Source organism: Aulonocara stuartgranti, assembly GCF_965226115.1.
Source record: "Aulonocara stuartgranti genome assembly, chromosome: 19".
Lineage (NCBI taxonomy): Eukaryota > Metazoa > Chordata > Actinopteri > Cichliformes > Cichlidae > Aulonocara > Aulonocara stuartgranti.
Window position 1 is genome coordinate 31015373 of NC_138955.1, and position 144179 is coordinate 31159551.

At 41.9% G+C, this 144179-nt stretch overlaps 3 protein-coding genes and 1 long non-coding RNA gene across 4 annotated transcripts in view; 1 reads left to right on the top strand and 3 right to left on the bottom strand.

The window, feature by feature from the left end:
- Nucleotides 1-302: 302 nt before the first annotated feature.
- Nucleotides 303-81986, bottom strand: rragd (ras-related GTP binding D). Its single transcript, XM_082515773.1, has 7 exons — nucleotides 81595-81986; nucleotides 74742-75037; nucleotides 44550-44749; nucleotides 35248-35362; nucleotides 30359-30501; nucleotides 13457-13605; nucleotides 303-1318 (listed from the first exon to the last, which is right to left on the bottom strand). The coding sequence occupies exons 1-7, from the start codon at nucleotides 81788-81790 to the stop codon at nucleotides 1167-1169; spliced, it is 1251 nt and encodes a 416-aa protein (XP_082371899.1). The 5' UTR covers nucleotides 81791-81986; the 3' UTR covers nucleotides 303-1166.
- Nucleotides 81987-92310: 10324 nt separating this feature from the next.
- On the top strand, nucleotides 92311-97141 carry LOC309695236 (gap junction alpha-10 protein-like). Its single transcript, XM_082515769.1, has 3 exons — nucleotides 92311-92584; nucleotides 94187-95654; nucleotides 96372-97141. Exons 2-3 carry the CDS (start codon nucleotides 94224-94226, stop codon nucleotides 96408-96410), a joined length of 1470 nt encoding a protein of 489 aa, XP_082371895.1. The 5' UTR covers nucleotides 92311-92584; nucleotides 94187-94223; the 3' UTR covers nucleotides 96411-97141.
- A 92-nt stretch (nucleotides 97142-97233) lies between these two features.
- The window catches only part of LOC309695223 (transcription regulator protein BACH2-like), a 75162-nt gene continuing 28216 nt past the window's right edge, over nucleotides 97234-144179 (bottom strand). The window contains exons 3-5 of the mRNA XM_082515737.1: nucleotides 108762-110141; nucleotides 106444-106650; nucleotides 97234-104848 (exon numbers count right to left, since the gene is read on the bottom strand). Of these exons, the coding sequence (XP_082371863.1) occupies nucleotides 104408-104848; nucleotides 106444-106650; nucleotides 108762-110141 (2028 nt within the window). The 3' untranslated portion in view covers nucleotides 97234-104407. The remainder of the gene's footprint in view (nucleotides 104849-106443; nucleotides 106651-108761; nucleotides 110142-144179) is intronic.
- LOC309695276 lies at nucleotides 117113-119495 on the bottom strand. The gene is made up of 4 exons (XR_014273107.1): nucleotides 119478-119495; nucleotides 117914-118001; nucleotides 117555-117615; nucleotides 117113-117275 (listed from the first exon to the last, which is right to left on the bottom strand). It is a non-coding gene; the product is annotated as an uncharacterized lncRNA (long non-coding RNA).

Here is a 144179-nt window from a genome sequence, read left to right on the forward strand (position 1 = left end):
GCTTCTTCAGTTCTAGGGTCAAATGGTGAAGAAGCTTCTCGGATGAGAGGTGAAACGTTTTCAAGCAACTTAAAGAAGTCCAGACACTTTTCTTTCCAAGCTCCTTAGACTACGATGACCTGGATGACTGAGAACCTTCACAGACAAACTGAGTGTTAGTGGGTGGTTTCAGCAGGGAAGGCGCCAGAGAGAAATTCAGGGTCTGTTCCAGTCCAATAGTCTATTTTGCTTTGGAAGGTTCCTAACTGAAATAAGTCACCTGGAAGTGTCTGTGTGACAGCCATTATAAGAGATAGACATAGTTCGACATGAACATTTTTAATACAGGGAACAAGGAAACACTTCAGTCATCACATTTACTTACATTTTCACATTAACTTTTAGCTAGAAGACTCAGTTGTTAATGAAAATACTGTATAGAAAAGAGATGCTGACTCCACTCTTCTACTGAACCAAGGATGATAACTGACAAATCAGAACAGGTCTCACTCAACATAATCAGACATTTCATTTGGTCTATGTAACGTTCCTATCAAACTAAATGGGGAGGGAGAGAATGTCCATTTCAGTGGTCAGTGGGACATAAAAACTGCATGTATGTGGCACCAGTTTAGCTCACTAGTTGAACAGACGATCATATGCCACATGGCTAAATAGCAGTCTGGGTCCAATCTGCAGTCCTTTGGTGTGTGTCTTCCCCAGTTTCTCTTAACACATTCCTGGATGTAAAAAAACTGCATCTGATAACGCAACTCAAATCTGATAAAGAAAAAACCTTTAAGAGTTGGTCTCTTTGGCTGAAAATACGGTTTAAAAAGCTTTTCCATCACAACTTCCATACTTCACTATACAGTCGGAGAACTTGAGTTTCCAAAATTTTGTTGTACAATGACAATAAAGGGATCTTCTATTCTACTGCCTCTTGTATAATTCTTTATTTTAAAAGTATTTTTTTCACATTAACACACTAATTGGTTCAGGTTCCCATCATAAACATCTTCAAATGTACTTAAATATTAATTTTTTTGTGTAGTTTAGTTTTCTTGTGTTCTTTTTGCCCAGTAAAAATAGGCAAGTGAAAGACACTGGGGGGCTGAATGGAGCAAATGATTCACACTAAGAAAACAATTTAAAAAACCCATCAGGGTGCAGCTCAGGTACAGTTGTTAGTGGGTGCTGCTGCACACTCCGCTGGTCAGAGTCAGTTTACTCCACCTCCTCTGGTTGAGGAGTTTTCGGCTCTGTTGAACCTTTACGCGAACATCAAAAACCTCCTGGATGGCTTTTTTGAAGCAGTGAAAGTTGTAGTCAATCAGTCCTGTCAGAGAGAGGACAGAATCACATTTGTTAGAAATGAAAATACTTTCTAGCACTTATATGATGTCTGAAGAACAACCCTTAAATACAAGGGAAAGTCCAAAGGTACCATATCTGAGGCCATAAAAAAAACAAAAAATGTATAGATCTAGATTTGGTTTTCATGGTTTCTTTACGGTCATCTATTTGTGCATCATTGCACTGGTTTTGAACACTCTTGCTCATTTTGTCAGACAATAGAGCACTTTTTGTGTTTGGGAGTGAGATAACAAAACTGTTCAGAGGGTACCAACCCTCTCCCCCGACTCCAGCGTTTGGCAGAATCTAAAAGAGTTCAAGCACAGTCACACCTTAAGATTGTAAACTGCACATGCTCTGTCCCTCCCTCGCAAACAAATTTCTTTAAAGGTGAGGCTGAACAGTAGATCATCTCCATGGAGACTTTTAATCTCAAGGGGAAAGAAAACTCTTCCATTGTCACTCACTGAACATTAATATCCACCTGGAGTCTTCTCTCACCCCCATTCTCTGCGGCCTGCTGGAGCGGGAGGGCTAGTAGGAGGAGTTGGCCGTCCGACTGCGGTCTGGGGTGTGGGGCCTCCCTGCTGCTGCGGAGTTGGGGTGGTCTGCCTCTCCCCACCGCAGGGAAAAGGGTAACACCACCTGGGTCTGGGTGCAATTCCCCCCTCCAGGGGCAAGGGTACCTAGACCCGGTTTGTAGAGTACGCTTGGGGAGTGTGATTGTGTGTACAGCGTCTCTTTATGTCTGTCTCCACGTTGGTTGAGTGTGGAGTGAGTGTATATGAGAGCATGAGGGTGGGAATGGATGTTTGTGTCTGTGTGTGCCTGTATGTCTGTGTCTATATGTCAGGTTGGGTATCAGACGCCACCTCTCTGGGGACATCTCAGGCCCTCCAAGGTTTGGAGGCCTATCTCCACCCACCACCACTTCCCCTGCCGGTGGCGGACTCCCTCAGGTGTCGGTGTGTTGGTGGTTCTTTGTGTCTGGGGGTGGGCGTCCGGGTACACACCGGCTCACTCCTTGGCGGCCGCTTGTCGGGGCCTGGGGCCTGGGGCTCGCTCGGGCCCCTTTGGAGGTGGGGTGCCCCCGGCCTCTCGGCCTGGGGCTCGGTCACTCAGGCACAGCTGGGGGCCGGCGGAGCTCACGGGCGCGTCACTGCAACTCCCCCTGACTTCTGCTCCGCGGCTGCTGAGTGAGCCCTCATCTGGGACTCTCCTCAGCTCTTACTGGAACAGTGGCGCGGCTGCCCCTCTGTTGGTCTTCCATGGTCTCTTGTGTTCTGGGGGCCTCTGGATGTCTGGAGTTTTGATCTCCTCCATACCCGCTTCACACCCTGGAGGACGGGGCTGTGGCCCCCCCACACTCCCTAGCAGATCATTACATGGAGAAACCTTTGGAATGCAAGCATGCTGATCCACACAGGTATGCACACATGGGTATTCACAGACGCGGACTAAAGCTTTCTTGGCTGCTGCCTCAAAGCACACTGTGCGCTGTCTATCTTGCGTGCTGCACAATATCGTTTATTATTTAGTAAATATTGATATCTATGACTAGCTAGTTTATTGTGATGGTGCTTTGTTTTCTCTATTATTATGTTGCTCTTTGTTGTTTGCTGTCTCCTCTGTTTGTTTTTTTTGTTTGTTTTTTTTTTTTTCTCCATACAGGTGACCCAGGAGTTTTTTTTTTTTTTTCTCTCTCTTCCCCCCCTTCTCACCGTCTCTTCTCCCCTTTGGTTTTCTTTCTTTCTCTCCCCCTCTTTCTCTCATTCATTCCCCCTGTCCTATTTATTAAAAAAAAAAAAAAAAAAAAAATGACAAAGGATGAACTGAAGCTCTGCCATCACGTAATGTCGCATACTGCTGTTTCTGATGTCATTTAGAAAAAGAAAAAAAAAAAAAAAAAAATCCACCTGTTACCAAGCAACATGAGGTAGATAAAGTCAGATGAAAGAATAACAGGAATGAAGCAGAGCTAAACTATAGGTATACAGACACCAAGCACAAAAACTGAATGTAAAGTGTAAATGCTGACAGCAACATCATACAAGGCCCTTATTAAAAAAATCATGAAGGTGAAATTTAGCACCTCAGGACATGATAAAATTGCAAGCACAACTGTCCTCTAAAACCAGAAATGACAAAATTTTCATAAGCCTCCAGGAAAATAATGAAATACGCCATGACCTAGTTGATGAAATTCATCTCAAAATTGTGTTATGGTTCCTTTTTGGAGCCAAGTCTCATGATTATTGACCATTCTCTCCAGCTCACACACAATAACAACCAGAAATGGAGGTAATGAATAGTTACAAATACAATGACTGATTTTAAATTGTGCTTTGATGTGAAAACAGAGGAGTTTAGAAGGCCCTACATTTATAAACTAAGATGACTGAATGGAGATAGGACTTTGAAGGATCGGTGAGTTTAGCTCAGAGTGACGCTGAAAAACTAGTTCATGCATTTATTACTTCCAGGCTGGACGACTGTAATTCATTATTATCAGGAAGTCCTAAAAAGTCCCTGAAAAGCCTTCAGTTAATCCAAAATGCTGCAGCAAGAGTCCTGACAGGGACTAGAAAGAGAGAGCAGATTTCTCCTGTTTTGGCTTCCCTTCATTGAATTCAATTCAATTCAATTCAATTTTATTTATATAGCGCCAAATCACAACAAAAGTCGCCTCAAGGCGCTTCATAGATACAGAGAAAAACCCAACAATCATATGACCCCCTATGAGCAAGCACTTTGGCGACAGTGGGAAGGAAAAACTCCCTTTTAACAGGAAGAAACCTCCGGCAGAACCAGGCTCAGGGAGGGGCGGCCATCTGCTGCGACCGGTTGGGGTGAGAGAAGGAAGACAGGATAAAGACATGCTGTGGAAGAGAGACAGAGGTTAATAACAGATATGATTCAATGCAGAGAGGTCTATTAATACATAGTGAGTGAGAAAGGTGACTGGAAAGGAAAAACTCAATGCATCATGGGAATCCCCCGGCAGCCTACATCTATTGCAGCATAACAAAGGGAGGATTCAGGGTCACCTGGTCCAGCCCTAACTATATGCTTTAGAAAAAAGGAAAGTTTTAAGCCTAATCTTAAAAGTAGAGATAGTGTCTGTCTCCCGAATCCAAACTGGAAGCTGGTTCCACAGAAGAGGGGCCTGAAAACTGAAGGCTCTCCCTCCCATTCTACTTTTAAATACTCTAGGAACAACAAGTAGGCCTGCAGAGCGAGAGCGGAGCGCTCTAATAGGGTGATATGGTACTACAAGGTCATTAAGATAAGATGGGGCCTGATTATTTAAGACCTTGTATGTGAGGAGCAGGATTTTGAATTCAATTCTGGATTTAACAGGAAGCCAATGAAGGGAAGCCAAAACAGGAGAAATATGCTCTCTCTTTCTAGTCCCTGTCAGGACTCTTGCTGCAGCATTTTGGATTAGCTGAAGGCTTTTCAGTGAGTTTTTTGGACATCCTGATAATAATGAATTACAGTAGTCCAGCCTGGAAGTAATAAATGCATGAACTAGTTTTTCAGCGTCACTCTGAGACAGGATATTTCTAATTTTAGAGATGTTGCGCAAATGGAAGAAAGCAGTCTTACATATTTGTTTAATATGTGCGTTGAAGGACATGTCCTGGTCAAAAATGACTCCAAGGTTCCTCACCGCGTTACTGGAGGCCAAGGTAATGCCATCCAGAGTAAGAATCTGATTAGATACCATATTTCTAAGATTTTCAGGGCCGAGTACAATAACCTCAGTTTTATCTGAATTAAGAAGCAGAAAGTTAGCGGCCATCCAGGTCTTTATGTCTTTAAGACATTCCTGCAGTTTAACTAATTGGTGTGTGTTATCTGGCTTCATGGACAGATAGAGCTGGGTGTCATCTGCATAGCAGTGAAAATGTATGCTATGTCTTCTAATGATACTGCCTAAGGGAAGCATGTATAATGTAAACAGAATTGGTCCTAGCACTGAACCCTGTGGAACTCCATAATTAACCTCAGTGTGTGAAGAGGACTCTCCATTTACATGCACGAATTGGAGTCTATTAGATAGATATGATACAAACCACTGCAGCGCAGTACTTGTAATACCTACAGCATGTTCTAATCGCTCTAATAGGATATTATGATCAACAGTATCGAACGCTGCACTGAGGTCTAGCAGGACAAGCACAGAGATGAGTCCACTGTCAGAGGCCATAAGAAGATCATTTGTAACCTTCACTAAAGCTGTTTCTGTGCTGTGCTGAGCTCTGAAACCTGACTGAAACTCTTCAAATAAACCATTCCTCTGCAGATGATCTGTTAGCTGTTTGACAACTACTCTTTCAAGGATTTTTGATATGAAAGGAAGGTTGGAGATTGGCCTATAATTAGCTAAGACTGCTGGGTCTAGAGATGGCTTTTTGAGTAAAGGTTTAACTACAGCCAGCTTGAAGGCCTGTGGTACATAGCCGATTATTAGAGATAGGTTGATCATATTTAAGATTGAAGAATTATTGGCTCCCTGTTAAATCCAGAATTCAAAATCCTGCTCCTCACATACAAGGTCTTAAATAATCTGGCCCCATCTTATCTTAATGACCTTGTAGTACCATATCACGCTACAGGCAGGTTTGCTGGGACAGACAGGGTGAGTCCCCGTGTTCTCAAGGCCAGGAAACCAGCGATCCCTGTTTCAATCCAGGAGGTAAATGTGGAGGACTATAAATACCTATACCTCAGTCTCTATACTCCCAGCCGTTCTTTACAATCTTGCGGTCAGTTACTTCTGGCCCAGCCCAGGCACCAACTAGGGGTGATCGTGCTTTTGCCTCTGTAGCACCAAACCTATGGAATAGTCTTCCTGCTACCATTCGTGCCTCTGACTCCATTCAATCATTTAACGCATGCTTGAAAACTTACCTATTCAACCTGGCTTTTCTTACTCGCTAATTCTCACCGCTCCTTAATTGCTGTATCCCTACTCATTTCTCTGGATAATCATGTTCTCTCCCTGTTTCTATTTACTAATGCTTTTTGTTTGTTTTCTCTACTTTCTGTATTTTACCATGTTTTAACGACTTACTGTTCAGTGTAATCTTTTACCGTTATTTTAACTGTGAAGCACTTTGGTGTACACCCTGGCTTTCAACGTGCTATATCAATAAAATTGTATTGTATTGTAGATAAGTACACGTCTCTATTTTCTGAAGGTGGTTGAGTCTTTTCATATCTGTCAGACAATGCTCAGGATTTTCCATGAGTTTGCTGCAGCCAGTGCCATCCTCTATGATGTGTCATGCTGGGGCAGCAGGTTGCAGATAGCACCAGATTCAATAAACTGGTCTGCAAAGCCAGTAATGTTGTGGGGAGGGAGCTGGACTCTGGAGAGGCAGATGTTGTCCTACATAAGGACGATGCTGGACATTACCTTCCATCCACTTCATGACATGCTGGCCAGTCACAGGAGGACGTTTAGTGAAAGACTACGATTACGCAAATACACCACTGAGGACACAATAATTCATTTCAGCTTGTGGCCAATTCTTTGAATAATTCCACTAAGACAGACACCCTAGATTAGACACCTCAGAGTAGTGTGAAGTGGGGTTGTCAGCTTAATGCTGACAAAACCAGAAGCAGAAGTCCACAACACCAGGCCAGCTCATTCGCATAAGTCTCACATGATCGTGAAGATGCTTCATAGAAGAAAGGCTGGGGAACCAGGATTGTATTAGTGGGGACTAAAGGGATTAGTTGAATGAGGATCACAGTGCTGACGGCAAGTTAGAGAGTGTCTGATACTGTCTGGCCAATCAGATGCTGTGCTCATTCTCTTATGTTTTTACGACAACCTTTCAAAAAAGGTTTATTAACAAAGTTGTAATTTAACAACAACATGAACTGCAGGGCTGTTTTCTGTGGGGATGAAGAGAAGGGTACATTTTAAGCAGGTGAGTGGAAAGACATGCAGGTAATCTGAGTTTGAATCAAAATCCAGTAAATTCCAAACATGCAATAAGAGAATCTGATTAGGCTGTGAGCTTTGTGGAAGAAGAGATGAAAGCGATACTAGAAAAAATGTAAACTACTAAGATATGATCAAGATATGATATGAAGGGCATGTCTTCAGAGATATAGAACAAAGAGGCAACCATGCACACACACATGCACATAACAGAATGAAGAGACAAAGAGAAGGAGAGCGAGAGAGAAGTAAAGAGAACGGGACAACAAGGAGACAGAGAAAGCAAAAAAGAAATCTGCCATTGAAAATGAATGACATTTGGCTACTATAAGTCATGTAAAGAGTTGTGATATGAGAGATAACCCTCAAATCACGAAAACTGTTTTGTACTGATTCACTTGTGATCCATAATGCAAAGAAGTTAAATAGAACTACAGTACAGATACTATTTCTTAAACAGAACAAATCAAAATCGTTCACTAGTGTTGCTAACTACATAATTCAACTAACGTGCCATTTCAGAGTGCCCAGCCTACTAAACATTGTTTTGATATTGTTAAAATCAATCAACATCAAAATTCAGGGAAAGGAGACAGAAAGAAAAAGAACAGTGATTTCAACTGAAATTTGGACAGTTGTTACAGACAATTACAATAGTAACAATAATAACGTTTGTTTGTTTTTTTTTACTTAGCTAGACAACTAGTATAAAATACGAGAGGTTTATACTGCACCGTGATTACCTCTGCAGTAAAACAACATAATGCACACGTGACTCGTGCTTTTGAATTGGCTTGATGAAAAAATTACACTGTAAAAATTTTTGTTTGGGACATTGAAGAGCCATATGTGGTATCTTAATCTTTTTCTTCTTCTTGTAGCCATCCTCTCTTCTTCCTTCCTGGAATCTTTTGTCCCATTTATCCAGATGTCCACACCATCTAAACCTTGCTTCTCTAATTTTGTCTCCAAAGCATCTGACCTTAGCTGTACCACTGATATATTTATGTCTAATCTTTTCCTTTCTGGCCACTCTCAAAGAAAATCTTAACATCTTCAACTCTCCATCTCTAGCTCCGCCACCTGTCTTTTTGTTTGTTCCACCTTCTCCAAACCATTATAGCAGGTCTCTATAGCAGGTATTGAAAGCTTCGCTGTTACATTCATTACCCTGTCATTCACAGACATGTATCCGGTCTTGGTTCTACTGACTTCCATTCCTCTACTCTCCAGACCATGCCTCCACCTCTCTAAAATTTCTTCCACCAGCTCCTCACTCTCACTACAGTGTTGTCTAAGAACATCATAACTCATCTGTCAAACTGTCCATCACAGCGCCAATGACAAAAAAGGGCCAATCATGGATTTCCTTCTCCACCTTCAACTGATATGTCACTCCTACTACACACCTCATCATTATCTTGCTGATCTCATGAATGTCATCCACCACCCTCACCTTGTCTGCCACTCCTGACTTCTTCATCCAGTACCATATTTTCTCTCTTGCCACCCCATCATATGTTTCCTCTAATTTCACAAAGGCACACAGAAGCTCCTTCTGACCTTCTCTATACTTCTCCGTCAGCACACTCGTAAGTCATACTGCTGCTCGTCAGCTCCATTTTTAGCTTAGCTTCAATAACTCTTTACACAGCTATATAGCTAATCACCTTTATGCCCCCAGAATTATTTAAGCTCTGTCTATCACTAGCAATGGGAATCACTAGTGATCCCAGTAGTCCAGTTTCTTGGAACTGTTAGTTTAGTTCCTTCTCTTTTGAGCAGGAACCATCTGCACTCCACATTGGCTGGAGTGCAGGGGGCAAACTGATTGAGAACACCTGAGTTGGACCTTCACCCCAACTCAGGTATTTTGGGCCTGGGTGTTGTGCAGCTGGGTCTATCTTGTGGGAGTGGGAGACCAACATCAACTCCATCCTCAAAAAGACCCAGCAGAGGATGTACTTCCTGAGACAACTGGGGGAGTACAGTCTTCCACAGGAGCTGCTGATCCAGTTCTACACTGCGGTCATTGAGTCTGTCCTGTGCTCCTCCATCACAGTCTGGTATGGAGCAGCCACTAAACAGGACAGGAGCAGACTACAGCGGACTGTACGGGCAGCAGAAAGGATCATCGGCACCCCCCTGCCCTCCGTCCAGGATCTGTACCTCTCAAGAACCAGGAAACGGGCAGAGAAAATCATCACAGACCCCTCACACCCTGCACACAGACTTTTTGATCTGCTGCCCTCTGGCAGACGGTACAGAAGCCTGCAGACCAGGACCACCCGACACAGGAACAGTTTCTTTCCCCTCGCCATCTCCCTTCTTAACAGTTGACCTGTCACACTGCTCCCACTGCCAGACTGCAACTGCACCTTATGTACATTCTGTAGTATTCATTCCACCTCATTCATTTCTGTATTTTATGTATATAAGTTTAGATTCGTTATTTATAGTTGGTTTACACAGCTTTGTGTATGTATGTGTAATGTGTATATATAGACACGTGTGTGTGTGTGTGTGTGATTTACATTGCTGTGCTTGAGAGCCACCATCTACCGGAACCAAATTCCCTGTATGTGTCTGCACATATACTTGGCCAATAAACACGATTCTGATCTGATCTGATCTTGCCTTCATCTTTGCTCTGCTTGTCCTTCAGGGGTCAGATTTGTTTGCATTTGGTATGGTTTGCTTTGCTCTTACATTTGGTGAGTGCACAAAGCCTAACAATGATTAGTCTATTCCTAATGTTCCTTTCATTAGGGATGGCTTTGTTTCCTTGGTCGGAGGTGACGATAAAGACCCAGTTAAAATTCCGAGTGACACAGGAATCTATGACTTCTATATAGTGAACTCTGTGCTGCCCTTCTCAAAGGAGTCTGACACATGTGACTACATCCTCAGTTATGGGATGGGTTTCACCACTCTTCCTGTTCCTTTGCACAAGCTCAACTTGAATTGCAAGCTCTTCCAAGGTGACATTTCCATGGGAGTACGTCCAGCATTGCCTGTTGATGGTGTTCATTTTATTTTGGGCAATGGTAGCAGGGTTTGGGCAGATGTTCCTCCTTTAACTATTGTGACATCTGTTCCACTGTCTCAGATGAAGGTGTTGGTGAGATTCCAGAGGTTTTTTCTGCTTATGTGGTCAGACATGCTATGGCAATGACTGATGGTGACATACCCTCGAGAAGTGTGACTCTGAGTTGAAGGTTCCGTCTTTAAACGAGTTTCCTTTAACAGTTTCACAGAATGATCAGAGTCTGAAAGATTTATACAATCGAGTGTTGCCTGAAACTGAAATAAACAGCCCAGCGTGTGGTTTATATGTTGCATAATGGTCTGTTGTTTCGAAAGTGAATCACTCTGGCTGACGGCGTTGTTAGAGATGCCATTTTGAAGCTGGTAGTACCGCCCAGTTGTCAAAAGATTCTCAGACTGGCACATGATGAAAGTGGACATTTTGGGGTAAGAACTGAATTGAATTAAATTTTATTCATACAGCGCCAAATCACGACAACGGTCACTCCAAAGCGCTTTATATTGTAAAGTAGACCCTACAATAATACATACAGAGAAAAACCCAACAATCATATGACCCCCTATGAGCAGCACTTTGGCGACACTGGGAATTAAAAACTCCCTTTTAACAGGAAGAAACCTCCCTCAGAACCAGGCTCAGGGAGGGGCTGGGCCATAAGCTGCGACCGGTTGGGGTGAGGGGGGTAAGAAAAACCTACTTGAAGCTTTTAAAATATTTTTTTTGGCCTCATGTCACAAGAGATGATGTGGCTCACATTAGAAGTTGTCATGTGTGCCAGTTGGCAGGAAAACCAATCAGCATAAACTGAACCTTTAGAACACCTTATTCTAGACTGATTTTATGGGTGGGGGTGTGACGGCTCTGCTGGGTACTTGTTTCAGCTGTTGCAAGATTCCATTAGCTGGAGTGCAGTGGGCAAACTGATTGAGGACACCTGAGTTGGACCTTCACCCTTACATAGAGGCCTGGGTGTTGTTGATCAGGGGAATGGATTTCTCTCTTCCCAATCTTTGCCATACTTACCCTTCAGGGTCAGATTTGTTTGCATTTGGTATGGTTTGCTTTGCCTAACTTAACACTCAGCATTTATTCAACATTGTTATCCATTCACAATGACGTGAGCAATTTTACTGACTTTGTATATCAGATTACCAGTTATTAGTTTTTTGTTATTGTTCTTAAAAATAAATATTTGTAAATTGTTCCTTTGTGTCGTTCCCCATTTTTTGTCATAACCCATGAGCCAGGCTGTGACACGAGATAAATTACAAATCACATTCTCCTGGGAGTAATTACGTAATATCAATATTACATATTACGCTTCATTTGGACACGCCCACTTTACTGAACACAAGCCTTGGGGCTTTAGTGTCAAATGTATCATTGCCTCCAACAAACATTTGACCACACATAATGCAATTAATTTGCATGAATGTAATTGCTTTGATATGCTGCTTAGCGATGGTGGTGCCTCTCAAAGCAGAGCCAATGAGAATGGCAGGAGAGGGGTGGAGCAGTGGGTTCAGCGTGTGGTGTCAGGGGAGGCTGACCAACACACCTGTTCTCCTTCGACTGGTCGTGCCTGCCCTATCTCAGTAGGATGCCAGGACGTGACGGGAGAGCAGTGTGCTACACGAGAACAAGACAGCTGGTAAGCTGCACAGGTAAAGAAAATGCAGACTGCACTTTAAAAAAAACAAAACAAAAAAAGCTGTGCGCCTTGAGTCCTTTATAAAACAGAGGGCAATTACTTTTCACATAGGGCCAGTCAGGTTTAGATCATGTTTTACTTTAATTAAAAAAATCACAATTTAAAAACTACGTTTTGTTTTTATCCAGGCGCTAATATTAAAATTTGATCATCTGAAATATGCAATTTGGACAAATATGCAAAAAATAACAAATTAGGAAGGGGCCAAATTAATTTTTCACTGCACTGCAGTCATCTTTGTAGTGTATGCCTGAATTCTGTATAAATCTTTACCAGTGTTGCACTTGATGAAGAACTTTGGATACTTAATCACATAATAACAAAGCAACTTTACAGGCATTTCAATATGAACACAACGAAATTTATCACACTTTGAAGTGGTTCCTCAACTAGACTGAAGAACTAAACATGTTCTGTGCAAAAATATAACTGTTCATTTTGACATGATCTGCCATCTCTTTTCTGTTTTCAGCTTTCAGTGAGGGCTGTCAGCTGTCCCGTCATCTGTGTTCCCCTTTCACACTGTTTTTGTGTATGTTTAGGGTTGTCTGTTAGGCTTCAACACTGAATTAGCACAAAGATTTAATGAACCTGCTGCTAGATGTTTACTCCTGGTATCTTCACTGTGGTAAGACTTTTTTTGCACAAGGGAAAAGTTTGCATTCTAAAGTGAAAGAGTATGTTGTAATCCAAAGCATTTCCTGTAAGTAACCAAGTAGTTTTGGTGCTTAAACCGGACTGAAATAGTCCTTGAAAAAAGAAAGAAAACTCAAACAAAAGTCTAAAATGGAACTCCTACATGGGATGCTAATCCTTGTTTTCTGGGTGAAATTGCATTGTAACTCAACCCCACCTACCTACAGAAAATATTTTTTCCTGTTTTAATACTTCCAGACCAGGGGTAGGCAACTCCAGGTCTCAATTGCCAGTGTCCTGCAGGTTTTAGATATTGCCCTTTGTCAACACACCTGAATCAAATGATTAGTCCATTACCAGGCTTCTGGAGAACTGTTGGGGAGGTAATTTGGCCATTTGAATCTGCTGTGTTGGATCAAGGACACATCTAAAACCTGCAGGACACCGGCACTCGAGGCCAGTAGGAGTTGCCTACCCCTGTTCTAGACTCATTGTATTTAGCACTAACCTGCATTATAAAAATGGTCCTAGATAGGTAACACCTGGATTATGTGGGTAGTACTTTAAAGTATGACTAGAAGGGTTCCTGACCAATTCATATCAGTGTGTGTTGAGCTGAGGATAAGAATGTGCTGCTTGTTAATTTCCTACTTGCACGGGATCAATCCATCTTTAACTTAAGAAAAGAAAGCATGATAATGAATTTCGCAATAGGGCTACTTCCTGACATGCTTATAAAGGTAGTGAATATTAATGAACTGACCTTTCCTAGCAAAGCTTTCCTTGCGGAGGAAGCAGACCATGGCAAGAAACTTGGTGACCTCTTTCAGGTATATGACTGTGGTGTTGTTCAGGTGAATGATGGCCATAGAGTCTTTGTCATGGGGTAAACCAGCTTCAGTGTTTGGCATACTGAAGGAAAGAAGACAGAAAAAAATAGCTCAGATGAACTTCAAAGATAATATTTAATTTTACATAATCCTGAGACACAGTGTAGGCTTTTACTGAGGGAGCATTATATTATAGCTTCATTTTTTAGCAGGTTAAAGAAACCAACTGCCTAGGTAAATAACAGAGTCCTGCTTTTATTAAGAACTCACCCAGAGGACTTTCAAAATGTAGCAAGAAAGTTGGAGAGAAAAGACGTAGCACCCTGAAATGGATAGATGGATGGATGTATAGATTCTCTGCAGGTAATCTAAGTTTGCAAAAGCACTGAGGAAGAAGCCTGAACTTTCACTTTTCATCCAAATGCAGAAGTACAAATCAGCATCACTTTCTCTTCTTTATGCTGTATCAGAAATCCTTCCTTACAATCCTTACAACCCCCCCCCCCCCCCCCCCCCCCCACACACACACACACATATATTATCACACCAAAAAAGTTATCTTCATGGGCTTTCAATTTCCACATCATCTATTTCAATCTGCAGTTGTGAGTTTGAGAATTTAAAAAAACAACATGATTTAAAATGTACTGTCATCAGCAAATAATACTAATTTTAATATATCAGATATCTTTACAAATGTCATTTATACATTTATATAAAAACGAATACATAAACCTGAGGAAGCAATGTCCAAGCATGATAAGGATTATTCTCTCAACTTCACACTTTTAACATGCATCTGGACAAGTCTTCGGTGATTTTTCCTGGAGTCATCAGGTGTTTTGAGTCTTTCAACGTTATATACCCTCACCCAGGTGGGGGTGATCAAGAGTCACCCATCGCTCTCCCCACTGGATCCACAACCATCTTGACACAACCTCTGCGACCTCAGTGACCAACTTGATAACCTTGTGCTTGCTTGCGCCTGTGATGCCCAGCTTGCTGAAGGTCCTGAAGCAGGACTGGACAATGAATCCTCTGCACCCACCTCTGTGTTCACACCTCACTTGCTGCCCATCCCTTCTACACTTTTCTACTAGCCCTGGATATCCTTTTTCTCTCATTAGATCCTCCATGTGATGCTTCCAACAGTCACTTCTATTAGGATGACCTGCTTTTTGGCTTCTGAGATCAGACATGATGCTGATCTCAGGCTTCCCTGATTAGCTGCCTAACTAAGCCTGTGTGCCTCCAGATATCCTGACACTTTTGGGATTCCCCGCTTCTGGACTGAAGTGTCAAGGTAGTTGTGCCTCAGGAGGTAGTCTGTTAGATGCCTGGCAACAATGGTGAAGAAAATCTCAGCTTCAACACTAAGAAGGGAAATAATTCTGAATTGATCAATATTTTTGGACTCTTCCTCCTCTGGAATCCACACCCCTTCTGCAAAACTCCACTGGTAAGCTACCTTGCCCCCCCTCCAGATCACTTTGAGGAGCATCCAGAGTCTGTGGAGTAACCTAGGGCAGTTGTTATACACCTTATACAGTACTCCAGTCAGCCCTGGGGGAGGGGGGGGGGGTTCCTCTCGCCGTCTTGACCACCTCCTGGACCTCCTTCCCACAGGGCTCCTTCTCGTCAAAGTCCTGTGTTGGTCCAGGAGGATCTATTAAGGCTCCCGAATTTAACTCCATAGTTGCTTATTAGATGATGGTCTACTCTGTTTTGGAGCAAGTGAGCTGGCCATTGTGCTTCTGTCCCAGCAGCTGTTTCATAAATCCAAATAGATTTTCTAGAAAGACAGCTAGCTTTCTGGCCCTCTCCTTCTTCTGCCTCCTATGCTCCTCAGTCCTTCTCAATGTTAGCAGCTTCTTCCACAGGATGCCATGCAACTCTACGAGGGGTCCTTTCTGAGCATGTGAATTGTTTTTGCTCGGTTGTTCTTCGTGTAAGGTTTTGCTACACTCTCCAGCACTCAAACTGCTCAGCTGCTTGGCTGATGATGATGGTGGCCTCATTGTCTGGAGGTGGTAGTCAGCTTCTCCCTTGGCTTTTGCTTCCAAGATGGCATCGACATCATTGTCGAACAGTGGCCACTCCTCCTTCTTACAAGCTTGGGGCCACTTGACCTATGTTCTGATGACTGGTCATGTGTCACTTGGAGGTTCTGGGCACTCTGAGGTATCTCCCTGCCTGGCTCCTCCAGCATGTCACCAGAACAAGGGCCTGAATTCTGTGACACTTGCACCATCTGCACATATTTGTGCAGATGGTGCACATTTATGGGGCGACCGTGGCTCAGGGGGTTGGGAAGCGCATCTGTAACCGGAAGGTCGCCAGTTCGATCCCCGGGCTCTCTGTCCTGGTCGTTGTGTCCTTGGGCAAGACACTTTACCCTACCGCCTACTGGTGTTGGCCAGAGGGGCCGATGGCGCGATATGGCAGCCTCGCTTCTGTCAGTCTGCCCCAGGGCAGCTGTGGCTACAACTGTAGCTGCCTCCACTAGTGTGTGAATGCAAGAGTGAATGAATAGTGGCATTGTAAAGCGCTTTGGGTGCCTTGAAAAGCGCTATATAAATCCAATCCATTATTATTATTATTATTATTATTATTATTACTTCATCTTGACCTGGTGGATTTTGGGGCTATACAGGTTCTTACAGATTTTGTTGCAAATGGATCTCATAATCATTATTGTGTTTCCATTGCCATGATCTATTATCATTTGGTCTGTCTGACTAGGATTCTCATTCTCCCTCACTCTCATGCTCTCGGAACCCTTGGGGGTGTTTCTCCATAGGTCAATCTGTAGCTGTAAACAATTTTTAACCCAATGCAGTACAACCGCCTTGACCCCATACCATTCCAGTTTTATTTCATGATCAAATGTAGTAATACTCTGCCTGCATACTGTTTATGATGTCTAGTGTTTGTAATCTCTCAGTTTATTCAATTAATGCGGTTTGATCTGAACCCATATTGAGTGTTAAATGGACTGATTCTTACATATCAGTTTTCTACTCTCCCAGAGTACTCTATACAACATGCCACATTCACCCATTCAAACGAGCACTGTTTCTATGCTTTGGAGTCCTTTCGAACTACCATTCACACATATTCATACTCACACATATTCATACTCCAATGGATGCATCGGAGAGCAACTTGGGGTTAATATCTTGCCCTGCATTTGGCAGGGGAGCCAGGGATCGAACCGCCAACCTTCCGATGAGTAGACGACCTGCTCTACAGCCACCCAGAGAATAACTAATATTTATCTAAGAATTTATCTAATTGTTTATTGAACAGTTTTTCTGGGATTTTTGAGAATTGTGGTAGTAGACAAACAGGCCTGTAATTTATGGAGTCAGAAATTTTAGCTAGTTTCATTCTGTTTTTGAACTTGCCTCTATGATCTTCTTGACAATTTTCATTGAAATCAGTGGATGTTTTTTATTTTCATTCATTTATGATATATATCAATTATTTTTCATCCACTGCTGTAAGAAACATTGAGTATATATATATATATATATATATATATATATATATATATATATATATATATATATATATATATATATTAGGGGTGCAACGATACACAAAATTCACGGTTCGGTTCGGTTCGATACTTTGGTGTCACGGTTCGATATTTTTTCGATACAAAAAAAATGTTCATGCCTTTTTAATTTGTCATTTATTAAAATTATAAATATATATTTTAACTCATAAGTACAGTTTTTAAATTTAACCCTAACCCTTGTGCGTGTTTTTTATTTTGACAGCGAATGCGCACCTGCGGACCACTTATGTGCAGCCCTGGTTATTTAGCTCGTCATATTGCAGCCACAGAAATTCTTTTGTCCATGAAACCATAAAGCTGCACTTTCTTTTTGCCTTATAGTCTGATTTGTCATAACTTCTCCGTTTTGTGGTAAGCTTTTCTTTGGCTGTCACTTCTTCACCCTGACCTGTCTTATTTGGCTCAGCAGAACTAAAATATATATCTGTCTGTGAAGGTTCTCAGCCATCCAGGTCATCGTAGTCAAATATATATCCTGCTGCTTTTACACACACACTCACATAAGCTCAGCGATTCTCTGCGCGATCAACCTCTCACATGTTTAAGCTGCGGGAGATTTCACTTGTCATGTTTGCATAGTAAGCTAACGATTAATAAGATGATGTCAGAGGAATTGGTGCACAAATTATCATCACTCACAGATCAGTGCTGTCGCTCTCTATACACAGTTTGCACGATTGCAAAGTGAAAGCAAAAAAACAAGCGCAAATTCAAACGCGACTTCAATATGTCACATATTGACAGTGGCTCACCGATGCCAATGACATAATTACCCAGCTACATTTCTGAAAGAATGCAAAAGCATTGACATATATTTTTCCTTCCTACAATAGCCCGACGGGCAGGGCAGAGATAGATTTTGGTAGCCCGACTGAAAAAAATCGCTAGCCCCGGGACGTCGGGCAGGCGATATTGCGAGCCCTGTATCTGATTGAGGAATCACTCATCTTTGGAAAAGAGAGTTTATTACAGAGAAATGTCTCTTTCCAAAATAAAAGCTATACTATCCGCTTCTTCTGGGCTATATTCTCAGCAGCATAAGGAGAATCATGTGCTAACAGCTGTCTAAATGACTCGGCTAAAGTTAGTAGCATGCTTGTTGTTTTTGTCTTTGCACTAGGATGATGTCGGCGTAAATGTGCAGTCATATTCGTTGTGTTCCCACTAGTGCTTTCAGGTTAATCTCGTTGAAATGACCTTAACGCCACAACACGGCAAATCTCCGTTAACGAGCTACGCCGATCGCCCCGTGCATGGGGCTAGACGGCCATCTAACTGCGCTAACACACTAGTTCCCACCAATGTAATTGAGCATTGCGTGGCACATCCAACATACTGTTTTACTTTAGTCCATGACGCGCTTACCTTCAGGGTCATACGTCACATGAAAACCAAAATAATTCCAAACGCCAGATCTGAATGAGGGTGGGGGAGGTCCATGTTGCAAGGGGAGCTTAACTTCTGTCTCGCTAGCTTGCCCAGCGCTCTTCCTTCTGACGATGCTGTCTGTGTTGAGCGCTCAGTGAATCTGCGTTCGACTACTCCGCCTAGGCTGCACTGTCGAGCCTAGGCGGAGTAGTCGAACGCAGATTCACTGAGCGCTCAACACAGACAGCATCGTCAGAAGGAAAGTTGATAAAATAAATTACAAATTTTGTATTGTTCGATACATATGCGTACCGAACCGAAAGCACTGTATCGAACGGTTCAATATCGATACGAATATCGTTGCACCCCTAATATATACAGTGGGGCAAAAAAGTATTTAGTCAGCCACCGATTGTGCAAGTTCCCCCACCTAAAATGATGATAGAGGTCAGTAATTTGCACCAGAGGTACACTTCAACTGTGAGAGACAGAATGTGAAAAAAAAATCCATGAATCCACATGGTAGGATTTGTAAAGAATTTATTCGTAAATCAGGGTGGAAAATAAGTATTTGGTCAATAACAAAAATACAACTCAATACTTTGTAACATAACCTTTGTTGGCAATAACAGAGGTCAAATGTTTACTATAGGTCTTTACCAGGTTTGCACACACAGTAGCTGGTATTTTGGCCCATTCCTCCATGCAGATCTTCTCGAGAGCAGTGATGTTTTGGGGCTGTCGCCGAGCAACACGGACTTTCAACTCCCGCCACAGATTTTCTATGGGGTTGAGGTCTGGAGACTGGCTAGGCCACTCCAGGACTTTCAAATGCTTCTTACGGAGCCACTCCTTTGTTGCCCGGGCGGTGTGTTTTGGATCATTGTCATATTGGAAGACCCAGCCTCGTTTCATCTTCAAAGTTCTCACTGATGGAAGGAGGTTTTGGCTCAAAATCTCACGATACATGGCCCCATTCATTCTGTCCTTAACACGGATCAGTCGTCCTGTCCCCTTGGCAGAAAAACAGTCCCATAGCATGATGTTTCCACCCCCATGCTTCACAGTAGGTATGGTGTTCTTGGGATGCAACTCAGTATTCTTCTTCCTCCAAACACGACGAGTTGGGTTTTATACCAAAAAGTTCTACTTTGGTTTCATCTGACCACATGACATTCTCCCAATCCTCTGCTGTATCATCCATGTGCTCTCTGGCAAACTTCAGACGGGCCTGGACATGCACTGGCTTCAGCAGCGGAACACGTCTGGCACTGCGGGATTTGATTCCCTGCCGTTGTAGTGTGTTACTGATGGTGACCTTTGTTACTTTGGTCCCAGCTCTCTGCAGGTCATTCACCAGGTCCCCCCGTGTGGTTCTGGGATCTTTGCTCACCGTTCTCATGATCATTTTGACCCCACGGGATGAGATCTTGCGTGGAGCCCCAGATCGAGGGAGATTATCAGTGGTCTTGTATGTCTTCCATTTTCTGATGATTGCTCCCACAGTTGATTTTTTCACACCAAGCTGCTTGCCTATTGTAGATTCACTCTTCCCAGTCTGGTGCAGGTCTACAATACTTTTCCTGGTGTCCTTCGAAAGCTCTTTGGTCTTGGCCATGGCGGAGTTTGGAGTCTGACTGTTTGAGGCTGTGGACAGGTGTCTTTTATACAGATGATGAGTTCAAACAGGTGCCATTCATACAGGTAACGAGTGGGGGACAGAAAAGCGTCTTACAGAAGACGTTACAGGTCTGTGAGAGCCAGAGATTTTCCATGTTTGAGGTGACCAAATACTTATTTTCCACCCTAATTTACGAATAAATTCTTTACAAATCCTACCATGTGAATTCATGGATTTTTTTTTCATATTCTGTCTCTCACAGTTGAAGTGTACCTCTGGTGCAAATTACTGACCTCTGTCATCATTTTAAGTGGGGGAACTTGCACAATCGGTGGCTGACTAAATACTTTTTTGCCCCACTGTGTGTGTATATATATATATATATATATATATATATATACATACATACATACATACACACACACACACACACACACACACACACACACACACACACACACACACATACATATACTGAACAAAAATATAAACGCAACACTTTTGTTTTTGCTCCCATTCCCCATGGGATGGACGTAGAGACCTAAAATTCATTCCAGATACACAATATAACCATCCCTCCCAAACAGTGGTCACAAATCAGTCCAAATGTGTGGTAGTGGGCACATCTGCCATATTGAGATAATCCATCCCACCTCACAGGTGTGCCACATCAGGATGCTGATCTGACATCATGAGTAGTGCACAGGTGTACCTCAGACTGCCCACAACAAAAGGCCACCCTGGAATGTGCAGTTTTTTGCACTATTGGGGGTCTGGGGACCCAGAACCGGTCAGTATCTGGTGTGACCACCATTTGCCTCATGCAGTGCAACACATCGTCGCATGGAGTCTATCAGATTGTCAATTGTGGCCTGTGGAATGTTGGTCCACTCCACTTCAATGGCTGTGCGAGGTTGTTGGATATTCGTGGGAACTGGTACACGCTGTCGTATACGCCGGTCAAGCACATCCCGAACATGCTCAATGGGTGACATGTCCGGTGAGTATGCTGGCCATGCAAGAACTGGGACATTCTCAGCTGCCATCTGCCCTGAACAATGTGAACCATGATTCATCCGTGAAGCCCACACCTCTCCAACGTGCCAGACGCCATCGAATGTGAGCATTTGCCCACACAAGTCTGTTACGGCGACGAGCTGGAGTCAGGTCAAGACCCCGATGAGGACGACGGGCATGCAGTTGAGCGTCCCTGAGACTGTTTCTGACAGTTTGTGCAGAAATTGTTTGGTTGTGCAAACCAATTGTTCCAGCAGCCGTCTGGGTGGCTGGTCTCAGACGATCTTGGAGGTGAACCTGCTGGATGTGGAGGTCCTGGGCTGGTGTGGTTACACGAGGTCTGCGGTTGTGAGGCCGGTTGGATGTGCTGCCATATTCTCTGAAACGCCTGTGGAGACGGCTTATGGTTGAGAAATGAACATTCAATGCACGGGCGACAGATCTGGTTGACATTCCTGCTGTCAGCATGCCAATTGCACGCTCCCTCATTGCTTGTGGCATCTGTGGCATTTTGCTGTGAGACAAAACTGCACATTCCAGGGTGGCCTTTTGTTGTGGGCAGTCTGAGGTACACCTGTGCACTACTCATGATGTCAGATCAGCATCCTGATGTGGCACACCTGTGAGGTGGGATGGATTATCTCAATATAGCAGATGTGCCCACTACCACACATTTGGACTGATTTGTGACCACTGTTTGGGAGGGATGGTTATATTGTGTATCTGGAATGAATTTTAGGTCTCTACGTCCATCCCATGGGGAATGGGAGCAAAAACAAAAGTGTTGCGTTTATATTTTTGTTCAGTGTATATATACATATATAAAAACACACCCAGCTCGCCCCTGTGGGCGGTTTATCCTTCAAGCTCGGGTCCTCTACCAGAGGCCTGGGAGCTTGAGGGTCCTGCGCAGTATCTTAGCTGTTCCCAGGACTGCGCTCTTCTGGACAGAGATCTCCGATGTTGTTCCCGGGATCTGCTGGAGCCACTCGCCTAGCTTGGGAGTCACCGCACCTAGTGCTCCGATTACCACGGGGACCACCGTTACCTTCACCCTCCACATCCTCTCGAGCTCTTCTCTGAGCCCTTGGTATTTCTCCAGCTTCTCGTGTTCCTTCTTCCTGATATTGCTGTCATTCGGAACCGCTACATTTATCACTACGGCCGTCCTCTTCTGTTTGTCTACCACCACTATGTCTGGTTGGTTAGCCATCACCATTTTGTCGGTCTGTATCTGGAAGTCCCACAGGATCTTAGCTCGGTCATTCTCCATCACCCATGGGGGCATCTCCCATTTTGACCTTGGGACTTCCAGGCCATATTCGGCACAGATGTTCCTGTACACTATGCCAGCCACTTGGTTATGGCGTTCCATGTATGCGCTGCATGCTAGCATCTTGCACCCTGCTGTGATGTGCTGGATGTCCTCAGGGGCATCTTTAGACAGCCTGCACCTGGGTTCTTTCCTGGTGTGATAGACCCCAGCCTCTATGGATCTTGTGCTCAGAGCTTGTTCTTGTGCTGCCATGATCTGTGCTGTCTTTCCGTCCAGCTTTGTCCAGCCACTGGTAGGACTTCTGGATGTCAGCCACTTCTATGCCATACCATATGGAGTAGGGGCCTGTCCTTCCATGATGGTTCCTCCTCTTGCTTCTCTTCTTTCTCTGGTTTCTGCTAGCATGTGTCTGTTGTGGCCATCTTCCTGATGTACTGATGGATGTTTGTTGTCTCATCCTGGATAGTGGTTCTAACACTCACTAGGCATTGGCTTCCTTTCTTTTGCTTAGCATACAGTCTCAGGGTGCTTAATTTGGGCTGAAACCCTGCATGTATGGTAAGGAGCTTCCTTGTCTTGTCAGTGGCTCCTATCTCCTCCCTTTGGCCAGCTTATTATCTAGGTGTTCATTGCCCAGATCATGTTCTTCCCATTCAGCTGACTCTTCAGGACTTGCCTTACTCTCTTCAGGTATTTGGTGGTTCTGGCTTCTCTAGTGGCCTTTTCATAGTTCCTATTTGCCTGCATGATTCCCAGGTACTTGTAGCTGTTCTCAATGTCAGTGTCTGCAATGTTGCCTTTTTGAGAAGAGGCCCCCACTCATATCATTGAGCTTCTTCAAACTCATTCTCCAAACCGGATCCACGGATAGTGGTCTTCTGGCTATTCCGCAGACTGGTTTGAAAACAAAGTACGATCCCGCTTTTCAAACATTAACGCCAAAAGTGTGGAACAGTTTACCTCCCATTCTACACACCATTGACTCTTCTTTTAAAAAAAACAGCTGAAAACTAATCTATTTAGACATGTATTTGGGTAATGTTCTTATGTATTATGTTGTTTTTGTCTGATGTATTTTTAAATTCCCTGAAAAGCACTTTGCAATAGACTCTTGTCTTAAAAAGTGGTATATAAATAAATTTTACTTCACTCTTTTTCTACTTCTGTTCATTATGATTTAGGGTTTTTTTCATATCATTATAAAAAAAACACTGATATGAAATTATTAAAATATTGTTCTTGCACATAGTACATTTTTTTGCAGCAGCTCTATGTATACTAGATGCTCCTGTTCCTGGTCATTTCAAAACATGCATCTCTTTGATTTTGTATGCTCTATGAGAGTTTGTGATGCGTTCAAAAGTTTAATAAAAAAATGTATACCTCATTCATAAAAAAGAAAGATTTGTAACTATCTATAAAGGCTCTGGAGGTCCCTATATATGCACATAAACTGTGTCAAAAAGTTCACCGCGTGCATGCGCGAGTACTCCTTGCTGGCGTACTTGCGCTGTGCTTTGCTCGATGCAGGTGTGAAGTAACTCAAAAGCCAGTTGCCATGTTCTTTCTACTGCGTCATATGTCTGATGTGTACTAGGAGTGTCTAACCACCTTATAATAATACACTCATTGCAGTGCTTTGGACTTTATTGCTGCTAAATGCTAAAAACACTGACGCCACTATAAATTAATGAATGTTTTCAGAGTACAAGAGTCTAATGGTGTAGTTGTCCTGCACCATTAGAGGCCAAACTTGAGGCTGAGAACACTCTTTTTCATATTCTATCAGCTGTTGCAAAGTATTTTAATGAGCAAGGGCCTGCTGCAGTTTTGGCCCAGTGGGTGTGTCTCTCCTGCCTTTGGTACCACTCTTCTGTTTAGTTTACTCTAACCAGAAAAGGAGACCAGAAAAGAAGAGCTATAGGGCTAGAGAGCTTTTGGCTAGGGTGTGTGTTGAGCTTCACTCCTAAACTCAAATAGTGACCTAGATTCTGACTATGGTGTGAAGGCACTCTTCAAGCAGGAGGATTTCTCTGCATATCAAGGTGGCAGGAAAGTGCCTTAACAACACCGATATTGTGAGTCCAATCACCTGTTTATTTCTGCGGTTGCTCCTTCAGGCTGGACAAACTGAGCACAGTTTGTTTGGGATTCCCTTTGCTGATCGATTGGAAAACGCGAAGTGGAAGGTAGGGTTAATCAGTGCAACTGGCTGCCTCAGCTCTCTCCCCTTCTTTCCATTCACCAAGCACTAGGTTATTTATTTGGTTGGCTTTGTCTGATTGTTGTACACTATTAATTGTATTCAGTTAATAAATTAGTGTATTTTGATTGAAATCACTTGTCTCCCATTAATTCCATGATGTAAGTAAGTACAATTTTATTTGTGATAAAAATCACAACGTACTTCACAGAAAAGCTAAAACATAAAAACAGAAATCAAACAACAGCAAGTTTAAAAAGATGAGTTTTTAGCTTTTTTTTAAAAAATGAAACCACTGAGTCCACAGATCTCAGGCTCAAGGGAAGGGAGTTCCAGAGTCTGGGGGCTACATTTACAAACACTCTATCGCCTTTCGTTTTCAGCCTCGTATGATGGACGACCAGCAAGCCCTGGTCACATGACCTCAGGGACCTGCTGGGGATGTAAGGATGTAAAAGATCTCTGATATACGTTGGTGCTTGTCCATGCAAAGTCAAAATCTTAAAGTGGATTCTGAATTTTATGGGGAGCCAGTGCAACTGGATCAGCAGAGGTGTAACGTGAGAGTATTTAGAAGAGTTGGACAGAAGCTTTGCAGCAGCGTTCTCAACAACTTGCAGATGATCCACAGAGGCTTTACATAAACAAGTGAACAAAGACTTACAATAATATAAACAAGATGAGACAAATGCATGGATGACCATTTCTAATTCTGAGCGTGGTACAATGGGACTCAGCTAAGCAATATTTTTTAAATGATAAAAACAGGAGCGAACCAGTGATTTAGCATTAGTGTGAAAATTATTTGCTGTGATGGGTGAGAAGCTGGCAAATGAGACTATGAAGCATCCTACTCTGAAGAACAAACCAGTGGATTATTTTTAAAGAAAAATTGTTGGTCACAGTGTGTAAGGCTATTCATGTGGCTTTGCTGGTTATACTGCGCGGTGACCTCCCCTCCCCCCCAGCCCCCCTTTTTTATTTAGGGCACTGCATTTCACAACATAATACCAGATATTGTGTGTGCATGTCTTTATGCATCATTGTATGGTAGGTAGGTGAGAGTGAATGAGTGACTGAATGAATGGTCTGTCGACTGCCCGTGGCTTCTGGAGGGGTGTTATTCCTTACTTCCCACCCTCATTATGTGATACAAAAGAAATATGAGCAGGAACCACAAGCATGTTGAGGGACTGGCTGTGTTAGTTCAGTGAGAGAGTCAATAAGTACTGTGTACACTTATTAATGCTTTTTTATTTGGTTAAATACGAACAAAATTACAGAAGTGCTGCCACGTGTCTGGCCAGAAAGAAAGGACCAATGTGTTTATTTGGTAGTTCAATAAAAAGCTTCAGTTAGTTAAGAGTGAGAAAAAAAATTGTGTTCACATTTGCAGATTTGTCTTGTTATACAATATTTGCAAATGAGACAATGAAGCATTCAAAATTACTTTGTCACTTGTAAACTAAACATCCTCCTCTGAAGAACAAACCAGTGGATTGTTTTTAAAGACAATTTGTTGGTCACAGTGTGTAAGGCCATCTATGTGGCTTTGCTGGCAATACTGTGCGGCGACCCTCCCCCCAACCCTCCTTTTTATTTAGGTCATTACAGTTCACAACATATTACCACACAATGTGTGTGCATGTGTGGTTCGTGGTGGGTGACAGTAAGCTTTCTGGGGGGTGGTTATTCCAGCTTCCCAGCCTCACAATCAAGTACTTTTGTGAGACCCACACTCTCTCTGTCTCTCTCACATTCACACTTACACTACACGATTTTGTTGACTTATGTATCTGTGCATATTCAAAGTTTTGTGTTCCAGGTGCTGTATGTTTGTTTTTACCAACAGGTGCAGCAGTTGGCGATACATGCATTTCTATTTGTACTTTATCCTTATATATCACATTGTAGCGGGTCAGGGCTGTTTGGGGTTTTGTTTTGACAGCTATGTTCTGTTGTTATGTTGCCATGGTTACAGGTGACGCTCTCTCTCTGCGACTGTGTGTTTCTGGGTGGGGAGAGTGCCATTTTGTGTTGTTGTTGTTGTTACGCTAGAGATGCGTCGAGCGGGTGTGTTAGCGTGGTGTGTGTTCGTCCGTGAATGCTAATAAACGGCTGTGCTCCTCTGTCTCCTCCTTGTCTGAGCTCGCCACATTGGTGTCAGAAGTGGGATAGCTCACCCTTGCCGTAAGGGAGGGAGACATTTGGAGGCTGGAGCAAGCCGTCGAGGAGAGCATTCGCTGCCTGGGAAGCTGACGATTGAAGAGAGAGGAAGCGAGCGGCCATGTAAGTCCCCCGACGGGTCCCGACGGCGCGAGCGCACCGCGGACGCTAGGACAATGCTTCATGGGCTGCCTCCCATGAAGCAGGGAGCAGCTGACCAACCGGAGCCGTTGGCCGGGGGAGAGCCTGGGCTCCTTTGCATCGGATGTGTTGCTGTATGCTCGTCGTGGCTACCCGGAGTTCCCAGCAGCAGCCTGTGAGGAGCTGCTTTTCTGCGAGGACTTTTTCCAGAGTGACTACACCAACACGTCCGCCTGGCCATGCCTCAAACTCTCCGTGAGGCACTCCTTGAGGCTGAAAGGGCAGAGCTGGTGCTCGCCTCGCGACCTAACCAGCAGGTGACCCCCCAAACTACCCCCAAATCAGAACCGCAGACTGCGACAGGGAGGGGGAGGTCGCCAGAGATATGCCAGTTGCAGCCCTCTGCCCTGGAGGCGTCCCCGTCGACTGACTGACCGTTGCTACCGGTGCAATGAGCCTGGTCACGTGGCGCGCAACTGCCTGGCGCCCGCACCAAAGACCAGAACTATGTGGCCTCAGGGAAACAAGAGGGTGTAGTGAGGGGACCACCGCTCCAGCTTCCTGCCCCCCCTCCAAGAACGATGCACGGTGGTGGGCCTAGTCGGGCACCTCAAGGGACTCTACCTGAGCTGCTGTGATGAGGACCAGCCCTGCCGGGCCCTGGTGGATACGGGGTCTACCATTTCCCTAATATGACCTGGTGTGCTCCCTGGAACGTCTGGGCTGCTTGTGATGGGTTGGTCGCCCACCGACACCCAGCTGATGACGGTGATGGGGGAGAGAACTGACATGCTGGGGAAGAAACCGTTGCGGATCTGGAGCTGGTGCATGACTTCTGGCTTGCTGACATCCAAGACCAGTGCATCATCGGCCTTGATCTGCCGACCCGCTGGGGGCCTGCGTTAACACCGCGAAGCTGGCTATCACTCTTGGTACAGAGACTCTGGCCCTCCAGTGCGGTCAAAAGCAGGGAACGGAGGGGACCAGAGACAGACAAGCCGGGCAGGTGCCACTCAACAGACTTCGGACGCCGGTGGCTCTGGACCATCTCTACTCGCCTCAGGCCCAGCCTCTAGGCAAGACAAACCTCCCTCGACCAAGACAACCCAAGCTGTTGATGACCAGCGGCAGCGGTTGAGGTGCCTCCTGGACGAGAATGTGGACATTGTTGCCACTAGTGGCAAAGACTGCAGGCAGACGCGGCTGGTTCAGCGCACCATTGACACCGGCTCTGCTCAGCCCATCCGTCTGCGCTCACACCGGCTGCCCCTCTCGAAATGACAGGAGGAGCGGGCCCAGGAGGCACTGAGCGTGGCTACTGCTCAGGCCCAGCTAGCAGAGGGGGATGGCTCCCGTTGACCATGCAGCAGCTGAAGTGGGAGCAGAAGGCTGATGTGATGTTGGTTCAGGTGGGGGCCTGGCTGGAGGCGGCACGACGCCCAGGCTGGACAGGGGTGTCAGGACAGGGGCTCGAGGTGAAGGCCTACTACTCCCAGTAAAACAATCTCGAGACCCACAACGGCATCCTATACCGGAGATTGAGGTCCCCCGGTCAGGGCAGAGATCTCCTGCAGCTGTTGGTGCCTCGGTCGCTGCGGTTGCAGGTGCTCGAGCTTGTCCACGGCTTGGTGGGGGCCGGCCACTATGGGAATGCCAAAACTCTCCGCCGTCTCAGGGGATGGTTCTACTGGCCTGGTTCTCGACGGGATGTGGAACTTCACGTGCACTGCTGTGACACCTGCACGGCACGGAAAGGCCCCACTCAACGCCCCACTGCCCCCGTGCAGCAGTATCTGGTGGGGGCATCGATGGAGAGAGTGGGAGTGGACGTCCTAGGGCCTTTCCCCATAACCGAGTCAGGGAACCGGCGGCCATGGACTGCTACAGGAGGCGGAGGTAGCGGCCACGGGTGGTTCACGACTATGCCCACCAGGCTAAGGCCAGCTCCGGAGTTCGACTGAAAGGAGCCTGCGACACCAGGTGCCGAGGGGGAGCTTTCGTGCCTGGCGACAAGGTTTGGGTGTACTGCCCAGTTCGCAAGAGAGGAGTGTCCCCCAACCTCTGCAGCCACTGGCAAGGGCCGGGGGAGGTCGTGGAGCGGCTAACAGAAGTGGTGTAACGGGTCCGCATGCCGGGCCCGGGGCGCACGGTGTGTTGCACCAGGACAGACTCTCACCGTACCGATCGCTCGCTCCAGCAGCTGCCAGGGCAGGGGATGCTGGTGGCACCCCATGTTCTGATCCGAGTGACTCTTCCCCCGCCGGTCGAGATCGGCCAGTGCGTCGAAAGAAGACACCTGGACATTTGCAGGACTTTGTGTTGGGTAATGGGGTTGTCGGGGACGACTGACCCCTTACGTGGGGGCTATGTAGCGGGTCAGGGCTGTTTAGGGTTTTGTTCTGACAGCTATGTTCTGTTGTTATGTTGCCATGTATACAGGTGACGCTCTCTCTCTGCGACTGTGTGTTTCTGGGTGGGGAGAGCGCCATTTTGTGTTGTTGTTGTTGTTGTTACACTAGAGGTGTGCCGAGCGGATGTGTTAGCGTGGTGTGTGTTTGTCCGTGAATGCTAATAAACGGCTGTGCTACCTGGCTAGCTAGCGGGGAGCAAGACCAAACGATACCTCTGTCTCCTCCTTATCTGAGCTCGCCACAATATTATATTTCCCTCCCTTCCTCTTTCCTTTTTTCCTGCCTTAGACATTGTCATACTATACCACATATAACGTAATAACTGAAATAACACAAATAGAAATAGAAATATATAAACAGCCAAAAGATTGACACGAACAAGAAGAGGTAGAGATTCTTGTAGAGATTCAAGTAGAGATTTTATATAGCTGTTCTTGGAAAAACTAAATGTCTTTGGTACTGAGGTGATTTCAGATCACAATTTTGATTGTCACAAAGGACAGGTTTTATTTAAACACACAATTTTTTTCATGGATTGTAATGTTTAACTGTTTAAGGATGAATTTTGTTTCTTTTAATCTCTATATACAATAATACATTATAAGCAGGTCAGTAGCGCTTCTTCTCCTCTCTCTTCCACTGCCAGTCCATCAGAAATGTATCAACTACTGTTCGGTCTGATTTTAGCCGAAACCTGACCTCTAATTACACAAATTTAGATTAGGACACAGGTTCAAGCTGGGTTGATAATTAAATACAAAGCATATCCTTTCTGATCTATGAGGGAATCAGGAGTACCTACCATCCTTTGGGTTTTACATCACAATGAGATCTGTAATATATAATGTCAATTCCCTCTGTTCATGAGACAAATAGATACTTTCCAATTCTAACTTTGAGAAGAGCTGGAATTTTACTCTGACGGCCTAATTTCAGAACTCCAATTCTTTCTCATCAGTTTCTGATGAGAGAGAGAGAGAGAGAGAGAGATTACAGGAGAGAATGTGAACATTGAGCTTGTGGCATTAAGAGAAAGTCTACTGACTTACCCATAAATGCAGGAGATGTCAATGACCACGTCAATCATATCACAACACAGTTCATACGTCTGCATATCTACTGGACTGCTGTCTGTAGCGATGTAAATCTTGCTGCCTACGTCAAACAAGAAGGCCTTTTCAATACCCGAGTTCTGAAATCAGAGGCAGAGAAACAAAAGAGAAAAGTAGTTATGGATTTTTTTCTATATAAATACCATTCTATTCATGACCATTCTATGCAGCCAGAATAGTTGCTTTAACAATTAGAGTACTAAAAGGCTGTCCCCCCCAAAAAAGCAAAGGAAAAAGACAACTGCACTGCTGAGTTCTTATTAACACCAGAATACTTTTCCCACCATCATTATCAAGTGCATTTGTGACAAAGAGGGCGGCATTCTCCCTCTCTCTCCCTCTCTTTCTCACACAGTCTATAGGAAGATTGGTGATTGGTTTTTTTTGTCTTTTACAGGGGCAGCAGTTGGCGAAACATTGCGCATTCATCATTCCCCCCCATAGTGACAGACGTAGCGATACCGAATTCAATTAAATTTTATTTATACAGCGCCAAATCACAACAACAGTCGCCTCAAGGCGATTTATATTGAATGACAGGAACATCAGGAAGAAGGAACACGAGAAGCAGGAGAAGTTCCAAGGGCTCAGAGAAGAAGAGTGCAGTCCTAGGAACAGCTAAGATACTGTACAGGACCTGGGAGCTTGAAGGTTAGCCTGCTAGGTTACACTTTGTTAAGAATAATCATTTGTATTAGATTTTATTTATCATATTTTTACCTTGTCCCTTCACTGTATGGAAACCAAGTGTTTCTTGCTGTCAATCCAAACTCTTTCCTAGGAACCTCTATGGACTCAGAAGCCTTCATCACGGAATGATGTCTGCCTTGTCCTATTGTAGAGGCTCCACATTTGTGTCTCCAGCAGACATTGCTCAATGGGCATACTGGAGGAAAGTTATCTGTGGTGATGCTGCATCTTGTCGTTCTGAATCTACTGCACAACTGGACAGATTCTTTCCCCAGATTATATTGAACGTCTTCCGTTGTTTGTCTCCCTGTGTGAACTGTTATGAATATTGCATAGTTCATGTGGGCATCAGAAATGCAGAAGGTCTTCAGGCCACACTTGAGGCTTCAGGCACGTATTATGAATTGCTGTCTCAATGCCAAATGTATGGTGTCTGCTAATTCCTACTGTATAAAATAGTCTTCTGAAGAGGTGACACTGTTGCCCACAAAATATATATTCCTGACAGTCACAGTTGATAAGGAGAAAAAGTTCTCATGAAATTCCATAGGACATTAATGCGATCCATTTTTGGCTCACTTACGAAGTTTGGGGTAGTAATGCAAAAACTACAGTTCTCTAAAATGTATAAAAGGGTTAGGGATCTGATACCATAAAAATTGAAATGGCATAATGTTAAGTCAAATTGTTGAATATTGTCATTGTGTTTCTTAAATTTGTAAAGTCTTGGTTCAAACTATAGGATCAAAGCCATTCCTTTGATCCTGACCACCTCTCCAGCCACTCTGTGCTGGGGGAGGTTTTATTGCAGATACATTCTCTCTGGAAGATCTGTTTCTTCTGTTGTAAGCTTCCTGCTTTTATGATCCTTTTGGTGAGCAGGAGGTCTCTCTCTCTCTCACACACACACACACACACACACACACACACACACACACACACACACACACACACACACACACACACACACACACACACACACACGCGTTCCTGCACATGCATACAGGTGCACACACATACATACACATAGTGCCTTGTTTTAGAACCATTGGGGGGTTTTACAGTGGAAGGTGCTTGTGTTGTGCTGTGATGTGTATTGTAACTGTCATGGGAATAAATAGCTGCGATGAGGGCTACTCTTTGAAGGATGTGGGCTAGAGACAGGTGATGAGCATTGCTCCACTGCCTGGTTCTGACTAAAACTAAATAATAACTTTTCATTACAATGATATTGCAAGAAAACAGCCTTACTGGGTAATTTTTGGCCCACTTTTCTCCAAACTATTTCTCTAGGCTAAATGATGGATTTTCTAAAAGTGTGATACACCATTTCCTCTCCAGCTTACGAGTTATCTGCTTTAAGGTGCGTGTTTGAGAATTATACCAGGAGTCAAGTACTTCTGATTTCAGGCGTTAGTTTTCACAGGAGCTACAGTATCCAGAATCGTACGTAGTGAAGAGTCAAATATATTAACAAGATGATCGACCTCTGTTGGAGTAGCGTTCAGATAGCTGCTCTGCTCTGTGTTGGTACAGGGCATTGAAGATGATAACAGTGGGTGGATTATATTCTTAAACTTAGTTACAGCGTTTTCAGTAAGACATCTACTGTGATAAAGTCTACTCTCCACTGCTGTGTATTCAATTATTGTAAATGTAAATGTTATCAGGAAATGATCAGACAGGAGAGGGTTTTCAGGAAACTGTTAAATGTTCAGTTTCGATGCCATATGTTAAAACAAGATCTAGAGTGTGATTAAAGTGGTGGGTGGGTTCTTTTACATTTTGAGAGAAGCCAATTGAGTCTAATAACAGATTAAATGCCATGTTGAGGCTGTCACTTTTAGCATCTACATGGATGTTAAAATCAGCCACAATAATGATTTTACCTGAGCTGAGAACTAAATCAGATAAAAAGTCTGAGAAATTTGGGAGGGGACCAGGAGTGACATTACAGACAGAAGAGTGAAAAGAATTATCAAAAATGTTGTCTCTGATCCAAGGACCACTTGTGGACAGTTACAGGAAGACCTGAAATCAGCAGTTACAATTGTAAAATAATTATAGAAAAACAATAAAGAAAACAATAAGTAATGCACTCAACTGCCATGGCCTGTATGCATACTCATCACACAAGACCCCCACTGCTGAATAAAAAACATAAAAAAGCATGTTTAAAGTTTGCTGAAATACATTTAGACAAGCCTGTGAAATACTGGGGGAATACAGTCTGGTCAGATGAGACCAAAATTGAACTCTTTGGATACTATAATAACACATGACACTATGTTTGGAGGTCAAAAGGCACTGCATATCAACCCAAGAACACTATACCAACAGTGAAGTTTAGAGGTGGGAATATCATGGTGTCGGGCCATTTTGCAACATATGGCAGTGTGTACTTCATGTACACGTACTTCATATAACTGAAGGAAGAATAAATGGAAAAATGTACCGAGACATTCTTGATACAAATCTGCTGCCCTCTACCATGATGATGAAGATGAAACAAGGTTGGATGTTTCAGCAAGACGATGATACCAAACGCACAGCCAAAGAAACTCTCTGTAGGTTTCAGAGAAAGAAAGTAAAGCTGCTAGAATATCCCAGCAAATGGCCAGGCCTGACCTGAAAGTTCATAGATGGGTTCCAAAGAACCTTGAGGATGTGAAGACTGTTTGTGTGGAAGAATAGGCAAAAAAATAACCAACCAAGCCTTTTGTACAAAGTTCAATGATTTATCCATGTGTCAATTCTCATTATTACACATATTTTATGGACATCTGTGGTTTGATTTCTTTGCATGTGTGGATTGGATAGGTTATTAGAGACATCTGGTGACAATTTCTTGTCAATACTACCCTTAGAAATATATTTATATTTATATTCCGATGCATCTCCCAGGACCTCAGAGAAGTCCCTACCTCATTTGGCAGAATGACAATTAGGCCAAAGATCCAGCTAAGTCCATAAATAGCAATACTGAGACACAAAAAGCACAATGCTGCAATTACTTTTCAGTTTTAACTTAGATTGGATGAAAACTCATGAATGAAAGAGCTGAGCTGTGAATAGCTCAACAATAACCACTGATACAGCAAGTAATGATTTTTGACTCTTTAATATCCTCCTAAAAACAGAGGAAAAAATAATTTTCCCATTGAACTTTTTTTTATAATTCCCTTCCTCTTTAGAGCAAAAAGAGCCCAAATAACACATCAAATATCAGTGGAAAGCCCGAGATGTCCTCTTAAGCACATCAGGACTTAGTATTTAGCTCAAATAAGTCCAAAGACTTTTTTTTTTCTTTAAATGGTCCATTACAGAGGAGATAAATGAATAGGTTGGTTCTCAGCAGGATATGCCATCGTACACTGAAGTTGACCTTATACATTTCTACCATCTAGTGGCTGTTGTAAAGCACAAAAAGGCATGCACATAAAAATTTAGTTACCTGCACATTCCAACTTCAATCAGAAAAGCACACATTAGGTTTGTACAGAGGGTTGACCTAAACATTTAGTAAGTTAGTAAGTAAAATTTATTTATATAGCACTTTTCACAGATAAAAATCACAAAGTGCTCCACAATAAAACCAGAATTATAAATAAAATAATATAAAATAATGACAAAATTAATTAAAAGCTGGTTTGTATAAAAATGTCTTCAGATGCTTTTTAAAGGAGTCAGTGGAGTCTAGACAGCATAAAGACAACAGAAGACAGTTCCACAGCCTTGGTGCCAGTGCCTGAAAAGCCTGAACCCCACGTGTTTTGAACCTAGGACGTGGGACTAACAGTAACCTCTGACCTGAAGACCTAAGTCTAAGACCTATGAAGCATGAGGTTTCAACAGGTCAGAGATGTACTGGGGAGCTTCACCATGAAGAGCTCTAAAAGTTACGACTAAAATTTTAAAATGAACCCTAAAATTTACTGGCAACCAATGAAGAGAAGCCAGAACTGGAGTAATGTGTGACCTCTTGTTTGTGCCAGTTAAAAGTCTGCACAGTCTGAAGGCGATCCAGAGCTGATTTGCTGAGACAAGTAAAAAGACCATTACAATAATCCAGTTGCATGCTGTTCACTCAGTGATGCTGTAAGTGTGTTTGTGTGCAAGAAAAGCGAACTACTCACAGATATAAAGATGTTAAGCAGATTTTCCAGCGTTGGCAGCTGTGGGATGAGCTTTTGGACCACTTTGCTGAAGGCCTCAAATATGGAGTGGTCATATATGCTGGTTAAATAAAAGCTGCAGGGTTAGAAAGAGAAATATGAATCAGAACTGGGGTTTTTTTACCCATTAATAAAAAGACAGCAGTTTAGAGTTTTCAAATCTAGGAAAGGAGGCAGAGCCTTCAGCTGTATGGCCCTCTACTATGGAAGCAGCTCTTAGTTTGAAAAGACAGTAGGGAGACAGACACCTTCTTTACTTTTAGGATTAGGCATAAAACGTGTTTATTTTGATAAAGGATACAGTTAGTCAGGTGACCCTTAACCCTCCCTTAGTTATGCTACAAAAGGCTTAAGCTGTTGGGGGCTTCCTATAATGCACTTAGTGTTCTTCACTCACCTATATTTAGTCTGTGTGTTTATATACCACTTGAGTTTATTTCTGTGAGGTGTTTCCTATTGAAAAGAAATTTGTCTTTCCCACTGTCGCTAAGTGCTTACACATAGGGGGTTATATCAATGTTGGGATTTCTTTCTAATATTGTATTCTTTACCTTACAATATAAACCACCTTGAGGTGAGTGTTTTCATATAAAATTGAATCAAACTGAACCGAATCAAAAGAGTTTCAAGATCCAATAATTGCAGTTTCTGCAATTTAAAAAGAAGCTGGTAACAACCCATCCAATCAACACATGCAAAGAAATCAAACCATATATGTCCATAAATTAAGTTATGTGTAATAATGAGGCGGAAACCTTACTGAAATGTATTTAAGACTTCCTAAAAAAGCCTTTGTTGGTGATAGCTTCAAGTAAACTAGTTGTATGCATTGCGCAGGTATGATTTTGCCCCATTCTTCTATACAATCAGTCTTCAAATCCTGAAGGTTCTGTAGGCCTCTTCTATGAAATTTGAGCTTTAGCTGTTTGCCAGAGATTTTCAGCTACATTCAGGTTAGGCTGGCCATTGGTTGGGCCATTCTCTGAAACCTATAGATTTTCCTTGGCTGTGTTTGGGATCGTTGTCTTGCTGAAACGTCCACCCTCATTTCATCTTCATCATACTGCAGATGGCAGCAGATTTCTATCACTGTTCCAGGGCCAGTCTGTCAGTGAATACTATTATTCCTGTCAAACAATCTTTTTGTAGGTTCAGTGGTTCACTGCAGTGCCTGGTAAAGATACCATTTAACATTGCTTTCTTGCCAAGTTATCAGTTATGTGTAGACAAAACATTAATTTATACCTGGAGTTAGAAGATGTTTTGTGCTTGAATGATTCATATGTCAGTGTTAGGAGGTTTAACAAAAAAACATTCCTCTAAAAATGGGTGGATACACAGGGTTTCCAACTGCTTGTGTTCTGGTTCTATTCCTATATAAAAGGCATTGAAAAGCACCTGTTGTGGAAGTTTTCCATTAAGTAAAGCCTGCAGACAAGCGGTGAGCGGTAGCTAACATTCTTTAATCAAAACAAAGAACAGACAACCAAGCTTGATGGAGAGCCTGCATGATCGCGGGGCAGACGGTCAGCAGAGTCTCCCTGAGCCTAGCATGGCTCTCAGTTAAATACCTTCTCCAGGAACAAAAGGCAGTACACAGCTGTTTCACACCTTAAGGTTCACACTCCCTTGCTACTCGATATATCGAGTTTTTTTAAAAAAGATCTATATATTTTTATACGAGCTATAAGACAATATCGTTTATATCGATATAGTATATGTTACGTTATAATTATACTTGTGGAGCCGCAAGTTTGCCTCTCTTTCGTCCACTTTTGTCTCTACGCAACGTTACTGGGCCTCTGAACACAACTCCCCCTCCCCCATAGCTTCACCTGCAGGCAACACCAAGATGGACACGGCAAATCTCTGTTAACGAGTTACCGCGGATCGCTCCGTGCGTGGGGCTGGACGGCGTCAACGTGTTAGCGCGCTAACCGCGCTAACGACATGCAGGGGCTGCACAGCCTAAAATCCTTTTATTTTCTCAAAAATCGACAGTGCGCCTTATGTATGAATTCTGGTTGTGCTTACTTTCCGCGAACTGATTTTATGTGGTACACGGCGCTCAGCAATCTGTCAAAAAATGTTTTAGTACGACTTTGCTAAGCTACGGAGCTGCACTGCTTGATGGATTGTTGGAGCATTACGACTACCGTGGTCTGGAGCCTCGCGGAGCAATACGTACTGTGCTTCAACGTAATATTACCGTATTGTGTGTGTATAAGGACCATAAATGGCACCTATTAAGAGACATGGTTACGGAGCGGATTTCAAACTCCAGGCTGTCAGTCACCCAGTAGAACTTGGGAATAGAGCAGCTCTGAAATCTGTCTGTCTTTGTTATCATGCTCAGCATCTTTTAGTTTACATTTTGACTCCACAATTGTGAGCTTTTTGTTATGCACAAAAACAACATTGTTTGTTTTTGTGCATAACAGATGTACCTGTGTGACATCTGGGACACAGCTTTGACTAAGAACTCTTTTTTTTCTTACCTAAAATATCAAGATATATATCGTATATTGCCATCCAGCTAAAAAATATCAAGATATGAATTTTGGGTCATATTGCCCAGTCCTACTTGCTACCTCCCAGAGTCGTCGAAGAGACAAAAGATTCTTCCTGTGGAGTTGTCTGCTTCCCCCCAACTTCCTTACCGGACCCCCCACCATCTGTCTAACTGCATGAGTGTGAGACATGCTAAAATTCAGTGGCACTAAGGCATTATACAATAAAATAATGTGAATAATACATAAATACAAGAAATTCTTATACACACCATTGTCACTTTGCAGTTAAATATACTATGCTACACTAACTATGGCGGAATATGTCTAATATGGAGGAATTTCTGAATTTACAAATCTGAGGTTGTGGATAGACTGAAACTCCTGGACCCTGACATCTCCACTGAGAAGGAATTGAATGGTGTATGAGACACATTCAAAAGCATACTATAAATAATTGACTTCTCTTTGAACTGGAAGACAGTGGCATTGCCACAACAGAGGAAAAAGTCTTAAACTAGGAAAAACCTCCCTATTTGGATGCAAGGGAGGATTTAGATGCTGTGAGTCTTGCTTGCTCTGAGGAGAGATTCATTATGGCAGCGTACTGTCACTGAGAGAAAAGCTGAACTATCGATAATTTCTACAAGACAGTGCTGGATTTTTTTGTAGAGTTTTTGAAGTTTACTATATCGCAGTGGTTCCCAAAGTGGGGGGCGCACAGCCATTGCAGGGGGCCGTGGTATGAATAAAAAAAAAGACAAATAGTAGTGGTAGCTGCTTCTACACTGCTAGCATAATGGACAGGTTTTTGACAGGGCTCCCACACAAACACAAAGTGGAAGATGAAGCATCGCCAAATATGCTTCCAAACCAACTTCCTTCCAAGCCAAAGACTAGAAAATATAATGAAGCACACCTTGCCTTTGGCTTCACCTGCACAACAATGGGTAATGAAGGCACAAAGTTTTCTTTGTTAAGATGATCCCACACTGCTTGATGATGAGTTTCAGGCTCTGAGCAGACCAATCCATGACTGATAAAGTTCCAAGGTTCAAGGTTCAAGGTTCTTTATTTGTCACATGCATAGTTATACAAGTATAACACACAGTGAAATGTAGCCTGACACGCTCCTCGACATGTGCAAAAGTTGGGGGGGGTGTAGAGGAAGAACATTATATATATCTACATATAGTATATACACTGGGTGAATGTGCAGTAGTAGCAGCAAGCAGGTGAATTCTGTACATTAATATGAATAGATATCTGACTATTTTACAGGATAGACAATATAAACATATTTAAAATTAAAGGAATTGAAATGTACATTGTGCCTTGGTTTAGTGTCTGGAAGAGTCCTGTCTCAGTCAATTATAGATGATGTGAGAGGGCGGGTGTGTGTGTTTAGGGCACGGATGGCTTGGGGATAGAAGCTCCTCTTGAGTCTCTCTGTCCTTGCCCGGAAGATGCGGAACCTTCTACCAGATTGCAGAAGTTGGAACAGTTTGTTGCCAGGATGGGACGGGTCCTTCAGTATCTGCGCTGCTCTAGTCCGGCATCTCCTGGTGTAGGTGTCCTGAAGCGGGGGGAGAGCAATCCTGCAGCAGCGTTCTGCTGTACGGATCACTCTCTGGAGAGCTTTTTGGTCCTTCACACAGCTGTTCCCAAACCACGATGTCATGTTCTGTGTGAGGATGCTCTCCACAGCGCCTGTATAGAAAATCCTGAGGATCTTTGGAGAGACCCTGAACTTCCTCAGTTGTCGTAGGTGATACAGGCGCTGCCTAGCCTTTTTGGTCTGGACCTGAATGTGGGCAGCCCATGTCAGGTCTGAGGAGATGTGGACACCAAGATACTTGAAGGACTGCACCCTCTCCACTGGAGCTCCATTGATGATAATGGGCTTGTAGTCTCTGTGCTGACCCCTTCTGAAGTCCACCACCAGCTCCTTGGTCTTGCTGACGTTCAGCTGGAGGTGGTTGTCCTGGCACCACGATGCCAGATTCTTCACTTCATCCATGTAGGCCGCCTCATCGTTGTTGGAGATGGCACCCAACACCACTGTGTCGTCAGCAAACTTCACAATGGTGTTGGAGCCGTGGGTGGCCACACAGTCTGAAGTGTAGAGGGAGTAGAGCAGTGGCGAGAGGACACATCCCTGAGGTGCTCCTGTGTTGATGGTGATGCTGTTGGAGAAGCACCTGCCCACCCTCACCACCTGAGTTCTGCCAGTGAGGAAGTCCAACACCCATGCACACAGACGGCTGTTAAGTCCCAGTTCCCTCAGCTTTGTGAACAGTCTGCAGGGCACTATTGTGTTAAATGCTGAACTGTAATCAACAAACAGCATTCGCACATAGTTACCCTGTTTCTTGTCCACATGGCTGAGAGTGGTGTGTAGGACGTGGGCGATGGCATCCTCTGTGGATCTGTTGGATCTGTAGGCGAACTGCAGCGGATCTGTGGTGTCTGGGATGGAGGAGGAGATGATGTTCTTCAGCAGCCTCTCAAACACCTTCATTACTACTGAGGTCAGTGCAACTGGCCGGTAATCGTTCAGGGATGAGGGTTTGCTGTTCTTGGGCACAGGGATGATGGTGGATCTTTTGAAGCATGTGGGGACCACAGACTTCGCCAGGGACTCGTTGAAGATGTAAGTGAACACACCTGCTAGCTGGTCAGCACAGCAGCGCAGCAGACGGCCGGTGATGCCGTCTGGCCCCGCCGCTTTCCTTGTGTTCACTCTCCTCAGTGCCGCTCGGACGTCATGCTCCGCGATGCTGGTCACCGGTCTCTCGCTGATGACGTCACTGTCCTCGGTAGTCAGGCGGTAGATAGCATTAGCCGCCTGGCTAACCTCGAAACGGGCGTAGAACCGATTCAGCTCGTTGGTGAATGCAGAGTCGGCGTTGATCGGCGCAGTGTCCCTGGCTTTGTAGTCCGTAATGGTGCGTAGTCCGTGCCACATACTCCGTGTGTCGCCCTGGTGGAAGCGGGACTCCACACGTTCCCGGTACCGGCGTTTGGCATCTCTCACCGCGCGCCGCACGCCGTATGAGGCCGCTTTGTAGGCGCTCATATCGCCAGTGGCGAGACCCGCGTTGTAGGAGGCGGTCCTGGCGTTTACTGCAGTGCGGATCGATCTGTCCATCCACGGTTTCTGGTTTGGGAATGTGGTGACTCTCGCAGTGGGGATAATCTCCTCCGCTAGCATGTTGACGAAGCATACTGCTACTTCCGTAAACTCGTTGATGTCGACTGCGCATGCTCTGAACATGTCCCAGTCTACGTCGTTGAGTGCGTCCTGTAGCGTAGCTTCTGATTGGGCAGTCCACCGTTTTACCTCCCTCATGGTTACTTCTTCCCTCCGTATGCTTTGTTTATACTGGGGAATGAGGAAGATGGCGTTGTGGTCAGACTTCCCAAAAGCCGGGTGTGAGACAGCTTTGTAGCCCTGCTTGTATGGCGTGTAGCAGTGATCCAAAATCCGATCCCCTCTCGTTGGACACGAGACTGTGTGTTTTTCTATCTGGGTATGCTTTTACTGCATTGGCAGTGTGTTTGAGATCACTGTCACACTGAAAAATGAAGCTGTTATCACTTAGATGCTTTGAAGATGATGTAGCATTGTGGATCAACATCTGATGGAACTTTTCTGTGTTCATAGTTCCATAATTATTGAAAAGATCCCCAACACCACTGGCTGAAATGCAGCTCCACAACAGAGGGCCCATTGTCTTTTAGGGCATTTTTATAAACCTGTAGTTTGTTTACTCTGGTCTGAAACAGTTAAGTTGTAAACTTGTAGCTTTTCCCTGTAATTCAGTTGATTTTCACACAGAAAAATCCAATTGAACTCCAAACAAACTGTAAGGAGTCTAAATTCCACCTGGACACCAGCTCTTTTACCTCTCCTCCTCCGTGATTTGCGTGGACCCAAAAGGGTGCTGTTGGCGACATCTGTCAAAAATCCAGACACCGGCGGCGGAGGAGGGAAGAAGCCATTGTATGAAGGAGCGATATCCAGGCCCACCATAGAGGAGCGAATAGATAGTAGTGTCAGACGATCATAGACTAGGGCAGGCAATACATCAGAGACAAAAACGGAGAGCAGGACAGTCAGAAACAGCAGCATAACCGAGCGAGGGAAACTGCAGCCAGCAGCAGCAAGGCCGAACACAGGCGCCATCATACCGGAGATGGTATGGTAAATTTACAACCTACACCTGATTGTTGGGTCGGCTCAAGGCGGAATCATGTTCACACTGTAAACTAACCACCCTGGAGTTCGTTATGAACTGGGCTGAGACCACCAACTCCAAAGCATAATGGGGTGGTTTTTTTCTCTTTGGTTGACACCTAAGTTTTATTACTCTGCTCACATCTGCTTAAGTGAACCGCACTGTGACCAACACATACATAGTATCACAGGGTTTGTGGCATTTTGTTTTCAGTGATTTTAGTTTTCAGACTGCTGTGCAGTTTTTCACCTGTCTTGTTCCCAACAATCTCCTGATATAAGGAAAAACTGATTATTCAATCAGCCCCAGCTGCCATGCCAGCCTCCCTGGCACCAGCCCTGAACCAACTGAAAAACTGCTCCTCTGCAGCAGAGCCGGAGACCACAACCCGCCACATACCCCACTGCCCAACTTAGGCCGGGGACACAACCAGATGAGCTTACTCCCTCACCCCCGCGAGCAGGAGAGGAAATCAGCCACGACTATCTGCACCCCTCGCCTATGGACCAACTTGAACTTAAATAGCCAGAGAGCCAAATACCACTGAGTGACCCAGGCATCGGTATTCTTCATGCGGTGGAGCCATTGCAGGGGGCATGGTCGGAACAGAGGATGAATGAGCGTCCCAGGAGGCAATAACGAAGAGGGTCGACTGCCTGCAAGATTGCTAGACTGTTCTTCTCCACTGTGCTGTATCGGGACTTCCTCTTCCGGCTGACGAACACAATAGGGTGGTCGATCTCACTTACCTGCTGTGACAAAACGGCCCCCAACCCTCTGTTCAAGGCATCCATCAGCAGAATGAAAGGGAGGGAGGGAAAGTTAGGAGCACGGGGCAGGGGTTCCCCAAAGAGAGCATGCCTGGCACCGCGCCATTCACTGGACCAAATCTAGGACACCCTTTCAGGCAAGGTCAGTTAAAGGGCTTGTTTTTTCCGTGAAGTCAAGCGCAAACTGGAGGTAGTAAAATGGTAAAAGGCCTGTATTTGTATAGTGCTTTACTTAGTCCCTATGGACCCCAACGCGCTTTACACTACATTCAGTCATCCACCCATTCACACACTGGTGACGGCAAGCTGCATTGTAGCCACAGCTGCCCTGGGGCACACCGACAGAAGCTGCTGACACTGGCGCCACCGGGCCCTCTGACCACCACCAGTAGGCAACGGGTGAAGTGTTTTGCCCAAGGACACAACACCCGAGACTGTCGGAGCCGGGGCTCGAACCGGCAACCTTCCAATTACAAGACGAACTGCCAACTCTTGAGCCACAATTGCCCCGTCTTATCTGTTTGGGGGGTTCGTTTGGACGGTGGGAGACAGACTTTTTGAGGTTGGCTATGACTCCAGCACCGTAGCCACTCAACTAAATATCATCCGCCCAGATGTCGCTGTTGATCATCAAGTAAGCAGCAGTATATGCAGCATATGGACGCAAGAGCCAGTCCACGAGGTTATGGAAGGTGGCTGTGGTTCTGAACAAGCCAAGCGGAAGTATGACAAAATGCTACAAACCGTACATAGTGGAGAAGGCAGTTTTTTCTTAGATTCAGGGTGGCAACATTAAATTTCATTTTTAGATGGGTTTTAGACCTTCCTCACGGTTTTCTTTAATTACATCCATACCGTATTGAGTACCTGGTCAGTCCAGGACTACCTGCCTGATGCCCTCAAAACTGAGGAAGGAAGAAGTAGATCACTACCCGAGCCTCCCCAGAAAGCAGAGGCAACAGGCCGAGTGACCATTTTTCTTCCAAGCCACAAGTACACTTCCAGCGTGGCTTAGAAGACTTCCAGGATCATGCGTGGGTCATCTCCCTCCTCAAACCCAGGGCTGGTGGGTGTTGTGACAGTGACAGTTGAGTTCGTTGCAAAAATACTTTCATTCCTATACAAATCTAATGGACCTCGGTCAACACTCTGCTATTGAGATTATGTTTTCAGTCACTCTTTTCAGATCATTACAGTTTCAGAAAGGAGGATTATCTAGGATATCACTAGCTAATGACTAGTGATTAACAAGTTGTTAGAAGCATGCAGTTTTACAGCCAAACTCATGATGCCAAAATTGCAACTTACTTCTGATTTAACCCTTTTAGCACTTAAATGCACCTCTCCATTGATTAGTGAGCAATAATCGAAATAGCAAGGTGTTTTGCTTTACCAACATGTAATATCTAGCACTGTCACAGATTTACATAAACATCATCAGCACAAAATGACCGTTAATTAATTCTGTGGCTTTTAAATATGTACACAACAACTGAACTAATATACAAAAAAGAAAAGATTGAAAGTTGAAAGAGGTGTTTAAAAGGGGAAAGAACTATTAATTAACTGAATTGAATCATGAATGAACAAGTACCCAATAATGCAGCCAATATCCAAATATTTTATGAAAGACCTTCAAAAAAGTACTGTTGCTTAATACCACTTTTTAAAAAAATCTATGCATATAATTAATCCAAACCTCAAACTCAAAATCCCTTTATAAGCTTTAGTTGATGCACAACCTTAGATGTATCTGCTCCAGTCCTGCATCTGTGAGGTCAGTGTTGGTTCGTTTGTGGATATCCCTCTGCTTCTCGATCTTGTGGTCATCAGACAAGCCATCCACTTTGTGAATGAACACTTCAAAGCTGATATCTGGGTTTACTTTGTAAGCCCTGGTCACTGTGAGATGCAGTCTACTCAGAGCTTCCACATAGTCATCCTGTCATGAAAAGAGAAATTCCTTTTAGTCTAAGCTCTTACAAACTGTTCATCAAAAAGCAAGAAGTAGACTAAATTTTAACTTGATTTTAAACCCCTTGAACTAAGCATGACACTTCAATCCCAGTAGTTGGAAAAGGTAAGTCCTGTACCAAAATAAAACAAACAGCCCCAATAAACAAGAATTTAGAACACAAAATGTTTTTTACTTGAGCTAAACACTGCACCAGCATTACAGCCGAATTGGATTTTCTTGTTTCTTAGTACAAGGATACCTCAATTTTGCAAAGGTTAAGTATCTAGGAATCTAGGAAAAAAAGCAAGATATATGACTGCCACGGTGGGCTGTGCGTGTATGTGTGCATGCGCCTTAAGTCCTCCCACCTTGCCACACCTCCATTTATATTCCCCTTCTCCTTTTCTCTCCTACTGATCTCCATGAACTAACTTCAAGCCATCACACAAACATGTCAGTTAAAGCCCATCCACAAAAGTCTGTTAAAAAAAATCACCATTAAAACTTAAGTATTAAAAATGATTTAGGGTTCATCATAGCACAGAAACAGAACTAGTGAAGGTTACTAGTGATCAATGTTCCCTCTAATTTTTCATGTGTCTGAGCGAACACAAAAACTCCCTGAGCGGTCCCTTGGACCACTGTGAGCAACATTAGACGTGTGCACTGTGGTCACGCCAGCATCCAATCCATCCAAGTTACCTGGTTTATTAAAATAACAAAATTACAGCATTTATGTTAGACTACTTTTAATTAACTGCTTTAGCCCACTTACAATGAAAATTTTAAAAAATCTTGTTCATGACCTGTGTAGTATGTTAACACTATTGGAAGTAAAAATAACTTGAACTCCAATTTTGAAAACAAAACTTTAGCTTTTATAAAGCTCTGACTTGTATTATGAGTATGAGTCTGTGGTCTGGGAGAGAGTCCTGTAACTATCTGTCTGCAAAATACAGTATATAATGACCAATGTTGGGTAATTAATTATATTGTTACTTCTTCAAAAAAGTAACAGAGTTATGCAAACAACAACGTTTTTTACAGCTGTTTACCTAGAAATGCAGCCAAGGTGGGGTTTTTTTTTTTTAAACTTTTATTGCCAAAAATAACAAGGCAGTTCACATCAACAACATGACCCGAGACCAAATCTGCAGTATATAATGGTGCGGGATATTCAAAAACTTAATTTAAAAGGAAAAACATATATACACATATACATATTAGAGATGGCACGATACCACTTTTTTATGTCCGATACCGATATCATAAATTTGGATATCTGCCGATACCGATATGAATCCGATATAGTGTTTTTTAATCAACAAAACTGTTTTTTTAAATATCTTGCTGCATTTTGTATAAGTTCATAACTCAAGTTTAAAACAACAACTACACTAAAGCTATTCTGTTATACCTGTATGTAAAAAAAATAAATTTCATAGTTCAGCAATACTGATCAATCTAATAAACTTAAACCTCCACCATCCTCCCTATTCTGGTATTTTAAAGAGTACTTAGCGTAAATATTAAGCAACCTAACTAATAGTGTTCCAACTCCCAGCAACAACAAAAATAAATAAATAAAAAATAGGGAACCACCCCTCACGCTCCACCTCATGATGCTTAATCGACGTAATCAACCTTAATTTGATGCAGTGTGAAAAAAAATGCACAGAAATCAATTATTTTTCAATATATTAAAATATTAAATAGATTCAACATCTTTCTTCAACAGAATTGCAGACTGCACAGATGGTACATTCCCAAAGGAAAAAGTACTATAGTTTACTAGGGTATATTCGACTTAACAGTCACTATATACAGTAATTGATTTCTATTCATTTTACATCAAATTAAAACTTTGGGTGTCAGATAATTATTTATTAAAAGCTCGACATTTTAAATGAGAATAAGAAAGAAAAGTATGTCTTTGTGCCCCCTTTTCCCTGTTAATGCCCTATCGGCCCCCCTGGCTAAACTTTGCTAGATCCGCCCCTGCACAGTTACCAGCGTCAGCTACGTAGAAAAAGATCCTGGTGTAGAAAGTAATACTAAATAAATTCTAACAACAGCTTATCAAGCTTAAATGTGCTGCTGTTGTTTATCCACTGGTTTCCTCTTTCTGGTGCAAAGTGGGCCAAAAACAAACAAGAGAGACGGAGTCGCGACAGAAAAGCCGATCAGCAGTTTCATGATTGAAGTAGCAGCAAGAAGAGGCAGTTGCTCCATATATCGTTTGTTAAGCTTAACGCAGGAATGCTTTACAAACATTCAGAGATGAACTTACACACTTGCTTTACTTCTCTCAGGGATAACTTTGTCGGAGATGAAATGCCGGGTTGCTAGCGAAGCTCCAAATGCTATCCAGACCACCAACAGGTCCCGCATGCCACAGCCGCTCTATCACGTGATGCATACATCAAACATCAGGCATGCTTTCAGAGCGACACCCCTCCCCCACCTGGCTGGATCTGACCACCTCTGCATGTCCCTCACCCCCACCTACACCCCCTGCTGAGAAAAACAAAGCCCCAGACAAAGACAATAAAAACCTGGCCTGAAGAAGCCCTCTCTCAACTGCAGGACTGCTTCTCAACAACTGTATGGGATTTATTCTCCAGCCACAACCTCCAGGAGTACACGGACACTGTACTCTCGTACATCAGGAACTGTGTTGACAATGTCACCGTCAACAAAAGGGTCAGGGTGTTTCCAAATCAAAAACCCTGGATGAATAGCGAAGTGCAATCCCTCCTAAAAAGCCGCAACACTGCCTTCAAGTCAGGGGACAGGGCTGCGTATAGGGCAGCCAGGGCAGACCTGAGTAGAGGCATCAGGAAAGCTAAGGCTGCCTATAGGAGGAGGATTGAAGATCATTTTGCTGACAACGACCCCAGAAAAATGTGGCAGGGGATCAATCACATTACCAACTACAGAAGCAATAACCAGGCGACATCTAGGACTGATGCCTCGCTGGCTGAGGATCTAAACCGTTTCTTCGCCCACTTTGAGACGACCAAGCCCTCAGCTGCCACACCACTTCCACCCGCCCCCAGCACTGGCACACTAACACTCAGGGAGCATCAAGTGAGGTGTGTTCTAAGGTCAGTGAATCCCAGGAAGGCGGCAGGTCCTGATGGAATACATGGAAAGGTTCTCAGAGCATGTGCTGACGAACTGAGTCTTCACTAAAATCTTCAACCTTTCCTTGTCATCAAACACCGTCCCGCCCTGCCTCAAAACCTCCACCATCATCCCCATCGCCAAGAAGACAGCTGTGTCCAGCCCAAATGACTACAGGCCTGTTGCACTTACGCCTGTAGTGATGAAGTGCTTTGAGAGACTGGTCTGTCAGCACATCAGGGCCGGTCTGCCTCCCACTCTGGACCCCCACCAATTTGCCTACAGGACAAATCGATCCACCGAGGACGCCATCACCATAGCACTCCACACTGCGCTGAGTCACCTGGAGCACCGAGGAAGCTATGTGAGAATGCTCTTCCTGGACTTTAGCTCAGCATTCACCCATATCATCCCGGAGATCCTGGTCCAGAAACTGTCTCACCTGGGACTCTCCACCTCCATCTGCCTCTGGATCAAGGACTTCCTGACAAATAGACCACAGTCTGTCAGACTCGGACCCCACCGGTCCAGCACCATCACACTCAGCACCGGGTCTCCACAAGGATGTGTTTTGAGTCCCCTCCTGTTTACGCTCTACACATCCGACTGCTCCCCTACCCATCTCTCAAACACCATCATAAAGTTCGCGGATGACACCACAGTGGTTGGACTCATCTCAAGGGGGGATGAGTCGGACTACAGAGATGAGGTCAACAGACTGACTGAGTGGTGTTCAGTTAACAACCTCCAACTGAACACCACGAAAACTAAAGAACTTATCTTGGACTTCAGGAAGGGCAGAGCAGACCCGGCCCCACTCTACATCCACGGGAACTGTGTGGAGAGGGTACACTCCATGAGGTTTCTGGGTGTGCACATCTCTGATGACCTCTCCTGGACTGCAAATACCACGGCGGTGGTTAAAAAGGCCCAGCAGCGTCTCCAATTTCTGAGAGTGCTCAGGAGGAACAACCTGGAGGAGAGGCTGCTGGTGACATTTTACAGAGCCACCATAGAGAGCATCCTAACGTACGGCATAACAACATGGTATGCAGGGTGCTCAGCTGCGGACAGGAAAGATCACTGGCTGCTCTCTGCCCAGCCTGGAGGTCACTGCAAACTCTCGGTACCTCAGCAGAGCTGGCAATATCATCAAGGACCACTCTCACCCCAGCAACCAACTGTTTGAACTATTACCGTCAGGCCGACGGTACAGGTCACATAAAACCAGGACGAACAGATTCAGGGATAGCTTCTTTCCCAGAGCTATCACCGTAGTAAAGAAGCACAAAAACAATTGAACCTATTCCATACCGTCACGGTCATTATATTATGCTGCTATTCATACTGTCATTATATTAATGCTGCTATCCTGTATATATTGTACATACTATTGTTTGAGTACTCACGATTGTTTTTTTGTACTTTTTATATTTTACATTTATATTTATTATTGAAACTTGCACCAAGGGAGTGGCACTCCAATTTCGTTGTACTCTGTACAATGACAATAAAGGCTATTCTATTCTTAAAAAAAAAAAAACTAAAAAAAAACTGTGGGTGTTTCTGGTTTGAGACAGTGAATTGTTATCATTTTTCTTTATCTATTTTTAAATAGAAAGGTTTTCAGTGGAGTTCTAAAAAACCTTAATTTAACCTTCCAGTCAAATTCCTTCCACATTTGACTACCCGCCCCTCTGTGGCAGCCACAGCAGACACTCTCCCATGTGACATCATCCAAAATTATATTGAGTTCCATTTCCCATTGTTGTTTTATATGATAGGTATTATCAGACATGTCAATCAGCAGTTTCGGGTAGATCAAAGACACTTGGTTTTTCAATGTACCCGACTTTTCAAGCAGTTTTATAAAATGGTTTTCTAAGCCGATTAGTTCTCTTCTAATATTGTCCCAATCTTTATGCTTTGTAATGTAGTCCATTAACTGTAAGTATCTAAAATGGTCCCCTGGGGATAAAGCATATTTAGCCCTTAGCCGAGCAAAACTTTTAAGAGTATTCTTTTTTTTTATGTCTCAAACTTTATTAGATTTTAATATAAAAAAAAAAAAAAAAAGATAACAGAATGGACATTCCCAGTAACAACAACAGAACAAATTGAGAATCAATGAGAAATAAAAAGTGTAATCCGATCCATTAAATATCAAAAAAGCACCTCACAAAACTGGCGACACGGCGTAACTCGGCTCATAACCGTAGCACGTTGGAGCAGTGTGGTCACGTGATAGAGCGGCTGTGTGTATTTGTAGCCTCGCTACCAAACCGGCATTTCATCTCTGAGGAAGTTATCCCAGAGAGAAGTAAAGCAAGTGTGTAAGTTCATCTCTGAATGTTTGTAAAGCATTCCCGCGTTAAACTTAACAACCGATATATGGAGCGACTGTCTCTCTCCTGCTGCTAATTCAATCATGAAACTGCTTAATGATCAGCTGATCGGCTTTTCTGCCGTGAGTCCGTCTCTCTTGTTTGTTTTTGGCCCACTTTGCACCAGAAAGAGGAAACCAGCAGCTGAACAACAGCAGCACGTTTAACCTTGATAAGCTGTTGTTAGAATTTATTTAATATTACTTTCTAGACCAGGATCCTTTTCTACGCAGCTGACGGCTGTAACTGTGCAGGGGCGGATCTAGCAAAGTTTAGCCAGGGGGGCCGATAGGGCACGAACAGGGAAAAGGGGGCACAAAGACATACTTTTCTTTCTTATTCTCATTTAAAATGTCTAGCTTTAAATAAATGATTATTTGAATCTTACACCCAAAGTTTTAATCTTATGTAAAATCCAAACCAAACTTTGTTCTAGTTTAATGCTTATAATAGAATTTAACAAACACTGAGAATGGACACAGTACAATAGATCCCCTAAGGGTATGAACTCACCGCTCCACCTTGTGTCAATTTCAGTTTAGAGAAGAGGTCCAAGTTAACCTCCAGAATAGTCCTTAATACGAAAATAAAACGAGCACGTAATAATCATCATTTGTATCTCTCTCTAAACATAATCAAAACTCAATTAATAAAACCAGGAGCCACGAGCTGTTCCAGTACTTCGGGGTCCAGGAAAAAAAAACAAAACAAAACAAAAAACACAGGAGAATATTACTACCCAGAAAATAAACAGAACCAACAGGTAAAAGAAGAAACAGAACAACAAAAAAAGGACAAAAACAAACAAGCAAACAAACCGGTTTTACACCATGGAGTGAATGAAAGTCATTGCTTTTTTATGGTCCTCGAAGTGACAGGATCCCTGAGGAGCTTTCACAACAAGCACTGCTGGATAGAATAAGGAGAAACCAATACGTTTGTTGTGCAGAAGCTTCTTGCACTCATTAACAGTGTTGGTCAAGTTACTTGAAAAAAGTAATCAGTAACTAATTACCGATTACTTCCCCAAAAAGTAATCCCATTACTTTACTGATTACTTATTTTCAAAAGTAATTAATTACTTAGTTACTTTTTAAAAACACGATTTACAACCTGAATAGGTGATAAAGCGATAGATCTTTCAGCCCAATTCTACTTTTTCTGCATAATCCATCATACAAAATGTAATCAAATGGAAAAGTCTCTTTTTAAAACTTGTTTTATTAGTTTTAACCTTTTAACTTTATGCATCAAGCAAAAATTTAATTATATGCAACATTCTCTGACTGGAAGAAATTTGTTTAACATTTAAACTTATTTTCTGCACATTATAGCACATAAAATATATTTTTTGTGTGTGTTTACACTCACTCTTTCAAATAGATGCAAGTAAAACACAGCAGAAAATAAATAACATCAAAGACTCAGCGGTCCTGTTGCTCTATTTTCACCTGTAAAGCAGGAGTGGCGTAGACGGAGGTTTACCCTGGTGCAGGTGTGCAGCGGTCAGTTGAAGAATCCACGAGTTTCTCTGTGAGTTTCCCATTACGTGGTAGCGCACTCCCAGTGCTTGCTTGGAAGTGTAGGGGTTTTTTTCGGTGTAAAAAGAAGTTTCCTTCCCACGCACAACGGACACTAATGTTTTTGTCACTTTTTATGGAATCAAACTCAAAATAAGGTCAGTACTTCCACGCTTTAAACACTGCACGCATAGATACCCACTGCGTTTCTGAATCATGAATAATCCAGACAGCCATTGATTTTAATTGAGCTGCCCAATAGTACATTCTGAAGTTAGGCAACTTGAGGCCCCCTTTTTCTTTTCCAGACATTAAGATTTTGACTCTGACCCTTGGTCGTTTATTCTGCCAGATAAATTTAGATGTAATGCTTTCTAATAATTTGAATGCAGACTGTGGGATCAAAATGGGTAGGTTCTGAAATAGGAATAGTAGGCGTGGAAGAATATTCATCCTTATACATTCAATCCTCCCCATAAAAGTGAGTGGGAGTAGGTTCCATCTGTCCAAGTCCCCCTTAATCTCCTTGAACATCCGATCATAATTGAGTGCAAGTAACTGATTGGTTTTAGGAGTAATAATTACCCCCAAGTATCTGAAGCCCTGTTTGGAGTGTCTAAAAGATACAAGATGATCTAGCTGTGTGGGCCAGTTGCCAACAATCATTAACGCCTCAGATTTATTTGTATTTATTTTATAACCTGACACTGTACCATAATCTCTAAGGTTGCTCAGAAGGGCCGGGACAGAGGTGACCGGATTCTCTAAAAATAGCAGAATATCATCTGCGAAAAGTGACAGCTTATGTTGTGTATTGGTTTCATCTCTAATTCCTTGTAGGAGAGGGTTGGATTTTTATATAGTGTTTGGACCCATGAGATAAAAGTCTCATTGAAGCCCATGTGCCTGAGAATCTGTTGCAGGAAGTCCCAATCTACCCGGTCAAAGGCCTTTTCCGCATCCAGGCTCAAGAACATTGATGAGGTGTCCCTTTCCTGTGCCATAATCTGAAGATTGAGGGCCCTTCTAACATTATCTGAACCTTGCCTATGGGAAATAAAACCTGTTTGGTCAGGTTTCACTATTTTTTTTATGTTTTTGGATTCTATTTGCAATAATGGCTGTAAGAATTTTTAAATCAACACAAAGCAAGCTGATAGGGCGATAAGACATGCATAAAGTCCGGTCCTTGCTTTCTTTATGGATGACACTAATAATAGCTTCAGACCATGACTGGGGGGGATCACCTTTAAATAATGCATAATTATAAACTTTGCATAACAATGGTGTTAGCTCTTTTTCAAAAAAATTGTAATACTCCCCAGGCAGTCCATCCACTCCGTGAGACTTGTTGTTTTTCACTTTTCCAATACTGTCTTTTATTTCTTCAATGGTGATTGAATTTGTTATTAGTTCAGCCTCTTCCTGAGACAGTTTACTAAGATTGATCAGGTTAAGAAATTGTTCAATCTTTTCAATCTTATTTGGGACATTTTCTTCTTTATATAATTCCTGGTAATACAGAGAAAATGCTTTTGCAACTTCGTTAGGTTGGCACACTATTTTTCCGGAGTGTGGATATTTGATTTTATGAACAACCCTACTTGATTGCTCTTTACGCAGCTGAAATGCCAGCAGTCGGCTTTTTCCTCTGCTCTTTCAATGAGTTCAAAGTCCCAGTGTCTTTAGTTACCTCATAAACTTTTTCTAATTTCTTAATTTTGTTTTCTAGTTCTGTTTGTTCTGCTAGTCTCTCTTTTTTCAGTCTTGATGAAACTGCTATAATTATCTGTCAAATAACTTTTGGCACTCTCCCACAAGATTGAAGGGGACACCTCATTATTATCATTGAATTGAATATATTCAGTCAGACTCTTCTGAAGTTCTTGTCGAGTTGTTTCATTATTCAAGATAGATACATTGGCTCTCAATATTTAAAATGATTGTTTGGATTCATTCTTAATTTCATACAAACTGGGGCGTGATCAGAGATAGTGATTGCTTCTATGCTACACTGTCTAGTCCTATAAAGGTCCGTCCTAGGCATTAAAAACATGTCTATCCTTGAATGGCTGCAATGTATATGTGAATAGAAAGTAAAATCTTTTTCTTGGGGGTGCAACTGGCGCCACACATCCACTAGGCCCAATTCCTTAATCATTGTATTTAAACTACAAGATTTTGAGGTTCCGGTGATGTCACCCCACCGAATGGCAACTTAACAGGTAGCTCTCTCTCATAATTAATTCTTTCCCCCCGTAAAGCATCTAAATTACTAAAAATCTTTCGACATACAGTAAAGGTATACGCGGGGTGAACATCGGGAAAAGAGACAAGCAGAAAGGGTCGGCAGAGGAACGTACAAATGAAGGGCTTCCTGCAGCAGTGTCACCACCTCGATACGAAGCTAATGCTATGGCTAGTGCGGAGGAAGATTCTGCTTTAACCACGATACTGGAAGAAATACGGGACTTTCAGAGAGAGTTCCAAGATTTCAAGTATGACCTGGTCAGAGTCAACAATAAGATAACCGAAGCAGAGACCCGTATTGCGAAAGTGGAAGACCAAGTGCAAAACACAGAAAAGGTGATGCTAAAGATGCTAAAAATCATCAGCGAGCAAGAAAATAAAATTGTGGACCAGGAAAGCTGGGCCCGGCGAAAGAATCTAAGGCTGTACAACGTACTCGAAGGAGCGGAGGGCTCCTCAATGCCAGCTTTCTTGGGAAAAATATTGAAGGAATGTGTCGATCTCCCCCAGGGCACAGAGCTTGGCATCGAGAGATCACATCGGGCCCTGGGAGCAGCGAGGAACCGAGAAGAAACTCCCCGCTCAATATTAATACGTTTTGCCTGCTTTACTACAAAGGAGGAAGTTTTGCGCAAAGCGTGGGCCAAGAGGACCGTCCTGTTGAACGGTCAGAGAGTATACTTTGACCAGGACTATGCTCCAGCCATCCTGCGGAAACATAAGGACTATGCTGAAGCTAAAAGGGCTTTGAAACAACAGAACATAAGATTTCAGACTCCCTATCCTTCTAAATTGAGGGTTTTCTATCAGGATGGAACTGTGCTCTACTCGACGGCGGAGGAGGCGACTGCGGATATGCGAACCAGGGGATTCCAGATCGCTAAAGTCACACTGAAGCAAACCCTAACCAAGCACTTGTCAAGTTCAGCGTGGGAGACGATGGGGATGTTGCAGCGGTGCGACTCAGAGGGGCACAGAGAAAGAGCCATTCGTGAGCAGTTTCAGATTTTTAGGAGGCGCTCCCCCTCCACTACAGGAGACCAATGAGGATATACTACTCTGTCAAAGTGGGTGAGACAATAGATACCTTCCCCTTACTAGATGAATAGTTAAGACTATCAGAGAGACGATGGAGAAATGCACCTTAAAGGCGAAATCAGGGGCCCTTATCCTTTAGCAAGGAGAGGCTTCCTCCTGCTGGTGGGACTTACACAACATATGTGCCAGGGTCTGATAGGAATGACCCCAACCTTGGAATCACGTTTTTCTTTTTTCTGTTTGGTTTTGAGCAGTTATTATTGTTCATTGTTCAGTTTCTCAGAGGGAGTTGACCAGTCAATAAGTTATACAAGTTCTGATACTTCATTTTATGAAAAATGAGTGCCACGACCTTCCCCAGTCCCCCAAACCCCTGACAGGCCATCACCCTCCTCCCCCTCCCTTTCTCCCTCCTCCCCACACCTGAAATTCACTGAGGAGATGATGGAGCGGGTCAATGCTGGGCTCAGATCTACCCCCCGTCCCAATTCCTTTTTGTCCCCCATAAACCCCCCACCAGAGCGGCCAAAGGTTCGCCATCGAGCCCCACCCTGTCATGGTCCCTGTGCCCCGCTGGTCAATCCTCTATTGGGCAATATGTTTGTGGTTTGTTTGCTCTCTCGCCCTCTCTCTCTCACTCTCTCTCGCCACGGCGATGCTCACTGCGGGCTCCCGCTGCTGGCCCACACACCTGCTCATCACCACACCGGCCGCTGATCCCAGCTGATTACTGCACTACTTAGATGGCGAGTCTGCACTAGTCTTCGCTGGATCGTTGAGCTATCAGTGTCAGTTAGACTTGTGTTTCGGCTAACCTTCACCTTGAGAATTTCTTATTATTATCCTGCTAACCCGACGTTTTGTGTGTAGATCGTTTTTGGAACCCGATGCGGAGAGGAGTGATTGAAGGGGGAACGTTTTGTACAGAAAGTGTGGAACACCCTTCTCCCAACCCTGTTTCCCACGGACCCTGGCGACCTGGACCCGTTTCCCCTGCACGTTGTATATAGCCACTTGGTGTATGTGTTCACTGTAAATAAACGCACTGTCCTTCGCTTAAAGGAAAACCCTGGCCTGCGCCTGAGTCTCTTTCGGAACCCCTAACAGAACGATCCAGCCATTATGGACTCAGCAGAACAGGACCCCGTGGGCCGGGCTCTGGCCGCCCAGGAAGCCGCGCTGGCCCGCCATGAACAAATGCTCGGGCAGCTACGGCAGGATGTCGCCGCATTGACCCTGGCGGTGGCGCAGTTAATACCGCTGGAGGGAAATGCGCTACCAGGGAATCCCCAGCCGCCCAGCCCGGCTCCCCAGGCGGCACCGCCCGCCGTAGCGTCAGGTAGCTCACCGCGGGTCGGTACGCCGTCTGATGGACCTTTACCCACACCGGAACCATTCTCGGGTGAGTCTGACAAATGTGCCGGATTTTTGGCTCAGGTGTCTCTGACGTTTCGCGAGCTGCAGCGTTTTCATAGCAACGATGGGGCAAAGATCACTTATTTAGTTCAACTTCTGAGGGGCCGTGCACTAAAGTGGGCCCAGGTTGTGTTAAACTCTGATCCTGTCATCACCTACGCTGACTTTCTCTCCAAATTTAAGAATGTGTTTAACCCAGGCACCGGGGCAGAGGCCGCTGCTCTCCGTCTCCTCAACTTCAAACAAGGTAGGAGAAGCATGTCTGAATACGCTATCGACTTCTGGATTCTGGCAGAAGAGGCAGGGTGGAATCAGGAGGGGCTACGGAGCACGTTGCTGAACAATATCAGAGAAGAATTAAGGGACGAGCTAATCATGCGTGATCTCCCTGCCTCCTTTAATGAGCTAATGTCCCTGTGCATTAAGGTGGATGAGCGGTTACGGGCTCGCCGGTCGCAGCGGAACTACAACCTCCATGAGGCTGCGGGAGTCTCTGGCACCGGCGCCATGGCGGATGCCGGCCCCTCCCAGACTCACGAGAGCGGGGACGGAGAGGAACCCATGCAGCTGGGCGGCTCCCATCTCACCGCGGCGGAACGTCAGCGCCGGATTACCGCCGGTGAGTGCCTCTATTGTGGTCACAGGGGACATGTTGTGGCTACCTGCCCTTCGCGGGCAAAAGGGCGCGCCCGCCAGTGATGGTAGGAGTACTGGTGGGCGAGCTGAGCCAGGAAGAAGCTCCTCCCCGTTTAACACTATCGGCCACGCTTTCCATTCACTCTAAGAGCCGCTCCCTATCGGTGTTAATCGACTCTGGGGCGGAACAAAACTTTATTGACTGTCAGTTAGCCCGGCAACTTGGGTTACTATTGGAGCCCCTGCCTCATGCATTACGTGTTACGGCATTGTCAGGTCAACGCCTTCCAGACATCACTCTGGTGACGGAGCCTGTCGAGCTCACCCTCTCTGGCAATCATTCTGAAGAAATCTGTTTTTTGGTGTTTAAAGCAACTCGCACTCCACTAGTTCTCGGCCATCCTTGGCTACAACAGCACAACCCTCACATAGATTGGCTAAAGGGGCGTGTCACTGGGTGGGGGGAGGACTGCCACATGACCTGCCTTAAAGCAGCCTCGCCTCCAAGCACTGAAACGCCCTCTCCTGGGGTATTGAAATCAGCTGATTTAACTAATGTGCCCTCTGTTTATCACGACCTAGCTGAGGTGTTTCAAAAGGCCCGCGCCCAGTCACTTCCTCCGCATAGACCCTATGACTGTGCTATCGAACTGCTCCCGGGAGCTCCTTTACCCACCAGTCGGCTATATAGCATCTCACTTCCAGAACGAGACGCTATGGACAAGTACATCACGGAATCCCTGGCTGCCGGCCTCATTCGGGCCTCCACCTCTCCAGTCGCGGCAGGCTTCTTCTTTGTCGAAAAGAAGGATAAAACCCTCCGGCCATGCATTGACTATCGCGGATTAAACAACATCACAGTAAAAAATAAATACCCTCTGCCGCTCCTCAGTTCGGCCTTCGAGCTCCTCCAGGGGGCTACTGTTTTCACCAAACTGGATTTGCGAAACGCATACCATCTGGTTCGCATCCGTGAGGGCGATGAGTGGAAGACCGCCTTCAACACCCACCTCGGCCACTTCGAGTACCTTGTCATGCCCTTTGGTCTCACTAACGCCCCTGCGGTGTTCCAAGCCCTGGTGAACGACGTGCTCAGAGACTTCATTAACCGTTTTGTTTTTGTCTATCTAGATGACATCCTGATCTTTTCCAGAAACCAATCCGAGCACGAGACCCATGTCAGACAGGTCCTGCAACGACTCCTCGAAAACCGATTGTTCGTCAAAGGAGAAAAGTGTGAGTTCCACGTCTCCACCGTTGCATTCCTGGGGTACATAATCGACCAAGGAAACCTCCGCCCGGACCCTGTGAAGGTAAAAGCCGTTGTTGAGTGGCCGGAACCTCCTAATAGGCACCAACTGCAACGTTTCCTTGGGTTTGCCAACTTTTACCGGCGGTTCATTCGGGACTTCAGCCGAGTTGCCTTGCCGCTGACCCAGCTAACCTCTCCCAAGCTTCCTTTTCAGTTGAACAAAGAAGCTCAGGCAGCTTTCCAAGAACTGAAGAAACGATTCGCCTCAGCCCCCATCCTGATCCAACCCGACCTCACGCAGCCATTTGTGGTCGAGGTCGACGCGTCCGACTCAGGGGTTGGAGCGGTTCTGTCGCAACGGAAGGACGGTAAGCTCCACCCTTGTGCCTTCTTCTCCCGCCGTCTGTCCCCTGCAGAGAGAAACTATGATGTCGGGGATCGGGAACTGCTGGCGATAAAACTAGCCCTGGAGGAGTGGCGGCACTGGTTGGAGGGCACGGCTCAGCCTTTCCTCGTCTGGACAGACCACAAGAACCTGGCATACCTACAATCAGCTAAGAGGCTCAACGCTCGACAGGCCAGGTGGGCCCTGTTTTTCACCCGTTTCCACTTCTCCATCTCTTACAGACCCGGTTCCCGGAATGTCAAACCCGACGCCCTGTCCCGTCAGTTCTCAGTCTCGGAGGACACCACTGAGCCCGCTCCCGTTCTCCCCGCCACCTGTGTCGTGGGCGCCATCTCCTGGGGGATCGAAGCAGCCATTCGGGAGGCTCAGGTGTCGGAACCGGATCCGGGAGGTGGGCCAGCCCAACGGCTCTACGTCCCTCAATCAGTACGTTCTCAAGTACTTCAATGGGCCCACACTGCCCGCTTTACGTGCCACCCAGGGGTCCACCGCACTATCAACTTCCTCCAGCGCTACTTCTGGTGGCCCTCTCTGACTAAAGACGCTCGGGAGTACGTCTCCGCCTGCGCGACCTGTGCCCGGAATAAACCGTCTCATCAGCCGCCCACTGGACAGCTCAATCCCCTGCCGACTCCGTCCAGGCCGTGGTCCCATATAGCTTTGGACTTTGTAACCGGACTGCCGCAATCAGCAGGGAACACTGTCATACTTACCATCGTAGACCGTTTTTCTAAAGCTGCCCACTTCATAGCACTACCCAAGCTTCCCACGACTGCTTACCCGTCATGTGTTTCGTTTGCATGGGATCCCGGAAGACATTGTGTCTGACAGAGGCCCCCAGTTCACGTCTGGTGTCTGGAAGGAATTCTGCTCCTCATTAGGAGCAAAGGTCAGTCTGACCTCCGGTTACCATCCCCAAAGCAACGGTCAGTGTGAGCGAGCTAACCAAGAGCTCGAGGCAATGTTGCGGTGCACAGCGTCCTCCAACCAGTCCATCTGGAGTGATGAACTACCCTGGATTGAGTACGCCCATAACAGTCTGACTTCCTCCGCCACTGGTCTGTCTCCCTTCGAGGTCTCACTGGGTTTCCAGCCACCTCTCTTCCCCTCTGTCGAGGGTGAGTATTCTGTACCATCTGTCCAGGCCCATCTACGTAGGTGCCGACGAGCTTGGCGGGCCACACGGACGGCGTTGCTGCGCACAAAGGACCGAACCAAACAGACCGCAGATCGCCGCCGCACACCAGCTCCAGCATACAGCGTGGGACAAAAGGTATGGCTGTCCACACGCTTTGTTCCTCTCAGGACTGAGTCCAAGAAGCTCAACCCAAACTTCATTGGTCCTTTTGAGGTTTCGGCGCTGATCAACCCCATCTCTGTGAAACTCCGGCTGCCGCGCAACATGAGGATTCACAACGTGTTCCACGTCTCCCAAATCAAACCTGTCCGGAATAGCCCTCTGTGCCCTCCTTCCGGGCCCCCTCCGCCCGCCCGGCTTGTGGACGGCTTGCCCGCCTATTCCATCACGCGGATTATGGACTCTCGCCGCCGCGGGCGTGGCTTCCAGTACCTTGTGGACTGGGAGGGCTATGGCATTGAGGAGCGGTCCTGGGTTCCGCGGGCCGCTGTCCTGGACAAGCGTATGCTGCGGGCCTTCCATCTGTCTCATCCTGGTAAGCCTGGTGGGTCGCCGGGGGGCTCCCGTTGAGGGGGGGGTACTGTCATGGTCCCTGTGCCCCGCTGGTCAATCCTCTATTGGGCAATATGTTTGTGGTTTGTTTGCTCTCTCGCCCTCTCTCTCACACTCTCTCTCTCTCTCGCCACGGCGATGCTCACTGCGGGCTCCCGCTGCTGGCCCACACACCTGCTCATCACCACACCGGCCGCTGATCCCAGCTGATTACTGCACTACTTAGATGGCGAGTCTGCACTAGTCTTCGCTGGATCGTTGAGCTATCAGTGTCAGTTAGACTTGTGTTTCGGCTAACCTTCACCTTGAGAATTTCTTATTATTATCCTGCTAACCCGACGTTTTGTGTGTAGATCGTTTTTGGAACCCGATGCGGAGAGGAGTGATTGAAGGGGGAACGTTTTGTACAGAAAGTGTGGAACACCCTTCTCCCAACCCTGTTTCCCACGGACCCTGGCGACCCGGACCCGTTTCCCCTGCACGTTGTATATAGCCACTTGGTGTATGTGTTCACTGTAAATAAACGCACTGTCCTTCGCTTAAAGGAAAACCCTGGCCTGCGCCTGAGTCTCTTTCGGAACCCCTAACACACCCTCAACAGAGCAATCGAAGTCACATTGCCCAGCCTCGCCCCCCTAGTTCCTCTTCATGCCCTGTCTCCGCAGTCTGATGCGTGATGTGTGAAGGGTCCGGGCTGTGAGGATTATGGCAGTGATGACTTTTCCCAGGAGAAGCTGGGACCCTGTTTACTAGAAGGTTTTAAAATTTCTGTACTTTTAGGTGACAGGAGACATGTGGCCTGGTCAAAACACAGAGAGCTGCACTCTAAAAGATCTTTAAACATAGTAAACATACCTTGTGTGCCACAGACTGCTCCCAAACACGAGGGGACAAGTAATACCTCTAAAACACTTAAGTTGGCTTTATTAAACATTAGATCTCTAGCTGGGAAAACATTTTTAATTAATGATTTAATCACTGAGCACAGCCTTGATTTTATGTTTTTAACTGAAACTTGGTTGGACCAAAGTAACAGTGGAGCTGTTCTCATCGAGACGACCCCTCCTAACTACAGTTTTATCAGTGAGGTCAGGGCGAGCAGGAGAGGAGGAGGGGTTGCTGTCTTATTTAATGAATCATTTCAATGTAAGCAGCTATCTCCTGGAAGTTTTCAGTCTTTTGAATATGTGGCTTTACAGCTGAAGGCCCCATCCAAAGTTGTGTTTCTTAATGTTTACAGGCCTCCCAAATACTGCACAGACTTTTTTAATGACCTCAGTGAACTGCTGTCTGTGATCTGTGTTGATTTTGACTGTGTAATTATTGCTGGGGATTTTAACATCCATGTGGACAACCCTCAGGACAAAGGGACTAAAGACCTGAGTAACACTCTGGGCAACTTTGGGCTGACTCAGCATGTAACAGAGGCCACACATAATAGAGGACACACTCTTGACCTACTGATCTCCAAAGGCCTGAGCATTTCAAAGGTTACTGTGTCTGATGTGGGCCTGTCTGATCATTACTGTGTTTTCTTTGAAAGTAAAATCTCAGCCCACACAAATATATCAACAACAGTGATCACAAAACGGTGTATAACTGAACACAGTAGTGCAATTTTTAACCAGGTCTTCCCATTAACACCTGACCTGCCCAGAGGGTCAGTCAATGAGCTCGTCAATAGCTTCAATGCTAACATGTTAAATGTAATGGACACTATTGCTCCCATTAAGGTGAAGGTTATCTCTGGAAGGAAAAAGTCTCCATGGAGAAACTCTACACTGGTGAAAAATGAAAAAAGAGAGTGTAGGAAAGCTGAGCGCAGATGGAGAAAAACAAACCTCCAGGTTCATTATGACATTTATAAAGAGAAACTTCACAATTATAATTTACAACTGAGGGATGCAAGGAGGTCCTACTTCTCTGACATCATCACTAAAAACAGCCATAATGCTCGGGTCTTATTTTCTACAGTTGACAGGCTAACAAACCCTCCTGTGTCAGTGGCAGCTGAACTTCATTCGACCATGGCCTGCAATGACTTTGCCAAATTCTTCACTGAAAAAATCCAAAAAATTAGACAAGCAATTGGTACATCAACAGCAGATCCAGGATATGTACTGTGTCCACCAAAAAACTGTTTAAACACCATGAAACAGTTTCAACCTATTAACAGCAAAGACCTGGAGGACATCTTAGGTCAACTGAACTCCTCCTCCTGCTGTTTAGATGTCCTGCCAACAAGTTTTTTCAAAAAGGTCTCAAAGAGTTTAGAGTCAGACCTGTTACAGATCGTCAACTTTTCTTTATTATCAGGTGTGTTTCCAGAATCACTAAAAACTGCTGTAATCAAACCTATACTGAAAAAGGACAATCTTGACAAGACACAAATGAACAACTACAGGCCGATCTCAAATCTCCCGTTTTTAAGTAAGATCATTGAAAAAGCAGTTTCTCAACAGCTCAGTTACTTCTTAAAACAGAATAATTGCTACGATGCCTTCCAGTCAGGTTTTAGACAGAACCACAGCACTGAAACCGCTCTGACCAAAGTGTTTAATGACATATGTCTGAATACAGACAGTGGAAAAATGTCAGTCCTAGTTTTACTGGATCTCAGTGCAGCATTTGATACAGTTGACCACAACATATTACTCAAACGACTGGAGAACTGGACAGGTCTTTCAGGAACTGTACTAAACTGGTTCAAAACATACGTAGAAAACAGGAAATACTTTGTATCAATAGGTAACTTCACATCTGAGCAGACAAGTATCACATGTGGAGTTCCCCAAGGTTCCATCTTGGGACCCCTTCTGTTTAACATCTACATGCTCCCACTGGCACAGATTATAAACAACAACAAAATAAACTATCACAGCTATGCAGATGACACACAAATATATATCACAATGTCACCAGGAGACCGAGGCCCTGTACAGGCTCTTGGTAAATGCATTGAGGAAATCAATGACTGGTTGTGCCACAATTTTCTCCAGCTAAACAAAAACAAAACTGAGGTAATAGTCTTTGGCGCCAAAGAAAAACGATTACAGGTCACCAGAGAACTTCAATCTATACATCTAAAAACCACAAACCAGGCGAGAAATTTGGGTGTAGTGATGGATGCAGACCTAAACTTAGAAAAACACATTAAGACAATAACAAAGTCAGCTTACTATCACCTCAAGAATATATCAAGGATAAAAGATCTGATGTCTCAACAGGACCTGGAAAAACTAGTCCATGCATTCATCTTTAGTAGGCTTGATTACTGTAACAGCATCTTTACAGGTCTACCTAAAAAAATCAGTCAGACAACTACAGCTCATTCAGAACTCTGCTGCTCGAGTCCTCACTAAGACCAAAAAAGTGGACCACATCAGTCCAGCTCTGAGGTCTTTACACTGGCTGCCTGTCCGTCAGAGGATAGACTTTAAAGTTCTGATGCTGGCCTATAAAGCTCTGAATGGTTTAGGACCAAAATACATCAATGACCTCCTGACCCAGTATGAACCATCCAGATCCCTCAGGTCATCTGGATCCGGTCTTTTATCAGTTCCCAGAGTCAGAACCAGACACGGAGAAGCTGCATTCAGCTTTTATGCTCCTTATATCTGGAACAAACTCCCAGAAAGCCTCAGATCAGCTGAAACACTCAGTTTATTTAAATCCAGGTTGAAGACTCACCTGTTCTCAGCTGCATTTGAATAAAGCACCAAATCCACACTTTAAGCTTAAATTTCAAAACTTACATTTAACTACTGATTTTATCTACTGTTCTGATTTTATCTGTTTTGATTTTATATACTGTTGTTTGTTTGTTTGTTAATTAGTTAGTTAGTTTATTTGCTTGTTTTATTCAATTTTAAATCATGCTTTTTATTTGTTCTTGTTTCTAATGTCTCTGTAAAGCACTTTGAATCACCTTGTTGTTGAATTGTGCTATACAAATAAACTTGCCTTGCCTTGCCAAAGGGATTAACCTCCTAGGACCTGGCGTCCACATACAGTGGGGCAAAAAAGTATTTAGTCAGCCACCAATTGTGCAAGTTCCCCCACTTAAAATGATGACAGAGGTCAGTAATTTGCACCAGAGGTACACTTCAACTGTGAGAGACAGAATGTGAAAAAAAAATCCATGAATTCACATGGTAGGATTTGTAAAGAATTTATTCGTAAATTAGGGTGGAAAATAAGTATTTGGTCACCTCAAACATGGAAAATCTCTGGCTCTCACAGACCTGTAACGTCTTCTGTAAGAAGCTTTTCTGTCCCCCACTCGTTACCTGTATGAATGGCACCTGTTTGAACTCATCATCTGTATGAAAGACACCTGTCCACAGCCTCAAACAGTCAGACTCCAAACTCCGCCATGGCCAAGCTTTCGAAGGACACCAGGAAAAGTATTGTAGACCTGCACCAGACTGGGAAGAGTGAATCTACAATAGGCAAGCAGCTTGGTGTGAAAAAAATCAACTGTGGGAGCAATCATCAGAAAATGGAAGACATACAAGACCACTGATAATCTCCCTCGATCTGGGGCTCCACGCAAGATCTCATCCCGTGGGGTCAAAATGATCATGAGAACGGTGAGCAAAGATCCCAGAACCACACGGGGGGACCTGGTGAATGACCTGCAGAGAGCTGGGACCAAAGTAACAAAGGTCACCATCAGTAACACACTACAACGGCAGGGAATCAAATCCCGCAGTGCCAGACGTGTTCCGCTGCTGAAGCCAGTGCATGTCCAGGCCCGTCTGAAGTTTGCCAGAGAGCACATGGATGATAAAGCAGAGGATTGGGAGAATGTCATGTGGTCAGATGAAACCAAAGTAGAACTTTTTGGTATAAACTCAACTCGTGGTGTTTGGAGGAAGAAGAATACTGAGTTGCATCCCAAGAACACCATACCTACTGTGAAGCATGGGGGTGGAAACATCATGCTATGGGGCTGTTTTTCTGCCAAGGGGACAGGACGACTGATCCGTGTTAAGGACAGAATGAATGGGGCCATGTATCGTGAGATTTTGAGCCAAAACCTCCTTCCATCAGTGAGAACTTTGAAGATGAAACGAGGCTGGGTCTTCCAACATGACAATGATCCAAAACACACCGCCCGGGCAACAAAGGAGTGGCTCCGTAAGAAGCATTTGAAAGTCCTAGAGTGGCCTAGCCAGTCTCCAGACCTCAACCCCATAGAAAATCTGTGGCGGGAGTTGAAAGTCCGTGTTGCTCGGCGACAGCCCCAAAACATCACTGCTCTCGAGAAGATCTGCATGGAGGAATGGGCCAAAATACCAGCTACTGTGTGTGCAAACCTGGTAAAGACCTATAGTAAACGTTTGACCTCTGTCATTGCCAACAAAGGTTATGTTACAAAGTATTGAGTTGTATTTTTGTTATTGACCAAATACTTATTTTCCACCCGGATTTACGAATAAATTCTTTACAAATCCTACCATGTGGATTCATGGATTTTTTTTTCACATTCTGTCTCTCACAGTTGAAGTGTACCTCTGGTGCAAATTACTGACCTCTGTCATCCTTTTAGGTGGGGGAACTTGCACAATCGGTGGCTGACTAAATACTTTTTTGCCCCACTGTATGTGGACATCACATTTTGGGATGTCTAGACAAAAAATACAAAATTTTGCTGTACAAGGGCGTAGAGCTGGGCGATAGAACGATAACGATATGTATCGCGATATAACTTTTACTCGATAGAGAAATTAAGCTATCGCGATAGACCTCGCCGCTCTTGTCCTCTTAAAATAAAAAAAAAAGAAAAAAGGTCAGCCAATCCAAATTAAGTAGCGCAGAGCCGAACCAATCACAGCCGCAGCGTCACGTCGCGTGCCTTGTTACGTACAGCACAAGTGCCAAGCTGCACGTGTGTTTGTTTGGGAAGCAGCCAGCAGGTAATGGAGCCAGCGCACAATGGAGGAAATGAGTGTGCCGACTAGAAAAATCAACCGAGCGTGACCGAAGAGAAAACAGATGATGGTTCCAATGCCGGAGAGATTGTCGAACGGAAGAGCCATAGAAGTTCCGTAGTGTGAAGGTATTTCGGCTATTTCAAGTCTGACAAAAAACAGAGTAGCGTGCACTGTAAATTGTGCCGAAAGCAAGTCTGGAAATACAATAAACTGGTGCATGCCTCACACTGTGCGCCACGTTATTGTTTCGGTGAAATGAATTTCTACAATACTGTTACTGTTAATTCTACTCTCTGCAGTGTTTAAATGCTTACATATACACACAGTTACTGTCCGTCCACACATACGACTCGGTTCTGCTTCTATGCCCCAGCTTTGTTTACTTTTTCCCACCGAGGCTTCTAGACTTCTGATTGGCCAACATTTCTGCACGGTTAGGAATCTAGCACCACCTGCTGCTTTGGCATGTTCATAGCAGCGTTTTCCTTCATTTCTGCCTTTATGTGTGGACGGGATTATTTTTTAAAATGAAAACGGAAAATCTCCGTTTTCAAAAATACCCGTGTACGTGTGGACGTAGCCTCAGTCTCTGACTGGAAGCGCTAATTCGTCATTCGGCTTTTGTCAGACTAAAGTAACTGTTAAAACTGTTTGAAAAGCTAAGCTATACAACAAGGAGAGATTGAGAATTTCCTTTTAGTTCTCAGTTTATTTGATATTGACAAAAGTTAGTCAGTTTTGTCTGTTCTTCTGTAAAACAAAATAAGATTTATTTTTAGAATTAATATTTTGTTTCTAAGTGGAATTGACAATTTAGTCTGTTTCATTTGTTCTATTTTGAAACTGAAACGCTTTAGCGGCTGCCTTTTGTGTAGTTTGCAATATTTGCCTTTATTTATCTGAAAAAGTCTCATGTTCCTTAAGTACATCTACCCTGTTGAACTTATTATGGGAAATAAATATTTAAATCAAAACAAGCTGCTGATTATTTCACATTTTACTTGTGAGCAACGGCACATTTAAATCTTACAAATATAGTTATTTGGCTTATATCGTGATAGATATAGTTATCGCCTGAAATGAAAAAAACATATCGTGATATGAAAAAATCTCATATCGCCCAGCTCTACAAGGGCGTGATATTCACTTATGAGGACATTATACTGCATCTGTTCTATTCTAAATTTAAAGCTAATATCCTCATATGTGGATCTAATTTCTCTCAGAAACAAAAATCAGGTAAAAAAATGCATGCCATGAAAGAGTTCGGGTCTTAGGAGGTTAAGGTTATTTCTTTTAATGTAAATGGGCTTACAAATCCTATTAAGCGAAGCAGGATTCTAACTAAAATGAAGAAAGATCGAGCACAAATCGTATATTTCCAAGAAACCCACTTGACTAATAAAGAACATGAAAAATTCAAGAGAATGGGCTTTACAAACATGTTCTCCTCATCATACAAATCTGGCCGCAGGCGAGGTGTGATGATCCTAATCTCTAGGGATCTAAATTTTGAAAAGTTGTCTGAAATTAAGGATAAGGAAGGGAGGTTTATACTGGCTCGGGGAACGGTTGATGGTAATCTGGTTACATTAATGAATGTTTATGCACCACCAGGAAGTTACCTGAGTTTCTTTAAAAAAATTATTAATATAATGGTGACAGAAACCCAAGGCCCCTTGATTTGTGGCGGCGATCTGAATATTCGCCTGCGGCCGGATTTAGATAGCTCTAATAGAAGAATGCTGGAATCAAGTACTCTGTATAAAAGAGTCTCTGCACTTTTTGAAGAGGTAGATTTAATTGACGTATGGAGAAATCGTTTCCCTACAAGGAGAGATTATTCTCATTACTCAGCTCCACATTCCCTTTATACAAGGATAGATTATTTCATGATGTTTGGAAAAGATAGGGATAAAATCCAATCATGTGAGATGGGTACAATAGACATAAGTGACCATGCACCACAGTATCTGACAATTGATTTAAACGTATACCCCAAAACATCAACATGGACATTGAACTCATCTTTGCTTAAAGATGTAAAATTTAAGAAAGAAGTAATGAAAGAACTCAAAGATTACCTTGAAATAAATGATAACGGAGAAGTGTCACCTCCAATACTATGGGGATGCATTAAAAGCTGTCATAAGAGGGAAGATCATAGCATTTGCCTCTTTTTAGAAAAAAGCTCGAGAGAAAAAAATGGCAGAATTACAAAGGACTCAAAAACAATTAGAAAGTGAGCATAAACAAATGCCTTCAACCAGCACTCTAAAACAACTAACAATGATCAGAAATGAAATAAATAAGCTGAATACACAAGCGATAAAGAGAAAATTACTATATTTGAAACAGAAATATTATGAATGTGTATCAAAATCAATGAAAATTCTTAGCATGGAAACTTAAAAAGAAAATTGCAGAGAATACTATAACTAAAATTAAACACCCAGAGACTGGCAACATGATGACTAATCTACATAAGATACAGGAAGCCTTTGAATCATTTTATAAAACATTATACGCTAAGGTTCCAGGTGGAGCCGAGTACGAAATTGACAATTTTCTGAATTCTTTATACCTACCAAGTTTGAATGAGGAACAAAATAAAATAATGATTGCAGAAGTGACAGAAACTGAACTCATGAAAGCCATCAATAGATTAAAAACAAACAAGTCACCGGGCTCCGATGGTTATACCGCAGAGTGGTACCAGGGAATTTAAACAGAAATTGATCCCTATATTACTCTCTACTTTCAACTGGGTGTTAAAAAAAGCGCAAATCCCACCGAGTTGGAATGAGGCTATCATCTCGGCTATCCCAAAAGAAGGTAAAGACAAAATTGAGTGTGGCTCATATAGAATAGAATAGAATAGAATAGAATTCAACTTTATTGTCATTGCACATGCACAGGTACAGGGCAACGAAATGCAGTTTGCATCCATCCAGAAGTGCTTTAGTGATATAGATATATTACAATATATATTAGCAATAATATACACCCATCTCTGTCCTCAACATAGATTACAGACTGTTTACCTCTATAATTTCCAGACGAATGGAAGAATCTTTACCCAACCTAATTAGTAATGACCAAACGGGGTTCATAAGAAATCAGCAGACACAGGACAATATACGCAGAACTCTTCATGTAATAAATCAGATACAAACATCTAAAAGTAAAGCCATGCTTATGAGTATCGATGCAGAAAAAACTTTTGACTCTGTAAATTGGGACTTTCTTTACAAAGTCTTGAACAAATTTGGCTTACATAATAGAATTATTGATACGGTGAAGGCATTATATACTAACCCTACTGCAAGAATTAAAGTTAATGGTTATCTCTCAAATAGCTTCGCTCTGCAAAGAGGAAATAAACAAGGCTGCGCTTGGTCTCTACTTTTATTCGCATTATACTTAGAACCTCTGGCACAATCAATCAGACAAAACAAAGACATCAAGGGAATAAACATTAGAGAACAGGAACATAAGCTTGCTTGCTATGCAGATGAGATATTAACACACATAACACATAACTCCCTACCTGAACTGATGAATCTATGCCAAAAATTTGGGAAACTTTCTGGGTATAAAATTAATATGTCCAAAACTCAAATACTTAACTATAACTTTAGCCCCCCAGCTCACTTGGTTGCTCAATATCCAATGAGATGGCAAGCAAAATCATTGAAATATTTGGAGTTGTCATACCTAAAGACCTAACTAAATTATTTGAGGAGAATTTTGGTTCCCTGCAGAAGAGAATAGTGGATGATATCAAACGATGGAACATGATTCCCTTTCTAACTTTATACGATCACGAATTGAATCCATCAAAATGAATATTCTGCCAAGATTACTGTATTTATTCCAAACACTACCAATACAAATTGATCAAAGCCAATTTAACGAATGGGACAAAATTATATCACGATTTATACGGGGAGGGAAGAGACCAAGGGTTTGTTTTAAAACTTTACAATTACAAAAAAAGACAGGAGGATGGGGGCTGCTGTCACTAAAAAATTATTTTCGGGCTGCTCAGTTGAAGACTGTGATTAACTGGTGTGATATAAGCTATAAAGCACAATGGAAAAATATTGAGGAGAGCATCTTTTCTTTTCCAATACAAGCTGTCCTGATGGACTTAAACATTAAAAAATATATAGACAAGGTCTACAACCCTTGGGTGAAATGTACACTTAATGTATGGAGAAATGTTATGAGGGAATTTAAATTGGAACAGGACTTGGCTTTATTTAAATAGTATGCATATGACTCTGATTTGCCCCAAATAAATTGGACTCACGTTTTAAAAGTTGGTCTGCTAAAGGATTACCTGCATTCGATAGTCTGACTAAAGATGGGAACTTAATTAGTTTGGATACATTGAAACAAAAATACAATCTGGAAAAGCAGGATTTTTATCGATACTTGCAAATAAGACATATTAAGACAACAATCAGAGTGGCGTCGAACACTAATGTAGATTTGATAGCTATGCTTAAAAAGGCATATAGTGGCAACGTAAATAAAAAACATATTTCCTTTTTGTATACATTTCTTACAAATAAGCTTTCTCACTCAAATGAATATGTGAAGATATTATGGGAACAGGAGGGAGGAGTGTATATAACAAAGGATGAATGGACTCAAATATGGGAACAACAATGGAAATGCACTTCCTCACGAAGATGGAGGGAATTTGGATGGAAAACTATGATACGGTTCTTTATCACCCCTTGTCAAAAGACTCATTATGACGGGAATCCCCCTGTATGTTGGAGAAAATGTGGACACCAACGAGCACACCACGCTCACATAATGTGGGACTGCTCTTTGATCAGGACTTATTGGAAAGACATTCACGAAACACTACAAGAAATTTTCAACTGTACATTCCCTTTTGGAATGAAAACATTTCTTTTTGGATGTACGCCACAGGAATGGTCTAAAAAAGATAAATGTTTACTAAGTGCCTTGCTAGTTGCAAGTAAAAAATGTATAACAAAGAAATGGTTATTACAAGATGTACCAACTTTATCATTGTGGTGGGAAATAACACTAGAGATTTATAGGATGGAGGAGTTAACGGCATATGTGAATAACAGAGTAAGTTGTTTTTTGTCGTGCTGGGATAAGTGGGTCCAATACACCAATATACATAAGCCGAATTTAATTCTCAAATCTTAAAATCAATAATCTGGCTACTGGTCACTCCCGATTGTTCAGTGTTTCTGTTTTGTTTGGTCTATTGCAAATTGTGTTAATCAATGCCTGTAACCCGCATCGTAAACTGTAAAACCCAAAAATAAAAAATGAAAAAAAAAAATAAATAAATAAACTACAAGATTTTTTGGATTTGGGGCCATTGTGTGCCGGGAGTCTGGCGACAGCTGTTTTCAAAGTACAATTGAAATCACCTCCCACCAAGATCATTCCTTCAGATGTATCACTCCTGTAACACCTGTAACATTCAGCAGTCGCCTCATTGCTCTGACACACACAACAAAACTATTGACTAGACTACACATTAACTACACAAGATTTGCGCTAAACGTCGCAAATCTGTCACATCTCAAGACACCGCCGTCACTCCTAAAACTTCCCCCTTCCTAAACAACTAAATTCCATGTTGCCATATCATTTTTTGATTGGTCGACATGGTACATTTTTCCACCAATAGTGGGTGGGTTTGTTTTGGTTTTGTTTTTGCTCACAGACAGAGAGTGCTTTCGAGCGTTTTCCTTATAAAACGTCGTTTTTACCGTTTCTTCTCGCAGTAAATATAAACAACGATAGTATTCAGGAAGAAAACCAAACATTGCATATATTTAGCAATATGTGTATATTACCACACAGTGTTGGTATTATAGGAACTGCACTGCAAAGGTTTGAGTCCCATCTAACTGAGATTTGGATTTTATCATGTAAATAAGAAGTCTTCATCATATATAAAAGTTAGCCATGCAGTTTCACAGGTTTCCGTGTTGGGACCAATACTTTTTACATTATATATGCTTCTACTGGTTAATGTTGTGTGAAAATACTACATATACTTTCATTGCAATGTAGATGTCTCCCACTTAGAATTATTTAGGAAGACAGATGACAAATCAACTAAATTATGGACATGTCTTAGAGACCTGAAGGTTTGAATGACATATAATTTTCTAATTATAAAATTGGACAAAACTGAGATTACTTTAAATCTCACACGCCATATAATTCCTCTGGATGGCCTCACTGTGGTCTGTGAGGAATCATGGAGGCATTTTTGGTCAGGACAAGTCATGCACACATTAAACAAACATATAGGACTCCTTTCCTTTATCTATGTAATATAGCAAAAATTAGAAATATATGTTTCAGATTTATGCTGAAAAACTGGTTCATGCATTTGCTGTTCTAAAAGTTCCCTGAAAGTTTTCTGTTTTCTTTGTATTATTGTAGGAGTTACCTTAGATTATGATACACCTTGAGGCAAATGTTGTTGTGATTTGGCACTGTATAAATAAAACTCCACTGAACCTTACTTTCCAGGTAGAATATCATAGAGCTGGGCGATATATCGAGTTTTTAAAACATATCGATATATTTTTATACGAGATATAAGATGTGACAATATCCTTTATATCGATATAGTCTATGTTACGTTATAATTATAGTTGTGGAGCCGCAAGTTTGCCTCTCTTTCGTCCACTTTTGTCTCTACGCAACGTTACTCCGCCTCGCCTTCACTGAAGACAACTCCCCCTCCTCCCCCATCGCTTCACGTGCAGGCAGCGACAAGACGGACACGGCAAATCTCCGTTAACGAGTTACTGCGCATCGCCCCATGCGTGGGGCTGGACGGCGTCAACGTGCTAACGAGCTAAACATGCTAACGAGCTAACCGCGCTAACGAGCTAACAGCGCTAACCCTAAAATCCTTTCATTCTCTCAAAAGTTGATAGCGCGCCTTATGTATGAATTCTGGTTGTGCTTGATGGCCGCGAACCGATTTTATGTGGTACACGGCGCTCAGCAATCTGTCAAAAAATGTTTTAGTACGACTTTGGTAAGCTGCGGAGCTGCACCGCTTGATAGATTGTCGGCGCATTACGGCTACCGAGGAGCTTCGCGGAGTGATACGTACTGTGCATCAACGTAATATTACCGTATTGTGTGTGTATAAAGTCCATAAATGGCACCTGTAAGAGACGTGGTTATGAAGCGGATTTCAAACTCCAGGCTATCAGTCACACAGTAAAACTTGGGAACAGAGCAGCTGTGAAATCTGTCTGTCTTTGTTATTACGCTCAGCGTCTTTTAGTTTACATTTTGACTGCACAATTGTGAGCTCTTTGTTTAGCACAAAAACAACCTTGTTTTCTTTTATTTATGGAGCATTATTATTTAATGAATGCTCATAATTTAATTTTGAGTAATTTTTCATGTACATCTGTGCTGTATGTTAATAAAAGTGCCTGTGTGACATCTGGGACACAGCTTTGACTAAGAACTCTCTTTTTGTTCTTACTTTATGGCTTAAAAAAAAAAATATCGAGATATATATCTTATATCGCCATCCAGCTAAAAAATATCGAGATATGAATTTTGGGTCTAGAATATCATATCATAATATATCTCTGATTAACCGGAATTACCCTTTATCACATAAACATTTATAATGGTATCACCACAAACAATAATATGACACAGCCCTACTTGACAGATATGCAAATTCTGAAAACATCATTAAAGTTAAGCAGTATACTAAGCATGTCATTACCCTCTTATTAATCCTTCCACTGCCATTCAGTTCTCTCTTGCCTTTAATGATGTGGTACAGTCAGATTTGATTTTACCACAGAGCAGAGCCGATCATCAGTATGGGGACCAGTATGCTGCATAATTTGCACAGTACAGTTTTCTGTTCTGGTGGCTGCTCATTTACAAACAAGCTCCTTGATTCGTTTTGGCTGGTCTTTCTGTGGTGACGAGGTGACTATTGCAAACAGTCATCTAAAGCAATGAAAAAAATACTGCAGTAAACAGTTTGCTATGATAGCTCAAAATAAACAACAGAGTTAAATATGAAACGATAGACTTGTGTTTAACGTTGTCATATCTCACAGCCCTAATAGCAGCTGTTCTGAAAAAGTAACAGTGCACAGAGGACCTGGATGGGGGAATCAGCCAAATGTGAATCTGTTAAGCTTTGGATTTTTACTGCTCCATTTCCAAAACTTTTAATCACATTTTGCTATTATGGTAACATGACAACAGTATATAGTATATACTGTTTCACTGTATTTCCTTGTGAACTGACCTGTGAATCAATGACAAAGATTAACGCTCCAGTGCCTCTGAAGATCATTTCGTAGTCAAAAGTGGGGTCAAAGAAGTCAATCTGACCAGGAAAGTCCCAGATCTGGAAACTGACAAAGGAGCTGCTGGAGACATCCTCTCTGCAGATCTTATTAGTACTCTCCAGGAACAGAGTCTCACTGGGAGACATTTTATGGAAAACCACTTTCTGGATGGAGGACTTCCCACTCCTTCTCAAGCCCATCAACAAAATACGAGGTTTGACCACACCATTCACGGAATCACTGAAGCCTGGAGCTATAAAACAGCAAAGGGAAACCTTTAGGTGAGCAATTCTAAATTAGACAAGTTCTAAAGATTGGTGCGCACGGTACTCTTAATTAGTGACGGCCAAATGAAGCTTTCTGAAACACTGAGACTTGTATTGAAAAAGGTGTCATTACTCAAAGCTTCTCAACACAGTCCTCTGCGGTGCCATCTGGTGTCCAAAAATATGAAGAGCAGCTTGAATCTACAACTTAAATTGAACTGCTTCAATTAACATTACAACACATCTCAGTACATTTTCCACCAGAGATGGGTGACGTTAGACACTTCAATATATTTCCAGTATGTCAATATAGTATTCACAGCACTTCACTGGTTTCACATTTTACCATCTTACACCCTGGAGTTTGCCAAAAGGCAAAGACGCACGACGTCTAGAGGAAACCAGCCACTGCTCATCACCAGCCAATACCATCCCTCCAGTGAAGCATGGTGGTGACAACATTATGCTGTGGAGATGTTTTGCAGCAGCAGGAACTGAGAGATTATTTACAGTCGAGGGAACGATGTACAATGTACAGAGTCATGAAACAGGAACTGCTAATCCAGTCTGGGTCTTTTTGGACTCCTTTTATCGTAAAGTTCCTGGGAGGGAATTTGCCAAATCTATTATGAAGGAGGGATGGAGGTTAACGAATCTGTTGATTTTAAACATTTAGAGAATTATTGTCAATAGTCCCACTGTTAACTTATTATTATATTATATTTACATTAAATCTGGCTTCTTTCAATTGCGCCAGATTTCTAAAGCTAAGTGTTATATACCACGCAGCGACCTTGAAAAACTTCCACGCTTTTGTGAACTCCAGGTTAGACTATTGTAATTCTCTTTACGTTGGTCTCTAATCCATTCCTCTTCATAGGCTACAGCTTGTTCAGAATGCTGCGGCTCGCCTTCTTACTGGTGCTGGAAAATTTGATTCTATTACTCCAGCTCTTGTTGATTTACACTGGTTCATGTAACTTTTTATCAAATATCGTATTGAGTTTAAAATTTTGTTACTCACTTTTAAAATTCTGAATAACATTGCGCCCAGTTATCTCACTGATCTCCTTATCTGTATGTTGCCGAGCGCTAAGATCATCGGGTCAATTACTAGTGCCATCGTGCCTTTGCTTCAGCTGCACCTAATCCTTGGAATAGGCTCCCCGCTTCTATTCGTGCCTCAGACTCTATCCAATCCTTCAAATCACAACTGAAAGCTTACTTATTTAACCTGGCCTTCCTGACCAGTTAGTGCCCTTATCGCATCTAAACGAATTAATTTCACTACTGGTTCTTTTAACTTCTTAGTTGATATTCTGTATCTATGAACTGACCTTCCTTCTGAACTGAGGTCTGATACCTATTTTTTTTTTTTACCTCACTCTTCTTGTCTATTAGTGCCTCCCTTCTGTCTGTGCTAGTACCTGATCTGTATTTTGTTAATTGATTTATTTTGATCTTGTGTATTATTGTGAAGCACTTTGAAATACCTTTGGTTTATAAATGTGCTATACAAATAAAACTGTATTGCATTGTGTTGTATTGTATATTTGAATGACACATTGATCATTGTTATTACTTTTTTAATTGCTAATTGGTATTTAATAGCCATTTCAAGGAGTGGGAGGAGCCACTGGATATTTAGTCAGGGACTAGTGTGCCAGGTCATGATGGAGAGTGGACCATAGTAGCCTATTGTTAGGAGCCCTCATTAACGCGGTTTAGGCTAGTGCAGAGCTGTTTCTATTTAATTTAGAATTATCTTTAAATTGAAGGTTTCTTGTTTTTCCTTTGTTTCTTTGTAAAGTCTTTCTACTCCTACTTGGCTGCAAAAGTAGTTCTACTTGAGCAAAAGTTGTGAATATTTTTGTACACCTTATATTGTTATATTGTTCTTATATTGTTTTTTAATCATTTGCAATCGTTTTTTTTTAGATTTCTCCATATAATTTGTTAATTTGCAAGAATTTTGAAACTTTGTCTTCATGGGGTGTTATTACAAATTCATTTCATCTATTTAATTGTATTTAATCTAACATGACAACATGTGGAACAAGTGAAGCGCTGTCGATAAATGACTTGTGTCAAGCCAGCCTCCAATTCGAGACTTGCAGTCAAGCCAGCCTCCAGTTTGTTTTACGTTCCCTGTGTATTCAAAGTATTACGGGAATGGATGTGGAAACCGGATTTCAAAATAAAAGCCAACTTCGAGTGAATTAACAGATATGTTAAGAACATAATAACATATAATTTAGGCTTTTTTTTTTTACAAACTCTAATGTTAGATCTATATGACACAGCCTTGTACCCTAATTGTGCCCTGTCACTATCAAGGCCATCTTATTTTGGATTTCAAAGTAAAAGCCCTGTGAATCTTCATTTTTGAACTACTCTTTCAATGACTTAATAATGCTCTTAAAAGCAAAAGTCGTATTTCCAAATACTATTTGAACTTTATATCAACACTTTCCAACCACAGTCTTTTTACAGTGATACCATATCAATATCAAGTCAGTCTGATTTTGCCTTTCATAGTAATGGCCCTTTGAAATTGTCCATAATTGACTTAATCTTCTAACGATTCAAAATGCTCTAAAATGAAAAATTCTTGTTTCCACAGGGTAATTCCACCTTAGATCAACAGTATACAGCCCCACAGTGATACCATATCAATATCAAGTCATTCTGATTATGCCTTCCAAAATAAAAGCCTTTTTAAATTGTCCATAATTGACCTAACTTTCAGTGATTTCAAAATGTTTTAAAATGGAAATTTCCTGTTTCCACAGGGTAATTCCACTCCAGATCAACAGTATACAACCTCACGATGTTACCATATCAATATCAAAACATTCTGATATTGCTTTCAAAAATAAAAGCATTTTCAAAATGCCCATATCTGACTTGATCCTGGAACAATTTCAAAATGCTCTAAAATGGAAAATTCCTGTTTCCACAGGGTAATTCCACCTTAGATCAACAGTATACAGCCCCACAGTGATACCATATCAATATCAAGTCATTCTGATTATGCCTTCCAAAGTAAAAGCCTTTTCAAATTGTCCACAATTGACCTAACTTTCAGTGATTTCAAAATGCTCTAAAATGGAAATTTCGTGTTTCCACAGGATAATTCTACTCCAGATCAACAGTATACAGCCCCACAGTGATACCATATTAATATCAAGCCATTCTGATTTTGCCTTCCAAAATAAAAGACTTTTCAAATTGCCAAGATACGACCTACTCTTTTAAAGATTTCAAAATGCTCTAAAAGTGAAAATTGCTGTTTCCACAGAATAATTTCACTTTAAATCAACAGTATACAACCCCACAGAGATACGATGTTAAGATCAAGTCACTCTGATTTTGCCTTCCAAAATAAAAGTATTTTCAAATTGCCCGTAGACGACCTACTTGTTTGACGATTTCAAAATGCTCTTCAATTGAAAGATGCTGTTTCCACAGGATAATTCCACTTTAGATCAACAGTATCCAACCCGACAGTAAAACCATGTAAATTTCATGTTGGTCTGATTTCGCCTTTCAAATTAATGGCCCGTCGAATTTGTCCATATGTGATATACTCTTTCAATTATTTCAGAATGTTTTAAAAATGAAAATTGCTGTTTCAACACATATTGGGTTTTCATTTTGAAAAGCAAAATCAGACTCAATTGATTATGACAGAATTGAATCATAAAGATGATGTAAAAGGAAGCTGAAATTGCCACTAGGTTGTAATTGATAGTACGTTTATATTTTAAGTCTGTGGAAAGATGTCATTCTAAATAAAGAAATTACAAAACAGCTTGCAAACCAACCATGACATCTTTCCACAGACTTAAAATATAAACGTACTATCAATTACAACCTAGTGGCAATTTCAGCTTCCTTTTACATCATCTTTATGATTCAATTCTGTCATAATCAATTGAGTCTGATTTTGCTTTTCAAAATGAAAACCCAATATGTGTTGAAACAGCAATTTTCATTTTTAAAACATTCTGAAATAATTGAAAGAGTATATCACATATGGACAAATTCGACGGGCCATTAATTTGAAAGGCGAAATCAGACCAACATGAAATTTACATGGTTTTACTGTCGGGTTGGATACTGTTGATCTAAAGTGGAATTATCCTGTGGAAACAGCATCTTTCAATTGAAGAGCATTTTGAAATCGTCAAGTAGGTCGTCTACGGGCAATTTGAAAATACTTTTATTTTGGAAGGCAAAATCAGAGTGACTTGATCTTAACATCGTATCTCTGTGGGGTTGTATACTGTTGATTTAAAGTGAAATTATTCTGTGGAAACAGCAATTTTCACTTTTAGAGCATTTTGAAATTGTTCCAGGATCATGTCAGATATGGGCATTTTGAAAATGCTTTTATTTTTGAAAGCAAAATCAGAATGACTTGATATTGATGTGGTAACATCGTCAGGTTGTATACTGTTGATTTAAAGTGAAATTATCCTGTGGAAACAGCAATTTTCACTTTTAGAGCATTTTGAAATCTTTAAAAGAGTAGGTCGTATCTTGGCAATTTGAAAAGTCTTTTATTTTGGAAGGCAAAATCAGAATGACTTGATATTAATATGGTATCACTGTGGGGCTGTATACTGTTGATCTGGAGTAGAATTATCCTGTGGAAACACGAAATTTCCATTTTAGAGCATTTTGAAATCACTGAAAGTTAGGTCAATTGTGGACAATTTGAAAAGGCTTTTACTTTGGAAGGCAAAATCAGAATGACTTGATATTAATATGGTATCACTGTGGGGCTGTATACTGTTGATCTAAAGTGGAATTACCCTGTGGAAACAGGAAATTTCCATTTTAGAGCATTTTGAAATCACTGAAAGTTAGGTCAATTATGGACAATTTAAAAAGTCTTTTCTTTTGGAAGGCATAATCAGAATGACTTGATATTGATATGGTATCACTGTGGGGCTGTATACTGTTGATCTAAGGTGGAATTACCCTGTGGAAACAGGAATTTTCCATTTTAGAGCATTTTGAAATTGTTCCAGGATCAAGTCAGATATGGGCATTTTGAAAATGCTTTTATTTTTGAAAGCAAAATCAGAATGACTTGATATTGATGTGGTAACATCGTGAGGTTGTATACTGTTGATCTAAGGTGAAATTATCCTGTGGAAACAGCAATTTTCACTTTTAGAGCATTTTGAAATCTTTAAAAGAGTAGGTCGTATCTTGGCAATTTGAAAAGTCTTTTATTTTGGAAGGCATAATCAGAATGACTTGATATTGATATGGTAACATCGTGAGGTTGTATACTGTTGACCTAAAGTGAAATTATCCTGTGGAAACAGCAAAATTCTTTTTAAGAACATTTTGAAATCGTTAAAAAAGTAGGTCGTATATATGCTCAATTTGAAAGGGCATTTATTTTGGAAGGCATAATCAGAATGACTTGATATTGATATGGTATCACTGTGGGGCTGTATACTGTTGGTCTAAGGTGGAATTACCCTGTGGAAACAGGAATTTTCCATTTTAGAGCATTTTGAAATTGTTCCAGGATCAAGTCAGATATGGGCAGTTTGAAAATGCTTTTATTTTTGAAAGCAAAATCAGAATGACTTGATATTGATATGGTAACATCGTGAGGTTGTATACTGTTGAACTAAAGTGAAATTATCCTGTGGAAACAGCAAAATTCTGTTTAAGAACATTTTGAAATCGTCAAAAAAGTAGGCCGTATATGCTCAATTTGAAAGGGCATTTATTTTGGAAGGCATAATCAGAATGACTTGATATTGATATGGTATCACTGTGGGGCTGTATACTGTTGATCTAAGGTGGAATTACCCTGTGGAAACAAGAATTTTTCATTTTAGAGCATTTTGAATCGTTAGAAGATTAAGTCAATTATGGACAATTTCAAAGGGCCATTACTATGAAAGGCAAAATCAGACTGACTTGATATTGATATGGTATCACTGTAAAAAGACTGTGGTTGGAAAGTGTTGATATAAAGTTCAAATAGTATTTGGAAATACGACTTTTGCTTTTAAGAGCATTATTAAGTCATTGAAAGAGTAGTTCAAAAATGAAGATTCACAGGGCTTTTACTTTGAAATCCAAAATAAGATGGCCTTGATAGTGACAGGGCACAATTAGGGTACAAGGCTGTGTCATATAGATCTAACATTAGAGTTTGTAAAAAAAAAAAAAGCCTAAATTATATGTTATTATGTTCTTAACATATCTGTTAATTCACTCGAAGTTGGCTTTTATTTTGAAATCCGGTTTCCACATCCATTCCCGTAATACTTTGAATACACAGGGAACGTAAAACAAACTGGAGGCTGGCTTGACTGCAAGTCTCGAATTGGAGGCTGGCTTGACACCAGTGATAAATGCCAGTACCCCTGGCACTTCTGTAGGTGTGCACAGTTGACAGTATCATGCTGTACACAACTTCGCTAGTTACGCCCACGATTGTAGAGAAAACAGCCCGTTTTCCGAGTGTGTGACCTTCCAAAGCAGTGAAGTTGCAAAAATCCCATACCTCTGTCCTCACAGCTCAGGTCGGCATCAGAGAACGCCTCCAGGTCGTACTCGTCGTCGTCATATTCCAGAGCTTCGTCCTCCTCTCCGCACAGGACTGAAACTTTCTCACTGGTCATGCTGATGTTTTGTTTTGGATTCAAACTGCTCGTGGTATCCAGCTTTCCCACAGCGTTCACCTGATACGTGAGCGCCATGCCGGTGAACTTTCACCCGCGGTCCCCGCCTCCAGTCGCTGCATACGCAGCCAAGCAGGGAGGTGTCAAAGCGTAGGTTTAGTCTTGGTAGCTTTACAACACTCCGTCTCATACTGTAGTAAAGTATTTAGAAGCAAATTAAAATTACATTTCTGATAAATATTTATTTAAGATTTGCTTTACTATTTATTTCAAAAAAGGTCTACACATTAAAAGAAAGCAAAGCATTAGGGTAATAGGGAAAAGACATCTGAATGATCTTCAGACGTATGTGGCTGTGAAACAATAGCTGCATCCATCTTGGGGTGACTGTGGCTCAGGGGATTTGGAAGCTCATCTGTAACTGGAAGGTTGCTGGTTCAGGCTGCTCTCTCTGTCCTGGTCGTTGTGTCCTTGGGCAAGACACCTTACCCTACTGGTGATAGCCAGAGGGGCCGATGGCACGATATGGCAGCCTCGCTTCTGTCAGTCTTCCCCCAGGGCAGCTGTGGCTACAACTGTAGCTGCCTCCACCAGTGTGTGAATGTGAGAGTGAATGAATAGTGGCATTGGAAAGCGCTTTGGGTGCCTAGAAAAGCGCTACATAAATGCACTCCATTATTATTAAAACATGATAATAATAATAATAGCACCATGCCGAGTGTGTGTTTTGTTGTTGTTTTCCCATCGACCTATTTATCTGTGCTGTGCTTTTTTGGAAATCGAATTTCCCAGAGGAACCCACCCGAGGGATTAATAAAGTTCTATCTTATCCTTATTACTAAATATGTGTTTCATTTTTACACCTTTTTCTGAGTCTTCTTGTTTGTTTCTTGTTTGTCTCTGTGGAGAACCTAATTGTTTTCACATGGGACCAACTGAACACATCAGTGATACTGAATGGAACCAGACCTGTGAGGAGCCAAGGAGGACAGAACGGGGCTGTAGAACTAAGCAAAGAGTTAAGAGGGGGATATACACTTACTGTCCACTTTATTGGGGACACTTATTCAACTTCTCATTAACACAGATGTCTAATTAGCCAATTACAAAACAGCAACTCAATAATATTTTATTTATTCTTTTTATTATTAGTCCTTTATTTATCCAGGTAAAAAAAATCTTATTGAGATAAAAATTCTCATTTCCAAGAGAGACCTGACATCATGGCAGCAAAAGTCAAAAACATGTACACAACAAATAGAATATCCCATACAAACATGTGAACAATATACAATAACAGATTAATTAAGAGCAACATTAAAAACAATCACACTGAGTAAAAGAGTCATTGTCTTGTTCCTTTAAGAGGGACTTAAACTCCCCCAAGGTAAGCAATTCTGATCATTTCAGTTCCTTCTGCAGATTATTCCAGAAAACAGGGGCAGCATATTTAAAAACCTTTTTTCCTAATTCTCTTCTGATTTTTGTGGACAATCAATTGTGAGAACGAAGGCTGTATTGGTTGTGTTTTTACCAGTGTTGGGTAAGTTACTTTAAATTAGTAACTTAGTTACATTACTAGTTACTCCTATCAAAAGTAACTCAGTTACTTCAAGTTACTCGTTACTTTCAAAGTAACTAGTTACTAGGGAACGGAACTTTGGTTTTACCCAGAATTCTCTTATTAATGTGTTGCTTCCCTAACTGGATGCCCAGCAAGGATGCCAGTCTTCTAGCTTGCTTACATGTTAGCACTATCCTGCCACAAGTACACTGTGCCACCTAATGGCCTGAACCTAAAATGGTTAAAATGGCAGTGTAGTAGTGCGAGTGCAAGTTAATGATGAAATGCATGAAACTAAATTAGAAATTAACAAAAAGCTGAAAATTTAAATTGTTAAAAGTTTCAATGTGAATAGTTGTTTTTTGTATTATATGATTTATTTATTACATTTTATGTGGAGTGAATAAATAAAAGTATATTTACGGTGGCCCCCAGAGACAAAGCACGTACAAACTCCAAAACACGTACGAACTCCGAAGCACGTACAAAACACAACAGAAGTGCTCCAGGATGCTAGGGGCAGTGTTGAGCTTTTGTTGTTGTTTTAAAATTATTTATATGAGTGCTTGTGTATAAATACACAAACAATACACATATGCTTTCAATTGTGTAATTTAAGTGATCCAGGTAGCTCTGTTTTGCAAGTTCAGTTACGCTAGAAATGTGGTTTGGAGTTTGTACATTCTTTGGAGTTTGTGCGTGCTTTGTCTCTAGGGGCCACTGTATATATTTATATATAAACATATATAAATAAACCACTTTTTTTTTTACATGAGTAATTCCGTTCGTGCATAATTTTATATTGTTGTTAATAATAAATTAATTAAAGCAACAAAACAACCTGAAGAGCCGGTTGGGAGCCGAAAGAGCCGGTTCTCTAAAAAGAGCCAGAAATCCCATCACTAACAGAGCCGCCTCCAGCCACAGGTGAGTTTCCTTGTCAGGGTGTGCACTCCTGGTTTGTCCAATCAAAGCCTCCTTCCTCTAATTAACTGGAGATCCTCAAATTGACACCAGCCTGCAGTCTGTGGACCTGGGGAAATGGTGAGCAAAGGGAGAGGGAAAGAAAAGATGCAGCCTGCAGACATGTAACAGCCATGTACAGTACACAAGTTCCATAGAGGACTGTGCTGTTACCTTGCACACGTCAGACTTTCAGGACATCTTCAGGTCATGCCACCAACAGAAGTACTCTGATGACTCTGCAGTGGCTGGATGTATTAGTAATGGGCATGAGAAGTAGAGAGCACTAGATAATTTTATGAAATGGGCAAGGAGAAACCATTTGCTTCTGAATGTGAATAAGACCAGAGACATGATAATCGAAAAAGACAGCTACATGTCAGGGTAATACCCTGGGACAGGATGTTGATGTGATAGAGAAGTAAAAGGAAAGTTTTAAGCTTAACCTTGAGAGTAGAGAGGATGGCTGTTCCTTAATCCAAACTAGGAGCTGGTTTCACAGAAGAGGGGCCCGAGAGCTGAAGACTCTGCCTCTCATTTAATTTTTAAAAATTGTAATCCAGTAGTCTGTGAATGAATTGTTCTATCTGGGTGATATGGTGCTATGATGTCTTTAAGATAAGATAGGGCCTGATTATTCAAGACCTTGTATGTGTTGCATGCGAGGAGAAGGATATTAAATTTGATTCTTGAAAGAGCCAATGAAGAGAATGTCTTTCTCTCTAGTCCACGTCAGTACCATTGCTGATACAACCAAAGGGGTTTCAGCGAGTTTTTAGGATAACCTAATAACAATTTATTTCAGTAGTCCTGCCTAGAAGTAATAAATGCACTGTCAAGAAATAGTAGAGTTTAGGTAACTGTTCTGAACTGTGTTGGGCCCATGGCACTGAACAACTTAGACATAAACTTCAAAATACAGCTGCTATAATAAAATGTGTTCCCCTCTGCTGTATAATCCATTATTATAAATATGAATGTTATGAAGAAATAAGTTGCCCAAAGAGGGGTCACAGGGAATCAGTTTCTATGCCATGTGTCTCAGTATATGATTTAAAGGTTTATTATTACCTGAGATACACAGATTAAGCTACACTAAACACCAATGCATATTGTAACAGGAACAGGAAGTGATACAATATCAGAGTGAGAGCCAGCACCAAATGAGAGCACCACCAATGCAAATATAGTGCCAAATCTCAACAAGCGACTAAACTAAATTAAATAATATAATATATTACACTTAAAAATATAAGAAATAGCTCTAATATATACAAATAGATCAATATAAATATCAAGAACATTACAGAGATTAAATATATATAATCACACGAGCCAAGGGGTGAAAATGGGTGTGGGTCACAATCAGCCAAGGTTTCAGGTGAATTCATTGTGAAACCTAGCTCCAACCTGTCATGTGATTTACTGAGGTCAAATGGCCCAGGATGTGAGTGGGCATTAAGGCGTCTGGGGGTGGATCTCAAAACTGGATTATAGATGGCAGACAGTTGGTCACACATATATTTCCCTTAGTATTTAGGTATGAACACAAAGCAAAGATGATCAAACCAGCACAAAGAGACTTTAAAGTGATTCTACTGTAAAAGCATTGAACAGGTAGAAACAGAGGCTGCAGCCTGACTGTTCATCAGTTTGTTACCTGTTGAAGTTAAGCAGTGACTGGCTTCACCGCAAATGATGGCTCACGTTATCACAGTGCTGGGCTAGGGCCAGCATTCATTCAGCTTTATCATCACTCTGGGTTCTTGGCTTGCATGCTAAGTACAGGTGCTTGCGAAGAGAGGGAAGCAAGAGTACTATATGTGTCACATTTGTCTTCTTTTTTTTTTACATGAACCATAGCAGGGGTACCAAACATGAGGCTTAGGGGCTAGAATTGCCCCGGCAAAGACTCCTATCCACTCCAGTCCCACTGCATGGTTATGGAAAATGTAAAGGAGGACATACATTTATTTGGTAAAAAAAAAGTTGCTGTGAATTAACAAAAATGTTCTGTTTTCTAATTAATAAGCAGCTTTCACTGCTAATTACAAGCCTGTCTGGACAATAAGCTACTGAAACTTTTTCTGCAATTTTACACAATTGGTTTAAGGCCCAAAGAGTCATGCCTGACATCCCTGAAGGAGAGCGAGAGAAACATGGGCAACATAACAAAAACTGTTTCTTTTTTTTATTGAAAAATAAGTCCTTTCTTGCCTTTTTCCTTTAGACCCTGATATGCTTACTCCAAAGGTCAGTTGTTAAAACGGCTCCTTTGAAACATACAGCAATAAATCAGAGAGACTTGACTCTCTGATTTATCCTAAAGAACAATTTCAAGGTATTACACTGTATAAGCAATAGTAACTTGATTTCAAAATAAACCTGCACATTTCTTGCAGCAGTGAGTTATTGTGCTTTGAAGATCATCACTGGGAGTGACTAGGATGGACAAGGTTAGACAGGATTATTGAAGAGGAAGAATTCAGGTTGTGTGTTTTTTTTGGGATAAAATTAGAGAAGCAAGACTGAGATGGTTTAGATAACTGCAGAGGAGGGATAGTGGATATATTGGACAAAGGATATTTAATATGGAGCTGCCAGGCAGGAGGAAAAGAGAAGGATGATATTAAAGATTCATTGATGTAGTGAAAGAGGACATGCTGCTACTGACATCCTCTTGGTCCTTTTACACCAGCCCTAATCGAGCCCCACTTGTTCCAGCCACCTCTCATGTGGAGATCGGATCATCTTATAACTCCTGATCTCCATGATCTATATTTACAAAGACATCAGTAAAAAACTCTCCCAAGCTAATTTAGCATATTAAAGGAAGAATTAACTAAGAAAAGAATTAATCTAAGCACTCGGGGCAGTGACCCCCAAACTGGGTGCGTGGCTTGAGCAGATGATCTGATCTGAAACATAGGTGTTACAAATGTGCAAAAAAACGAAGCCATCAAGAATGGGGCAAACAGTTTCTAATGACACGAAGACTCCTGCACGCCTTTTGGATGTAGAAATCCATGTTGTGAAGTGAAATTTGGGCCGGTCATAGGTCTTTTCTTCCACGTTCGGGGGACTACCCTTGGTTGCAGTCTTTTTTCAGATCTACCCACATCTTAATGTGTTTACATTTTCTACATTTTTTACCTAAAGCACATTTAGACTAGCTTTGTCAGACAACCCAAGAAAGACTGATGAGCTGACGAGTGCCTGATGCTGTGCAGTGACACAAGCCAACGCAACCATTACCCTCGAGTTTTTCATCAATTGTCCCGCTGAGCCAACATTCAGCCAGGAGAGAAACAATCTGCACGCAGTGGAGATGAGTGCCCTAACAGATGGGATCAGATCAGGCCAGAAAGCAGTAGGATTGGTCTGAAGTGATCATTTTAGCATTTATACTTCAGAATTTGCTTTTGAGGTGATATCTGTCTTCCTAGAATATTTGTTTTATTTCTAAAGGTTTGGGTCATTTCTAAGCTTTAGTTACAGTAACTGGACAAACTATAGCTGCAACTATAGCTGAACTTTAAAAAACACCCAACCAATAACATGATCACAGATTGTGGAAACAAGCCTTAATGAGAACTACGAGTACAGTTATTTCATTCATTGTCTGCTGAGGTCACCCCTTACAGTTAGAGCCACTTCGTGCTTCAGCATGGATGTGTCAGGTGTCATTTAGTTTGAACTATTGTCCTAGATTGAAGGAACTTCATGAACTAAAAGAAATGACAGGATACTATACTAACTGGTAGGGGTGCAACGATACACAAAATTCACGGTTCGGTTCGATACTTTGGTGTCACGGTTCGATATTTTTTCGATACAAAAAAATGTTCATGCCTTTTTAATTTGTCATTTATTAAAATTATAAATATATATTTTAACTCAAAAGTACAGTTTTTAAATTTAACCCTAACCCTTGTGCGTGTTTTTTATTTTGACAGCGAATGCGCACCTGCGGACCACTTATGTGCAGCCCTGGTTATTTAGCTCGTCATATTGCAGCCACAGAAATTATTTTGTCCATGAAACCATAAAGCTGCACTTTCTTTTTGCCTTATAGTCTGATTTGTCATAACTTTTCCGTTTTGTGGTAAGCTTTTCTTTGGCTGTCACTTCTTCACCCTGACCTGTCTTATTTGGCTCAGCAGAACTAAAATATATATACTGCTGCTTTTACACAGGCACTCACATAAGCTCAGCGATTCTCTGCGCGATCAACCTCTCACATGTTTAAGCTGTGGGAGATTTCACTTGTCATGTTTGCATAGTAAGCTAACGATTAATAAGACCATGTCAGAGGAATTGGTGCACAAATTATCATCACTCACAGATCAGTGCTGTCGCTCTCTATACACAGTTTGCACGATTGCAAAGTGAAAGCAAAAAAACAAGCGCAAATTCAAACGCGATTTCAATATGTCACATATTGACAGTGGCTCACCGATGCCAATGACATAATTACCCAGCTACATTTCTGAAAGAATGCAAAAGCATTGACATATATTTTTCCTTCCTACAATAGCCCGACGGGCAGGGTAGCCCGTCTGAAAAAAATCGCTAGCCCCCGGATGTCGGGCTAGCGATTTTGCGAGCCCTGTATCTGATTGAGGAATCACTCATCTTTGGAAAAGAGAGTTTATTACAGAGAAATGTCTCTTTCCAAAATAAAAGCTATACTATCTGCTTCTTCTGGGCTATATTATCAGCAGCATAAGGAGAATCATGTGCTAACAGCTGTCTAAATGACTCGGCTAAAGTTAGTAGCATGCTTATTGTTTTTGTCTTTGCACTAGGATGATGTCGGCGTAAATGTGCAGTCATATTCGTTGTGTTCCCACTAGTGCTTTCAGGTTAATCTCGTTGAAATGACCTTAACGCCACAACACGGCAAATCTCCGTTAACGAGCTACCGCCGATCGCCCCGTGCATGGGGCTAGACGGCCAACACGTTAACGAGCTAACTGCGCTAACACACTAGTTCCCACCCATGTAATTGAGCATTGCATGGCACATCCAACATACTGTTTTACTTTAGTCCATGACTCGCTTACCTTCAGGGTCATACGTCACATGAAAACCAAAATAATTCCAAACGCCAGATCTGAATGAGGGTGGGGGAGGTGCCCTGCGCTCTTCCTTCTGACTATGCTGTCTGTGTTGAGCGCTCAGTGGATCTGCGCTCGACAGTGCAGCCTAGGCGGAGTAGTCGAACGCAGATTCACTGAGCGCTCAACACAGACAGCATCGTCAGAAGGAAAGTTGATAAAATAAATTACAAATGTTGTATTGTTCGATACATATGCGTACCGAACCGAAAGCACTGTATCGAACGGTTCAATATCGATACGAATATCGTTGCACCCCTACTAACTGGATACTATAGCTCCTCTGAAAAGAAAGCCTCAAATCAGAAGTATTTGACTTTTTGCACCTTAAAACAGATAACTGGTGTCCTTGAAAAGAAATGGCGCCTGACTAATTTAGAAGATCATCATTATTGTTGCACATAGTATAGAGGAAAAAATAGTTCCACTATTTAAAAAAAAGCCCTCTGTGATGCTATATAAAGAAATAAGAAGCCAAGGATTCCTTCAGTAATTACTTCCTCTTTTAGACCCCATTCCTACAAGACTGCTCAAAGAAGTCCTGCCATTAATTAATGCTTCAATCTAAAATATGATCATTCTATCTCTATTGATAGGCTACGTAACACGGGAGTTTCAGTCAGGTTTCAGAGCTCATCACAGCACAGAAACAGCTTTAGTGAAGGTTACAAATGATCTTCTTATGGCCTCTGACAGTGGACTCATTGGCGTTTGTTACTTTTGACTATTTTATTACAGCAATTAGAGCACGCTGTAGATATTAAACATACTGTGCTGTATTGGTTTGAATCTATCTGTCTATCTAACAGACTCCAATTTGTTCATGTAAATGGAGAGACCTCTTCACACACTGAGGTTAATTTTGGAGTTCCACAGGGCTTCGTGCTAGGGCCAGTTCTGTTTGCATTATACATGCTTCCCTTAGGCAGTGTCATTAAAAGCCACAGCATAAATTTTCACTGCTATGCAGATGACACCAATCTTTATTTATCCATGAAGCCACATAACAGATATATATATATATTTACACCACAGGAATGTCTTAAAGTCAGAAACACTTGGATGACCTCTAATTTTCTGCGTCTGAATTGAGATAATCCTTAAAAGTCTTAGAAATATGGTATCTAACCAGATGCTTAATCTGCATGGCATTACCTTGGCCTCCAGTAACATTGTGAGGAACCTTGTAGTTGTTTTGGACCAGGATATATCCTTCAAAGTGTATATTAAAAAATTATGACAGATGGCCACAACTCTGTGAGCCTGGTTCTGGTGGAGGTTTCTTCCTGTTAAAAGGGAGTTTTTCCTTCCCACTGTCACCAAAAACCTGTTCATAGGGGTCATCTGACTTTTCTCTGTTTTCTCTGTGTATTGTAGGGTCTTTACCCTACAATATAAAGTACCTTAAGGCAACTGTTGTGAGTTGGTGCTTTATAAATAAAATTGAATTGAATAGCTTGCTTCATGACCACTTTCCTGACTGCTGATAGTGCATCGCAAAAACAGAAACACACACTGGGTATGTTGTACTCATGTCATAGTATATGTCCCTAAATGTGGGTGTTTTTACACAAAGTGTCATTGCTTAGACAAAGTCCCACCCTTGCAGCTCAGATGTTAGTCAGGCAGTTGGGTGTAGCTCCTCATAAAGCTTGCATTTGTTGTGTAACACAGTGATCCTGGTGTGACATCTAGCATTTGGCCTCAGTGGCCACAGCAGTAGCTTCTGAAGGGAAAATCAAATCAATGCTTCATTGACTCTGTCAGAAAGTGATGGAAACCTAATTAAAGGCCCTACAGGCAAAGCTGGTCATTTTATGCAGGCAAGCAGTAGGGCTCTAAAATCAAGCTAGTAATATGCACTATTACTGCGATCTGTGTTCTATGGGAGGGAATCTGTAAGCACAAACATGTATGAGAGACAGTTAAATGTTAATTGTCAGGGGAAGTATAGAAACCTTTCAATTTCATTTTTTTGCTGTGGAGTTTTCAAAAAGCTGCAGAATGTTTGTTTGCTACAACTTTTCAAATGTCCACATAACTGACTGAAGAATTCATCACAACATGAAACAAATATGCGATATATGAGAATGTTTCTGCAGCAGCTCAAGTCAGGAGACTGCAAAGACACTGTACCTGTCCATTTTGCAGAGACCCTTCAGTCACAAGATAATAAACCAAATAAGAATGTGAGTCATTTACTCAAAAAAGTCAGCTGGTACAACATACCTTAGCCCTTGTTGGAGATTTAAAGCACCTCTGCAGTTGCTTCACTTCAGACACTGAAGCTGGGCATCCCCATTTTTATATTGTCTATGTAATTGTGTTTTTCATAATCACTATGTGTAACACGACATACTAGTCCTATTGCACACTGCATTGACAGTGTGAGATCAGTGTTTTAATATCATCGTGACATGAATGCAAAAACATGTGCTCACTGACTGGATCTGTGGGAAATCGTTCAATAGTTAAAATATCATCTAAGCTAAATGTTAAAGTATTTTTAGAAGAAATAGAATACACTGTCAAAATAGGAGTGTCAGTGTGTTTTTGGCCAAAGTCATGAATATTCTTTCATTACCTTCATGTGAGAGTTTACAATAAGCCTGTATGCACTTTGTTGGATTGAATTTACACAGCAGGGTTTGTAATGTATCTAATCACATGCATAAGACAACTCCTAAAGTATAAGTTGTTTACACTGAGGCAGGTAGGACATAAACCATAAAACCACAGTCTCTACATTAGATGAGTGAACTTTTAACTTTGACATTAAGATGTCCATGCTGGCTCAGTTATCTTTAGGTTGAGTATACCAGAAGCAGGCCCTGTGCGAAAGACCAGCCATAAACATAAACATAAACTCTCTCCACATGGAAGAATTATATTGAATGCACTGTTTGGAGTTGGAACTGTTGGCGTGGGAGAAAGGAGTAGGGTGGGGGCAATGTCCCGTCGAGAGGCAATCAATGCTTACATCCTGTGAACTCTGCATGTAACACGGGAAAGCACTCACAACAAACAAGCAGCCAGAAAACGCACAGCCATATAGAACCAAAGAGAGAGGAGAGTTCTGGGATGTGGACTGGAGTTTTGGATGGGCACAAAAGAACCTCTAGATAGCTCAATGGGGTAGCCGTACAGACCCATTTGGTTCCCAGGATAAACATAAACACAATGAAGTGCATCAAGAGGCCAAGAGGGAAGCCATACCAGTGACATGTAAGTGCTTCTGAAATGGTTGATGCGTTGAAACGAAAAGATCTGTTATGTCATCCTCTCCAATGAGGCCCTGAATGACTCGCGTAAGCTAGTTTTCTCAAACGACCAAATTAGTCTTCCCATATGGAAAATAAAGAAAGAAACTTTAGTAAATGTTTATGTTTAATATATGTATTGTGTGTGTTGTAAGACCTATATTCTTTATACTGTGATTTACCTTAAAATGTCACCTATTTGATTTTCTCAGGCTACATAATTATAAGAACAGGGATGATATAACTTAAATTAAAAAACCTATTATTGGATTGAATGGGAAACATTTTTTCACTCATTGTATGTACTTAAAGTTTTGCATTTTGTTGTGGTTATTGTAAAGCAACAGAACATTTTTCCAACTGAATTTATGACTTTGTAAATAATAACACAAGAGCATTTAGTTTGCGTATCTACAGACACTAACATCCAGTGTATAGTATGCATTTCTATTGCCAGTCCCTTTTTTTCTCAGGCCTTGAAGCAAACCAGGTATGGTTTAAAGAATAAAATCATTGGCTCAAAGTCATCTTGCTTTCAAACAGCCCTAGACTCTTGTGTGAATTTCTATGAGGATAATGATAATGTTAGTGGAAATGGACTGCATTTATATAGAACTTTTCAAGTCTTACCAACCATTTAAAGTGCAACATGCAACATTAAACAATATATTCATACACACACATATATATATAACCATATATTCAACTTTTGTCTACCTTTCATCCATGCTCAATTTAGAATCCCATTTGACCTAACATACATATCTTTGGATTGTGGTAGGAAGCTGGAACACCCAGAAGAAAACTGCGCAAGCTAGTCATGGGTCTCCTCACATTCCTTATTTTTTTTATGCTTATTTACGTTAACTATAAAGCTGCTGTGTTATAAAACAGCAAAGTCCCACTGTATCTTCTCTTAGCTCTTCACCCCACATTTGATGCAGTTTTGTTACCGTTTCTTTTTAGTTTATTGCTGAATTTGTACACAAACAGGTCAAAATTATATCAGCTGGGTTCATAGGCTGGAATCTTGGTTGTGCGTTGTCCTGCATATAAGGGCATTGATGTGCATGCTCTGCAGGGCAAAATCTGTGCAGAAAAGTGTGCAGGCCATTGTTTGTTTGCAACCATTCTGTCTTCTTGTGTTTTTTGTATTTTTGGCGCTATTTTAATGATTATCAGAAAATACAGTAATCACATTGGTATCTATAGAATTGTCATAAATAGTAGAATCTGTTGATACAATGAACAATATTTAAAAGTTAATTTAAAAGTTAATATTTAAAAGTTAACTGTGCATGGTTCTAGCCAACATGCACAGCGGCATGGTGATTAGCACTGTTTCCTCACAGCATGAAGGTCCTGAGTTCAATTCTGCCATCAGGCCCGCGTCTTTCTATGTGGAGTTTGTATCGGGTACTCCAACTTCCTCCCACAGTCCAAAGACATGTAGTTAGTGGGGATAGATTTACTGTAAACTTGGATTTGTGGTAGAGAATGGATGGATATTAAAATGTATTGTGTTTTGTGTGATAATGGGTTGTGTTTGCATGCTGTATCTCCACAGTTTGAGTATGTGACAGTGACATGGTGAGAAGCTGACCATGGGTGACTGGAACCTGCTGGGCAGCATCCTAGAAGAGGTCCATATACATTCCACCATTGTGGGAAAGATCTGGCTTACTATACTCTTCATCTTTCGCATGCTTATTCTGGGAGCAGCTGCTGAGGATGTATGGGATGATGAGCAGTCAGAGTTTGTCTGCAATACTGACCAACCAGGCTGTAAGGCAGTCTGCTACGATCGTGCTTTCCCCATTTCCCTAATTCGCTTCTGGGTCTTGCAAGTGATTTTTGTGTCTGCGCCTTCACTCGTCTACATGGGCCATGCTCTTTACTGCATTCGTTCATTGGAGAAGGAACGTCACCGACGACGGGCCCAGCTAAAGGAGGAGCTTGATGAGGCTGAGTTGGCGTTGGATGAACAAAAGCGGGTGGAAAGAGAGCTGAGGAGATTGGAAGAGCAGAGGAAAGTGAAGAAGGCACCTCTGAGAGGCTCTCTATTGAGAACATACATCATCCATATCCTTACACGCTCCGTGGTGGAGATCTGCTTCATCCTGGGCCAGTATATACTATATGGTGTCCAGCTGGAGCCTCTCTATAAGTGTGAGAGACTGCCTTGCCCCAACAGCGTAGACTGTTACATCTCTAGGCCCACAGAGAAGACGATATTTATGGCCTTCATGATTGCCATCGCTGGTGTCTCACTTTTCCTAAACATTCTAGAAATATCCCACTTAGGTATCAGGAAAATCAAACAGGTGTTGTATGCAGAGAGGTACACAGAAGATGACAGTTTGATTTACAAGTCCAAGAGGAAGTCATCCCTACCACATCTCTGTGTAACAAGCAATGTATCACCTCACGATGGGCCTTTAACTCAAACCTTCAAAGTGATTCCAGGGGCGGACCTGAAACCGAGTCGTTACAACAGTGGGCTCAAAGCCAATCAGGACGCACCAAGACACAACAGCTTGGCTCATGTGGGGCACAGTCAAACCATCTATATCTATCCCCAAGCAAGGAATCCACCCACGTCTGCCCTGAGCTGTGCAATCCAAGCTCCCCAAACTAGTGAGGGTTCAGAGGTCCCCACAAACCTGGACCTCAGTCAAGCCTGGATCCCTGTCATGTCCACTGCAGATGGGACTCAAACAAGCCACAAGGACATTCATGAGGAAGACCATCCTCACCCCAGCCATTTGGAAGCTCTGCTGGCCAGTAGCAACGTCAGGCCCAGAGCTATTCCAAATCTTAATGAAAATGAAAGAAGGGAGTCAGTGGGGAGCGAGTTCCTGATCCCCAACACTCGGAAGACTAGCTTTATGATCAGGCCGCCATCTGAGAGCTTGTCGTCCATGACTGGCTCCACAAGTCCCTCCTTACATACATCAGAAGAGTCAGATGAACTGGGGTCCTTGCAGGGAGACATGCCGATGATGCCACCAGCCGGAGGCCGAAGAATGTCAATGGCAAGTAAACAGCAGTCTCATGTGCCTAAATAACAGAACACAATTGTCCAGAAAGTTGACCTCAGCTATTCAAAGTCTAAATTAGACTGTACAGTACTATAATTATATACACACAGAACTGTATGTGTAATTGTAGATACTCTACTTGTGAATCTAGCTAAGGCCCAGTACTATCGATTCAGTATTCTGTGGAAATAATGATTAGAATTCCAAATTCCCCTAAATTATTAGAGATAAAGGCATTAAATGGCTTCTCATTTGTTTGACCTCTTGTCAGAAATTTAAGGACAAATCAGAGTTACAGAGTTGGCAAATAATTATTTCACTATAATTTTAATTGAAAAGCTCAAAATGTCAGTCCTAATGAAATATTCAAAATTGGAACATTTTGTATTTTTATTTTATAAGACAAATTTCATGCATGGTTTGCCAATGTTTAATTGTTCTGAAATTAAGAGTAATTAGAATAGATTAGAAATTAAGCATATATGTTAAGCACACATGCTTTAACAGATTTTTAAATAACACTGCATTAACCTTAAGATCCCATGTCTAACTAAACTGGTTGGTCCAAAGCTGCATAGTAGCCCTGACACAAATAAAATAAGTTTTATAATAAAAATAATATAATAAGTCATTCATCTTTTTGCTTTTTCTGAATGTGATGAAAATGTGCCAATACATTAAATGTCAGAGTTGTCTTTTTGTCTTTTCTAGAGTATGTTTCTGGATATCTCCTCAATCATGAAGAAGTGAAGAGATAAGGCTAATGTCATGGCTGTAAGAGCTGTTGTCCACAACCCAGCTAGGTCACAAACAAGGGAGAAACTGTATCAATGATCCAGCCATCAACATTGATCCACTCGAGTCACATGTGGCCCAAACCACTCAGCCATGATGAGGCAGCAGACTCAGTGCCAAAGCACCTTACAATGTCTACATGTTCACATTAATAGAAAAGGATTTTTTGAAAATGGACATCTTTCAGTGTGTTGGCCAAATTTTTGATAATTTTTAAGCAAAAAACAAAAAGAATTATTAATCATTGCGCTTAAGAGGATCTGTTTGTTTCTGTAACATGGACTTTATAAGCTTAAATACCTTTTCTAAGTCAAAGACTTCATTAGAATGTGTGTGTGAGTGTGTTCTGGTTGCTCCTACCTTGGTGCGGACCAAAATCTGAAAGTTACTGTACTGGTGGGAACCAACAGCCCTCATGGAGACCAAAATCCAGGTCCCCACGGGGTTGAAGGCATTTTTTACACTCAAAATGTGGTTTTAGTGTCAGGGTTACAGTTGGGTTATGATTAGGTTTAGGGTAAGAGTTAGGTTTAGGCATTCATCTTTGATGGTTGGGGTAAGGGTAAGTGAAAACATTATGTCAATGGGATGTCCCCACGAGAATAGCAACCGCAGACGTGTGTGTGTGTAGTGCAGTGCAGTGATTTCATGTGGAGTTATACTTTATATTGTATTAAAATGAAATATTTATTAGCAAAACAAAACAAACAACCCCACAAAAAGCTTTTTTCAACAACTATTTAAACAAAATACACACAAACACACACACACCACTATGGAATTTCCATGCTTTTTATTTTATTTTTCAACAACGATTGCCCAGGCAAAATGTATGTTTTTCTCATATCAAATAACCAAGGCATGGCATTGCACAATAGTTACAAAAAAAAACTAAACACTGGTCATTTGAATATTCAAAGATAAAAAAGAAATGAAAAATACTAAATCTGTTTCTAACAGTCATGTTGCAGGTAAAATGAAAATGTAAAATGTACAAATACTATAAAAAGTTACAAACAATGCCACAGAAGCTGTCTACTTGTCTGTCCTATGGTCTTTACTCATGAAGAGGTATGCTGAAGCATGCAGGTAGATACATGTTAAAAGTGTGTTCAACTGTTTATTTTTGTTAACTTTGTTTTCTTAAAACAACAAGTTCACAATCCAAGATTCATTCATTCTGTAAACTGGCTGGATAAAATAGGTAACGCTATTAGTCTGCTATCAGATATCAGATCACTGCAAACTGGAGGCATCTGAAACTTTAATGAATGTCAGAAAACTCTTCCCATATACCCAGTGCTGTGTGCCAAATAAACACTGTCTTCAATTTCCTGGTAATGCTGACAAATTTATCTTTCAAAATATAACATTACATAAAATAATTTAAAGTACAATGATATCATTTTACCATAGTAACTAGGGGTGCAACGATATTCGTATCGATATTGAACCGTTCGATACAGTGCTTTCGGTTCGGTACGCATATGTATCGAACAATACAACATTTGTAATTTATTTTATCAACTTTCCTTCTGACGATGCTGTCTGTGTTGAGCGCTCAGTGAATCTGCGTTCGACTACTCCGCCTAGGCTGCACTGTCCAGCGCAGATCCACTGAGCGCTCAACACAGACAGCATAGTCAGAAGGAAGAGCGCAGGGCACCTCCCCCACCCCTCATTCAGATCTGGCGTTTGGAATTATTTTGGTTTTCATGTGACGTATGACCCTGAAGGTAAGCGAGTCATGGACTAAAGTAAAACAGTATGTTGGATGTGCCATGCAATGCTCAATTACATCGGTGGGAACTAGTGTGTTAGCGGAGTTAGCTCGTTAACGTGTTGGCCGTCTAGCCCCATGCACGGGGCGATCGGCGGTAGCTCGTTAACGGAGATTTGCCGTGTTGTGGCGTTAAGGTCATTTCAACGAGATTAACCTGAAAGCACTAGTGGGAACACAACGAATATGACTGCACATTTACGCCGACATCATCCTAGTGCAAAGACAAAAACAATAAGCATGCTACTAACTTTAGCCGAGTCATTTAGACAGCTGTTAGCACATGATTCTCCTTATGCTGCTGAGAATATAGCCCAGAAGAAGCAGATAGTATAGCTTTTATTTTGGAAAGAGACATTTCTCTGTAATAAACTCTCTTTTCCAAAGATGAGTGATTCCTCAATCAGATACAGGGCTCGCAAAATCGCTAGCCCGACGTCCCGGAGCTAGCGATTTTTTTCAGACGGGCTACTCTGCCCGTCGGCCTATCGTAGGAAGGAAAAATATATGTCAATGCTTTTGCATTCTTTCAGAAATGTAGCTGGGTAATTATGTCATTGGCATCGGTGAGCCACTGTCAATATGTGACATATTGAAATCGCGTTTGAATTTGCGCTTGTTTTTTTGCTTTCACTTTGCAATCGTGCAAACTGTGTATAGAGAGCGACAGCACTGATCTGTGAGTGATGATAATTTGTGCACCAATTCCTCTGACATGGTCTTATTAATCGTTAGCTTACTATGCAAACATGACAAGTGAAATCTCCCGCAGCTTAAACATGTGAGAGGTTGATCGCGCAGAGAATCGCTGAGCTTATGTGAGTCCGTGTGTAAAAGCAGCAGTATATATATTTTAGTTCTGCTGAGCCAAATAAGACAGGTCAGGGTGAAGAAGTGACAGCCAAAGAAAAGCTTACCACAAAATGGAGAAGTTATGACAAATCAGACTATAAGGCAAAAAGAAAGTGCAGCTTTATGGTTTCATGGACAAAATAATTTCTGTGGCTGCAATATGACGAGCTAAATAACCAGGGCTGCACATAAGTGGTCCGCAGGTGCGCATTCGCTGTCAAAATAAAAAACACGCACAAGGGTTAGGGTTAAATTTAAAAACTGTACTTTTGAATTAAAATATATATTTATAATTTTAATAAATGACAAATTAAAAAGGCATGAACATTTTTTTTGTATCGAAAAAATATCGAACCGTGACACCAAAGTATCGAACCGAACCGAACCGTGAATTTTGTGTATCGTTGCACCCCTAATAGTAACATATGCTGCCCCGATAGTCTCTGGCTTAAATTTACATTTGAAATGGAATTACATGCACTACATGACTGAAAATATTTATCAAAAAGACTACTAGACATTCTACAAATGTTGTACCCTGACATTTGGATTTCTAAAATTCAGACCACCAAATGATACCTTTTACTTCACTGAAGTGAAACCTTCAATTAAACCAAAATCTTGTTAAATTTACAGCCAAAACAAGGCACAGAATCACTGCATGAAGTTTCTTCATGACTGCACAAAGCGCATGTGGTGAACAGGAGTAAAAAAATATGGCAACATAATTCTATGATATGACGTTTTCCAGTCTTACAGCAGTTTTATATCACTCCTTTATTAAAATTAGGGATTAAATATTCCAAAATGTACAACAAAATTTAATGTTGACTCAAAGGCAAGTGTAGGTGATATTATGATTGCACACACTACATTCCCAAAAAATATCAAAACCCCAAATATTTATCACATATCTTTGCAATTAGTGTTTTTTCCCCTCACAAGACATGTCACAAGACACTTTTAGAAACCAGACATAAAATAGGTGGGTGTAACTGGATTAAGCATTTTATATTGACCTCTTTAAAATTTGAAGGTGTTTTGTAACAGGGAAAGTGAATATTCTGTGAGAAACAGTGTTGTAAGCTCATCAACAAATATGGATCAGATTAATTAGATCAAGTGTACATCTCCTTTATCCAGGAGGACATTTGAGAAAGCATTGGGCATATGAAAAAAAACCAACACACACAAAGGAAAAGAAGTTATAGCACATAATCTTATGGATAAATACAAATAAAAACAATGATAGATGTATGATACTGTGAGATAACCCAACACATTTTCAAAACAAAGTGTTTTTAATTTTCAAAACATCTATTTATTTCAAGTAATTTTTCCATTTCAGCACTTTTATACAAACCATGCATGTTCTGTGATTATTCCACATTTTCATAACAATGTTTCCCAGTTTAATGATGTTTCTTAATTACATAAGTTTTTAATATATTGATTGCTGGCTCTCAATATTTTCAGAGGGGAGGAAATGGAAGGTTCATCAATAATGAAACAAAATGCCTGAAATAAACTTGTGGAAATTCTACTACTAGACCCCGGTGATGACAAAATTTGATTGCCTTGTTTTGTGACACTTACAGTGCAGTTTTTTATAAGAGCAGTGGAATTTCCAGTGAATAAAATATTACTTTGATGGTTAAGCCTATACCCTCTAGCAGCACCAGTTAGAATCCTACTCTTATCACAAAGTCTTGAAACTTTTAACCAATCTAAATAAAACATCATCATTTCTATTAAAATGAACTATCTGTGTTAATTTTATCACTACAGTTAAAAGACCATTTACTACACTACATTGTAACTGACTCACACCTTTTTATGTTAAAATATTACAACTTAAAAGTACAAGTGACTTGCAAATAAAGAACAGTGTGTGTGGCAATAGTGAGTGAGGGACCTGCTCATGTAATTGCCTGTCATTCTCATGTGTTAAAGCGGGCATGTCAAGCTCACATCCTATCCATTAAGAGTACTTTTTGAATTTAAATATCCTATCATCTTTGCCACACTAATAGCTTCACATTTACATAATCACACAGGGAAGTTTTGACTCTTTAGTTCCTGGGTTGATATCTGAGAATAAAGATGAGTGTCATATTAGACTTTCCTGTGCTAAAAGTGGCACAACCCACATTAAAATGCCATGGGCATGCTTCATCATAATGTTCACTGTGTAGCAGCAACAACACAGACACCAGCAGCACTCACCCCTGCCACGTGCCTCACCATTGACATTTCAACAGATGAATCTGGCATCCCTTTAAATCAATATGTGCCAGTGTGCTTGAAACTTTGAACCACCATGCAGTATTACAGATACTGATGCGTATGTAGAAATTCACTATTTGCTTGGAGTTTCAGCACATTGAAATCATTTGTTAATTTGAAACTGAACATGCTGCACTGAATACTTTTCAGCACAGTTGTCTTATGAACAATGCAAGATGAGTGCAATTTAATACATAATTACTACAAACACTAAAATATTACTAATACAATAAATACATGGGTCAAAAGGAAAGAAATAACAGAATATGATTTCCTTACACTTCTCCTTCTGAGCATGGAAAGTTATAAATTCTATTATCCAGTTCCACAAATAGATTCTATGTACTGGTCTTTTAAACTGTCGGTTACAGATCGTACCAGTATAACTGAATTTTAAACCCATTATAATGGTTAATGTATCCCAATGATCCAAGACATTATGACCTCTCTCAGACAAAGCCAATGATTATTCGATTATTTTATAATTTCACATGTCAACAACTGGGATTTACTAAAGTTTAAAATCCAGCAAAAACAGTGACTTCTCATTGTTAGCATGTTGCAATTGAGAGAAATGCCTAGCCTAATTTAAAGCCTAATTTTCTGGGGCTAATCAAACACAGTGGTAATAGTGATAACATGGTCAGCAAACCATTTGGGAGGAGCTTCTTTGGAATCACCAATCTTTCCTGGCCAAATTCCCAAAGAGAAGAATCCAGATAAACAAACAACAAAAACATCTCTGTAGAAATGATCCATATAAGATGATAATTTTTTAACAGTGTCTATGGCAATATTGAAGTGAGGGACTAGTTCAATCAAGCACAGTAATAACATGGTCAGCAAACCATTTGGTAGGAGTTTCCTACCAATCTGGATATAAAAGGAAATTCTGCATAAAGCTTGTCAGCAGATGGAAGCATTAGGTGTCTCCTGGTAGACAGCTACACTCACGTTGGACTTTGGTGTGACTGTGTGAAACAACCATGACCAACACCAGCTGACGGCGTGTTACCTCAAATCATCACAAACTTTCGAAACTTCTCATTGGACACCTTGGATTCTGTTGCTCTCCACTCTTCCTCTGGAACTTGATTTTCAAATGAATTACAAAATTTGCCTTCATCTGAAAATATGACTTTGGACCACTGAGAAACAGACCAGCTCCTTTGCTTTTTACCTTAGCTCTGGTAAGATGCTTCTGACATTGTCTTTAATTAGATGGTGAATTTATAAAAGGAGCAACATCTGTGCATGGTGCTTTTGATGCACCAGTACCAGCCTCAGTACACTCTCTGTGAAGCTCTCCCAAGTTTCCAAGTGGATATATGCTATTTATACTATTTTACTCAAGCTCAACATTATTTTTTATGACTTCTGATTTTCAAATGTTTTGAATGTAATGAATACAGAATATATGGAAGTTGATGTTTTTTATAGGAAAAAACTTTTCGCAATATTCAAATATTCTTATATGCAGTAGTAACTGTTTTGAGTTATATGCTTTAAAATCAAAGGCAGTAATTTCTTTGTAAGCTTTGTTAAAGAAGGGCCAGCAATTAATACTTCATTTTAGTTTTTGTCAGGATCAAGTGAAACAGGTCTCTCTAGAAACCCCAAACCCAGTTTGACCACCAGTTTTGACAAGGATGTGCCAAGCTTAATTTGACAGTTTTTGCATTCTGATTTTTATACTAAACTCATATTAGAAAGACCAAGTGAGAAAACATTTTAAAAATCTTCAGGAGAAATATAAAGTAACCCCTATGGAAACCATCTATTGGAAACCACTTAGTTGGCTTCATACTTAATTTTAGTGCTAAAGTCACAAAGCATGTAACCAATGCCACATCTTCCCCCTCAGATGTACTGGACAGTGCTTTGACTCTGTAATGTATCTCTGCCTCTTTAGTAGAATCATTTAAAAAAAACACAGAAGAAGAAGATAAAAAAAAATACACAAAAAAGTGAAGATCAAGTCTGACATAAGAAACCCAAATGCGTATGACAGCTCATTTATTTGTTTTTCTCCCAATGTGAAATTTTATAAATACAGAACTTTGGTAACATTTTACTTTAAAGTCCTGCATCACTTAACAGTTACTGCATCAATTTATAGAGTCAAGCCTAAACTGTTTTATATAATCAGATTCACTTCAATAGTTTAAGAGATACGTATGTTTTTCTTTTTCAGGCCAATTAGCCAATTGTTGATTACAACATTTAGATGGAATATTTGTATCATTAATTTCATTATCTGTCTAAGGTGCCATGGTCTGCAAGAGAGTGTGGATACCCATGCAAAAATATCCAGGAAAGTCAGCATGGCCTAGCTGAGCTCTCACTAAAATTAAAAACATTCAGACTTGTCCAATTATAGCTCCATTGTTTAACCCAAACACCAAAAAGATCTCTAAAAATGGCTTTAGTGGTTTTAGTGTGGATTTATGTCATCTTGGTCATGCCCCAGCCATAAGTAAAGGTGGGATTCCTTAAAATATAGATATTAGAATATTTTTTTAACAAATTCCAATTCATGGTAAAATAACTGGAGGAGCATCAACACACTGAAGTAAAATGGGTGCATATTCAAAACAGCTTAAAGCTACTTTATATAAATAACATTAATAGAAATAATAATACTAAACTAAACTTTTCCACATTTTAGTGGTTCAAACTGAAAACTGACTTACAATATATCCAAACATTTACCACAAATCATTTTGCACATAAGTAACTGTCAAGATTAGACAGGACTGCAAAGTAAAGTTCAGGTTTATGTTAACAAGCATATTACTGTACATTCTGTAGAATTCCTGAGTTTAGCCTCCCATGATGCATGAGAGAAGAAGAGAATCCAATGGAACACAGAAAGAGAGAAAGCTGCCAGTGCTTTTATTTTATACCAGTCCAAAAAATACCTGCTGAACAATATTGAAAGACAATACTGGTATCATTCATTTAAAAAAACAGAAAAGAAACAAATGCTTTAAATATCAAAGTATGCACCGATCGTGTCATTTAGCCCCAAACTCTAAGCACAGTCTTGTCTGTTGTGTTCTTCTGTTGTGCATTTCACAGTCATCTCCTGACAGAAATCCACTGTTACAGTGGGGCTACATACTTCGTCAGTAGATTCAAGCACTAGTGAAAGCTCAGGATCCTCCTGCCTTAAAGGCAACATCTCCTCTGCGGGCTGCCTATCCTCTAACCCCTCCTGATTGGCATTCAAATTAGATGTACAAGCAACCTCACTTTGTTGGGTCACAGGTGACGTGGGTTGGACAGACCCGTCCTCAGTTGAAGGTGATGAGGGGTTGGATGTGAGATCAATGCTGGCAAAGTCGGGTGATGGCTGGCTGCCCTGCACCTCCCTACACACTTGCTGGGAGAGGAAAGAGAGGTTCTGCAACAGCTCGGACATACAAACCTTCAGCCTGTTTCGCTCGCTAAGCAGCTTCTCCTTCTCACGTACCTGGGTTCATAAGACAAAGCATCATCAGGTTATCATGACATTGCTGTTCCCTCATTGCTGATCACTTCATCAGGTTAACTGCAGCCCACTTCCTATCTGGCCCCACACCGATCATTACAGTTATAAGCCTGTGAAGAATCTTTTAACTCAATCTCATGTCTACACGAGCAGCCTCTTTGCTTTTCAATAAAAGTTGCAACGTCAAGTTTAGACCTAGTAAAATTTATATATCATATATTGTTACATTACAGACAAGTGCTTACAAGATTGATATTAGTGAGTTTCTTAATAGGCGTAATAGCACTGGAGCTGGGAATCAATGTAACAACTGTCAATATATTCCAACAGATATTTACGTACAGCAGGAAAAACCCCTGCAAAAGTGGACTGACAATGATCCACTATTGCTTAACATGAGAAAAATCAAGGAGGGTTTCCCTTCTGGCAGTCTTTAGTAGTGACGCCATTTAATTTTCTTTTTTTTTTCAAATTAAGATTCCACTAAGGTGGAAGCCTTCCACCCCTTGGCTTTGCATTAAAATTCTGAGAGGAATTGGTGACAAAGGGGAGCCCTGGAAAAGTCCAACTTCCATTGCAAACAAGTCTGCCTACTTGCCAGCAAAGCAGGAAGTCACTGCAGGTGTATGGTGTGTAACAGCAAGCTGGATATCGCATACTCCCACAGAGTTCCACAGAATTCCCACAGAATCCACAAACCAAAGGTGGACTTGTTGGGCAAACTCGCATGCACCCTGAAACAAGAGCTAGTTCAAAGTTCCATGACCAGGGTCAACACCACATAGTGTAGTGAGATATTAATAATGATGATAATCTCCTTTTCAGTATTTTGGAGTAGACTTTTCCAGTGAAGCTGAGTAGCATGATCACCCCATAAGTGGAGCACACCCTCCATGAATCGCTAGTCCACACAGGAAAGTACAAATGGAGAGGGTGAGTGGAGGCACTCACACAGATTCTGTCACTACAGCATCTGTGTTAGGTCTGTTATTCCAAAAGGCCAAATATAATAAATGTGAGGTTAGTACCAGCATTTGTGGATTTAAATTATAGTTCAAGCTTATGGATCACTAAGGGTTTACAAAATGCATGTAAAAAGAAAAATACATTGCACCGGAATTCCTAAAACAAAAAGAAAAGAGGCAAAAAAATATAAAAAATACAAAAATAAATAATTTATTACTCTATATAACATATAACATACTCCGATGGACCTCAAGAGCAACTTAGTTAGTATCTTGCCCATATTTGGCATGCAGACTGGAGCAGCCAGGGATTGAACAACCAACCTTTCAATTAGTAGATGACCTGTGGTACCTCCTGAGCTACACCCACACCCATATTGTTTTCTTTCACCATATTTACAAATTCCCTGTAAAAAGTTCATACTTTTAATTGCTTTTAAATCTGTGAATGGCTTAGATACATTGTTAACACGCTCACTGGACAGACCTGTAGAGCATTAGCTTTTCAATGTGGATACTGGAGAACATGTTATATTAAAATATGGCTTAAGAAGTGTCACATTTCCATTTTATACCCACAAACCTGTGTGTATGTGTATTAGTTGACCATACCAGTTTGTGAATCTCGCTCTCCAGGTTCTGGATGCAGTCTAGCTTCCTCTTGCGACAGCGCTGGGCAGCAATGCGATTTTTGCTGCGCCTGCGGATGTCATGGATGAATTCCAACTGTTCTGAGTTCAGTTTATGCATCTTGATGAGAATCTGGAAGTCATTGCGTGGCAAGTTGGTGATCTGGTCCACAGGAAAAGGCAGCTTCACCTACAAAAACCAGGTCTTTATTGCAGTCTATTTAATTTTAAACCAAATGAATCAGGACTGTTGCCATGGAAATTAAGAAAACTATATTTTATGCTTAAGATATTTTCTATTTACATTTACAAATATAGTTTATATAAAATGCTGTTTGGAAGTCTGCGAACCCTCAAATGTTTCCTTTTTTATTTTTATTTTGCATAAATATGACCTAAAACATTAGATTTTAACCTGTCCTAAAATTAGATGAAGTGAACTCAATCAAAAAAAAAAAATCATACATACATATCTGCAATTTTTCTATATCTACGACTTCAGTGGGATCACACACTCTGATCTTTTCTCTGCTTTTTGCAGATGATCTGGTTTTGTTGGTGTCACCAAGTGACAACCACGAGCCTGCACTGTTGAGAAGATGTAACTGAGATGAGAAATGGCATTTCTAACTCTGGAGTCATGGCTCTCACCCGAGTGGCTGTCCCAAGTGGAGATGTTCAGCTGTCTCAGGGTCTTGGTCATAAATCATTATATTAAGTGGTGCCCCCAGTAAAGTACTTAACTATAAATTTGAATATTTTTACACTGTGAATATAAGACTTCAACATAGAAAGACTTATTATAGACATAACTGTTATTAGTATGTGTTCAGAAATGGAAGAAGTATCAATTGCTGCAGTTGCATGTTGTCAGATGGAGTGCACTGTGATATAAAATCCACTAGATGTCAGTATTAGTATTGCTGTTTGTGCACCAGCTCAGGCACAAAGAACAGAGACTATCGGCTTACCTTTCTATGCAACTCTGCCTTATCAAAACGGTTATAGTTCTGTGTATTCTTCTTCTTTCCATGGAAACACACTGACATTTTTTTTTATCTATTGACTGAATAAATAAAAGACTCATAAACAAATTTCAATGCATCTGATTTAAAATACTAAGGCATTGACAGCATGTGTATGTTGACCACTTCTTTTTTCTCTTAGCTTTACATTGCATCAGAACAGTCCACTACAACAGCACAAACTGTTCTCTTCAAACAAGCAATGCTCAGCACAACAATGCCAACATTCAAGTATGGTATCATTTATTGCGCTGACAATGGGAAGAGGCACTTATTTGCTCACAACCTGTCACAAAAATATACCATTTGCACCCATTTCTTTTGTTGAACTTGGGAAAAATATGAAAGATATCCCATTTTGACAGCTATAAAATTTAATTTTTGATCCAACAAGGTGATTCGAGCTATTATATTTTATATCGGCATGGGGTGCTATGTTTAACCTGGACAAACTGGACACAGTTTGAACTGAGGAGAAAAGAAGAAGTGACAGGCTCAAAAACGGCAAATGAATACTATCTGAAAGTCACTTTCTTTGAAAAAGACCTAACACAGGACGTCAGAGATGCATGTGGTCCTTCAGCTGATTCACAAACTGTTCGTAAATGGTCTCAGTGGAAGGGTGGCTGGAGAGAAGCCATTCCTCAGTAAAGGCTATAGGGAGCAACGACCTAGGTATGCCACACTATACAAGAACTGGACTGAACATCAGTGCCGATGGGTCTTATACAGTGGTCAGGTTTTGATCCACACGGCAATATCATCTGGAAAGAGTCTGTTTAGCAAAAGCTTCATTTGTCAGTATGAAACCATCCCAAACACACTAACAATGTAGTAAAAGCACAACTGGCTAGAAAAACACACAGTCGGCCCATCAGTCACGGACTGGCCTCCAACATTTGCTCAGTACTGTATATATTCATAACCTGCATAACTGGAGCTTGGGTCAGCAGATGGGAGATGTGGGCAGCACATCCATGGACATCCTGCCTGCACTCTCTTCTTTGCCTTTTTGTGCAGTTTGGTATTTAAATTCATCAAACTTCACTATCTCTACTTCTGCTCTTGACATCGTCAGTTTTACACCTGCCTCCCTCTCAACATGTATTCTGTCTCGCTTCTACTGACTTTCATTCCTCTTCTTTTCTGCTGCAAACCAAATATATACAGTTCTGCTTTTATGCAGTTCTCATGCCAGAAAGACAGTTCCCAGACGACCTCAATGCCAACACACTGACATTTTAGCCAATGGAGTATAATAAAGAGCCATACTAACCTCAGGTCCAGAGATTCGAGAGGTGCCACTTTCACTGTCTCCCTCTGAGAAAGAGCCTGATTCATCACTGGAGTTCCCACCACTAGCACTGAATGTCTTTTCAGATTTAATCTTTGTGTAGTCTTGAGTGAGGACTACTTCATTGTGGGGATTCCTGTGCTCCACCATCCCAGCCAGGCAGTGAGGAAGTCCAGAAATTGAGCCTGACTGTGACGATGAGGAAAAGTCAAACTGGGACGAAGTAGAAGATGAGCTACCAATGGTTGCATCCTCTGGGTAAGAGTATGAGGCACGGGGGCTGGAAATCTGGTTGCATGATGTAGAAGTAGTAGGAGAGTCCACTGATGTTTTCGTTGAAACGGGGCAGCTGGTAATAAGGAATGACTGACTAGAGGGAAGGGATTCCTCCTGCATCAAGGTTGAGATGGCCTCATCAACATATGTATGGGACAGCATATGTTGCTTGATAGGCACAGAAGAGAAAATGACACTGCGTCTGTCCAGCTTCCCTTCATGCTTAGACACCGAATTTTCAAGGTTTCTACTTATACCAGTAAGTGCTGCTGGTATCACATTGGCAATGCCAGTGTTGAGGTCAACTTCATCCAGAGATTCCCTCTTGGTTTGTGGTCTCTGTATGACCAGTTCTTTGTAATGGTTGAGAGACAGTTGGTTGCTTAGTAGCTGCTGAATGGTGGTGCTTGGCATGCTGCTGAGACCACCTCTCTGGAGGTATGAATGCAAACAGGAAGAGTATGATACTTGGCTGGAAGATTGCACATCTTCTACTGGAACCTCTTCTACCTCTAACTCCATCTCCAATACCTCCTCAGTACACAAGTCTGAGTTGCTGTCATTCCTTTCATCTCCTTCTTCCTCAAATAAACAGGGTTCTTCTTTGATCCTGGAGGGAGTAAGACGTGTTTGTGGAACAGCGCTACTGTCGGTGAAGTGTGAGCTCAGAGGGCTAATTGAGGTATGGTTAACCAAAATGATGTCATTACTAATATGATGGTTCTCTACATTGTGCTTGTTGTCACAAACTGCATCCTGATATTTCTTATATTTTGGACACTGCGGCAGGTCAGCAAGAACATGACTGTCCTGCTGCCTTATTTCTGCAGAATCATAACAGGATATTTCCTCAGAAAAGATTGGATTCTCTGTTGTGATATGATCATCGTATTCCACCGTGCCATTATGGTTAGGTTGGCTGTCATTCTTAAGCTGGGCTTGAAGGAACCGGAAGCAAGAGTCCTCCAAATTATGGATACCTAGGACGTCCGCGCACACAATTACTTCATGGATGTTTTCCTGACTTAAAACCAGCTTGGCGGTGTAGGCAAACTGAAGCAGTGGAGCGAAACCTTTGGCTGTCACCTGTGGAACAGAATTGAGGAGTCAAATTAAAGAATGAAAAACATCTACAGTGGGGCAAAAAAGTATTTAGTCAGCCACCGATTGTGCAAGTTCCCCCACCTAAAATGATGACAGAGGTCAGTAATTTGCACCAGAGGTACACTTCAACTGTGAGAGACAGAATGTGAAAAAAAAATCCATGAATTCACACGGTAGGATTTGTAAAGAATTTATTCGTAAATCAGGGTGGAAAATAAGTATTTGGTCAATAACAAAAATACAACTCAATACTTTGTAACATAACCTTTGTTGGCAATAACAGAGGTCAAACGTTTACTATAGGTCTTTACCAGGTTTGCACACTCAGTAGCTGGTATTTTGGCCCATTCCTCCATGCAGATCTTCTCGAGAGCAGTGATGTTTTGGGGCTGTCGCCGAGCAACACGGACTTTCAACTCCCGCCACAGATTTTCTATGGGGTTGAGGTCTGGAGACTGGCTAGGCCACTCCAGGACTTTCAAATGCTTCTTACGGAGCCACTCCTTTGTTGCCCGGGCGGTGTGTTTTGGATCATTGTCATGTTGGAAGACCTAGCCTCGTTTCATCTTCAAAGTTCTCACTGATGGAAGGTGGTTTTGGCTCAAAATCTCACGATACATGGCCCCATTCATTCTGTCCTTAACACGGATCAGTCGTCCTGTCCCCTTGGCAGAAAAACAGCCCCATAGCATGATGTTTCCACCCCCATGCTTCACAGTAGGTATGGTGTTCTTGGGATGCAACTCAGTATTCTTCGTCCTCCAAACACGACGAGTTGAGTTTATACCAAAAAGTTCTACTTTGGTTTCATCTGACCACATGACATTCTCCCAATCCTCTGCTGTATCATCCATGTGCTCTCTGGCAAACTTCAGACGGGCCTGGACATGCACTGGCTTCAGCAGCGGAACACGTCTGGCACTGCGGGATTTGATTCCCTGCCGTTGTAGTGTGTTACTGATGGTGACCTTTGTTACTTTGGTCCCAGCTCTCTGCAGGTCATTCACCAGGTCCCCCCGTGTGGTTCTGGGATCTTTGCTCACCGTTCTCATGATCATTTTGACCCCACGGGATGAGATCTTGCGTGGAGCCCCAGATCGTGGGAGATTATCAGTGGTCTTGTATGTCTTCCATTTTCTGATGATTGCTCCTACAGTTGATTTTTTCACACCAAGCTGCTTGCCTATTGTAGATTCACTCTTCCCAGTCTGGTGCAGGTCTACAATACTTTTCCTGGTGTCCTTCGAAAGCTCTTTGGTCTTGGCCATGGCGGAGTTTGGAGTCTGACTGTTTGAGGCTGTGGACAGGTGTCTTTCATACAGATGATGAGTTCAAACAGGTGCCATTCATACAGGTAACGAGTGGGGGACAGAAAAGCGTCTTACAGAAGACGTTACAGGTCTGTGAGAGCCAGAGATTTTCCATGTTTGAGGTGACCAAATACTTATTTTCCACCCTGATTTACAAATAAATTCTTTACAAATCCTACCGTGTGAATTCATGGATTTTTTTTTCACATTCTGTCTCTCACAGTTGAAGTGTACCTCTGGTGCAAATTACTGACCTCTGTCATCATTTTAGGTGGGGGAACTTGCACAATCGGTGGCTGACTAAATACTTTTTTGCCCCACTGTATTTAAAAATTAGATCATATTATATCGATGCAAATTTCTTTTGGAAGACCAGATCACAGCTAACAGCAAAAGCTGAGCTAGCAAACCTCAACACCTCCCCTAAATATGGACTGAAGTCAAATCTTCAGTATCACTACACTAATCACTGTCACTCCCTCCCTCAGTTACTTGCCATATACAAGCAGTGACCTTACATCAGGACAAGCAAGCCAAACACTGCTCGTCAAGTGAAATCCTAAAATTTAACATCAATTATAACCAAATCAGAAGTGAAGCACCATTTATTTTCAATTACTGTGGCCACAGTTAGCTTTTGTCTTTGGAAGCACATTTAAGTGTGTTTGACTTGAATCTACTGGAAACTCTTGCATTTATTGTTTTTATAGGTGTGTCCATGCCCCGTTTACCATCTTAATATTTTTTGATTTTCCTATAGATATAGACAGTTAACACACAATGCTCAACTCTTTTAAGTCAGCTCTGTTATCTTCTGCTTCTAAATTCAGGTAAAATAGAGGTTATTGTACTTGGCCCTAAAAAATATGTTTATACACCACTTTGCATTTAATCGTTACTTATTATTAATATCTGTCTCTCTTCCACAGCATGCTTGTTCTGTCTTCCTCACTTCACCCCAAATCGGTCATGGCAGATGGCCGCCACTCTCTGAGCCTTGTTCTGCCAAAGTTTTCTTCCTGTTAAAAGGGAGTTTTTTTCTTCCCACTGTCCCCAAGCACTTGCTCACAGGGAGTTATCTGATTGTTGGGGTTTTTCTGTCTTCTCTGTATCATCGCAGCGCCTTGAAGCAACTGTGATTTGGTTCTATATAAATAAAACTGAATTACATTTTTGTTATCAATATTTTAATATACAGTGAAAAAATTCCCAGCACTTCACTTGTACCACGTTTTGTCATATTACAGCCTTATTCCAAAGTACACCACATTGCCAAAGGTATTCATGTTTGCAGACAAGCTAGTTCCTGGTGACCATACAGGAGCAGTAATGATAGCCAGAGGCCTCAGGAAAGCACTTGCATGACTGTGTGGGGTCATCTAATGTGTGTCACTACGGTATAACGTCAGGTAAGGCCTATAAAACAACTGGAGCACTGTTATTACTTTCCGGATGCACTGCATAGTACTTATTTCAGTTGAAATGTGGCCTGTTTTTTGAGTAAATCTGTGTTTTTAGAGATATGTAGAAAAGTAATCACACACCACAGTACACAAGTGTACTATATTACACATCTCCAACTACTGCATAAGCTTTGCTGAAAATACCAAGTGCTATAATTTAAGGGCACTTACAAACTCTTTGCTATAGGACAAACACTGGCATAAGAATCACAGAGTACAGGGGGACACTAACAGCACTATGTAAATAAAACATTTTTCCAAAGAAAAAATAAATTTTCCAAACTGATGTAACAACTGTAACGACGGAGTGCAGATCATCATCCTATTATATCCACTAATTTCAGACAACTTTTAACATCACATTTGACTAGAATACTATAGGAGTTCATGGTCAGCTCAGTTACTTCAACGTGTCCAAGTCGTGTGGCTGAAAAACAATGAGGTATAATGCTTGTAGCTGTGAGAGACCAAGAACAGTGTATTATGTGTACACACGGGCTGATATAATATTTAGTAGCTTTAAACTTATAATACATAATAAATCTATTAATTTAGTCACAGAGTGCTTATGAAACTGGAAGAGATCAATTACAACACTCTTCCTCATAGTAAAAGAAGAAAAAGGAGATGGCACATAACAGTTGGGGGTTAGATATTGTGAGCTGATAATTGTGCCCCATAAGTGACCAATCAACCACTGTCATGGTTATTTTTTCACATTTCTGATTTACTCATTCTTGTCTGGATCCCAGGCAGCACGGTGGCACGGTGGTTAGCACTGTTGCCGCACAGCAAGAAGGTCCTGAGTTCAATTCCACCATCAGGCCGGGGTCTTTCTGTGTGGAGTTTGCATGTTCTCCCCGTGTTTGCGTGGGTTCCCTCCGGGTACTCCGGCTTCTTCCCAAAGACATGCACTTTGTGGGGATAGGTTAATTGGATAATCCAAATTGTCACTAGGTGTGAATGAATGTGAGTGTGAATGGTTGTCTGTCCCTGTGTGTTGGCCCTGTGACAGACTGGCGACCTGTCCAGGGTGTACCCCGCCTCTCGCCCTACAGACAGCTGGGATAGGCTCCAGCGCCCCCCGCGACCCTGAAAAGGATAAGCGGTAGCGAATGGATGGATTGTCTGGATCCCTTCACTTCTTACCGTTATTCATCCTTCAACTCTTTTGCATTAGGTTTACTTTAGAGTGGAGTTGTTAAGTGTGAATGTGATGGACAGGGTTTTTGACACAGTTACAAAATGTATACGTTTACTCTATGTGGGTGTGTGTATGTGCTTGTTCAGTAACATGTATGTATAATGGTATGCATATAACATAAGTCTATTGTGAGCTAGCATCGTCTACAGCTCTCTATTGTTGAGATAGGTGGGAAAGTGTATTACCTGTCATCACATCTTCAGAGAAGGTAAAAGGTCTTAACATCCAGCCTTTTAGGTTAAAATACAGAGTGCTAAAACAGAGTTTATCTATACATGCTCTTGCTAATAATAAATCATCTTTATTCTTAGTTAACAATATAATGAAAGTAGAAGTCTGATTAATATTTTGAACGAGAAATGCATTTTAAATAATGACAGCGTCTGTTTTAATGCTTTAAGGGATTTTGTGTGCACCGACATGACCTTGGCAGATTAGTATCGTGATCAATATACTCAATACTTGTACATGAATAGTAAAAAGAAGAATTATTCTTATGGACAATGTCAGTACTGCAGACATCCACGGCACTCTACACTGTCACACTGTTGTGTCTTGTGTAAATGTTTTCAGGTTCTCAGAACATCGCACTTCTCTTTTTCTCATGCCCATTTATACCAGTTGTTGTCACTCTTACAAATAGAAGTTGTCATGAAATTCTCTGTTAATAAAGTCTGCAATGCGATCAGCTGTGGCCAAGGCATAGTGACAAATGAATGTCCTTCACCTGAGAAATAAAAGGCTATACAACATTCTACAGTAAAATTCTGAGCACCTGAATCTAAATGTGAGCATAAACCACAAAACTTCCATCACAAAGTGGAGGGCCTTTTTTGTTTCAGCTTTTTGTGCACTTGGCAGTTTACTAGGGTATGACATGGGGTGTGAAATGTTAATGGCTTGTCAATGACATAACCGTTCCAAGATTTGAGAGTAGGAGATGGTGCAACAGCTTAAACTTGTGATTTCTTTGTGGAGGGAACAGTTTGTTTCAAATTTTGTTACTTCAATGCTGATGTGGAGGTTTGTCTGAGTGTTGGTGACCTTGTGCTGTGTCCACTGAGGTTGAGGAAACGTGGTTAGGAGACAGGAGGTAACTTTTAGGGCTATTTAACCTTATCCCTTAGTGACTCAATGGAGGAAACGTCTGGAGGAAAAGTTGCTTAAAAAGTGTTGCCAATGCTTATCTACACTGAAAGCAAGTCAAGCCCCCTCAACCCCCTCATTGAGATCATTAACAAGACTGGCTATGGATATTGTCTATGGAATAGTGCAATCATTAGCCACCTCCTCTACATTGATGGCACCAAGCTGTATGCCAGGAGTGACCAAGATATCAATTTACTGATGCATACCACTAGAATCTACAGCAATGAGCTGGGATAATAAAGTGTCCAAAGGAGGAAACAGAAGCCACTGACATCAAGACACAGAAGCTCCTCACCATGCATGGAGGGTTTCACCCCAAGTCCAGCACCCTGAGACTATACGCTAAGCAGAAGGAAGGAGGCTTAAAACTAGTGAATGTCACAACCACTATCCAGGATTAAACAACAAAGATCCATGAGGGAGAGTACCTGAGCTTGAAGGTTAAAGACCGACCGACTACAGGGCAAGGGGGGAATTATATACACGCATTCACGCACACACATATATATAAATCAACTCCACACTATGTGCCTATATTTTAATTAAACAACAAACAAAAAAAAAAACAATACAATGACAAAGTTCAGGCATGCTCATGGGTGTTGGTTGCCACAACAACAAAGAGACAACTGCAAATACTGATTGGTTTTGTTGTATACATGCTGTATTTCCTTACCAAAGCATTTCAGTACAGTACAACATTCATGTTGTATTACATGCCTCAGTGCAACATGGAGGCATGTAAGGCAGATTGCAATCACATAACTATATTCATCATTATGACAGATCTGGGGCATTACAGTGCTAGCCAGTGGTTCCCTAATGAGCATAGGAGTGGCAGTAACTAGGAGACTACTTCCATTAATACTCTTGCCTTATGTGCCAAAAAATAGCTCAATTTCTGCCAACCCTACTGTTCCATCCATTCTCCCTACCCCTCTTGAGCAAGAAAGGTTATGTTTTCTCCATGTTTTTTATCTGGTATACTCTTGAACATCAACCGGCATAGACGCGCAGCTCCACCGTCTCCTTTTCATGCTTTGTTTCTCCAAAACATGAAATGGTAATCCATTCCTGCATGCAGAAATTGCATTACCAGCAGAGGGAGATAATGTATTTAAAGCCCCGAAGTCAGTAGTGAGCAAAAAACATAGCAAGTACATTTGAGGGTCCTTAATCGTCAGAATCGATTAATCTAGGCAGCTAATATGTGTGTGCATGTAAATGTGTTGATAATGTCTGTGATTATTTTCCTGTTGGCCACCTCCATCTGTTGTTACTGCAGATTACTGCAACTTCTACATATGTGTATATTTTATGTTTTAGAAAGGCAAAGTGGGAAATGGACACGGTGGACCATAATAGCGTCCACTGTTTGTAACAGAAGCAGGAATTTCTCTGTCCATCTACTGTTAAATTTTACATTTTACAGGATTCAGGATGTGTTAAAACCCAAATTGCTGTGTATCAAGTGTATCCCCACATGCTTGCTATTAAAAGCCATTTTAGTCTTATAATTGTTTTCTCACAAACACATCTATGTTTATGTTGTCTATTAACTTGCAGTTGTTTACAAAAATCAATTCATTATAAAAATCTCAAATAACTATGAGAAAAACTGAATGTTCACCTGCGCATGTTCTTTTCCCACTGTTATTCTTGTATATGTACTGCTGTGTGCTGTGGTGCATGGGGAAGCTGTACTCTCTCAGAGATAACAGTACATTAAAAAAAAGAGTGACCTGAAACCAAGAGGAGAAAAATCATTCTTTATTTTAAAACAAGATTAATATAATCATCGATTAAAACAACAACAAATACAGCAAATCATATTCAAGTAATAAATATTTTTTCTTACAAACAAAGCCCAAAATACTGGCAAATATAGTGTTCGCTTCATAAGCTTGAAACACTCAGGGATATGAGTTTTATGGTCAGGGTGCTGCCTTAGTGCAAAGTTTTCAGGCTGAATTATCCTGAGATGCCTGAGCTGGCAGAGTTAAGAGAGAGAAAGAAAATGTTAGACATACCAGTGTAGACCTGGACGGGTAAATGCATCAGGAGATAAGGTGTGATTTCTAACAACCAATTTGAATGATGTAAATGAATTAGTTGTTGATGGTAAACAGTGTGCCATCAGTTACTATGAATTTGTGTGCTCAATATACACTAAAAAAAGAGTGTGTGGTAACATACGTAATACAGCTGTATAAAACTGCTTTATTAGATGATTCTTCTTTTCAGAGCTGGTGTCATATTTTAAACTTACCTTGTCGTTTTAGTCTCATTCTGAGTCCTCCGCCTTCCCTCTGTTTCTGTCATCAGCTGAGCTGTAACGTCACACAGATGCTAACAGTCAACTGTATACAAAACTTCTCAAAAATACTGTTTTTTTTATTTAAAGCCATATATCAGAAAAATAGCTATCAGTTTCCCTGATTGTTGTGCAGTTATCATACCAGTTTGTACATAGCAGAGGATAAATGACTTTAAACAGACCAGACAGCTTAATTCCTCAATGCTATATTTAGCTAATATTTCACTTGGTCAACACAGCAAAAAATCACAACTGAAAGCTTTTCTTTCTGATTTCATAACATTTAAAAAACCCGAGCTCAAACTTCTTACCTTCTAAAAGTGCATCTGAAACTTCGGTGCTGGCACAGCTGTTACTAACTTCCAGGAACTATTTGCGAGGCTCCATGATCCACCATTGCTGTAAAAAATGGTCCATTGGAGTGAATGGAGATGACAAGACTGTAGTTTCAACAGCTTTGCTATGTATGGCTTTCTGCATTTGAACTGAAACAATGCTGCCCCTTAATCGCCTGGCTGGTGTTTCAGTGCCTGTAACTTCTTATAACTAAAGTACCTGGACCTTTCACCCAGGAACATAAGAAAATGTTTTTTCAGATTGCTGGGTAGCTATTTTGACATATTTGACTTTTTTTTAAAAAAAAAATAAGACAGAAAGAAAAAGAAAAGAGAGAAAGAAGGAAGCTGTGTACTTTAAAGTAAGCAAACAGATTTTACTTATCTACCTGTATGTTTATGTTTAGTCCTGTTAAGCCACATCTGTAAGCTGTCACTTCTATTTGTTTTTAACTCACTCAGATCTTTATTGCTTTATAATGAGTCTTTTGACAATATTTTAACCGACCAGTTAATAAAACATTATCAACCAGTTATTAAGTTATTTCTTTCAATACTTTTCCAAATAATTTTGGAATGAGAAAAAGATAGAGAGGGAGATAACTAAGTTCTCAAAAGGCAGATGCCATGTAAAGGTAAATGCACTGGTCCTTGAATAGCACTTTTTTTTTTTACTGTACTTGAGCACTTAAATCACTACATACAACACAGCTCATTCACCCATTCTTACAAGCACTTGTATGTATGCAGGCAGCACAATGGCACAGTGGTTAGCACTGTTGCCTCACAGACAAAGACATGCACTTTGTGGGGATGGGTTAATTGAAAAGTCTAAATTGCCCATAGGAGTGAATGTGAGTGCGAATGGTTGTCTGTCCCTGTGTGTTGGCCCTGCGACAGACTGGCGACCTGTCCAGGGTGTACCCCGCCTCCCGCCCTATGACAGCTGGGATAGACTCCAGCATCCCCCTGCGACCCTGAAAAGGATAAGCGGAAGCAAATGGATGGATGGATGATAGATGCATCAGAGAGCCACTTGGGATTCAGTATCTTGTCAAATTAAACTTGAATGCAACAAACCTTCTGATTAGTAGATAATCTACTTCCTGAGCTACAACCACCCCTATGTACTATAATACTGCTGTAATACAACATTACTTTTTAGTACATTTAAATTTGCTATATTTGTCCTTCAAAACATTTTAAAATGAAGAAAGAATCTACTGCTGGCATAAGACCCGTTCATTGCTGCCCTTAAAACCACACTGTGGTTAAATGACAAATTACCGAATGATGCGAGTTACTTTTAAAATGACAACGCACTTCCTGTATCTCAAGATTTAATTCTGTTAACAAACAAACCACAAGAGAAAACTTCTGAAATAAAAATGTTACCTGCCAAATTACTTTTAATGAGTCATACAAACAAAGCAGAACAACAAATAAAAGCATTTAAACCAAGACTATCCTAAATTTAGAGTCTCAGTGAGCATGCAAAGTTCTGTTGGTCAAAGATGTTTGGACATTTGTAGACACCTACCTCTCCTTTTTGCTGCGGTCTTGGCCAACACCGTATTACACACTCAATACCATTTTTAATACTGCAGAGAAAATTCTGACCCCATCCTGCAAAACCACAAGTGACAGTGAAGAAGTCACATTAAGTTTACTTCTTACTTCTTCTTCTTTAATTAATTTTCCCAATTATTTAAATAAATATTTAAGATTAAGTTCACAAATTATTGTGATAATTATTATTTAGATAAATATAATTATTTACATAATTCCTTTAGAACTTAACAAAGGGTAAAACTGTAAAATTCCTTTAAATTTTAATAATTAAATGCATCTGTCTGGAGCAGTGCTATGCATTTCTGATCTGTCAGGAAGCGTGGGATGAGGCAAATACAGCACTCAGAACCCAGCAGACTAAAGTGAAAACTAACCTTTAATAAAGTTGTATACAGATGTCAATGATACAGTAAAACACAGGTTCGCAGAGGGAAAAAAATCCAGCAAACACTAAATTTCTCCAGACTACAGGGATTATATGACAGAAGGTTCACAAACAATCTGAAAAAAAAAATCCAAAGAAAATAGGTTCTAAATACACACAAGGGAATTAAGGTAAGTAGAGATGGGAAATAAAGTACAGCTAAAACTAATTAACACAGTGATACAAATGGAAGAAAACTGAATGCAACATACAACAACAGACAGTTGACTAACAAAATAAAATAGGAAGGGAGAAACAATCATTTCAAACAGGGAGGAACGGACTACAGATTGAATAATAATAAGGGCTGCACATATGCATTTCGGAATAAAAACACTGTGGTATAATAGCTAGCTAATGCTACTGAATTTAGGTTAGAAATACTTGCCTTGCAGATGCACTACGTTCCGTGGTGCCCACTGCTGACTGTGAATGGTCCTTTTTTCTCACTCTAAACTCACTATTGTTACTTTTATAAAAACATTTTTAAAATGTTCCCCCGTTCATGCTGCTTATCTGAAAAAACGCTATAAGATGACACTAAATTATATTGTATTTTTAATAATGCGAGCCTGTAATTTTGCAGGCATCTTATATGTATTGCTCAAACTCAATAAACTTGCAGATTCATTAAGAATAATATAGAATATGCATGCTATTGCAATAGTATTAGAAAGGCAATGCATTTCTATTATTATTACTTAATAGAAAATAATATAATAATACTATATTATTTTAAGATAGGCAAGTAAAATTAAATACACCATTTGTGATATTACCATACCTTTTAACAGTTTACTAATTCTTGCAGATATCATGTCCTAATGATCGTAGCGTATGTATATATGTATGTTTGTATATTCCCCATCTCCTTTTAGACTAGTTGACCAAGCTTGATGAAACTTTGCTTAAACAATGCCTAAAGCAATGTGAATGCCAACATCTATATGACGTATATAAGTATTTCATACACATCACAAAAATATATTTGACAGCTCAACTGAGCACCAAATGGAATACCATAGTATAAAGAGGAACGTCAGAATACAGAATGAAATTTCAGATTGGAGTAGTGCCCCAATAATATGTATCATAGCATCATACTATAATGATTTATATGCAAGTTCTTTAAACTTAAGATGAAGAAAAACTACAATATCTACAGTTACGCCATTATAAATAAGGATAAGTTGAGTTCATGGAGTTTTGTGATTTCTTTGTGTTGTAATTGTAACCCAGTGAGTTTACACGACTCAGTAATGCACTACAACATTGTTATTGTTAATTGTGATTCATCATTACTCTGTTAATCACTGAGTTGAGCTAAAGTAAATCAATAATAAAATATAAATAATATAAATATAAAAATAAAACTCCAGAGAGTATATTTGACACCCCTACTGGTTAGGAAGGAACAAGCCCCGCCTTCCCCTGCTCTGTACGGTAGTGATGGGATTTCTGGCTCTTTTTAGAGAACCGGCTCTTTCGGCTCGGCTCACTAAAAAGAGTTTTGTTGTGTTTTGTTGCTTTAATTAATTAATTTTCAACAACAATATAAAATTATGCACAAAAGGAATTAGTAATGTAAAAAAACGTGGTTTTCTTTATGTATTGTTGAGCTAGTTAATAGGTATGCCCTCATTGTCATCTGTTGTGATTTTATTTTGAAAGGATGCTTCCTGTTATGCTGCGGAGTATACACGAGAGTTCAATAAACAAAGTCACCTTTTGGTGTGAATGTTCCGGTAAAAGCCGATGCCCCACGTGTGATTATTCCTCCGTCTAGACAATAAGTATCTTTAATATTCATGCAGATTCTGCTGGAAGACCCGTCTCTGCTAACAGGTTATGGGCCCAGGAAAATATTGAAGCTACGCCAGGGGAAAGTTTACCACCAGAAAAGTCGCAAGGTACAGCGTGTTCGGTGAGGACTAGCATGCTAAGTTAGCACCATGAGTAAGCGTGCAGGTGAACCCAGTGGCCGATGGGTAAGGTTGGTTTTTGATGGAGACGAGAAGAATTATGAACTGTGGGAGACAAGTTTTTTGGGACATCTTAGATTACAAGGTCTGAAAGACACAATATTTAAAAGTGATGACGAAGATGAGGACGACGAAGATAAGAATGCCCAGGCCTATGCAGAGAGAAAGAAGCTGCCGATGATGGACGCGAGGCACTGAAAATTTTACGAGACTATTATGCGAGAAAAGGTAAACCAAGAATTATCAGCCTTTATCAGCCTTTATCAGAGAAGTCAGAGAACTGACTTCTCTGAAGAAAGCAAGCAGTGAAAGCGTCACCGAGTACATCATACGCGCAGAGACATTTATTACAGCCCTGAGAAATGCTGGAGAGACACTTAGTGATGGTCTGCTTGTAGCGATGGTGTTAAAATGTTTACCAGAAGCATTTAAACCTTTTTCTCTTCACATTATGCAAAGTGAATCAGAAATCAAGTTTGCGGAATTTAAAACCAAACTCCGCAGCTAACAACAAGAACAAGAGGATAACATCATGAAGGCGAGAGTGCAACCCAACGCGAGACCCGCAGCAGCTGCTAGTGATCACAGGAGAGACATGTCAGACATAGTCTGTTTTAAGTGTGGCCAGCGGGGACACAAGGCCAGAGCATGCCGCTACAAACAGTGGTGCGGTCACTGTAGAAGCAACACCCATCGAGAGTCAACTTGCAGGAGACGACAACGGAATGATGAAGCGCGCACAGCCTCGGAGGAGGGCGGCAACGCAGAGAGCGACGACGCCTATGTCTTCCGGATGAGCGATGACTACGCGGTATGAGGTGCCGTAAGGGACATTATTACTGAAACACTCTCACACACACTACTGAAATTTTAGCTCTCACACACACTACTGAAACGCTCTCACACACACAACTGAAACGCTCTCACACACACAACTGAAACGCTCTCACACACACTACTGAAACACTCTCATACACACTACTGAAATGCTCTCACACACACTACTGAAATTTTAGCTCTCACACACACTACTGAAATTTTAGCTCTCACGCACACTACTGAAACGCTCTCACACACACTACTGAAACGCTCTCACACACACACTACTGAAACGCTCTCACACACACTACTGAAACGCTGTCACACACACTACTGAAATTTTAGCTCTCACACACACAACTGAAACGCTCTCACACACACACTACTGAAACGCTCTCACACACACTACTGAAACGCTCTCATACACACTACTGAAATTTTAGCTCTCACGCACACTACTGAAATTTTAGCTCTCACACACACAACTGAAACGCTCTCACACACACAACTGAAACGCTCTCACACACACTACTGAAACGCTGTCACACACACTACTGAAATTTTAGCTCTCACACACACTACTGAAATTTTAGCTCTCACGCACACTACTGAAACGCTCTCACACACACTACTGAAACGCTCTCACACACACACTACTGAAACGCTCTCACACACACTACTGAAACGCTCTCATACACACTACTGAAATTTTAGCTCTCACGCACACTACTGAAATTTTAGCTCTCACACACACAACTGAAACGCTCTCACACACACAACTGAAACGCTCTCACACACACACTACTGAAACGCTCTCACACACACTACTGAAACGCTCTCATACACACTACTGAAATTTTAGCTCTCACGCACACTACTGAAATTTTAGCTCTCACGCACACTACTGAAACGCTCTCACACACACTACTGAAACGCTCTCACGCACACTACTGAAATTTTAGCTCTCACGCACACTACTGAAACGCTCTCACACACCTAACTGAAACGCTCTCACACACACAACTGAAACGCTCTCACACACACTACTGAAACGCTCTCACACACACAACTGAAACGCTCTCACACACACTACTGAAACGCTCTCACACACACTACTGAAACACTCTCACACACCTAACTGAAACGCTCTCACACACACAACTGAAACGCTCTCACACACACTACTGAAACGCTCTCACACACACAACTGAAACGCTCTCACACACACTACTGAAACGCTCTCACGCACACTACTGAAATTTTAGCTCTCACGCACACTACTGAAACGCTCTCACACACACTACTGAAATGCTCTCACACACACTACTGAAACGCTCTCACACACACTACTGAAATTTTAGCTCTCACACACACAACTGAAACGCTCTCACACACACAACTGAAACGCTCTCACACACACACTACTGAAACGCTCTCACACACACTACTGAAACGCTCTCATACACACTACTGAAATTTTAGCTCTCACGCACACTACTGAAATTTTAGCTCTCACGCACACTACTGAAACGCTCTCACACACACTACTGAAACGCTCTCACACACACACTACTGAAACGCTCTCACACACACTACTGAAACGCTCTCATACACACTACTGAAATTTTAGCTCTCACGCACACTACTGAAATTTTAGCTCTCACGCACACTACTGAAACGCTCTCACACACACTACTGAAACGCTCTCACGCACACTACTGAAATTTTAGCTCTCACGCACACTACTGAAACGCTCTCACACACCTAACTGAAACGCTCTCACACACACAACTGAAACGCTCTCACACACACTACTGAAACGCTCTCACACACACAACTGAAACGCTCTCACACACACTACTGAAATTTTAGCTCTCACGCACACTACTGAAATTTTAGCTCTCACGCACACTACTGAAATTTTAGCTCTCACGCACACTACTGAAATTTTAGCTCTCACACACACTACTGAAATTTTAGCTCTCACGCACACTACTGAAATTTTAGCTCTCACACACACTACTGAAATTTTAGCTCTCACGCACACTACTGAAACGCTCTCACACACACAACTGAAACGCTCTCACACACACTACTGAAATTTTAGCTCTCACACACACTACTGAAACGCTCTCACACACACAACTGAAACGCTCTCACACACACTACTGAAACGCTCTCACACACCTAACTGAAACGCTCTCACACACACTACTGAAACGCTCTCACACACACTACTGAAACGCTCTCACACACACTACTGAAACGCTCTCACACACACCACTGAAACCAGAGGCATTTCTGCTGAACAGGAAGTTGTTTCCTGACAAGGAAACTGATGGAAAAAGTGGTATATTTCAAAACACTACAAGGATTTCTACTCAGCAACCTGCTAGTACAGCAGTCCCCAACCTTTTTTGCGCCACGTAAACGATATAAAAATAAAAAAACGATAAATACCATGAAAACCATAAATAGAAATGTGTTCGAATTTTTGTGGAGGAATAAAACCCATTACATAGAAAGATCTCAGCTTGTGAAGGGATACAATAAAGGTGGTATCAAAACTCCAGAATTGGAATTTATGGTTGGCACCCTTAGAATTAAATGGTTAAAATCTTGTCTGTCACAGCCAGACTCTACTTAGCTCCACATCCCATGATTCTTGTTTAATAAAATAGTATACAGGATTAGACTTTATTTTGAAATGTGATTTTGCGGCAAATAAAATCCCCATAAAGATATCAAACTTTCCAAAACAGACGTTGCATTTTTGGGAAAATGAGATTTTCAACTTCTCCCCATAATTCAACCTTATGGAATAATAGGGTAATAACACTTAATCAAAAATCAATTTTCAAGAGTGACTGGTTTGAACAAAAATATTATATTCATAACAGATTTGTTGGATGATAACGGTGTCATTCTAAGTTACACAGACTTTTCAGAAAAATATTGTCTAAACTGTTCTCAAAGAGAATATAACAAATTTTGTGAACTGGTCCCACTGCCTCTGCTTCATTTGATTAAAATTTTTATGATATACAATAATTTCTCATCAGTGCTCCCAAATTTATTGCTAGGGCAATGTCAGCTGTTTGATAAAAACGCAATAAGAAATTTGTTAGTAGTTTCTTCAAAGACAAAATATTTCCAACAGAATGGTTACATGGCATGGTTCTAATTTAGTTATTTCATATACACTGGATAAAGCATACTAAAAATTTATGAAATAGCCTATTCTACCTAAAGTTAAAGAAACACACTTTAAACAAAACTAATACTGTGGCAGAATTTCTAAAAAAAAAAAGAGATTTGGTTTTGAGGTGGATCAGTGTTCTTTTTGAACTGATGAAAATGAAACCCTAGAACATCTTTTTTTTTCCTATGCCCTATCACACAATGTATTTGGTGCAACTTAAAAAATTGGATTTCCCTAAATATTAATGATGTGCCACTGTTTGAATTACATCATAATTTTTTTTTATATGGATCATCTAGCATTGGATGTCTCAGACATTATTAACATCATCATACTTTTGAGTAAATATCATATCCATTGTGCTAAATGGAGGAACGCTAAGCCTTCTCTCCCTGGTTTTATTGATGATTTTAAGATATTTTTCTTTGCTAAAAAAGACAAAAAGCACATATGCCAAAAAAATAACCAGGATAATGCACGTCTCCCGCTATTCTAAACTTTGACTTATGCTGAGGCTAATATATTGTTAAGTAATGCAGCTGTCTCACTAAGGTCCAGAATCGATTTGTTCCACGATTCGATTCAATTCGATTTGATTATGGGGAATTTTGACAGTCAGAAATATTATAATTCAGATCAGTACATTTACATATTTTTGTATTTAAAAAAAGGAAGCTGACACACGCAAGACTTTATCAAAGGTGTGAGCATCACAGCAGATGCCTTTGTGTCAAAGTAGCTGAAGATAAAACACAGAAAAACATGAAGGTGGTTTTCCTGGCCTGGGATTTTATAAAAAATATTCTGCAGTACATCAAAAACGAAAGAAAACCATTAATCAACATATGAACGTTACCTCTGACGTTACAGCGGTTTTATTAGGTTTTCTTTTCGGAAGTATGTAAAATGAAAAAAAAAAAAAAAAAACAGCGGCCGACTGCGCTGTAAACAACAGTAGACTTGTGCATAACAAGCAAGCGAATAATACAGAAAACAGATTTTTAGACGGGAAACTGTTCTTGAAGTACAGAGAGAGAGAAAGAGAGGGCTGTGCATGACGTGCGATTTTATCGTGGTGGAAGCAAAACAGTGAGGGAATTCATGACGATGTTTATGTGAAGCGCAGTTTGGATCTTCTTTTGCTGCTGGTTCAGTCAATATTGTTTGGAGAGAGATAAAACTAACAGCTTTAGAATCGGCGCAAAAACGGCGTGAAAACAAAGCGCGGACCCGCCGACAGATCAGAGTCAGCGAGCTGTTGGCTTTCAGCCCCGACCGTGTCCGTGCTGTCGGGTGAGAAAGGCGACATCTCACTGATTCTGATCCGCGGGTCCGCGCTGTGTGTTTACGTCTTTGTGCAGAAGCCGTGTACCTGCTCTCATTTACTGTCTTGGCTGTTTGGTGGTTGTTGAAATTTTGTGAGGTTTCACCTGAGATTCTGGCATTTCGGGTAAAATAAATTTATATTAAAAAATCGATTCAAGATTTTAATGAATCGATTTCACGTTATCCAAGCCAGAATCGATTTTAATCAATAAATCGATTATAAAAACCCACCCCTAACTAACAGGTTGCTGAGTAGACATCTGTGTAGTGGTTTGTTTGAAATCTAACACTTTTTCCTTCAGTTTCCTTGTCAAGAATTAACTTCCTGTTTAACTGAAATGCCTTCCTGTTCAACTGAAATGCCTTCCTGTTCAACTGAAATGACTTGGTTTTTCAGTAGTGTGTGTGAGAGCTAAAATTTCAGTTGTGTGTGTGAGAGCGTTTCAGTTGTGTGTGTGAGAGCGTTTCAGTAGTGTGTGTGAGAGCGTTTCAGTAGTGTGTGTGAGAGCTAAAATTTCTGTTGTGTGTGTGAGAGCGTTTCAGTTGTGTGTGTGAGAGCGTTTCAGTAGTGTGTGTGAGAGCGTTTCAGTTGTGTGTGTGAGAGCGTTTCAGTAGTGTGTGTGAGAGCTAAAATTTCAGTTGTGTGTGTGAGAGCGTTTCAGTTGTGTGTGTGAGAGCGTTTCAGTAGTGTGTGTGAGAGCGTTTCAGTAGTGTGTGTGAGAGCGTTTCAGTAGTGTGTGTGAGAGCTAAAATTTCAGTAGTGTGTGTGAGAGCGTTTCAGTAGTGTGTGTGAGAGCGTTTCAGTTGTGTGTGTGAGAGCTAAAATTTCAGTTGTGTGTGTGAGAGCGTTTCAGTTGTGTGTGTGAGAGCGTTTCAGTAGTGTGTGTGAGAGCGTTTCAGTTGTGTGTGTGAGAGCGTTTCAGTAGTGTGTGTGAGAGCGTTTCAGTTGTGTGTGTGAGAGCGTTTCAGTTGTGTGTGTGAGAGCGTTTCAGTAGTGTGTGTGAGAGCTAAAATTTCAGTAGTGTGTGTGAGAGCGTTTCAGTTGTGTGTGTGAGAGCTAAAATTTCAGTTGTGTGTGTGAGAGCGTTTCAGTAGTGTGTGTGAGAGCTAAAATTTCAGTAGTGTGTGTGAGAGCGTTTCAGTTGTGTGTGTGAGAGCGTTTCAGTAGTGTGTGTGAGAGCGTTTCAGTAGTGTGTGTGAGAGCGTTTCAGTTGTGTGTGTGAGAGCGTTTCAGTAGTGTGTGTGAGAGCTAAAATTCCAGTAGTGTGTGTGAGAGCGTTTCAGTAGTGTGTGTGAGAGCGTTTCAGTAGTGTGTGTGAGAGCGTTTCAGTAGTGTGTGTGAGAGCTAAAATTTCAGTAGTGTGTGTGAGAGCGTTTCAGTAGTGTGTGTGAGAGCGTTTCAGTTGTGTGTGTGAGAGCGTTTCAGTAGTGTGTGTGAGAGCTAAAATTCCAGTAGTGTGTGTGAGAGCGTTTCAGTAGTGTGTGTGAGAGCGTTTCAGTAGTGTGTGTGAGAGCGTTTCAGTTGTGTGTGTGAGAGCGTTTCAGTTGTGTGTGTGAGAGCGTTTCAGTAGTGTGTGTGAGAGCGTTTCAGTAGTGTGTGAGAGCGTTTCAGTAGTGTGTGTGAGAGCGTTTCAGTTGTGTGTGTGAGAGCGTTTCAGTAGTGTGTGTGAGAGCTAAAATTTCAGTAGTGTGTGTGAGAGCGTTTCAGTAGTGTGTGTGAGAGCGTTTCAGTTGTGTGTGTGAGAGCGTTTCAGTAGTGTGTGTGAGAGCGTTTCAGTAGTGTGTGTGAGAGCGTTTCAGTTGTGTGTGTGAGAGCTAAAATTTCAGTAGTGTGTGTGAGAGCGTTTCAGTAGTGTGTGTGAGAGCGTTTCAGTTGTGTGTGTGAGAGCGTTTCAGTAGTGTGTGTGAGAGCTAAAATTTCAGTAGTGTGTGTGAGAGCGTTTCAGTAGTGTGTGTGAGAGCGTTTCAGTAGTGTGTGTGAGAGCGTTTCAGTAGTGTGTGTGAGAGCGTTTCAGTAGTGTGTGTGAGAGCGTTTCAGTAGTGTGTGTGAGAGCGTTTCAGTTGTGTGTGTGAGAGCGTTTCAGTTGTGTGTGTGAGAGCTAAAATTTCAGTAGTGTGTGTGAGAGCGTTTCAGTAGTGTGTGTGAGAGCGTTTCAGTAATAATGTCCCTTACGGCACCTCATAACGCGGAACCTCAACAGCGACAGGACATCAGGACCAAAGGCCTGATGGTGGATACTGGCGCAACATCACACATCCTGAATGATAAAACAGCGTTCAAGAAATTTAATGACGACTTCCAGCCGGGAACACACTGTGTGGAATTAGCTGATGGCACCAGGTGTAAAGGAGTGGCTGAAGGCAGAGGAGATGCAGAGGTGTGCTTGATTGACAGCAGAGGGAGACAGTGTAAAACAACACTGAAAGACGCCCTATGCATTCCCTCATTTCCACAGAATATCTTCTCTGTGAGAGCGGCCACCACGAACGGAGCTACTATCATCTTTAAGAAAGGAAGGAACGTCCTTCAACACAGAGACGGTACAAAGTTCTACATCCATGAGCACAACAGACTTTATTACCTTGAAACTGTAAGTGAGTATGATGATAAGTGTAATAATTGTTTTGATGTGCAGACATGGCATGAAATTTTGGGACATTGCAATCATAGAGACATTCTGAAGTTACAAAATGTGGTTGAAGGTATGAAAATCAAGGGGAAAACAGACAACCAAAGTTTGAACTGTGAGGTGTGTATCCAGGGAAAATTTGTCCAGACTAGGAATAGAAACCCTGAGAGAAGAGCTGAGAAACCTCTCGAGCTGGTACATACGGATCTAGCAGGGCCGATAGATCCAGAATCACGAGATGGACACAGATATGCATTATTGTTTACCGATGACTTTTCCGGTGCAGTATTTGTATATTTTCTCAAAAACAAAAGTGAAAAAATGCAGCAACTGAAATCTTTTTGGCCGATACAGCCCCACACGGGAAGGTAAAGTGTATCAGGTCAGACAACGGCACAGAGTTCATGGCAAAGAGTTACCAGGTATTGTTAAACAAACATGGAATAAGACATGAAACTTCAGCCCCATATTCCCCTCACCAGAATGGTACAGCAGAACGTGGCTGGAGAACACTTTTTGATATGCGAAGGTGCATGCTTATTGAGAGTGCCATACCAAAGGAATTATGGACGTATGCAGTTCAAACAGCAGCTATTGTGAGAAACAGGTGCTTTAAAACAGGGCAGACACCTTACTTTTTGCTGACTGGGCGGAAGCCCAATCTATCCAGAATGCGAAAGTTTGGGAGTGAGTGTTATGCTTACAAGCAAGACAAGGGTAAGCTGGATTCTAAGTGTACAAAAGGGACTTTTGTAGGCTACGACAAAAACAGTCCAGCATACAAGGTTTATTTCCCAGACAGCGCTAAAGTGCAAAAGTTTAGGCTGGTTAAGTTTGTAACCAAACACAATGAGGAAAAGCAAACACAAACTGATACGACATCTGAGGATGAAGACATACAGGTGAGGGAGAGACCAAACGTGAACAGGGAAAGCCCCAGTACCAGTTCACAGGAACCAGGTACTGACAACCAACCAGAAGTGAACAGTCAGATGCCACTTAGTGATGAGACTGAAAACTCCAGAAGGTATCCTTCTAGAACAAGAAAGAAACCAGATTATCTAAATGAATATGAGTCAGGAGAAGACATTGATGATCAAGTGCTGACTAACATAGACTACTGTTACAGACTGATAAGTAACTCACCCGGGACATTCAGTGAAGCTGCAAGGTCACCCAACTCTAGAGAGTGGAAAGCAGCTATGGATGAGGAAATGCAATCCTTAAAAGAGAACAACACCTTTACCCTAACAAGCTTACCTGAGGGAAAGAAAGCAGTGGGGGGTAGATGGGTATATGTGAAGAAAAACAGTGGTGATGGATCAAAAAAATATAAAGCACGGTACATAGCTAAAGGTTACACCCAGTGTTTTGGGATAGACTATGATGAAACTTTTTCTCCGACTGCTAACCTGACAAGCATAAGAGTATTGATGCAGTGTGCAATACAAGAAAACCTGATTTTGCATCAGATGGATGTAAAAACTGCATACTTGCATGCACCAATAGACTTTGAAGTTTATATTGAGCAGCCAGAAGGCTATGAAGTAAAAGGAAAAACAGATGAGAAACTGGTCTACAAGCTGGAAAAGTCACTTTATGGGCTTAAACAGTCAGGCCGAAACTGGAACAGGACATTACATGACTATTTGATAGAGAACGGCTTCATGCAGAGTCCTGTAGATCATTGTGTTTACACAAGGAAAACAGGAAAAGACAAAGTGATCATGATTATATGGGTTGATGATATTATTATTGCAGCCAGTGATGAAAGGGTTTTGAAAACTGTGAAGGGAATGCTAACTGCAAGGTTCAAAATGAAACATATGGAGAAACTCAAACATTTTCTTGGTATTGATTTTGAGCAAACCAAAGATTGTGTAAAAATGTCACAAGAGAGATATGCAGAAAACATACTGGAAAGATTTCAAATGCAAGACTGTAAACCAAGATCAACTCCTTGTGAACAAAAGTTGAACTACAATGATGATGCTGAGAAAATGAACAATGTCAGAATGTACAGAGAGGCAGTAGGTAGCCTTATTTACTTGACCTCTTGCACACGACCAGATTTGAGTTTTGTTGTAAGTAAGCTGTCACAGCACTTCAAAGAACCAGCTGTGGAACATTGGACTACTGTGAAACATGTTCTAAGGTATTTGAAACAATCAAAAGACATGGGCATGTCATAGCCGTGTCTTATGGGAGTGGCTACATGCTTATCTAAATTCTCACTCTCACCTAGACTCTTGGTCCACTTTACCTTATTCCCTTTGGAGCTTAGCTGTCTGTGACAAAAAAACAATATTACAAATGGGGATTAAGAATAACCCAATCATTTATAATACAATAAGGGTCTGGGGGAAATGCGTAAAATGTTGGGTAGAGAAGATTGCACTTCATTCTTGACTCCTTTACTGAGAAACAAAGATTTTGTTCCAGGAATGTCTCGTAGTATGTTCGATAAGTGGCACAAAAAGGGATTAAGGGTAATTGGCAATTTGTATCAAAACAACACACTGATGAACTTTGAGCAATTGCAGTCAAATTTTAATATTCCTAGAGACCATTTTTTTGGCTTTCTCCAGGTTCGTAACTTCGTTCATTCTAGAATTCCACAGTCTTCAGAAATAGTTATATATGATGATATTGAGACATTTCTTATTAAGTGAAAAGACAGAACTCATTTTATCTCAGCTTTTTATTCTCTCCTATATACTCTTAGTAGCAACACACTGAGCGCTATTTATAAATGGGAGAGAGATCTTAATAATCAATATACCGAAGAGGAGTGGAAAGGAGCCATTAACATGAGTAGTTCCACTTTTACTTGCAACCGCTTGCGAGAAACCCAATACAAAATCATACATCGCCTTTATACAGGTACTGCACTGCAGTGGTTTGTATCATATCTATCTAATAGACTCCATTTGTGCATGTAAATGGAGAGTCCTCTTCACACACTGAGGTTAATTATGGAGTTCCACAGGGTTCAGTGCTAGGACCAATTTTGTTTACATTATACATGCTTCCCTTAGGCAGCATCATTAGAAGACATAGCATACATTTACACTGCTATGCAGATGACACCCAACTCTATCTGTCCATGAAGCCAGATAACACACACCAATTAGTTAGACTGCAGGAATGTCTTAAAGACATACAGACCTGGATGGCCGCTAACTTTCTGCTTCTAAATTCAGATCAAACTGAAGTTATTGTTTTCGGCCCTGAAAATCTTAGAAATATTGTATCTAACCAGATTCTTACTCTGGATGGCATTACCTTGGCCTCCAGTAACGGTGTGAGGAACCTTGGAGTCATTTTTGACCAGGACATGTCCTTCAACGCACATATTAAACAAATATGTAAGACTGCTTTCTTCCATTTGTGCAACATCTCTAAAGTTAGAAATATCCTGTCTCAGAGTGACGCTGAAAAACGAGTTCATGCATTTATTACTTCCAGGCTGGACGACTGTAATTCATTATTATCAGGATGTCCAAAACACTCACTGAAAAGCCTTCAGCTAATCCAAAATGCTGCAGCAAGAGTACTGACAGGGACCAGAAAGAGAGAGCATATTTCTCCTGTTTTGGCTTCCCTTCATTGGCTTCCTGTTAAGTCCAGAGTTGAATTCAAAATCCTGCTCCTCACATACAAGGTCTTAAATAATCAGGCCCCATCTTATCTTAATGACCTTGTAGTACCATATCACCCTATTAGAGCACTTCGCTCTCGCTCTGCAGGCCTACTTGTTGTTCCTAGAGTATTTAAAAGTAGAATGGGAGGCAGAGCCTTCAGTTTTCAGGCCCCTCTTCTGTGGAACCAGCTTCCAGTTTGGATTCGGGAGACAGACACTATCTCTACTTTTAAGCTTAGGCTTAAAACTTTCCTCTTTGCTAAAGCATATAGTTAGGGCTGGACCAGGTGACCCTGAATCCTCCCTTAGTTATGCTGCAATAGACGTAGGCTGCCGGGGGATTCCCATGATGCATTGAGTTTTTCCTTTCCAGTGACCTTTCTCACTCACTATGTATTAACAGACCTCTCTGCATTGAATCATATCTGTTATTAACCTCTGTGTCTCTTCCACAGCATGTCTTTTATCCTGTCTTCCTTCTCTCACCCCAACCGGTCGCAGCAGATGGCCCCGCCCCTCCCTGAGCCTGGTTCTGCCGGAGGTTTCTTCCTGTTAAAAGGGAGTTTTTCCTTCCCACTTTCGCCAAAGTGCCTTCTCATAGGGGGTCATATGATTGTTGGGTTTTTCTCTGTATCTATGAAGCGCCTTGAGGCGACTTTTGTTGTGATTTGGCGCTATATAAATTAAATTGAATTGAATTGAATATAGCTCCTAATGTCTTGCATAAGATTGTACCTCATATTTCCCATTTTTGTAGTAAATGTCAAAAAGAAACTGGCACTTTTTTACATTACTTTTGGGAATGTAAATTAATCAAAAGATTTTGGAGCTTCATATCTCAAGAACTAAGTAATATTTTTAACAATCTGATTCAAAGGGACCCTGGGTATTTTCTTCTTGGCCTAGCCTCAAAAGAAGTAACATTGAATCACTTGCAGCGCAAATTATGTGACAAACTATTGCTGGTAGCTAGTAAATGTATTCTCATTAATTGGGTTAAGGATAAACCTCCCTCTGTGACGTTGTGGTACAGAGAATTATTTAAAGTTATTCCTCACGAAAGAACTGCTGCTATTTTAGGAGGAAATGAGGGTCTCTTTCTCAATGTTTGGTCCCTTTTCTTTCTTATTTGCCAGATGATTTGTCCCAACTGTTGAGGGGGGGTGGTTGCGATTAAGATGTTCTCAGTTAAATAGGAAGTAAGTGTAAAGGATAATTCATTCTTGGAGTTTATCTTTTTCTCTTTCTATATCTGTGGGTAATTGAGTGAAAATATGTTTTTTTTTTTGTGTGTGTGTGTGTGTGTGTGGGGGGGGGGGGGGGTTCTTTCTTTCTTTTCTGTTTGGTTGTTATGTTTTATGCTATTCTTGATAACGAATAAAAATTGTTTAACGAGAAACAATCAGAAGACAAGACATTGTGCTACAGGAAAAGTGACAAAGATTTGAGAGTACAAGGTCACAGTGACTCAGACTGGGCTGCAGATGTGACTGACAGGAGGAGTACTACAGGTTACTGCATAAGCCTGAATGAAGAAGGTACTTTGGTGTCATGGCGAACAAAGAAGCAGCCAACTGTTGCCTTGTCAACTTGTGAAGCAGAGTACATAGCTTTGGCAGCAACAACACAAGAATGTTTGTACTTGACACAACTGTTGCAAAGCATGTATGAGCATCAAAAGGGACCACCAAAGATTTTTTAGGACAATCAAGGGACTATTGCATTGGCAAAGAATCCTGTTAACAGACAGAGGTGTAAGCATATCGATATCAAGTATCATTTTGTGAGCTCAACAGTTAATGCTGGAAATTTGATATTGGAATATTGTTCGACAGGTCCGATGGTGGCCGATGTTATGACAAAGCCAGCAACAAAGGGGAAGTTATTGAAGTTTGAGAAATATATGTTTGGAGTGTAAACAAATAGTAAAGAAAAACTGTTTCTTTTGGAATGCATGTAAAGCTGACAACGTGAGTGCAAGTGGGGGTGTTGAGCTAGTTAATAGGTATGCCCTCATTGTCATCTGTTGTGATTTTATTTTGAAAGGATGCTTCCTGTTATGCTGCTGAGTATACGCGAGAGTTCAATAAACAAAGTCACCTTTTGGTGTGAATGTTCCGGTAAAAGCCGATGCCCCACGTGTGATTATTCCTCCGTCTAGACAATAAGTATCTTCAATATTCATGCAGATTCTGCTGGAAGACCCGTCTCTGCTAACATGTATGTTTATATATAAATACTAGGGGTGCAACGATACTCGTATCGATATTGAACCGTTCGATACAGTGCTATCGGTTCGGTAAGCATATGTATTGAACAATACAAAAATGTAATTTATTTTATCAACTTTTCTTCTAACGATGCTGTCTGTGTTGAGCGCTCAGTGGATCTGCGTTCGACCAGTCCGCCTAGGCTGCACTGTCGAGCGCAGATCCACTGAGCGCAGCGCAAGCTTGCAAGACAGGAGCTAAGCTTGTTGCAACATGGCAAATTGAACCTCCCCCACCCTCATTCAGATCTGGCCTTTGGAACTATTTTGGTCTTCATGTGAAGTATGACCCTGAAGGTAAGCGCGTCATGGACAAAAGTAAAAAAGTATGTCGGATGTGCCACGCAATGCTCAATTACATGGCCCGACATAGATTACACCTGACCCCTACAGCGCCTCCTGCAGGTGGTGGGCCTACAGGGTCCATGGACTAAGATCCAGTCACCAGACACTCACCCTCAGGCACCATCCCCATGCCTGGCTCCAGGGTGGGGCCCCGGTAACCCAATCCCGGGCAGTGTGAACTGTTCCCTTGATTGTAAACTCATAGAGGTCTTTTCAATCGCTCTTTGTCTGGTACCTCACTCAGGACCAGTTTGTCATTGGGACACCCTAACAAACTCCTCCACCATGATAAGGTAGCGATTAATGGAGGGTGTATTCCAACTAAAGGGGGATCACACTCCTCAGCCTCCCTGGGAAAGTCTATGATAGGGTGCTGGTAAGGAGAGTCCGTCCATTAGTTGAACCTCGGATACAGGAGTAAAAATGCGGTTTTCCCCCTGGTCGTGGAACACTGGACCAGCTCTTTACCCTCTCGAGGATCCTGGAGTGTGCATGGGAGTTTGCCCAACCAGTCTATACAGTGGGGCAAAAAAGTATTTAGTCAGCCACCGATTGTGCAAGTTCCCCCACTTAAAATGATGACAGAGGTCAGTAATTTGCACCAGAGGTACACTTCAACTGTGAGAGACAGAATGTGAAAAAAAAATCCATGAATTCACATGGTAGGATTTGTAAAGAATTTATTCGTAAATCAGGGTGGAAAATAAGTATTTGGTCACCTCAAACAAGGAAAATCTCTGGCTCTCACAGGCCTGTAACGTCTTCTGTAAGAAGCTTTTCTGTCCCCCACTCGTTACCTGTATGAATGGCACCTGTTTGAACTCATCATCTGTATAAAAGACACCTGTCCACAGCCTCAAACAGTCAGACTCCAAACTCCGCCATGGCCAAGACCAAAGAGCTTTCGAAGGACACCAGGAAAAGTATTGTAGACCTGCACCAGACTGGGAAGAGTGAATCTACAATAGGCAAGCAGCTTGGTGTGAAAAAATCAACTGTGGGAGCAATCATCAGAAAATGGAAGACATACAAGACCACTGATAATCTCCCTCGATCTGGGGCTCCACGCAAGATCTCATCCCGTGGGGTCAAAATGATCATGAGAACGGTGAGCAAAGATCCCAGAACCACACGGGGGGACCTGGTGAATGACCTGCAGAGAGCTGGGACCAAAGTAACAAAGGTCACCATCAGTAACACACTACAACGGCAGGGAATCAAATCCCGCAGTGCCAGACGTGTTCCGCTGCTGAAGCCAGTGCATGTCCAGGCCCGTCTGAAGTTTGCCAGAGAGCACATGGATGATACAGCAGAGGATTGGGAGAATGTCATGTGGTCAGATGAAACCAAAGTAGAACTTTGTGGTATAAACTCAACTCGTGGTGTTTGGAGGAAGAAGAATACTGAGTTGCATCCCAAGAACACCATACCTACTGTGAAGCATGGGGGTGGAAACATCATGCTATGGGGCTGTTTTTCTGCCAAGGGGACAGGACGACTGATCCGTGTTAAGGACAGAATGAATGGGGCCACGTATCGTGAGATTTTGAGCCAAAACCTCCTTCCATCAGTGAGAACTTTGAAGATGAAACGAGGCTGGGTCTTCCAACATGACAATGATCCAAAACACACCGCCCGGGCAACAAAAGAGTGGCTCCGTAAGAAGCATTTGAAAGTCCTGGAGTGGCCTAGCCAGTCTCCAGACCTCAACCCCATAGAAAATCTGTGGCGGGAGTTGAAAGTCCGTGTTGCTCGGCGACAGCCCCAAAACATCACTGCTCTCGAGAAGATCTGCATGGAGGAATGGGCCAAAATACCATCTACTGTGTGTGCAAACCTGGTAAAGACCTATAGTAAACGTTTGACCTCTGTTATTGCCAACAAAGGTTATGTTACAAAGTATTGAGTTGTATTTTTGTTATTGACCAAATACTTATTTTCCACCCTGATTTACGAATAAATTCTTTACAAATCCTACCATGTGGATTCATGGATTTTTTTTTCACATTCTGTCTCTCACAGTTGAAGTGTACCTCTGGTGCAAATTACTGACCTCTGTCATCATTTTAGGTGGGGGAACTTGCACAATTGGTGGCTGACTAAATACTTTTTTGCCCCACTGTATGTGTTTTGTGGACCTGGAGAAGACATTCGACCATGTCCCTCGGAGTGACCTGCTTGGGGAGTATAAGTGTTTCTGGCCCATTGCTACGGGCCATTCTATCCTTATACAACCGCATAGCTTGGTCTGCATAGCCAACATCAAGTCAGACTTGTTTCCGGTGGGTGATGGACTCCGCTAGGGCTGCCCTTTGCCACCGATTCCATTTGTAATTTTTAAAAATGAGACCACGCAAGCTTGTGGGTGGTCTCAGAATCTCATGTCTGCTTTTCGTAGATGACGTGCTTCTGTTGGCTTCATCGGGTGATGGCCTCCAGCTTGCACCGGAATGGTTCTCAGCTGAGTGTGAAGCGGTGGAAATGAGAAATCACCACCTCCTAATATGAGGCCATTGTCCTCAGGTGGGGTGCTAACTCCAGGTTAGGGACGAGTTCCTGCCCCAAGTGGAGAAGTTTAAGTATCTTGGGGTCTTGTTCACGAGTGACAGGAGTGGGTGACAACAGTCGGATTGGTGCAGTGATGTGGACGGTGTACCAGTCCGTTGTGGTGAAGAGAGAGCTGAGTGTAAAAGCGAAACTCTCAATTTACCGGTCGATCTACGTCCCTACCCTCACCCTATGGCCACGAGCTGTGGATAGTAGGGATGGGTACCGGTATCCAGTGCCATCATAAACGGTAGTAACCAGGCCGAAAAGCAGTGCACATTTCAGTGCTTTATTTCGGTGCTTTTTTTTTTCCTGAGCTGTGATACACTTTAGATTCTAGCCGATCATTTTACGTTTCCGAGGATAGTAGGTGTCATGAATCGCTGTGTGGCAGGCAAGCAGGAGTGGTGGACCCAAAATGCAGAACTCAGACACGGAAGTGAAACTTAAGGCGCAGCTTTATTGCTGGGAAAAACCTCGTACAAACTAAACTCACCAAAAGAAAACCAAAAGTCAGAACAGAGGAACCAAGGACTGAAACACTGGAAAGAAACACTAAACTGGAGCAGGAGACCAAACACTAGGGACATAGAAGCAGAACACACAGCTAGTTGAGGGTACGACGCGACACTGACACAGAGAAACACAGGGCTTAAATACACAGACGGCAGTAATCAAGGGATGAGAGACAGGAGGGGAACACACCTGGGAGAAATCACAGCTGACGAGACTGAGCACACTCACATATGACACAAACCTTCACAATAAAACAGGAAACTCAGACACATGGAACCAGACAAGACATTGAACTAAACAGACAGATTCACAAACAGATGGGGTGACACCATAGACAGAGACAGACTCAAAGGCAGACCAAATATAACACACAGAACTCAAACAATAATAATAATCATCATCATCATAAACTAGAAAATGATAACTAAAAGCGCTGGGTCACCGACCCAGGACCATGACAGTACCCCCCCCTCAAGGGCGGGCTCCAGACCGCCCAACAGAAGCACAAAAAACAGCCAAAAACAGAAAACAACCCCACCAGGGCGGGCGGCGGGGGACCAGGAAGGAGGGACAGAGCCCAGAAAGACCCAGAAGGTCAAGTTCAGGGGGCCGACCCGGAGGCCGACAGCGCAGGAGGCCAAAACGGTTCAGTTCCGGGGGCCGACCGTGTGGACGGCAACTGCGACGACGGGCAAACAGTTCCGGGGGCCGGCCATGCGGAAGGCAACGGCAGAGACTTGGAAACAGTTCAGGAGGCCGGCCGTGCGCAAGGCAACGGCGGAGACGTGGAAACAGTTCAGGAGGCCGGCCGTGCGCAAGGCAACGGGGGCGGCGAAGGAGACGACGGAGCAGTTCAGGAGGCCGACCGCGCGGAAGGCGGCGGCGGCGCCGAAGGAGACGACGGAGCAGTTCAGGGGGCCGACTGCGCGGAAGGCGGCGGCGGCGCCGAAGGAGACGACGGAGCAGTTCAGGGGGCCGACCGCGCGGAAGGCGGCGGCGGCGGCCCTCCAGTCCCAGGCGTGCTGGCCATGGCCTGGTGGGCACAGGACCAGTCGAGGCAGGGCCAGACGAGGCAGGGCCAGACGAGGCAGGGCCAGACGGGGATGACGAGGACGCAGAGGCTGGACCAGACGGGGATGACGAGGACGCAGAGGCTGGACCAGACGGGGATGACGAGGATGCAGAGGCTGGACCAGACGGGGATGCAGAGGCTGGGCCAGACGGGGATGCAGAGGCTGGACCAGACGGGGATGCAGAGGCTGTTGAGCGCTCAGTGAATCTGCGTTCGACTACTCCGCCTAGGCTGCACTGTCGAGCGCAGATCCACTGAGCGCTCAACACAGACAGCATAGTCAGAAGGAAGAGTGCAGGGCAAGCTAGCAAGACACATGGACCTCCCCCACCCTCATTCAGATCTGGCGTTTGGAATTATTTTGGTTTTCATGTGACGTATGACCCTGAAGGTAAGCGAGTCATGGACTAAAGTAAAACAGTATGTTGGATGTGCCATGCAATGCTCAATTACATGGGTGGGAACTAGTGTGTTAGCGCAGTTAGCTCGTTAACGTGTTGGCCGTCTAGCCCCACACACGGGGCGATCGGCGGTAGCTCGTTAACGGAGATTTGCAGTGTTGTGGCGTTAAGGTCATTTCAACGAGATTAACCTGAAAGCACTAGTGGGAACACAACGAATATGACTGCACATTTACTCCGACATCATCCTAGTGCAAAGACCAAAACAACAAGCATGCTACTAACTTTAGCCGAGTCATTTAGACAGCTGTTAGCACATGATTCTCCTTATGCTGCTGAGAATATAGCCCAGAAGAAGCGGATAGTATAGCTTTTATTTTGGAAAGAGACATTTCTCTGTAATAAACTCTCTTTTCCAAAGATGAGTGATTCCTCAATCAGATACAGGGCTCGCAATATCGCTAGCCCGACGTCCCGGAGCTAGCGATTTTTTTCAGTCGGGCTACCAAAATCTATCTCTGCCCTGCCCGTCGGGCTATTGTAGGAAGGAAAAATATATGTCAATGCTTTTGCATTCTTTCAGAAATGTAGCTGGGTAATTATGTCATTGGTATCGGTGAGCCACTGTCAATATGTGACATATTGAAATCGCGTTTGAATTTGCGCTTGTTTTTTTGCTTTCACTTTGCAATCGTGCGAACTGTGTATAGAGAGCGACAGCACTGATCTGTGAGTGATGATAATTTGCGCACCAATTCCTCTGACATCGTCTTATTAATCGTTAGCTTACTATGCAAACATGACAAGTGAAATCTCCCGCAGCTTAAACATGTGAGAGGTTGATCGCGCAGAGAATCGCTGACCGTCATGTGAGTGTGTGTGTAAAAGCAGCAGTATATATATTTTAGTTCTGCTGAGCCAAATAAGACAGGTCAGGGTGAAGAAGTGACAGCCAAAGAAAAGCTTACCACAAAACGGAGAAGTTATGACAAATCAGACTATAAGGCAAAAAGAAAGTGCAGCTTTATGGTTTCATGGACAAAAGAATTTCTGTGGCTGCAATATGACGAGCTAAATAACCAGGGCTGCACATAAGTGGTCCGCAGGTGCGCATTCGCTGTCAAAATAAAAAACACGCACAAGGGTTAGGGTTAAATTTAAAAACTGTACTTTTGAGTTAAAATATATATTTATAATTTTAATAAATGACAAATTAAAAAGGCATGAACATTTTTTTTGTATCGAAAAAATATCGAACCGTGACACCAAAGTATCGAACCGAACCGAACCGTGAATTTTGTGTATCGTTGCACCCCTACTGGCCACGCATAGCGTTTTTTTAAAAAGCCGAGAAATGCACCGTATTTGATAGCTTGCTGCCACCGTGCCCATCTACTGCGGGTTTGGTGCCTGTTAGGGGACCCGGAGTTAGCAACATCCCCCAAAAACCCGAAGAGGAGAGTCCTGGCCCCTAGCCCTGCCAGTATAGCAGAAATGATGACTGATGATGATGGCAGCAGCAGCCGTTCTTCTCTGCGTGAGTAGCTTAATGTTGTTCGTGTGTAATTTATGTTGAGTAGGCTAACCACGTTATTACATTAATGCATGTAAGGTGAACTAGCAAACATCATCATAGCTACATGCGGCTGTCTTCTTGTTTGATGGCAGGTACTCCCTTCACCCTGGCCAAAAAGGCTAAAATGACCAAAGAAAAAGTGGAAAACAGTTAAACATGAGAGGTTTTTGGACAAAGTTTGTGTTCTCCATTCTTTAAGCACCGGTTTGAGCACCGTTTAAGCACCGGCACCGTTTCAAAAGTACCGGTTTGGCACCGGTATCAGATAAAACCTAAACGATACCCATCCCTAGTGGATAGTGACCGAAAGAACGAGATTGTGGATACAAGCGGCGAAAATTAGCTTCCTCTGAAGGGTGGCTGGCCTCTCCCTTAGAGATAGGGTGAGAAGTTCAGCCATCTGGGAGGGGCTCAGAGTAGAGCCGCTGCTCCTCCACATCGAAAGGAGCCAGCTGAGGTGGTTCGGGCATCTGACAAAGATGCCTCCTGGGCGCCTCCTGGGTGAGGTGTTCCGGGCATGTTCCACCGGGAGGAGGCCCTGGAGCAGACCCAGGACACGCTGGAGAGATTATATCTCTCGGCTTGCCTGGGAATGCCTTGGTGTTCCCCCGGATAAGCTGGAGGAGGTGGTTCAGTCAGTCAAAGGCCCAACTCACGAACGCAATCATACCCTGGATGTCGTACTTTCTTGCGGCCTATCACTCCTTGACACTAAAATTTGTAACATAAATCTTTCGGACCACATGTCTTATTTGAGTGTCTCTTTTCAGGTCAGCCTGGTAAATCAAATGTGCTGCTCCTATAAAAATCTAAATCAGGCATCACCTGTTAACAAGTCCACTCATTCGACAACTAATAGTCTGCTTTCTCTGTTCAATTAAGCTTGTCTGGAAATACTGCTTTCCAGACAAGCAGACATTGCTCCTTTTACCACCAGGTATCTAAAACCTAAAACCCACCATGGTTGAATAATGACACCAGGGAACGCAGACAGGTATGTAGTAAAGCGGAATGAAAGTGGAAAAAGGACTGTCTCCAGGCGTCGTTTGAGGCACGTAGAGAATCTCTGTCAACTTACCAGAAAGCTGCAAGAGCAGCAAAAACAAAAAACTTTTCCAAGATCGTGTCCAACAATTACCATAAACCTCTGATTTTATTTGGTATTATAAATTCAGTTCTTAATCCTCCTACTATTGATCCTCATATAGCAGTGAACATAACATGTGAGAATCTACTGAAATTCTTCATTAATAAAATTGTAGATATCAGGTCTCACATTATTCCTCCCATTTCTGACCCATGTGTTTATACTCCAACTTTGGCCGTTTTTGACCACTCCGAGCCAGTATCCCTTACATTACTTAATAAAGTAGTCAGAAACTTGTTAACCTTCAAAATGTACCTTGGATATCATTCCACCTAGCTTACTGATAGATGTTTTTGACACTGTTGGTACATGTTTGCTTTCCATTGACAATAACAGTCTTCAGTCTGGGTCTGTTCCCTCTGACTTTAAACATGATGTGGTGGAACCCATCCTTAAAAAGCAGAATCTGGACTCAACAGTTCTATCAAATTACCGTCCAATCTCTAAATTGTCCTTTTTGTCAAAAGTTCTGGAGAAAATTGTCCTTCTGCAGCTTCAGACCTTTTTAGATCAACACGACATTGGTTAACTATTCCAGACTGGTTTTGAAACGCACCACAGCACTTTTAAAAGTTTCTAATGACCTTTTAACTTTTACTGACTTGGGAGATTCTGCTATTTTAATATTATTAGACCACAGTGCTGCTTTTGACACAATAGATGACAGTATTCTTATCTGTCGACTGGAACAATGTGTCAGAATTAAAGGGCTTGTTTTGGAATGGTTTAAATCCTACTTATCTAATCTTACTTTTCTGTTAGATTCAGACA

What these genes read in the sequence shown, in the direction of transcription:
- LOC309695236 (XM_082515769.1), top strand. Translation starts at nt 94,224, where the DNA reads ATGGGTGACTGGAACCTGCTGGGCAGCATCCTAGAAGAGGTCCATATA. An exon ending in GAGGCCGAAGAATGTCAATG is followed by an intron (nt 95,655 to 96,371) that starts GCAAGTAAACAG and finishes TGTCTTTTCTAG; the next exon opens with AGTATGTTTCTGGATATCTC.
- rragd (XM_082515773.1), bottom strand. Translation starts at nt 81,790, where the DNA reads ATGGCGCTCACGTATCAGGTGAACGCTGTGGGAAAGCTGGATACCACG. An exon ending in CCTGAGCTGTGAGGACAGAG is followed by an intron (nt 75,038 to 81,594) that starts GTATGGGATTTT and finishes GCTGTTTTATAG; the next exon opens with CTCCAGGCTTCAGTGATTCC. An exon ending in TCTTTGTCATTGATTCACAG is followed by an intron (nt 44,750 to 74,741) that starts GTCAGTTCACAA and finishes TTTTCATGACAG; the next exon opens with GATGACTATGTGGAAGCTCT.